Below are 144,179 nucleotides of genomic sequence, written 5' to 3' on the forward strand. Positions count from 1 at the left end.
TCAAAACTGCACAGGTTTACTAAGTTTCCATAGGTGCCAGCTGACCTAGAGGCCAAAATCCACAGCTAGGCACTTTGCAAAAAACAGCTCTGTTTTCTTTGGGAAAATGTGATGCGTCCACGTTGTGTTTTGGGGCAGTCCCTGTCGCGGGTGCTAGGCCTACCCACACAAGTGAGGTACCATTTTTATCGGGAGACTGGAGGGAACGCTGGGTGGAAGGAAAGTTGTGGCTCCTCTCAGATTCCAGAACATTCTGTCACTGAAATGAGAGGAAAATGTGTTTTTTTGGCCACATTTTGAGGTTTGAAAGGATTCTGTGTAACAGAACCTGGTCAGAACCCTATAAGTCACCCCATCTTGGATTCCCCTAGGTGTCTAGTTTTCAAAACTGCACAGGTTTGCTAGGTTTCCCTATGTTCCGGCTGAGCTAGTGGCCAAAATCCACATCTAGACACTTTGCAAAAAACATCTCTGTTTTGTTTGGGAAAATGTGATGACTCCACGTTGTGTTTTGGGGCATTTCCTGTTGTGGGCGCTAGGCCTACCCACACAAGTGAGGTACCATTTTTATCGGGAGACTTGGAGAAACACTGGGTGGAAGGAAATTTGTGGCTCCTCTCTGATTCCAGAACTTTCTATCACCAAAATGATAGGAAAAAGTGTTTTTTTGGCCACATTTTGAAGTTTGCAAAGGATTCTGGGTAACACAACCTGGTCAGAGCCCCACAAGTCAACCCATCTTGGGTTCCCCTAGGTGTCTAGTTTTCAAAACTGCACAGGTTTACTAAGTTTCCATAGGTGCTGGCTGACCTAGAGGCCAAAATCCACAGCTAGGCACTTTGCAAACAACAGTTCTGTTTTCTTTGGGAAAATGTGATATGTCCACATTGTGTTTTGGGGCAGTCCCTGTTGCGGGCACTAGGCCTACCCACACAAGCGAGGTACCATTTTTATCGGGAGACTTAAGGGAACGCTGGGTGGAAGGAAAGTTGTGGCTCCTCTCAGATTCCAGAACATTCTGTCACTGAAATGTGAGGAAAAGGTGTTTTTTTGGCCACATTTTGAGGTTTGCAAAGGATTCTGTGTAATAGAACCTGGTCAGAACCCTATAAGTCACCCCATCTTGGATTCCCCTAGGTGTCTAGTTTTCAAAACTGCACAGGTTTGCTAGGTTTCCCTATGTTCCGGCTGAGCTGGAGGCCAAAATCCACATCTAGGCACTTTGCAAAAAACAGCTCTGTTTTCTTCGGGAAAATGTGATGTGTCCACTTTGTATTTTGGGGCATTTCCTGTCATGGGTGCTAGGCCTACCCCCACAAGTGAGGTACCATTTTTATCAGGTGACTTGGGGGAACGCTAGGTGGAAGGAAATTAGTAGCTCCTCTCTGATTCCAGAACTTTCTGTCACCGAAATGAGAGGAAAAAGTATTTTTTTGGCCAAATTTTGAGGTTTGCAAAGGATTCTGGGTAACAGGACCTGGTCAGAGCCCCACAAGTCACCCCATTTTGGATTCCCCTAGGTGTCTAGTTTTCACAACTGCACAGGTTTACTAGGTTTCCCTGGGTGCCGGCAGAGCTAGAGGCCAAAATCCACATCTAGGCACTTTGCAAAAAACAGCTCTGTTTTCTTTGGGGAAATGTGATTTTTCCAGATTGTGTTTTGGGGCATATCCTGTCGCGGGCGCTAGGCCTACCCACGCAACAGAGGTACCATTTTTATCGAGAGACTTGATGGAACCCTTGTTGGAAGAAAATTTGTGGCTCCTCTCTGATTCCAGAACTTTCTGTCACCTAAATGAGAGGAAAAAGTGTTTATTTGGCCACATTTTTAGGTTTGCAAAGGATTCTGGGTAACAGAACCTGGTCAGAGACCCAAAAGTCACCCCATCTTGGATTCCCCATGGTGTCTAGTTTTCAAAATTGCACAGGTTTTCTAGGTTTCCCTAAGTGCTGGCTGAGCTAGAGGCAAAAAAGGCACTTTGCGAAAAACAGCTCTGTTTTCTTCGTAAAAATGTGATGTGTCCAAGTTCAGTTTTGGGGCATTTCCTGTTGCGGGTGCTAGGCCTACCCCCACAAGTGAGGTACAATGCTTATCGGGAGACTTGGGGGAGCACTGGGTGGAAGGAAATTTGTGGCTTCTCTCAGATTCCAGAACTTTCTGTCACCGAAATGAGAGGAAAATGTGTTTTTTTGGCCAAATGTTGAGGTTTGCAAAGGATTCTGGGTAACAGAACTGGGCAGAGCTCTACAAGTCACCCCATTTTGGATTCCCCTAGGTGTCTAGTTTTCAACACTGCAGAGGTTTGCTAGGTTTCTCTAGGTGCCGGCTGAGCTAGAGGCCAAAATCCACATCTATGCACTTTGCAAAAAACAGCTCTGTTTTGTTTGGAAATATGTGATGTGTCCACGTTGTATTTTGAGGCATATCCTGCTATGGGCGCTAGGCCTACCTCCACAAGTGAGGTACCAATTTTATCAGGTGACTCGCTGGAGCGCTGGGTGGAAGGAAATTTGTGGCTCCTCTCTGATTCCAGAACTTTCTGTCACCGAAATGAGAGGAAAAAGTATTTTTTTGTCCAAATTTTGAGGTTTGCAAAGGATTCTGGGTAACAGAACCTGGCCAGAGCCCCACAAGTCACCCCATCTTGGATTCCCCTATGTGTCTTGTTTTAAAAAATGCACAGGTTTGCTATGTTTCCCTTGGTGCCGGCTGAGCTAGAGGCCAACATCCACATCTAGGCACTTTGCAAAAAACAGCTGTTTTCTTTGGGGAAATGTGATTTTTCCACATTGTGTTTTGGGGCATTTCCTGTCGCAGGCGCTAGGCCTACCCATGCAAGTGAGGTACCATTTTTATCGAGAGACTTGAGGGAACCCTTGCTGGAAGATAATTTGTGGTTCCTCTCTGATTCCAGAACTTTCTGCCACCGAAATGAGAGGAAAAAGTGTTTATTTGGCCACATTTTAAGGTTTGCAAAGGATTCTGGGTAACAGAACCTGGTCAGAGCCCCACAAGTCACCCCATCTTGGATTCCCCATGGTGTCTAGTTTTCAGAATTGCACAGGTTTGCTAGGTTTCCCTAGATGCTGGCTGAGCTAGAGGCCAAAATCCACATCTAGGCACTTTGCAAAAAACAGCTCTGTTTTCTTCGGGAAAATGTGATGTGTCCACGTTGTATTTTGGGGCATTTCCTGTCACGGGTGCTAGGCCTACCCCCACAAGTGAGGTACCATTTTTATCAGGTGACTTGGGGGAACGCTAGGTGGAAGGAAATTAGTAGCTCCTCTCTGATTCCAGAACTTTCTGTCACCGAAATGAGAGGAAAAAGTATTTTTTTGGCCAAATTTTGAGGTTTGCAAAGGATTCTGGGTAACAGGACCTGGTCAGAGCCCCACAAGTCACCCCATCTTGGATTCCCCTAGGTGTCTAGTTTTCACAACTGCACAGGTTTACTAGGTTGCCCTGGGTGCCGGCAGAGCTAGAGGCCAAAATCCACATCTAGGCACTTTGCAAAAAACAGCTCTGTTTTCTTTGGGGAAATGTGATTTTTCCAGATTGTGTTTTGGGGCATTTCCTGTCGCGGGCGCTAGGCCTACCCACGCAACAGAGGTACCATTTTTATCGAGAGACTTGATGGAACCCTTGTTGGAAGAAAATTTGTGGCTCCTCTCTGATTCCAGAACTTTCTGTCACCTAAATGAGAGGAAAAAGTGTTTATTTGGCCACATTTTTAGGTTTGCAAAGGATTCTGGGTAACAGAACCTGGTCAGAGACCCAAAAGTCACCCCATCTTGGATTCCCCATGGTGTCTAGTTTTCAAAATTGCACAGGTTTTCTAGGTTTCCCTAAGTGCTGGCTGAGCTAGAGGCAAAAAAGGCACTTTGCGAAAAACAGCTCTGTTTTCTTCGTGAAAATGTGATGTGTCCAAGTTCAGTTTTGGGGCATTTCCTGTTGCGGGTGCTAGGCCTACCCCCACAAGTGAGGTACAATGCTTATCGGGAGACTTGGGGGAACACTGGGTGGAAGGAAATTTGTGGCTTCTCTCAGATTCCAGAACTTTCTGTCACCGAAATGAGAGGAAAATTTGTTTTTTTGGCCAAATGTTGAGGTTTGCAAAGGATTCTGGGTAACAGAACTGGGCAGAGCTCTACAAGTCACCCCATTTTGGATTCCCCTAGGTGTCTAGTTTTCAACACTGCAGAGGTTTGCTAGGTTTCTCTAGGTGCCGGCTGAGCTAGAGGCCAAAATCCACATCTATGCACTTTGCAAAAAACAGCTCTGTTTTGTTTGGAAATATGTGATGTGTCCACGTTGTATTTTGAGGCATATCCTGCTGTGGGCGCTAGGCCTACCTCCACAAGTGAGGTACCAATTTTATCAGGTGACTCGCTGGAGCGCTGGGTGGAAGGAAATTTGTGGCTCCTCTCTGATTCCAGAACTTTCTGTCACTGAAATGAGAGGAAAAAGTATTTTTTTTGTCCAAATTTTGAGGTTTGCAAAGGATTCTGGGTAACAGAACCTGGCCAGAGCCCCACAAGTCACCCCATCTTGGATTCCCCTATGTGTCTTGTTTTAAAAAATGCACAGGTTTGCTATGTTTCCCTTGGTGCCGGCTGAACTAGAGGCTAAAAAGGCACTTTGCAAAAAACAGTTCTGTTTCTTTGGGAAAATGTGATGTGTCCATGTTGTGTTTCGGGGCATTTCCTGTTGCTGGTGCTAGGCCTACCCCAACAAGTGAGGTACAATTTTTATCTGGAGAGTTGGAGGAACGCTGGGTGGAAGAAATTTTGTGGCTCCTCTTTGATTCCAGAACTTGCTGTCACTGAAATGAGAGGAAAAAGTTTTTTTTTGGCCACATTTTGAGGTTTGCAAAGGATTCTGGGTAACAGAACCTGGTCAGAGCCCCACAAGTCACCCCATCTTGGATTCCCCATGGTGTCTAGTGTTCAAAATTGCACAGGTTTGCTAGGTTTCCCTAGGTGCTGGCTGAGCTAGAGGCAAAAAAGGCACTTTGCAAAAAACAGCCCTGTTTTCTTTGTGAAAATGTGATGTGTCCATGTTGTGTTTCGGAGCATTTCCTGTCGCTGGTGCTAGGCCTTCCCCAACAAGTGAGGTACAATTTTTATCTGGAGACTTGGAGGAACGCTGGGTGGAAGAAAATTGTGGCTCCTCTCTGATTCCAGAACTTGCTGTCACCGAAATGAGAGGAAAAAGATTTTTTTGGGCCAAATTTTGAGGTTTGTAAAGGATTCTGGGTAACAGTACCTGGCCAGAGCCCCACAAGTCACCCCATCTTGGATTCCCGTAGGTGTCTAGTTTTCAAAACTGCACAGGTTTACTATGTTTCCCTAGGTGCCGGCTGAGCTAGAGGCCAACATCCACATCTAGGCACTTTGCAAAAAACAGCTCTGTTTTCTTTGGGGAAATGTGATTTTTCCACATTGTGTTTTGGGGCATTTCCTGTCGCAGGTGCTAGGCCTACCCATGCAAGTGAGGTACCATTTTTATCGAGAGACTTGAGGGAACCCTTGTTGGAAGATAATTTGTGACTCCTCTCTGATTCCAGAACTTTCTGCCACCGAAATGAGAGGAAAAAGTGTTTATTTGGCCACATTTTGAGGTTTGCAAAGGATTCTGGGTAACAGAACCTGGTCAGAGCCCCACAAGTCACCCCATCTTGGATTCCCCATGGTGTCTAGTTTTCAGAATTGCACAGGTTTGCTAGGTTTCCCTAGGTGCTGGCTGAGCTACAGGCAAAAAAGGCACTTTGCAAAAAACAGCTCTGTTTTCTTTGTGAAAATGTGATGTGTCCATGTTCTGTTTCGGGGCATTTCCTGTCGCGGGTGCTAGGCCTACCCCCATAAGTGAGGAACATTTTTTATCAGGAGACTTGGGGGAACCCTGGGTGGAAGGAAATTTGTGGCTTCTCTCAGATTCCAGAACTTTCTGTCACTGAAATGAGAGGAAAATGTGTTTTTTGGCCAAATGTTGAGGTTTGCAAAGGATTCTGGGTAACAGAACTGGTCAGAGCCCTACAAGTCACCCCAACTTAGATTCCACTATGTGTCATGTTTTCAAAAATGCACAGGTTTGCTATGTTTTCCTAGGTGCCGGCTGAACTAGAGGCCAAAATCTACAGCTAGGCACTTTACAAAGAAGATGTCAGATTTCATTGTAAAAATGTGATGTGTCCATTTTGTGTTTCCTGTAACGAGCATTAGGCCTACCCACGCAAGTGAGGTACCATTTTTATTGGGAGACTTGGGGAAACACAGAATAGCAAAAGAAGTGTTATTGCCCCTTGTCTTTCTCTACATTTTTTTCTTCCAAATGTAAGACCTACAAGTCACCCCATTTTGGATTCCCCTAGGTGTCTAGTTTTCAACACTGCGCAGGTTTGCTAGGTTTCCCTAGGTGCCGGCTGAGCCAGAGGCCAAAATCCACATCTAGGCACTTTGCAAAAAACAGCTCTGTTTTGTTTGGGAAAATGTGATGTGTCCACATTGTATTTTGGGGCATTTTCTGTTGCAGGCGCTAGGCCTACCTCCACAAGTGAGGAACCATTTTTATCAGGTGACTTGGTGAAACGCTGGGTGTAAGGAAATTTGTGGCTCCTCTCTGATTCCAGAACTTTCTGTCACCGAAATTAGAGGAAAAAGATTTTTTTGGGCCAACTTTTGAGGTTTGCAAAGGATTCTGGGTAACAGAACCTGGTCAGAGCCCCACAAGTCACCCCATCTTGGATTCCTCCAGGTGTATAGCTTTAAAAAATGCACAGGTTTACTAGGTTTCCCTATGTGCCGGCTGAGCTAGAGGCCAAAATGCACAGCTAAAAAACAGCTCTGTTTTCTTTGGGGAAATGTGATTTTTCCACGTTGTGTTTTGGGACATTTACTGTCATGGGCGCTAGGCCTACCCTTACAAGTGAGGTGCCATTTTTATCGAGAGACCTGAAGGAACACTGGTTGGAAGGAAATTTGTGGCTCCTCTCCGATTCCAGAATCTTCTGTCACCGAAATGAGAGGAAAAAGATTTGTTTTGGCCAACTTTTGAGGTTTGCAAAGGATTCTGTGTAACAGAACCTGGTCAGAGCCCCACAAGTCACCCCATCGTGGATTCCCCTATGTGTCTTGTTTTAAAAAATGCACAGGTTTGCTATGTTTTATTTGGTGTCGGCTGAACTAGAGGCCAAAAAGGCACTTTGCAAAAAACAGCTCTGGTTTCTTTGGGAAAATGTGATGTGTCCGTGTTGTGTTTCGGGGGGAATTCCTGTCGCGGGTGCTAGGCCTACCCCCACATGTGAGGTACAATTTTTATCCTGAGACTTCGGGGAACGCTGGTTGGAAGGAAATGTGTGGCTCCTCTCTGATTCCAGAATCTTCTGTCACCGAAATGAGAGGAAACAGATTTGTTTTGGCCAACTTTTGAGGTTTGCAAAGGATTCTGTGTAACAGAACCTGGTCAAAGCCCCACAAGTCACCCCATCGTGGATTCCCCTATGTGTCTTGTTTCAAAAAATGCACAGGTTTGCTTTGTTTTATTTGGTGTCGGCTGAACTAGAGGCCAAAAAGGCACTTTGCAAAAAACACCTCTGTTTTCTTTGGGAAAATGTGATGTGTCCGTGTTGTGTTTCGGGGGGAATTCCTGTCGCGGGTGCTAGGCCTACCCCCGCAAGTGAGGTACAATTTTTATCCTGAGACTTCGGGGAACGCTGGGTGGAAGGTAATTTGTGGCTCCTCTCAGATTCCAGAACTTTCTGTCACCGAAATGAGTGGAAAAGGTGTTTTTTGGCCAAATTTTGAGGTTTGCAAAGGATTCTGGGTAACAGAACTGGTAAGAGCCCTGTAAGTCATCCCATCTTGGATTCCCCTAGGTGTCTAGCTTTCAAAACTGCACAGGTTTACTAGTTTTCCCTATGTGCCGGCTGAGCTAGAGGCCAAAATGCACAGCTAGGCACTTTGCAAAAAACAGCTCTGTTTTCTTTGGGGAAATGTGATTTTTCCATGTTGTGTTTTGGGACATTTACTGTCATGGGCGCTAGGCCTACCCATACAAGTGAGGTACCATTTTTATCAAGAGACCTGAAGGAACGCTGGTTGGAAGGAAATTTGTGGCTCCTCTCTGATTCCAGAACCTTCTGTCACCGAAATGAGAGGAAAAAGTGTTTTATTGGCCACATTTTGAGGTTTGCAAAGGATTCTGGGTAACAGAACCTGGTCAGCGCCCCACAAGTCACCCCATCTTGGATTCCCCATGTTGTCTAATTTTCAAAATTGCACAGGTTTGCTAGGTGTCCCTTGGTGCTGGCTGAGCTAGAGGCCAAAAAGGCACTTAGCAAAAAACAGCTCTGTTTTCTTTGTGAAAATGTGATGTGTCCACGTTGTGTTTCGGGTCATTTCCTGTCGCGGGTGCTAGGCCTACCCCCACAAGTGAGGTACAATTTTTATCTGGAGACTTGGGGGAACGCTGGGTGGAAGGAAATTTGTGGCTCCTCTCAGATTCCAGAACTTTCTGTCACCGAAATGAGAGGAAAAGGTATTTTTTTGCCAAATGTTGAGGTTTGCAAAGGATTCTGGGTAACAGAACTGGTCAGAGCCCTACAAGTCACCCCAACTTGGATTCCACTATGTGTCATGTTTTAAAAAATGCACAGGTTTGCTATGTTTTCCTAGGTGCCGGCTGAACTAGAGGCCAAAATCTACAGCTAGGCACTTTACAAAGAAGATGTCAGATTTCATTGTAAAAATGTGATGTGTCCATTTTGTGTTTCCTGTCACGAGCATTAGGCCTACCCACGCAAGTGAGGTACCATTTTTATTGGGAGACTTGGGGAAACACAGAATAGCAAAAGAAGTGTTATTGCCCCTTGTCTTTCTCTACATTTTTTTCTTCCAAATGTAAGACAGTGTGTAAAAAAAGATGTCTATTTGAGAAATGTCCTGTAATTCACATGCTAGTATGGGCAACCCAGAATTCAGAGATGTGCAAATAACCACTGCTTCTCAACACCTTATCTTGTGGTCATTTTGGAAATACAAAGGTTTTCTTGATACCTATTTTTTACTTTTTATATTTCAGCAAATTAATTGCTGTATACCCGGTATAGAATTAAAACCCATTGCAAGGTGCAGCTCATTTATTGGCTCTGGGTACCTAGGGCCCTTGATGAACCTACAAGCCCTATATATCCCCCCAACCAGAAGATTTCTGTAGATGTAACGGTATATTGCTTTAAAACATCTGACATCGCAGGAAAAAGTTACAGAGTAAGACGTGGTGAAAAATGGCTGTGTTTTTTACCTCAATTTCAATATTATTTTATTTCAGCTGTTATTTTCTGTCGGAAACACTTGTAGGATCTACACAAGTGACCCCTTGCTGAATTCAGAATGTTGTCTACATTTTGGAAATGTTTAGCTTTCTGGGATCCAGCATTGGTTTCTTACCCATTTCTGTCACTAACTGGAAGGAGGTCCCAGTAAAATGTCAAAATTGTGTTGAAACATGGGGTTTTCTAATTCAAGTCTGCCTGTTCCTGAAAGCTGGGAAGATGGTGATTTTAACACCGCAAAACCTTTGGCGATGCCATTTTCAGGGAAAAAATCACAAGCCTTCTTCTGCAGCCCTTTTTTCCCTTTTTTTATTTTTAACAAAATTGTTGCTGTATTTTGCCTAATTTCTTGGTCTCCTTCAGGGACACCCACAAAGTCTGGGTACCTATGGAATCCCTAGGATGTTGGAAAAAAAAGGACGCATATTTGACATGGGTAGCTTATGTGGAGAAAAAGGTATGAGGGCCTAAGCATGAACTGCCCCAAATCGCCCAAAAAAAGGCTTGGCACAGTAGGGGAAAAGGCCGTGCAACGAAGGGGTTAAAAAACATGGGCAGCAAAAAATCCACATAATAAAGTGATCAATTGGATAAACAAAAATTCCAAAAACTAGCAACTTGTTCAGAGACCTCTGTGGTTATGGCAAACATGAATGGTCAGCAGTCAATTAGAGAAAGTGAGTGGCAGTAATTGAATGTGGTAATTTTCAAGGCTGCATTTCCAGTATATTTTCTACTCTAGTGGCAGGAAAATCAACTCAAAATGCATTTCAAGTTGAAATTTTAACCAGATTAATTTGATGTATTTTCATCGTGAAATTAACTTTTTCTTAAGAAAAAATAGGAAGTGCTATTGAAAGGAGGCACTGGGAGGATACTGTACATACAGCAGTAATGTCTTCTTCCTGTTCAGAAGACTCCTCCCTCTGCTTTATCAAGTCTTTGTCCACTTTTGATATGGATCTTAGAGGGGAAGCATCTCTCTCTCTAGTGTCTCTTTTTGTCTGCAATCCCATTTGTATCACACCATTGCAATCCTAAAGTTTGGGGAGAAATTAAGTACGTTCAATGAAGCACTGTGGGAAAAAAGTGTTGTTTGAGGGAGGGCATGCACCAGTATCTTTTGCTTCTTTTTTTATTTTGCATCTTCATTGGTACGTGGCTTTGAGATTAGGTAGGAGTAAGGGGTTTCTATGTGGGATTACCTTTTTTACGGAGAAATGTTTGCACTTTTTAATGGTGGGGCCTAGGGTTAAAGGAAATATACATTTTCTTATTTTGTTTGTATTTTTTTCATTGTTATACTAACTTGTTTGTTTTACTGTGATGTTGTTTTACTGTCTGTTGCCTAGTGTGTCTTGCACTAGACCTTGGGTTTATTTATGATGTATGTTATGCTTCACATTCTCATTCCTGTGGTGCTATATACTTTTGAAAATCATTTAGGGATTGTGGATATCTGTGGATGAAATGCAAACCCCAGGTTATTTTATTTTTTGTCTTCATGTGCCTTTTGCTGATAATATCTATGCAATCCTTTCTCTGCAATGCTGCAAGATATTTTTCTCATGGAGAAGTGTGCATGAGGCAGGACAAGGTAACTGGTTTCTTTGTTCTCCATGCCCTTTCTTTGCTGGCCATGCAGCTGTGACCATTTTGCGTAGCTAGTGTTTTGTTTTCTATATGCTGCAATGTAAGTGGGTCCTCCCTGTTTTGCATTCTTCAAGTTAGGAGTTTAGGGTTTGAAGGACTGCTTTGCTTTGGCAAGTTTCTTTCACAACAGATGTGATGGGATCATCGACTTGATGAATGTTGTGGTTGTCTAGCTCACCTTTCCCTAATTTCCTCTACCCATCCTTAAAAAAAAACTTACCCTTTTCTCCCAGGCTGCGTGATCAGTTGACTTGTGTCTTAATCTCTACCACCACCAGATCTCACTCTTTGTGGGTGGGATTATAACAATGCCAACTGTTATAAGAGATGGTACTACCAAAATTAACATTTGCACACACCCTACCCTCCTATTCAGGTATAAAATGTACATCATAGTGCAGGGAATTAATTACAGCAATGTATGTCCAAAGATATGTAGTGACACTTATTTCACAGTCTACATCCTATGTATTTGGATTCTACTGAAGTAACCTTCTACTGAGTTCTCCTGAGAGTTGTGTGATTTATAAATAATGCTTACTCTAGTAAGAAACTCAACACTAGGGCCCTTTTTACAACCCTGGCAGTCGGTAGTAAAGCAGCGGTAAGACCGCCAACAGGCCGGCGGTAAAAGAAATGGAATCACGACCATGGTGGAAACCGCCAACATAGACAGCCTCTTTAACACTCTGACCGCCACGGCGGTACAAACAAACAGCATGGCGGTCACCGCCAACAGACAGGCGGAAGACAATGTACCACCCACACCAATTTGAGAGGCCAATCCACCACCTTTTCCGGGGCGGATTCAACGCGAACAAAAACACGGCGGGAACTGGTTTTGGAAGGGAAAACTCTCACCTCTACACTCCCCACGGAGAACCATGACGCCATGGAGCCGGAACTCCAAATTCTACCTGCCTTTGTCTTCCTGCTCCTCTACCAGGAGCACGACCAACGACGGCAACGAACACGGTGAGTACTGCACCTACGACACAGGGGAGGGGGGAGGGAAAAGAGAGTGACACACACATGCAGCACGCAACACCCCCACCCCCACCCTCACCCACTACAACACTCACACCACTATATGCTGAAACATTACATTTAGACCCCCCAACCCTCCCAGAAGAACGCGATGACAAAAGGAAATGATTTGAACGATTGTAATCTGGAAAAATCCATTACTCAAAAATATATATACACTATTAACAAATATGTACACCAAGAATTCAAGTCCATGTACTGCACCTACATAGTCCGTGGACCACTGGGCCCAAAATGCATGGGAGAGGCCCACACTCAATACCCGATCCAAACGGAGAGAACACTGCAGGGGCATCAGATTGAAATAAAACAGGCACCTCAGGGGGAGGGGGGGGCACCTCAGCCGGATGAGTGCACAACGGCAGCTCCACGAGGGGGCTCCATGCCCATTGATGTATCCTGGGGAGTGCAAAGCCAAAGTCTCTCAAGTCTCTCCAGTGGGTGGGTTGCCCACTGCTTTATCCTGGGGAGTGCAAAGCCACAGTCTCTCAAGTCTGTAAAGTGGGTGGTTTGCCCACTGCTTTATCCTGGAGAGTGCAAAGCCACAGTCTCTCAAGTCTCTACAGTGGGTGGTTTGCCCACTGCTTTATCCTGGGGAGTGCAAAGCCACAGCCTCTCAAGTCTCTCAAGTGGGTGGTTTACCCACTGTTTAATCCTGGGGAGTGCAAAGCCACAGTCTCTCAAGTGGATAATAGTCTCCACTGGGTCTGGAGGGGGCTTTGTGCCCAGAGTGCTTCATCCTGCCAAGGACTGAGGTAGTGGATGTGAGACTCCACTGGTTCTGGAGGGGGCTTTGTGCCCAGAGTGCTTCATCCTGCCAAGGACTGAGGTAGTGGATCTGACACTCCACTGACGGTGGGCCAACATGGAAGCTGTCCAGGCCCCTGGAACTGAGCACCAGTCTCGTACGACTGACCACTGGGGATGGCAGCCATGTCTGCGGTGGTGCTACTGGCACAGGATGCGGCGTGGCCGCTGGCGGTGCTGGCGGCAGCCTCAGTAGCGGCGGTGCTTGCGGCACTCATTGGATGGCGGTGCTGGTGGGGGGCTTACTGAGCGTGCTGCTGGCGGTGCATGTGGTGGTCTTGTACGCCGTGCAGGTAGGCGGCTACTTCCCTTTCTTTCTCTGGCCCTTCCCCAACTTGGATGGTGGCGCAGCTGTCTTGCCACTCCCAACTTTTGTCCTGGCAGAGCCCTTGGTGCCATGTGTTTTGGTCTTCTCCCTCCGGGCTGTGGCCAACTTCTTTTGTTTTTGAGGTGGGGGAATGTCCTTGGCCTGGCTCCTTGGGACACTGGCTGCCCTGCTGCTTGGTGCACTCCAGAAGCCGGTTACTGCCGGCACCACTGTTCCCGGTGATGGGGTGGCTGAGGTGCTGAGTTGGGACCTGGAAAGGTGGGCCCTAGGGGACGGAAGGGGTGGGGGAGGTGTAGGGAAGAGGTCAAGGTTTGACAGGAAAAGTTTTTTAGACACAATGGGACGGGTAGATGGAGGGGGTTTGGGAGTGGAGGAAGAGGTAGTGGTTGTAGTAGGTGTTCGTTTGCTTACTTTGGGTGAAGGTGCATGGGCTGGAGGCTGTTGTGAGGTGGATGGCTGTTGGGTGGGTGTGTGACTGTGTTTGTGTAGTTTGGGAGGTGGGCTCACAGACACACTGGGAGAGGACACAGGGGATGTGTGAATGGTAGTGGGGGTGGTGAGTGCACGTGAGCGGTGTGTGGTGATGGGCGTGCTGGTGATGGAAGTAGTGGCTGAAGATGTAGTGCATGCAGGTGTGAGTGGAGACGTGACAGGGAGGGGGGAAGGAGACATGGAGGAGGGGGACACAGTGGAGGCAGTGGCTGTTGGTATGTCTACATGGGTATGATGCTTGTGTGAGTGCCTGTGGGATGTGTGGTGCTTATGTTTGCCACAGCTACCCTTGTGAGTTGAGGTGTGTGCATGCTGGTCTGATAGTGTGCTTGGGATAGGCTGGGGTACTGGGGATTGGGTCTGGGTGGAGGAAGTTGGAGGGGGAGGCTGGACACAGGGACAATGGCTGCCATCAGTACTGAGGCCAGAGTCTGAAAAGCTCGCTGTTGGGCTGCCTGACCACAATGAATGCCCTCCAGGTATGCATTTGTCTGTTGCAACTGCCTCTCTCCACCCTGGATGGCATTCAGAATGGTAGACTGCCAAACAGTGAGGGATCTGAGGAGGTCAATGGCCTCTTCACTGAGGGCCGCAGGGCTGACAGGGGCAGGGGCTGAGGTGCCTGGGGCGAAGGAGATGCCCACCCTCCTGGGTCAGCTGCCAGGGGCACACGCTGAGGGGCTGCTGGGAGGGCGGTGCTGGTATGGGGAGTGGCGGCTGTACCTGTAGATGCGGTGGGCACAGAGGGGCCTGCCACCGCAAGGGAGCTCCCATCAAAGGAGGAGTCGTGTCGCTGGTTTGAGCTCCTGTCCCCGCTGTGGAGCTCCCCTCGCCCTCCGTCCCACTGGTGAATTCGGAGTCCGTAGTCTTGCCCTCCAGGGCCATGTGGGATGCAGCTCCCTCCTGCTCTGGTGGCACTGCTCCTCCGTCTGATGATGCTAATGCACACAAGAACAGGGAGACCACACAAAGGGGGGGAAACAAAGTAGAAAGACATGTTCAGTGCATGCAATACCGCTACCGTTGGCGGACACTACAGACACAGCAGCCCTCTGCACTACGCCATGCACTAAGAGTTCACTAATTAAACACAGGGCCATGGGGTACAAGGCCTATGCCGGATTGCTGCGCACATGGAAGTCACAGGAGCCTGACTAGGGGTAGATGGCTCTTAACACTGGTGGGGTGGGGTGCCACATAGCCTGCCTCACGAAGGGACCTTGCCTACAAAACTCACCCTGGCCTAGGGGAACCCACTGCCCACCTCCCATGCGCGCTCAATCAGATGAATGTGACTGTACTCACCCCCTTGTGGCTGCTGTGATACCCTAAAGTGCCCATCCAACTCCGGATATGCCACCGTCAGGATCCGGAACATCAGGGGGGTCATGGTGCGACAGGAACCCCTCCCACATTGGGAGGCCATCCCCAGCTGGGCCTCCTCTGTCTTCTTGCTCCAGCGGCAAATGTCCTCCCATCTTTTCCGGCAGTGGGTGCTCCGTCTGTGGTGGACCCCCAGGGTCCGGAGGTCCTTGGCGATGGCACACCAAATATCCTTCTTTTGGTGGGCGCTGACCTACAGGAATAGTACAGGGGAAAAGGAAAATCTTTAACCGTCTGGACCATCACATTCATTGGCCCACATTCCTTTCAAACAACAGTAGCCATTGCATCAGGGATGTCCCAGCCTATGTTCTCCAACGTGTTGTCCAGAGTTTTGTCTGCCCTGCTGAAACACATGCAGACATCATTTTCCCTCAGGTGGAGGATTTGCCTACAGTGAAAGGTGACTTTTATGCCCTGGGACATATCCCCAACATCATAGGTGCCATTGATGGGACACGTGTAGCCTTGGTCCCCCGCAGGAATGAACAGGTGTACAGAAACGGGAAGAGTTACCATTCAATGAATGTGCAGATGGTGTGTTTGGCCGACCAGTACATCTCCAATGTGAACGCCAAGTTTCCTGGCTCAGTGCATTACGTTTACATTCTAAGGAATAGCAGCATCCCTTATGTGATGGGGCAACTCCAGAGGCACAGTGTGCGGCTATTAGGTGAGGACATGGACCCTATACAGTGTGAATAGTTGTCTGGGTCTGGGGTTGTCCCTAAGGGTTAGTGTGTGTCTAACAGTTGGCCCACGACATTTGCAGATGACTCTGGCTACCCCAACCTGTCATGGCTACTGACCCCAGTGAGGAATCCCAGGACAAGGGCAGAGGAACGCTACAATGAAGCACATGGGCAAACTAGGAGGGTTATAGAGAGGACCTTCGGCCTCCATATGACAGGTGGTTCTCTATACTACTCACCAAAGAAGGTGTGCCAGATCATCGTGGCCTGCTGTGTGCTGCACAACTTGGCTTTGCGACAACAGGTGCCTTTTCTGCAGGAGGATGGTGCAGATGGAGGTCTTGTGGCAGTTGTGGAGCCTGTGGACAGTGAAGAAGAGGAGGCAGAAGAAGAGGACATAGACAACAGAAACACCGTGATCCATCAATACTTCCACTGAGACACAGGTAAGAAGACCTCACTGCCTCCTACATCTGATGAAATTGTTCGACCTCTCATCCCTCTGTCACTTTCACCCAGTGTATGGACCCTGATTTGTCACTTTCCCTTTCGTTTTCACAGATGTGGGTCCCACTGTGTGACCTCTGCTATGTTACCTCATGGACTAGAGCTGTGTGACATAGGTATGTTGACAATACAATGGACATTGCTATTTTCCTTAGTTATAGCTAATACACATTTGTGAAAGCACAGACTGACTCCAGATTGTTTTGTGATTCAAGGGTGTTTATTTAAGTGCAAAATAGTGGAGGGGGTTGTAAAATGGTCAGGGGTGATGGTGGAGGAATGTCCATGTGAATGTCCATGTCCTGTTCTTCTCGGTGCTTCTGTGTTCTTCTTCTCTGTTCTTCTCTGTTCTTCTCTGTTCTTCTCTGTTCTTCCGGTCTTCTGTTCTTCTGTCTTCTGTTCTTCTGTCTTCTGTCTTCGGCTCTTCTACCTCCTCCGTCTTCTTCCCCCGAGCCTGCCCTCCTGCTCCTTCCTCATCCCCCTCCCTCACTCGCCTCCCCCTCTCTCACCCCTAGCTAACCCGTTCGCTATCTACCTCCCTCACTCCTCCTATCTTCCTATCTCTCTAGCTCCCTATCTCACTATCTAACTCCCCCACTCTCCACCTCCTCCTACCTACCTATCTGTCTATCTATCTATTTCCCTATCTATCGACTTCTCTATCTATTTTCTCTATCTATTTCTCTATCTCTCCCCCCCTCCCGCCACCCCCTCTACTACCTATCTCCCTATCCTCTCACTCTACCTCTCTCCCTCACCCACCTCTACAACCCCCCCTCCCCTATCTTCACAACCCTACTCCTATCTCTCTCCCTAATCTCCAAACCTCCTAACACTCACCCTCCTCCACCCTAAACCCCCTCCCCCAGCTCCTCTCACTCTACCTGTCCCCCCCCCTCCCTCGCGCTTTCCCGCCGCGACTTCCTGCACGCCCCCGCCCCCCAGCTCCCATTCGCCCCCAGCTGACCCCTCCCCCCCCCCTCCTACCTCTTATGGCGGCCGCTGCGCGACAGTGGTAGCGACCCTTGACCCAAGGGTAGGTCGCTCCCCCTGCCGCTGCAGCTCCTCCAAGTTCCCGAGTTCCTGTGTTCCTGAGACCCACCTAACTGTAAGTACCCCCCTCCTCCCAGCCCCTCGCCCTGCCCCGCGCCACTCACCTTCTCTCCTGCTCCTGCTTCTTTTCCTCCTCTCTGTCTCTTCCTCCTCGCTCCCCCTCTGCAATCTTCTTCTGTGTTCTTCTGTTCTTCTCTTCTGTTCTTCTGTTCTTCCCTTCTGTTCTTCTGTGTTCTTCCGGTCTTCTGTGTTCTTCTTCTCTGTTCTTCTCGGTGCTTCTGTGTTCTTCTTCTCTGTTCTTCTCTGTTCTTCTCTGTTCTTCTCTGTTCTTCCGGTCTTCTGTTCTTCTGTCTTCTGTTCTTCTGTCTTCTGTCTTCGGCTCTTCTACCTCCTCCGTCTTCTTCCCCCGAGCCTGCCCTCCTGCTCCTTCCTCATCCCCCTCCCTCACTCGCCTCCCCCTCTCTCACCCCTAGCTAACCCGTTCGCTATCTACCTCCCTCACTCCTCCTATCTTCCTATCTCTCTAGCTCCCTATCTCACTATCTAACTCCCCCACTCTCCACCTCCTCCTACCTACCTATCTGTCTATCTATCTATTTCCCTATCTATCGACTTCTCTATCTATTTTCTCTATCTATTTCTCTATCTCTCCCCCCCTCCCGCCACCCCCTCTACTACCTATCTCCCTATCCTCTCACTCTACCTCTCTCCCTCACCCACCTCTACAACCCCCCCTCCCCTATCTTCACAACCCTACTCCTATCTCTCTCCCTAATCTCCAAACCTCCTAACACTCACCCTCCTCCACCCTAAACCCCCTCCCCCAGCTCCTCTCACTCTACCTGTCCCCCCCCCTCCCTCGCGCTTTCCCGCCGCGACCTCCTGCACGCCCCCGCCCCCCAGCTCCCATTCGCCCCCAGCTGACCCCTCCCCCCCCCTCCTACCTCTTATGGCGGCCGCTGCGCGACAGTGGTAGCGACCCTTGACCCAAGGGTAGGTCGCTCCCCCTGCCGCTGCAGCTCCTCCAAGTTCCCGAGTTCCTGTGTTCCTGAGACCCACCTAACTGTAAGTACCCCCCTCCTCCCAGCCCCTCGCCCTGCCCCGCGCCACTCACCTTCTCTCCTGCTCCTGCTTCTTTTCCTCCTCTCTGTCTCTTCCTCCTCGCTCCCCCTCTGCAATCTTCTTCTGTGTTCTTCTGTTCTTCTCTTCTGTTCTTCTGTTCTTCCCTTCTGTTCTTCTGTGTTCTTCCAGTCTTCTGTGTTCTTCTTCTCTGTTCTTCTCGGTGCTTCTGTGTTCTTCTTCTCTGTTCTTCTCTGTTCTTCTCTGTTCTTCTCTGTTCTTCCGGTCTTCTGTTCTTCTGTCTTCTGTTCTTCTGTCTTCTGTCTTCGGCTCTTCTACCTCCTCCGTCTTCTTCCCCCGAGCCTGCCCTCCTGCTCCTTCCTCATCCCCCTCCCTCACTCGCCTCCCCCTCTCTCACCCCTAGCTAACCCGTTCGCTATCTACCTCCCTCACTCCTCCTATCTTTCTATCTCTCTAGCTCCCTATCTCACTATCTAACTCCCCCACTCTCCACCTCCTCCTACCTACCTATCTGTCTATCTATCTATTTCCCTATCTATCGACTTCTCTATCTATTTTCTCTATCTATTTCTCTATCTCTCCCCCCCTCCCGCCACCCCCTCTACTACCTATCTCCCTATCCTCTCACTCTACCTCTCTCCCTCACCCACCTCTACAACCCCCCCTCCCCTATCTTCACAACCCTACTCCTATCTCTCTCCCTAATCTCCAAACCTCCTAACACTCACCCTCCTCCACCCTAAACCCCCTCCCCCAGCTCCTCTCACTCTACCTGTCCCCCCCTCCCTCGCGCTTTCCCGCCGCGACCTCCTGCACGCCCCCGCCCCCCAGCTCCCATTCGCCCCCAGCTGACCCCTCCCCCCCCCTCCTACCTCTTATGGCGGCCGCTGCGCGACAGTGGTAGCGACCCTTGACCCAAGGGTAGGTCGCTCCCCCTGCCGCTGCAGCTCCTCCAAGTTCCCGAGTTCCTGTGTTCCTGAGACCCACCTAACTGTAAGTACCCCCCTCCTCCCAGCCCCTCGCCCTGCCCCGCGCCACTCACCTTCTCTCCTGCTCCTGCTTCTTTTCCTCCTCTCTGTCTCTTCCTCCTCGCTCCCCCTCTGCAATCTTCTTCTGTGTTCTTCTGTTCTTCTCTTCTGTTCTTCTGTTCTTCCCTTCTGTTCTTCTGTGTTCTTCCGGTCTTCTGTGTTCTTCTTCTCTGTTCTTCTCGGTGCTTCTGTGTTCTTCTTCTCTGTTCTTCTCTGTTCTTCTCTGTTCTTCCGGTCTTCTGTTCTTCTGTCTTCTGTTCTTCTGTCTTCTGTCTTCAGCTCTTCTACCTCCTCCGTCTTCTTCCCCCGAGCCTGCCCTCCTGCTCCTTCCTCATCCCCCTCCCTCACTCGCCTCCCCCTCTCTCACCCCTAGCTAACCCGTTCGCTATCTACCTCCCTCACTCCTCCTATCTTCCTATCTCTCTAGCTCCCTATCTCACTATCTAACTCCCCCACTCTCCACCTCCTCCTACCTACCTATCTGTCTATCTATCTATTTCCCTATCTATCTATTTTTTCTATCTATTTCTCTATCTCTCCCCCCCTCCCGCCACCCCCTCTACTACCTATCTCCCTATCCTCTCACTCTACCTCTCTCCCTCACCCACCTCTACAACCCCCCCTCCCCTATCTTCACAACCCTACTCCTATCTCTCTCCCTAACCTCCAAACCTCCTAACACTCACCCTCCTCCACCCTAAACCCCCTCCCCCAGCTCCTCTCACTCTACCTGTCCCCCCCCCTCCCTCGCGCTTTCCCGCCGCGACCTCCTGCACGCCCCCGCCCCCCAGCTCCCATTCGCCCCCAGCTGACCCCTCCCCCCCCTCCTACCTCTTATGGCGGCCGCTGCGCGACAGTGGTAGCGACCCTTGACCCAAGGGTAGGTCGCTCCCCCTGCCGCTGCAGCTCCTCCAAGTTCCCGAGTTCCTGTGTTCCTGAGACCCACCTAACTGTAAGTACCCCCCTCCTCCCAGCCCCTCGCCCTGCCCCGCGCCACTCACCTTCTCTCCTGCTCCTGCTTCTTTTCCTCCTCTCTGTCTCTTCCTCCTCGCTCCCCCTCTGCAATCTTCTTCTGTGTTCTTCTGTTCTTCTCTTCTGTTCTTCTGTTCTTCCCTTCTGTTCTTCTGTGTTCTTCCGGTCTTCTGTGTTCTTCTTCTCTGTTCTTCTCGGTGCTTCTGTGTTCTTCTTCTCTGTTCTTCTCTGTTCTTCTCTGTTCTTCTCTGTTCTTCCGGTCTTCTGTTCTTCTGTCTTCTGTTCTTCTGTCTTCTGTCTTCGGCTCTTCTACCTCCTCCGTCTTCTTCCCCCGAGCCTGCCCTCCTGCTCCTTCCTCATCCCCCTCCCTCACTCGCCTCCCCCTCTCTCACCCCTAGCTAACCCGTTCGCTATCTACCTCCCTCACTCCTCCTATCTTCCTATCTCTCTAGCTCCCTATCTCACTATCTAACTCCCCCACTCTCCACCTCCTCCTACCTACCTATCTGTCTATCTATCTATTTCCCTATCTATCGACTTCTCTATCTATTTTCTCTATCTATTTCTCTATCTCTCCCCCCCTCCCGCCACCCCCTCTACTACCTATCTCCCTATCCTCTCACTCTACCTCTCTCCCTCACCCACCTCTACAACCCCCCCTCCCCTATCTTCACAACCCTACTCCTATCTCTCTCCCTAATCTCCAAACCTCCTAACACTCATCCTCCTCCACCCTAAACCCCCTCCCCCAGCTCCTCTCACTCTACCTGTCCCCCCCCTCCCTCGCGCTTTCCCGCCGCGACCTCCTGCACGCCCCCGCCCCCCAGCTCCCATTCGCCCCCAGCTGACCCCTCCCCCCCCCTCCTACCTCTTATGGCGGCCGCTGCGCGACAGTGGTAGCGACCCTTGACCCAAGGGTAGGTCGCTCCCCCTGCCGCTGCAGCTCCTCCAAGTTCCCGAGTTCCTGTGTTCCTGAGACCCACCTAACTGTAAGTACCCCCCTCCTCCCAGCCCCTCGCCCTGCCCCGCGCCACTCACCTTCTCTCCTGCTCCTGCTTCTTTTCCTCCTCTCTGTCTCTTCCTCCTCGCTCCCCCTCTGCAATCTTCTTCTGTGTTCTTCTGTTCTTCTCTTCTGTTCTTCTGTTCTTCCCTTCTGTTCTTCTGTGTTCTTCCGGTCTTCTGTGTTCTTCTTCTCTGTTCTTCTCGGTGCTTCTCTGTTCTTCTCTGTTCTTCCGGTCTTCTGTTCTTCTGTCTTCTGTTCTTCTGTCTTCTGTCTTCGGCTCTTCTACCTCCTCCGTCTTCTTCCCCCGAGCCTGCCCTCCTGCTCCTTCCTCATCCCCCTCCCTCACTCGCCTCCCCCTCTCTCACCCCTAGCTAACCCGTTCGCTATCTACCTCCCTCACTCCTCCTATCTTCCTATCTCTCTAGCTCCCTATCTCACTATCTAACTCCCCCACTCTCCACCTCCTCCTACCTACCTATCTGTCTATCTATCTATTTCCCTATCTATCGACTTCTCTATCTATTTTCTCTATCTATTTCTCTATCTCTCCCCCCCTCCCGCCACCCCCTCTACTACCTATCTCCCTATCCTCTCACTCTACCTCTCTCCCTCACCCACCTCTACAACCCCCCCTCCCCTATCTTCACAACCCTACTCCTATCTCTCTCCCTAATCTCCAAACCTCCTAACACTCACCCTCCTCCACCCTAAACCCCCTCCCCCAGCTCCTCTCACTCTACCTGTCCCCCCCCCTCCCTCGCGCTTTCCCGCCGCGACCTCCTGCACGCCCCCGCCCCCCAGCTCCCATTCGCCCCCAGCTGACCCCTCCCCCCCTCCTACCTCTTATGGCGGCCGCTGCGCGACTGCGCCCGCGCCTGGCCCGCGCCCAGCGCCACGACCCCTGGTCCCCAGCTCCCCCAAGCCCCGCTGATCCGCTACGACCCCACCACCCTCCACGCCCTCAACCCAGGGCGCTCCAAAACCTGCTTCCTAGCTCACCCCAAACGCACCCATGGACCCTTCGCCTGCAACTCCTGCAAACGCATCTTCCACCACGCAACTACCACGACCACAAGCCCACGCGCCATCAACCACCTCAAGTGCATCCTGGTCAACGCTCGTTCCGTCCACAAGCACGCCGTTGAACTTTGGGACCTCCTGGACTCCACAGCCCCGGACGTCGCCTTCATCACGGAGACATGGATGAACGCCTCCTCTGCTCCAGACATCGCTACCCGCCATCCCCGAAGGCTACAAGATCTCCAGAAAAGACCGCACCAACCAAGTAGGAGGAGGTGTCGCCATCATCTTCAAAGACTCCATCAGCGTCACCACCTCCACCGAAGACCCCCCCCTCGCCGCTGAACACCTGCATTTTCAGATTCGCACCGACCCAAGGACCACCCTCAGAGGATCCCTCGTCTACCGTCCTCCCGGACCTCGCGCCTCTTTCAGCGACGCCATCACCGACTTCATCTCCCCGCACGCCCTCGCCTCACCGGACTACATCCTCCTAGGCGACCTCAACTTCCATCTGGAACAAAACAACGACCCCAACACCACCACCCTGCTCGACAACCTCGCCAACCTCGGCCTCAAACAACTGGTGAACACCGCCACCCACATCGCCGGACACACGCTCGACCCTATCTTCTCCGCCAGCAAACACGTCTTCTTCAGCCACACCTCTGCCCTACACTGGACCGACCACAGCTGCGTCCACTTCACATTCCGACGCGAGACCTCCCACCTCCGCACTCAACCCATCCCTCGTCGACAGTGGAACAAGATCCCTGAAGAGCAACTCTTCTCCGCTCTCGCCGCCAACCAACCCACCCTCACCACCGACCCCAACGACGCAGCTCTCAACCTCACAAACTGGATCTCCAACTGCGCTGACAACCTTGCTCCCCTCAAACGCACGCATCGACAGACCAACACCAAAAAACCTCTCTGGTTCTCTGACACCCTCAAAGAATCAAAGAAAACTTGTCGTGCCCTTGAGAAGGCCTGGCGCAAGGACCACACCGCTGACAACATGACCGCCCTCAAGAACGCTACACGCGAACACCACCACCTGATCCGCACTGCCAAAAGGAACTTTTTCACCGACAGACTAGACAAAAACAGCCACAACAGCAGAGAACTCTTCAGCATCGTCAAAGAGTTCTCCAACCCCAGCGCCAGCGCCAGTGCCAACGCCGTTACGCCCTCACAGGATTTGTGCGAATCCCTCGCCTCTTTCTTCCATCGCAAGATCAGCGACCTCCACGACAGCTGCGGACACCAGACCCAACCATACACCACTGAACCCGCTTCCCCGGACATCACCCTCAACAACTGGACCCACATCAACACGGAAGAAACCAAATCCATCATGAACTCTATCCACTCCGGCGCCCCTTCGGACCCCTGCCCGCACTTCATCTTTAACAAAGCCGACGACATCATCGCCCCGCACCTCCAGACCGTCATCAACTCTTCTTTTTCTTCTGCTACCTTCCCCGAATGCTGGAAGCACGCTGAAGTCAACGCCCTACTAAAGAAACCTACGGCTGACCCAAGCGACCTGAAAAACTTCCGCCCCATCTCTCTTCTACCTTTCCCAGCCAAGGTAATAGAAAAGACCGTCAACAAACAGCTGACCACCTTCCTGGAAGACAACAACCTGCTCGACCCTTCACAAACCGGATTCCGAACCAACCACAGCACGGAAACCGCCCTCATCTCAGTCACAGACGACATCAGAACCCTGATGGACAACGGTGAAACAGTCGCCCTCATTCTCCTCGACCTCTCGGCTGCCTTTGACACCGTCTGTCACCGCACCCTAATCACCCGCCTACGCTCCACCGGGATCCAAGGCCAGGCCCTGGACTGGATCGCCTCCTTCCTCGCTAACCGCTCCCAAAGAGTTTACCTCCCTCCGTTTCGCTCAGAACCCACAAAGATCATCTGCGGCGTACCTCAAGGCTCATCGCTCAGCCCGACACTCTTCAATGTCTACATGAGCCCCCTCGCCGACATCGTATGCAAGCACGACATCATCATCACCTCCTACGCCGACGACACCCAACTTGTACTCTCCCTCACCAAGGACCCCGCCAGCGCCAAGACCAACCTACAAGAGGGTATGAAGGACGTCGCAGATTGGATGAGGCTCAGCCGCCTAAAGCTGAACTCTGAAAAAACGGAAGTCCTCATCCTCGGCAACACCCCGTCCGCCTGGGACGACTCCTGGTGGCCCACGGCCCTCGGCACCGCACCGACCCCCGCAGACCACGCCCGCAACCTCGGCTTCATCTTGGACCCTCTTCTCACCATGACCAAGCAAGTCAACGCCGTGTCCTCCGCCTGCTTCCTCACTCTCCGCATGCTCCGCAAGATCTTCCGCTGGATCCCCGCCGACACCAGAAAAACCGTGACCCACGCCCTTGTCACGAGTCGCCTGGACTACGGCAACACCCTCTACGCCGGGACCACCGCCAAACTCCAAAACCGCCTGCAACGCATCCAAAACGCCTCGGCCCGCCTCATCCTCGACGTACCCCGCAACAGCCACATCTCCGCACACCTGAGACACCTGCATTGGCTCCCAGTCAGCAAAAGGATCACCTTCCGTCTTCTCACCCACGCACACAAAGCCCTCCACAACAAGGGACCGGAATACCTCAACAGACGCCTCAGCTTCTACGTCCCCACCCGCCCCCTCCGCTCCGCTGGCCTCGCACTTGCTGCCGTCCCTCGCACCCGCCGCTCCACGGCGGGTGGGAGATCTTTCTCCTTCCTGGCGGCCAAGACCTGGAACTCCCTCCCCACCAGCCTCAGGACCACCCAGGACCACTCCGCTTTCCGGAGACTCCTAAAGACTTGGCTGTTCGAGCAGCGATAACCCCCCCTTTCCCCCCTAGCGCCTTGAGACCCGCACGGGTGAGTAGCGCGCTTTATAAATGTTAATGATTTTGATTTGATTTGATTTGGCAGAGTCAGTCTATTTGTCTCACAGATGCATTGTCCAAAGGGGTATAGGAAGTGGAGTTAGGGCAGTTTAAGGATGGACAGGGTGACAAAGTGGGACAGAAGGATGACAATCAGGGTGGTCTCATTTCTTGGGGGGTTCTTGGCATTGTTCTCGGTCTTTATCCTGGATCTCAGGGACCGTTTGCGGGTGGTTCTCTATCTGCAGGGGGTGGGGTGCTGGTGTCGTGGTCCTGTGTCGGTGCCTCCTGTCCACTAGCGCTGGCAGAGGTGGTGGGCAGTTCATCGTCCAGGCTAGTGTCATGGGCCCCTTGTTGTGCCACAGTGTCCCTCCTGGTGTTCAAGAGTTCCTTCAGCACCCCTACAATGGTGCCCAGGGTGGATTTGATGGACTTGAGTTCCTCCCTGAACCCCAAATACTGTTCCTCCTGCAGCCGCTGGGTTTCCTGAAACTTGGCCAGTACCGTTGCCATCGTCTCCTGGGAAGGATGGTAGGCTCCCATGATGTTGGAGAGGTCCTCATGGAGAGTGGGTTCCCGGGGCCTGTCCTCCCCCTGTTGCACAGCAGCCCTCCCAGTTCCCCTGTGTTCCTGGCCTCTGTCCCCTGAACCGTGTGCCCACTACCACCAGGTCCATGCTGTTGTTGGGGTGGTGGGTTAGCCTGGGTTCCCTGTAGTGGTGGACACACTGCTGCTTGACGTGTCCTGGGGACAGAGGTATGGGTCCGCTGGGTGGGTGCTGTGCTGGTGATTCCTGAGGGGGGAGGCTCGTTGGTGGCCTGTGACTGTGTGAGGGGAACCGACTGTCCCGAGGTCCCAGATGGGCCGGGCTGGTCATCTAGATCCAGTTGGACAGAGCTTCTGTCATCACTATGGGCCTCTTCAGTGGGTCTAGTGGCCATGTCTGGAACCTCCTGTCCGGTGACATTGGGTAGGGGTCATGCAGGGGTGTAAATGCATAGTTTTAGTATCTGTGTGTGCCATGGTGTGCAATGGGTGGGTGGCCCTGTACCCCAGTGCTTCCATTCCTGTGTAGGACCTTGTGTGATACTTGCTTAGGGGTGTCTGTGGGTATGTGTAGTGGACATGCATTGTTGATGAGTGTCCATGCTTTGTTGTTGCATGCATGGCTTGGTGTTGGGATGTGTGATTTGTGATAGTGGGACATATGTGAGGAGTTGGAGTGATGGGGTGAGTGCGAGGGTGGGGTATGTGATAGCATGCAGATAGGGTGGGGGATGAAGTAGTTAAAGATTTGATTTACCAGAGTCCATTCCTCCAGCTACTCCTGCGAGGCCCTCAGGATGCAGTATAGCCAAGACCTGCTCCTCCCATGTTGTTAGTTCTGGGGGAGGAGGTGGGGGTCCGCCGCCAATCCTCTGAACCGCAATGTGATGTCTTGGGACCACGGAACGCACCTTCCCCCGTAGGTCATTCCACCTCTTCCTGATGTCATCCCGTGTTCTTGGGTGCTGTCCCACAGCGTTGACCCTGTCCACAATTCTGCGCCATAGCTCCATCTTCCTAACTATGGAGGTGTGCTGTACCTTTGATCCGAATAGCTGTGGCTCTACCCGGATGATTTCCTCCACCATGACCCTGAGCTCTTACTCAGAAAACCTGGGGTGTCTTTGCGGTGCCATGGGGTGGTGTGGGTGATGTGTGAGGTGGTGTGTGTTGTGATGTGGGGGGTGATGTTTAGGGGTGTGTGGTGTTTTGTGCGTGGTTGTGTATGTTTAATAGTCTTGTGTGCCTCCGTATGCTGGTGTTGTCTTTGCTTTGCTGTCTCTCTGGCCTTCTTTGGATTTGTGGGCAGTAAGAGTTTGTGGGTAATGTGGGTGTGTGATTTATATTGTATTGGGTGTGTATGAGTGGTGTGTATATGTGTATCAGGTGTGTGTATTTTGAATTTGTCCAATCTGGTTGTGTTTTGTAAGAGTGTGTGTATTTTGAGCGCAGCGATGTGTACCGCCAATGGATTACCGCGGTTGAAAGACCGCCAGTGTGGGTGTATTCCTGTTGGCATGACGTTGGAGGTTTTGTTATCACCAGTTTATCACTGACCTTTGGTGTGGCGGATTTGTGTGGGTGTCTAGATTTTGGCGGTTTCTGAGCAGTGGGTCGTAATAGCTGTAGCGGAATTCCGCAGCTGCAGAGGTGTGTTGGCAGTCTTCTGCACGGCGGTAAGCAGCTTTTACCGCCAATGTTGTAATGAGGGCCTATGTTGCTAATTGCTGTTTTAGCATGGTAGTCTCAGTCCTGGATTTTACTCATTTTCTTTTCTTTTAGTCTAGTTGGTGGCTTTAATGCAGTAGTTCCCCTCACCAGGGTCCTTCATGGTGTCCAGTTGCAATCCCTGTGATGCTGTCACTGTTAGCACTATCGGTTCACTGCCAGTAAAAGGCCCTTTGAAAAGCCCTGCATGAAGGTATGGACCGATTATAGGAGAGGTACCAGACATAGCTTTCTTTACTCCGGTACAAAAAGAGGCTCTTGTGAAGGAGGAATTGTTTTTGATGACTGGCCCCATTAGCAGTAACAGAGGGTAGGTAGGTACTATTAGTAGGTATTATTACTGATAATGGGAGGGTGGGTGCTCCTCAGTATCATCAAAAAAAGATGGGTTGTTGTGTATGTTCAGGTCACTCATATTCTGTTTTAAAACATTGTTTGCAGAGGTGCCTGTACTGGGTGAGATAAGGTACGTAGAGTAGTTCAAACACATTGAAAGACTGATTGGGTAGGCAAATATTAAATACTTAAGAGAGAGATGATGAACATAGAGGGACAATTGTTTGCAGTGAGACAGTTGCAGAACAGCCTCTGTTGCCACTGTGTTGGCAGTGCCTCCACTTTAACTATGTGTGAGGCTACTCTAATTAATACAAAGATATATATTCATGAGAACTATTTGATATAATTAAATAAAAAGAAATGCATAAAGGTCCCACCCTCTCCTCCAACAACAGGCCCAACCTCTCCTTCAAAGCCAACATATCCCCAAAACACCTTGTCCCAAACTGTGCTTGCCACCCTCTCCTCCGACAAGGGGCCCCTCCCCTCACTCAAATCCAACATACTCCAAAAGCACCCTAATCCTTACTGCCCTTACCACCTTTCAAAATAAGTCCCATCCCTCCTAAAAAAATAGGCCTCAATAGCCTCCACCCGGTGCAACAGTTTCTGCTGGCCACACTTCAGTTCATCCAGGTCCTGCAAAATCCTATTGTGGTTCGGGGGCGGCTTGGGTGGCTAGTGACCAAAGCTGTCTCTTTTTCCTCTTCTTCTTCCTCCTCCTCCTTGAGCACCAGCAGCTGGCAGTATTCCAGTGCAATTGCCTCCAATTTCCTGAGGTGCAGTCGAACGGCTGTGTCCCACTGGGAGTAGGCCTCTGGGGCTTGTCCTCCGACTCCTCCAGCAGGATTAGCAAGATTATCCAAATAAAAAAAAAAAGAATGTGAATTTTAGTACTCAACCCATTGTAAAATAGCCACAACATTGCTGTTCCCTGAGGTAATTGGGATTCTTTGTATGTGAATCTTTGTCAGAGCAGAGGACACATTTTTCCAATATTTACTTACTGACTGGTCTCCTGATTTAAAGTCTTAGGGATATAAAAAATTTCTAACCAACCAACTTTGACTCTGCCAAATGTAAGCCTGATCTGTCAAGTGGTGCCACCCCAGTCCTAAACCCTTGGAGGTAGATTTTCAGCTGCTGCTCAATCAGAAATACCGTATCTCTGCCACTGAGTAGACGGAACAGTTCATGTCTGCAGTTATGTGGATAAAACTGGTGCGTCATTTTCGGAACACGCACTGTAATGTTTCCTTCAGTGTAAGGCTCCTGCTTCCCAGTAAACAACATTCTCGACAATAACACCAAACTTGCATTGCAGCCACTGCGTTCATCGGAATCAGTGATTTGCATTGATGCCGATGTGGCCTGCTCCTGGGCCCGAACTCTATCGCATCTTGTCTCTGACAAATCACCACTGAGACTTGGGGGACTTCGGCGCACCACCTTGACTACATGGGGAAATTCAACGCATCCCCTCTACAGCATGGTTCAGAACCACCACAACGGTTCCACACCAGGATTTTAAAATACTTTGGTTCAATGGGTCCAACTAGGTACCTGTAGCCGACCCTCACTCCACCACGGTTGGCCTGAATATATGACTTTGTCCTGGTTCAGGGTGACCAAATATTCCCGGTTGATACTTTTTGCTTCTAAGCTCTTTTCTACAGTTTATTCTTTATAAATTCATAACTCAAGTTCCACTTGTGAAAGATTTTTTTTTGGTCTTGTTTATTAATTAGATTAAGTTTTATTTTTTAAATGGGTAGGGTATTATTTCGTGTTTTCACTTGTCTACTTTTTGAAGTGTTGCACAAACACTTTACAAATTGCCTCTTAAGCTAAACCTGCCTGTTCTGTGCCAAGATACCAATGTGTGGGCACAGGTTAATTCATGGTGTGTTTGTGACTTACCCTGACTATGATTGTGTTTCTGTTTGCTCAAGGTGCATACCTCTGGCAACCAGAAACCTAATTTCTAACAGATGGGGTTGCAAATTATGGAATTGGTGGAACAGGATGAATGGGTTAAATTGAAATAAAAATGTAGGCGATTGGACAGACCACTGCAAACTTTCTTCCAACAACTGAATGGTGGGAGGATACAAAAAAACAAAGGAGGTTGCATAATTTATTTAAAAAAAGGAGAGAGTGCTAAATGGGCTTGGAAGCAAGGAAGGAATTCCTTAACAAATGCAGTAGTTGTCATTGAGAAAGAAAAGTGACTTACCACATGTCCCAGTAGCTACTCCTCCTCTCTCCACTGGGGGGGTGGTCTCTGCCACCCATCCACTCCAGGAGTCTGGAATACTTCCAGTCCTAGACAAAACAATAACACACATATTTAGATACCTGCTGTATGCAGCTATCAAATTATTTTCCACCATTTACAAAAGCAATATATCACTAATGTTGGGTCATCTCTAGCTTATCTATTGATCATAAGTATCAATTTGAAAGTTTTAATGGACCAAGCATGTAGTCATTAAATCAATAATATTTTTTTCATTATGTTGGTTGAGACATGGGTCCAAAAAGATCTGAAATGCAAAGCATGATGAGGTGGAAAGGAATGGAAAGGACATATGGTGGTATGTATCCTGCCAGACTGTGCTGTCATTGCTAATGACATCATGGAATCTTGTATGACATAAAATCTTGTGCGGGTCCACCTGTACTATGGACTCTTTGCTCAATAAAGCCCTCTGTCAACTACACAGTGTGTGAATAGTATTCCTAGGCCCATGTTCCTCTACACGTAACAAACAATCATCTGTTACCTCAAGGCATTTAAAAGAGGAATGAGGGAAGTTACTCAAAAGGCAGCAGAATAAATTGGAAAAAAGGAGGAAGTTTGCAGAGGAAACTGGGAAACATAAAAAAAAGTTCAAGGAGGCAGGTTTGTATGGTTAAAGTGGACACTCAAATAGAAAGGGAGGACTTAAAAGAAATAGAGAAGACCCTAACACATACTAGTTGAGAGGCAAAAAAATATTCAACATGACCTACCAGAAGCACCCGCACAAATGACAGAGGTGGAGGCTACCTATGTCCTGTGGGGCAGGTTGGGGGATGGGAGTGGACTGTCCTGAAATGAGGGGGACAAAGTAGTAGGTACTCTTAAAAAAACAGGCATGTTAGAGCCAGACAAATATAGTATCTGACTAAGCAATCCTTTATTTCACTTCTGCTCTGTCGGCCTACAGCAATGGCTGTGCACAGCAGGCAGTTGGTAGGAACTCCTGGCCTATGACCAGGCCCTGTAGCCAACCTACCCAGAGGCAGCCAACCAGCTGCATATGGCCTGTGGTCATGTGCAGCTTAAGGGTGGCCACAGGGCCTGGCTTGCAGCCATGCCCCGCAACCAACTCCCTTCAGGCAGCCACCCAGAAGCAAACAACCCCACATTACACACAGCCTTTGGTTGTGAATGGTGTGGGGCTAGCTAAAGGTCCTGGCTTGCACCTAGGCACTGCTCCCAATTCCACGCAGGCAGCCAATGACGCGCTGTGTACAGCCTTTGGATGTGTGCAGCTGGTAATCATACACAGTGCTTGGCCTGCTGCTAGGCCCTATGGCCAAACCTCCAACAGGCTGACAACCCCACAGTCTGCACGGCCTTTGTCATGCCATGCCCTGGGGCCAAAACATATATATTACAGGGAAAGGGTGTGCTGCCCCCTCCTTGAGACTTAGTTTATCCATGGTCCTCATCCCCCATGGCCAATTTCAGTAAGAAGTGGGACCACATGGTCTCAAGCCTTAAAAAGCCCTGGAGGCCCCTTCTCTCATTTGCGCTCCATCTCTATTTCCGGGAAAGTAACCTCCTGCTAATGAAGGCTACAGGCTGGTCCAGGCTCTCTTCATTTAGCTGTGCTAGAACTGCCTCCACACCATGCTCTGAAGCTTCGGCCTGCACAACACATTCCTTGGAGAAGTCGGGTGCCTTCAGCCCCGATGCTGTGAACTTGGCTGCCTTCAGGGCATCAAAAGCAGCCTGACAAGCTTCCATTCAGACCACCTTTTTGGGCTGCTTCTTGGAAGTTAGCTCTGTCAAGGGGTAACACTGGTGCTATAACCCTTGACAAATCTCCTGTCATAACTGGTGAGACCTAAGAAGGTTCTCATTTCTGTCTGGGTCTTGGGGGCTCCCAAGCCAGAGTGGTGTCAATCTTGGAATGTAGGGGTACAACCCAGCCACTTCCCATGTGGTGTCCCACGTACACCACAGACGCCTGCCCTATCTTGCACTTTCTGGCCTTAATAGTGAGGTTCTCCTTCTACAGGGTCTTCAGCACCTCCCAGAGGCGATGCAAGTGATCCTCCCAGCTGGAGCTCAACACTGCAATGCCATCCAGGTAGGCGGCGCTAAAATCCTCTAGTCCAGCCATGACCTGGTTGACCAACCTCTGAAAGGTGGCAGGTGCGTTTTTGAAACCAAAGGGCATAACCCAGAATGGGTGGTACCCCTCTGGTGTTAAAAATGCTGATCTCTCTCTGGCCTCATTAATCATCATGCCAGGACCCAGATATTAAGTCAAACATACTGGGGAACTTTAGCAGCTCCTAGCCGATCTAAGAGCTCATCTATTCTGGGGATGGGGTGCACGTCAGTCTTAGTGAAGGTGCTGAGCCCACAATAGTCCACACAGAACCGCAGTTGAGGGGTTGCACCTGGGGCAACAGCCTTTGGGACCAAAGCCACTGGGTTGGTTCAAGGACTGCTGGAGAGAGCTATCATCCCAAACGCTAGCATCTTGGAGACCTCTTCCTTGATGTTGGCTTTGAACTTGTCAGTCATCCTGTAGATTTCATGTTTCACAGGTGGACTGTCTCCAGTGTCCACATTGTGGGTACACAAATGGGTGACTCCTGGGATCAAAGATAACAGGGAGGCAAACCATCCCAGCAGCTGGTGACATTTACACTTCTGTTCCAGGGTTAGTGTCAGGGAGAGGTTCACACCGTCCACAGACCCATCTTGCCTTTTGGCAGGCTGGAGGTTAAGAAGAGGTTCACTCTCCTTCTTCATACCATCATCTGTTGCCAGAAGTATAGTCAGTTCCGATCTCTGAAAATGTGGTTTGAGGTGAATTGTGAAATGTAGATTTGCATAGCACCGCTTATCACCCTTGTGGGTCACAAGGTGCTGTCCATGGGCTTGGGGAGATTAAGTGATTTTCTCAGAATCACAGGATGTTGCACTGGTGCGGAGAGTCAATCCCAAATCTCCAGCTCCCGAGGCGGTCGTTCTGACAGCTGCACTACATCATCTCACATCTAGAACCCTCAAACGGTTCCTTGGAGTCTACAAGTTCACCAGGTAGGTGACATTGTTCTTGTGCTCCACTACCTTAAAAGGCTTAGTCTACTTGTCCAATAGAGTGTGAGGCTCCACTGGGGCCATGACCCACACTTTCTGGCCAGGCTGAAACTCACCAGAGTGGCATTCTGGTCTTACTATAGCTTCATATCCTCCTGACTTGCTTCCAGGGTCTCCTGAGTGAGTTTCCTGAAGCTCGCAGTCTGGTTTCTAAAGGCAAGCACTTAGCTAAATACTGCCTAGGGGGGCATACTGAGAACTTTCTCCCAGTCTTTTTTCATCAGGCTAAGAGGTCCTCATACAGTGTGCTCATAGAGCAGCTCAAAGAGGTTTAAGCCAAGTCCCTTCTAGGGCATGGCAAGGGGACATTCCACTTACGCCTTATTTAGTCTGACAGACCCCCAATCATGCCCATCAGGGTATGGTTGAACCTTTCAACCAACCCATTACCTTGAGGGTGGTAAGGAGTGGTGAACTTGCAGGTCACCCCACACTTCTCCAACAAAGACTTCACATATGTGAACGTGAAGTTGGTAGCCCGGTCGTACATCACCTCCTTGTGGAACCCCATGCTGGAAAAGATCCACATCAATGCCCGGTCCACCATAATGCCATCACTGTTCTCAGAGGGATACCATTTGTGTACCTGGTGGCATGGGCAACAAAGTCCAAGATATACTTGTTTCACATGGCTGTCTTGAGTTCCAGAGGCCCTACAATGTTGATCCCTACCTGCTAGAAAGGGGTGCTCACTACTGGGAATGGGTGGAGAAGAGCCCTGCATCTGCCCTGACTCTAGCAAGTTGTCTGGCAAGTCTAGCAAGACCTACAATGCGCTTCAGAGTGCCTTTGCATGTTGGGCCAATAAAAGTAGGTGAAAATACTCTCAAATGTTTTGTCCTGCCCCAAATGTTATGCCAAAGCCAGAGCCAGGCCCAGCAGATAGGTTTTGAAGCACACAGGTACCACCAAACTAGGGCTGCCCCAGGCTCAGCAACATTAGGCTCACTGTACAGGAGACCATTCTCAGAGTAGATCAATACGATCCCGATTCTCTGCCAGCTGGTTGGACTGCAGCCCGCTGCCTCAGACCCTCAAGAGAAGGGCATGTCCTCTGTACCTCACAGAACTCCTCCCTGGTGTGACCCCCTTCCTGCTGCCAATGGGTCAGCTAAGGCACATCTTCCAGTTTGGCCACTTGCTCCCCTGCAGGTGCCAAGGCATCCCCCTCAGGTTCAGCCTCCTCTTGGACCGTGGAAACTTCTGGGGTGGGATTCCTATGCCCCCTGCTCCTTCTCTTCATGGAAGGCACCTGGTCCACTCTTTCAGGTTCCATATCCTCCTGATCACCCTTACTGGCTACCATAGATCAAGTGGTCATGCATGCCCACTCATGCAGACCCACTATCTCAAAGTGTGACCTGCGTTCCATCTCACGCCAAGGTCCAGGTCGTTACCTAGCAGACAATCAACAGTCATGGTTGGACTCACAGCTACCCTTAAGGAACCTGAGACCCCCCCCCACATTCAAAGTGAACCTGTGCCACCTTGTACTGGCACTTAGAGTTGTCAACTGCAACTGTTTGGTGAAGCACATGAAGGACCACCTGCTTTTCAGACACCAGGTGACACCTGACAGTAGTCACACTGGCTCCTGTGTCTCTCAGAGCCTCTACCCTTTGTCCATTGATGGTCACCCACTGCCTGTACTTCTTATTGCTCTCAGGCATGAGGATCCCTGGGACCATCTCACAATCCTCTAGCGTGACAAGGTCATCTCAGCTGGCTTCCACCCTTCTCCTGGAACCAACTCCTCCCCAAGGGTTACACTGGCTAACCCCCATGACTGTTCATCAGTGGGTGCTGGTGTCCACTTAGGACACTTGGAGTCCCCACTCATGTGACCCTCCAGATCAACTGCATAACCTTTGTGGGGACCCTTATCTTCAAGATTCTCTGGAAAGATCCAAGGCTTCTTCTCTCCTGGGGGGATGGGAATGCTTACTCCAGGAACGAGGTTTGCGCCCTTTAGAGAACTCCCCCTGTTTATTCTTGCTCCCCCACTTCTTCTGCTGGGGACCATACCCACCCTTCGCAGAGTCTTCCCCATACCTCTTCTGGACCCTGGTGCTCTCCCAGCAGTCCGCTTCCTGGGCAAGCTTCCTGGGGTGCTGATGCAGCTCTGGAAAACAAAGACTGTACAAGTGCTCCAATGCAATCAAATTGTACAGGCCCTCACAATCTGTTCTCTTGCTGCCCTTCACCAAACCATCCAGTGCTCTGCAAAAAGAATCAACACATTCTAACCAGGTTTGGGCATCCGACTTCTTCTAGGACCAAAACTTTTCCTTGTACTGTTCTGGGTTTGAGGCTGTACCGAGTGAATAGAGCACCCTTCATGGCAGGGTTGGTGGGCCCCTTGGGATCCCCCAAGGCTGGCAAGGCTCCACCTCTCTACCTCAAAGTGCTTTCACAGACCTGCCACCCAGTGTACCTCTGGGACCTTTTTCATGTGGAGAGCTAACTCCTAACCCTTAAACCATAAGTGTAATTCATCTTCCCTTTTGTAATCCTTCACTAAACTGTTAGAAATGTGCACCCTCATCTCAGACTGCACCGGAAATATACTGCCACCATTCGAGTTGGGTTCATCCTGCTTGGCCTTGAGGTCCAGCTCCCTCATACTCAACTCATGAACCAAAAGCGATTTCTTTTCCTCCAGAGTAAGGATCCTTTCCTTCTTTTCTTGCTTTTGCTCCATTTCACACTTTTTGCTATCTGCTTCCAACCTTAGCTTCTCAAGCCCCAGCTCATGCTGTCTGGCCTGTCACCTTTCCTCCAGCTCCTCTGGGGCCAATCCTCTGCTTGGCATACTGCTGTCATTCCTGGAGGGTGTTCTTCTTATAGGCAGATCCTGAGCTACAAAGTACCCTAGGTTCTGGACCGCCACATCCTCATTCTCAGCCTCCCCAGGTTCTCTTGCTGCCCACCAGGCCATAAGCATTGTTTGCAGCTCCTCTTTTCTAGAGGAACTCTTCACATGGCAATTAAGATACTTGCATATCTGTTTCAGTTGAGGCACCATGAAGGATTTCAACTTCTCAGTCTCAAACACAACCTCCGCAAATTCACTTGCTAGTTCACCAGATACATAATTTGTGCATAACTTCAAAGTTTGTCAAAGATAGAAAAAAATCAAAAAGTAGTGTATGGTTGCTTAATGGTATGCACTGTGTAGTAGTGTATACCAATCACTGTATGTCAGGTACAAGCACAAGTCCTCTCCTAATCGCTGACCACCAATGTTAGAAATGGGGTATCTGTCGTTGACAGTGGCATGCACCCTGATCAAATAGGGACCTTTCCTTCTAGTCATGGTAAGTAGGAAATCCCCTGCTCACCCCTTGGGTAGCTTGACACGAGCAGTAAGGCTTATCTCAGAGGCATTGGGTTAAGCAGTTGTACAAAATACACAGTAACACAGTGAAAACACTGCAAATGGACACCACACAAATTTAGAAAATAAACACTCTTCATCTAAACTGACTAAGATCAGAATGACAAAAATCCAACATACAAAACTCAAAAAAATGACTCTTTAAAGGTTTAAGCAATTCTGTCCATAGAACTCTATGGGTGCGGGGATGTTACACACAGTATCTTTGGGCGCATCAAAATCCAAGGCAGAAACAGCCACAAAGGAAAAAAGCATCAAACAGCACAGGGATGCCTTGGTTCCTGAGTCTAGGAGAAGGTGATGCGTCAATTCTGCTGCACGAGGGAGAAGTGTTGTGTCTAATCCTGACTATAAGGGGAAGCAAGGCATTATATTTCGAGGTGGTTCCTTTCAAGGGTGCTGCGTTGGAAACTTGGATGCAAAGGTGCAGTGCATTGATTTCCTCAGTCGTGGTACAATGATGTGTTGATTCTTTCAGCCGCACAGCAGGGCCTGCATCAGAGTCAGTGTGGGGCTCTCAGGCACTAGGGACATAAGGCGCTGGACTCGGGCGGAGGCGGTTCTTTGTGTTGCACACAGGGGTTGCATCAATTTCTTCAGCTGCACATCAGGGATGCGTGGAAATTTCTCCTGCATAGCGGTTTTGCATCAGAAACAGAGGCACAATAGGAGCAATGCATCGATTTTGTAGATTTCTTCAGCAGGGACAACCACCAAGGACCCAGGACTGGAATGGGCACCACTTAGCAGGTCAGAACTCCCAGCAGTGGAGCTAAAGGGTGCTGCAGGTGACATCTTTTCTGGCTCTGAAACTTTTAACAGGAGGCAAGCACACACAAGCCCTTGGAGAACCTTCACAAGCAGGATACATAGCAAAATCCAGTACTTGTCCTCTCCAAAACAGAAGCCAACTCAACAAAGCAACACACAGCAAAGGGGCAGTATTTCCCCTTACAGCTCTTCAGCTGTTCTCCTTGGCAGAGTCTCCTCTTGATCCAGAAGTGCTATAAAAGTCTGTGGGTTTAGGTCCAATATGTATACCCCTTTTTGCCTTTGAAGTAGGTGTACTTCAAAGGATAGTCTCTGTTGTTCACAAGATCCTGCCTTGTCCTGGCCTGGCTCCAGATGCAATCCTGGGGTGTGGAGACAGCATTGTGAGAGCACAGGCACAGCCCTAGCCACGTCAGTAACAACTCCTCCCACCACTCCAACGACCCATCAGCCAGTTGATGGGCCATCAGGACATACAGGGCAAACCTCAGCTCCCTTTGTGTGTGTTTCATCTGGCCCTTTTGTACTGTAAACCCCAAACTTTTTTCCTCCTTCCCCCTATTCTTTCTGACCATTTTGTGTTGGCTTTGGGACTCTGGGCACTTTACCATTTATAACCAGTGCTAAATTGCATATGCTCTCTGTCTAAATTGTATTGGTGATTGTTTTATCCCTGATTAGCATATTTGATTTAATAGTAAGTCCCTAGTAAAGTGCACTAGAGGTGCCCAACCCCTGTAAATCAAATGCTACTAGTGGGCCTGAAGCATTGGTTGTGCCACACATATGAGTAGGCTCCGACTTGCCACTGCAGTGTCTGTGTGCAGTTTTGCACTGCCAATTAGACCTGGCAAGTGTACCCACTTGCCAGGCCCAAACCCTCCCTTTTGCTACATGTAAGCCACCCCGAAGGTAGGCCCTAGGTAGCCCCATGGGCAGGTTGCCATGTATTTAAGAGCTAGGACATGTACTGATGTGTTTTACATGTCCTGACAGTGAAATACTGCCAAATGTGGTTTTCTTTTCACTGTTGCAAAGCCTATCTCTCTCATAGGTTAACATAAGGACTGCCTTTAAATATCTTTTAAGTGTAGTTTCCCATTGGGGGCAGATAGAGATGTGGAGTTTGGGGTCTTTGAACTCACAATTTAAAAATACATCTTTTGGTAAAATAGATTTTTAGATTGTTAGTTTAAAAATGTCACTTTTCGAAAGTGGGCATTTTATTGCTTAACCATTCTGTGCCTCTGCCTGCCTGTGAAATCCACGTCTGGGTCATAATGACAGTTGGGCTGTTTGTGAATTTCTTCGAGACAGTGACACAAAGGGAGCTGGGGTGTAACCTGCATATTCTGATGAGCCTCCTGGGTTAGAGTGGGGAGGGAGGAACTGAGACCCACACCTGAAAGGGCTGTGCCTGTCCTCACACATTGCAGTCTCTAACCCTCTGGTGTATGTCTGGGGCCAGGCCTGGGCAAGGTAGGATTTTGTGAACAACAGACTATCCTTTGAAGTTAGCCTACTTCACAGGCAGAAAGGAGTATAAGTAGTGGACCCAAAACCCCAGACTTTTAGATTACTTCTGGATCACAAGGAACCTCTGCCAAGGAGAAGAGCTGAAGAGCTGGAGGAGAAGTACTGCCCATTTGCCTGTGAGTGTGCTTTGTGGGTTGGCTGAAATTGCTGCCTCTGAGAACACAAAGATTGGACTTTTCTGTTCTTTCCTGCTTATGAAGTGTCTGTAAGGGCTAGGACTGAGCTTGTCCCCTGTTCTGAAGTCTGCTGAGGTTACTGAGACCACTGAGGTTACTTCGGGCCGAAGTAGTGGCGGTCTTCCGCCAACTGTATCAAGACTGCTGGCAGCCCTCTGCCCTTTTTCGGATGGAGAGCCACCAGCAACCATACTGGTGCTCGGCGGTGAAGTGGAGGCTGCTCCACCGCCACGTCATCAGAACACCGCCCACTGAATCACATCCCAGTATTCGGCGTCGAGGTGTTCTGGTGACGGGGTGCTGGCGGCGGAGCAGCCCCCATGGATCCCGTTCCCCCCCGGAGGATCACCAGAACAGGTAAGGTGATCGTCCGTTAGGAGAGGGGGTGGGGGTTTGTGTGGTGTGTGCGTGCATCGGGTGTGCATGTGTAGAGGGGTTGTGTGAGTGCGTGTATGCATGTGGGGGTGTATTGGAAATGTGACGTATATGTCTGTGTGTATGTGTGCATGTATGTGTGCGTGCATGTGTGCGTGTATGCGTAAGAGTGGTGTGAGCGTGCGTGTAGGGGGTGTGTGTGGGTGTTTCTGTGGGGGTCAGGGGTGGGGAGGGTGTCCTACCACCTTTGAGGGTGATGGGGGGTCGAGGGTGTTGGAAGAGGACTCAGTGGAGGGGGAGGGGGAGACCCCAATCAGTGCCAGGGAACGTATTCCCTGGCACTGATAGTGCCTACCGCCAAGGATTTTGTGGCGGTACAAAACCCCACAAAATCCATGGTGGTATGCGGTTTCCTGATACCGCCTGCGGTTTAGTGACAGCCGCCGGGCTGGAGACCGAAAACTCCAGCCCTGCAGTCGTTACCACCCTAGTGGTCGATGTGTAAAAGTGGCAGTTTTGTATGGCGGTAACTGCCATGGTCGTAATTCTATTTTTTTCCCGCCAGCCTGTTGGCGGTATTACCACCACTTTTACACCGACAGCCAGGGTTGTAATGAGGGCCCATATGTCTTTTATTGACCATTATTCCACCCCTTTATTGCACTTCAATGACTCGGAGTCATCATATCTATGCCCCTCTATTATGAAAAGTTTTTGGTTGGCTGGACTACCTGGCTTTCCTAATGTTGTCAACCAACAAACTGCTCAAAATTATAGCTTGATATAAGGTACTGCTAACCGAACGGTGGTGAGGTATTGCTGATGTATTTAATTAAAAAAATAATAATCAGGGGAGGCATATCTGGCATCTAAAATGTCTAATGTTTCTTCTAGCCACACAGACCACCAGTGCTGGGGCTAGCACCAGTGTGGCAGACGTAGCAGAGCAGGTGGTTCAAGGGAGAGTCCCAGTGGTAGTAAGGATGGTTGGTGGTAAGTCAAATTGCTTGCTTATTGACCAATTAATTATACTCCCTGTATTTGTGAAGCGAGGCAGATATCCCATCCATTATCATTTACCACCTCCCTGCCCTTGGCATTTTACCAGAAGTGACCTAACCGCAACATGGTTCAATTCGGCACTACAGTGTTGGCTGTGCAATGTGTTTTTTGTTCAGTTATTGCAGAATTTATGAAGTTTTCAATGCATTGCAAACCAAATGAAGGTGTGTTTCCCAGTGCCCATTCAGCCACCTCCTAGTTCACTGTGTTATTCTTTCTTAAGTTCTGTCCCAGGCTACCAAAAATATTTAAAAATTAATTTTTGGCACGGGTCACATTTTTTTGGCCAAGTGATTAGGTAAATGTATTTCATGCCTTCCATACTGGATTTACGCCTGTTCACGTTTTTCCTCTTTTGTCATTAGTCAACTACTGAGACTGAATAAGCCATAGCTTAGCACATGATGATCAGTGACACCCCATCACTATTCTGTAGCAAAACCTCTACCTAACCTAATCCCTCTAACCTACCCTGCAGTAGGGTAGGTCATTATTGAAAATAATTTGTGGTGGAGGGTGAGGCCATAGAGTATAGTGGGACTAAGTGCTTGATTTAGAGCTTGGTGGATGGGAAACTCTGTGACAAACGTGACAAATAAAATATATATCCCATTCCTTTCCCTGTACTGCAGTGCTTCATTTTTCCCACGGTCTACTTACGGCAGACAGGATATCCGCATTTTACACTTGACATGTGTGACGCAGTATTATTATTAATCATCTGCTTCCTTTGAGTCAGGGAAGAATTGAAAGGCAGTCAGAGAAGGGCCAGCCCATTGGAATTAAAGCACATTAATAAATTGTCCATTACAGCTGCCCCAGCTGAAGACTGTGGAGAGTAGCAAAGTATCTGACGCAATAGCATGCCTCCAATAATTTAGCACAACAAGAATGCTTGTGCTGCATAGTGCATTATGCCTTTCTCATTATTGAGAGGTAATTTGTTTTTCTTTTTACACACAAATTGGCTGTTTCTTTTTTTTCCAGGAAATCATATAAAAGAAAAAGATCACTTAGGGCCGCATTTACAAGCAACTGGTGCATTGGCTCCAATGCACCAGTTTTCTTGCGTCATTCTGCGCCCTCCTAACGACAAAATGGTTGTTCTGTATTTATAATGCAGCAAATTTTTTGACACATTTTTTTTGCAATTTGCTAAACTAGCGACAAACATTTTTATGCTAGTGCTGCAAAGCTCCAGGAGACCCATTGAAAATGGACTAGCGTCAGTTTAACTCCTGCCCTAGGCAGGTGTTTTAAAAATATTTCTATAATGATGCAGTGAAATCTTGTAGATTTCACTGTCTCATTTTTTTGGGCCTCGCTGTGGAGGAACGCCTCTCATTGCCTACATTAGACCTAGAGCAGCTATAATGTGGCGCAAGGGTTTACATACTTTTGTAAATTCAGTGTGCTGTGGGGATTTGTATTGCACAGCTGTAGCATAAAAAATTATGCTACAGCGGCACAAAGGGCTTGCATATGAACCCCATACTTTTAATCTTGTGGTATTCTGCCTTAATTCCTTGCAGACAGTCAATGTTTTTATGTGAGGCATGTGTGGGGAAAACGTGGCCCTATAACTAATTGCATCAAATATTCCAATGGCCCTAGGGGACCAGCAATGTACTGCTACTGTGCCATTATACAAACAAGTGTTTGCACTGAGCATATTATTTATAATTTGTCTTTTTTCTGATACAGCTAGACTTGCTGATCCATCACCACCATCTTGGCAGGAGATAGTAGTCCAGCTGTGGTGACAGTCAATGGAGGATAGCCAGGCCTATTCGTCGATGGGTAAGTGGGGCTGGTGTGGTCTATTGCTCAGGTACTAGAAGATCCTTCAGTGAGTTGGTGTAGCTTTCACCACATCTGACCCACCATGAATGAATACGAGAGGGGAGTTGGGGAAAGGTGTGAAAAAGACAAACTCTACACAACAACTAAAATATTCATCTGGACAATGAGCTGTACATCATCATAATCAAATCTGTTGTGGGAGAAAATGAAGGAATGGCAATTCAAATTAATACATTTCAAGAAGCCTTTCAGCACTGGATTTCTTATATAAATGTTCTGTCATTAAGGTTAAAAAAATATACATTTTAGAGGAGGAGTGGCCGAACCCACACAGTTTTAAAAATTATGATTGTTAAAAGTAAAATGATGCTGTATTTAAATACCAGCTTGGGTGGTACATCTATATTCTTCTAGGAATGTCCGTCTTGGCTGCCTAGCTGAATCGGGCCAGTAAGCAGTAGTGTTCTAGAGCTTTAACCTTAAAAGGCGAAGGACAGGTGGGAAGCTTCATTAGGAGTGGACCAAGAGGGAGAGCAAGGATGTAGGCTGCTGCAATGAATCACACATGAGTCATGTTCTTGTTGTTGGTGTTGGCTGCTGTGAGACAACAGCATTGCCCTCTCTGTAGGTTAGAGGATGCACTCTCACTTGCTCCAAAATACACATTTTGTATAGTAAAACATCCCCTTCTGAAAAAGGAATAAAAGTGGCCAGTATTTTTTGTACCATGGATCAAGGTTTGTGGCACAGATGCACTGTTTGGAGTACACAATGGGCCCTATTACTATTTTGGTGGACAGAAAAGCCCGTCCGCCGAAATCCCGACAAGGAGGTTGCATCCCATTGTGGCTGCCTCCCCACCAGGCCCATTACGAGTTTCCCGCTGGGTCAGCGGAATAAAAACCTCAGTTTCTGCCTCCTGGCCCAGCAGGAAATGACCTACAGCAGTGTCTCTGGCTCGTAATAGAGCTGGTGGCAGTGCTGTAGTGGACTGCAAAGCACACAGCAAACATTGCAACGGTGCTGGCTAAGGGGGCCCCTGCACTGACCATGCCAAGGGGGCCCCCTGCACCCGTTCTCCACCAGTCCTTTAATGGCGTTGCTACCACCATTAGATCAAAGCTGTAATCCCCAGGGCAGTGCTGCCCTGGCAGATTAGGACCGGTACGACTGGCAGATCGCCAGGAAAAATAATCCAGGTGGTGCTAGCGGTCTGACCAAGGCCCAACCGCCACCGGTCATAATATGGCACTCGGACTGCCAGGCTTGTAATGAGGCCCAACGTCTCCTTGCAGCCTTGGACTAACAGACAAGCAAAGGATTACGCTCTCAAGCAACTCATGCACTTCTCTGTTGCCACTCATACCAGTAAACCATTGTGACACCTTTTTAAACTGGTCCTGTAGCAAATTCAACAAGAGGATTGATTGGCTCATCACATTGTCCTCCCTGTGTCATGAGGCCTGTGCATGGACTAACTATAGTTATGCTTCATTTTTAGCACTCTAGAAATTACAATGTTTTTACCTTGTATTGTTGTATATTGCACATTTTCTATTTTTTGCATTGTTTTAAAAAAACACACAGTAATTTCACTTGCTGTGAATGTAGGAAAGTACCATCTTGCCTGGCATGTTACCCCCATTTTTCACTGTATATATGTTGTTTTAGTTGTATGTGTCACTGGGACCCTGCCAACCAGGGCCCCAGTGCTCATAAGTGTGCCTGAATGTGTTACCTGTGTTATGACTAACTGTCTCACTGAGGCTCTGCTAATCAGAACCTCAGTGGTTATGCTCTCTCATTTCTTTCAAATTGTCACTAACAGGCTAGTGACCAATTTTACCAATTTACATTGGCATACTGGAACACCCTTATAATTCCCTAGTATATGGTACCCAGGGTATTGGGGTTCCAGGAGATCCCTATGGGCTGCAGCATTTCTTTTGCCACCCATAGGGAGCTCTGACAATTCTTACACAGGCCTGCCACTGCAGCCTGAGTGAAATAACGTCCACGTTATTTCACAGCAATTTTACACTGCACTTAAGTAACTTATAAGTCACCTATATGTCTAACCTTTACCTGGTAAAGGTTGGGTGCTAAGTTACTTAGAGTGTGGGCACCCTGGCACTAGCCAAGGTGCCCCCACATTGTTCAGGGGCAATTCCCCGGACTGTGTGAGTGCGGGGACACCATTACACGCGTGCACTACATATAGGTCACTAACTATATGTAGCTTCACAATGGTAACTCCGAATATGGCCATGTAGCATGTCTATGATCATGGAATTGCCCCCTCTATGCCATCCTGGCATAGTTGGCACAATCCTATGATCCCACAGGTCTGTAGCTCAGACCTGGGTACTGCCAAACTGCCTTTCCCGGGGTTTCACTGCAGCTGCTGCCAACCCCTCAGACAGGGTTCTGCCCTCCTGGGGTCCAGCCAGGCCTGGCCCAGGAAGGCAGAACAAAGGACTTCCTCAGAGAGAGGGTGTTACACCCTCTCCCTTTGGAAAATGGTGTTAGGGCTGGGGAGGAGTAGCCTCCCCCAGCCTCTGGAAATGCTTTCATGGGCACAGATGGTGCCCATTTCTGCATAAGCCAGTCTACACCGGTTCAGGGACCCCTCAGCCCTGCTCTGGTGCGAAACTGGACAAAGGAAAGGGGAGTGACCACTCCCCTGACCTGCACCTCCCCTGGGAGGTGTCCAGAGCTCCTCCAGTGTGCTCCAGACCTCTGCCATCTTGGAAACAGAGGTGCTGCTGGCACACTAGACTGCTCTGAGTGGCCAGTGCCAGCAGGTGACATCAGAGACTCCTTCTGATAGGCTCCTTCAGGTGATGCTAGCCTATCCTCTCTCCTAAGTAGCCAAACCCTCTTTTCTGGCTATTTAGGGTCTCTGTCTTTGGGGATTCCTTAGATAACGAATGCAAGAGCTCATCCGAGTTCCTCTGCATCTCTCTCTTCACCTTCTGCCAAGGAATCGACTGCTGACTGCGCTGGAACCCTGCAAAACTGCAACAAAGTAGCAAAGACGAATATTGCAACTCTGTAACGCTGATCCTGCCGCCTTCTCGACTGCTTTCCTGGTGGTGCATGCTGTGGGGGTAGTCTGCCTCCTCTCTGCACTAGAAGCTCCGAAGAAATCTCCCGTGGGTCGACGGAATCGTCCCCCTGCAACCGCAGGCACCAAAGAACTGCATCACCGGTACCCTGGGTCTCCTCTCAGCACGACGAGCGAGGTCCCTTGAATCCAGCAACTCTGTCCAAGAGACTCCCACAGTCCAGTGACTCTTCAGTCCAAGTTTGGTGGAGGTAAGTCCTTGCCCCCCCACGCCAGACTGCATTGCTGGGAACCGCGACTTTTGCAGCCACTCCGGCCTCCGTGCACTTCCGGCGGAAATCCTTTGTGCACAGTCCAGCCTGGGTCCACGGCACTCTAACCTGCATTGCACGACCTTCTAAGTTGTCCTCCGGCGACGTGGGACTCCTTTGTGCGACTTCGCCTGAGCACCATTTCACTCCACTTTGTAGTTCGTGTTCTGGCACTTCTGAGGGTGCTGTCTGCTTTTGAGAAGGCTCCTTGTCTTGCTCGATGCCCCCTCTGTCTCCAGACGCAATTGGCGACATCCTGTTCCCTCCTGGGCCACAGCAGCATCCAAAAACCCTAACCGCACAATTTGCAGCTAGCAAGGCTTGTTGGCAGTCTTTCTTCAGGAAAACACTTCTGCACAACTCTCCACGGCGTGAGAGATCCGTTCTCCAAAGGGGAAGTTCCTAGCCCTTGTCGTTCCTACAGAATCTTCAGCTTCTACTGTCCTGTAGCAGCTTCTTTGCACCCACAGCTGGCATTTCCTGGGCATCTGCCCATCTCCGACTTGCTTGTGCCTTTTGGACTTGGTCCCCTTGTTCCACAGGTACCCTCATTTGGAAATCCATCATTGTTGCATTGCTGATTTGTGTCTTTCCTGCAGAATTCCCCTATCACGACTTCTATGTGATTTGGGGAACTTTAGTGCACTTTGCACTCACTTTTCAGGGTCTTGGGGTGGGCTATTTTTCTACCCCTAACTGTTTTCTTACAGTCCCAGCGACCCTCTACAAGGTCACATAGGTTTGGGGTCCATTCGTGGTTCGCATTCCACTTTTGGAGTATATGGTTTGTGTTGCCCCTATCCCTATGTGTCCCCATTGCAACTTATTGTAACTATACAGGGAGTGCAGAATTATTAGGCAAGTTGTATTTTTGAGGATTAATTTTATTATTGAACAACAACCATGTTCTCAATGAACCCAAAAAACTCATTAATATCAAAGCTGAATATTTTTGGAAGTAGTTTTTAGTTTGTTTTTAGTTTTAGCTATGTTAGGGGGATATCTGTGTGTGCAGGTGACTATTACTGTGCATAATTATTAGGCAACTTAACAAAAAACAAATATATACCCATTTCAATTATTTATTATTACCAGTGAAACCAATATAACATCTCAACATTCACAAATATACATTTCTGACATTCAAAAACAAAACAAAACAAAAACAAATCAGTGACCAATATAGCCACCTTACTTTGCAAGGACACTCAAAAGCCTGCCATCCATGGATTCTGTTAGTGTTTTGATCTGTTCACCATCAACATTGCGTGCAGCAGCAACCACAGCCTCCCAGACACTGTTCAGAGAGGTGTACTGTTTTCCCTCCTTGTAAATCTCACATTTGATGATGGACCACAGGTTCTCAATGGGGTTCAGATCAGGTGAACAAGGAGGCCATGTCATTAGATTTCCTTCTTTTATACCCTTGCTTGCCAGCCACGCTGTGGTGTACTTGGACGCGTGTGATGGAGCATTGTCCTGCATGAAAATCATGTTTTTCTTGAAGGATGCAGACTTCTTCCTGTACCACTGCTTGAAGAAGGTGTCTTCCAGGAACTGGCAGTAGGACTGGGAGTTGAGCTTGACTCCATCCTCAACCCGAAAAGGCCCCACAAGCTCATCTTTGATGATACCAGCCCAAACCAGTACTCCACCTCCACCTTGCTGGCGTCTGAGTCGGACTGGAGCTCTCTGCCCTTTACCAATCCAGCCACGGGCCCATCCATCTGGCCCATCAAGACTCACTCTCATTTCATCAGTCCATAAAACCTTAGAAAAATCAGTCTTGAGATATTTCTTGGCCCAGTCTTGACGTTTCAGCTTGTGTGTCTTGTTCAGTGGTGGTCGTCTTTCAGCCTTTCTTACCTTGGCCATGTCTCTGAGTATTGCACACCTTGTGCTTTTGGGCACTCCAGTGATGTTGCAGCTCTGAAATATGGCCAAACTGGTGGCAAATGGCATCGTGGCAGCTGCACGCTTGACTTTTCTCAGTTCATGGGCAGTTATTTTGCGCCTTGGTTTTTCCACACGCTTCTTGCGACCCTGTTGACTATTTTGAATGAAACGCTTGATTGTTCGATGATCACGCTTCAGAAGCTTTGCAATTTTAAGAGTGCTGCATCCCTCTGCAAGATATCTCACTATTTTTGACTTTTCTGAGCCTGTCAAGTCCTTCTTTTGACCCATTTTGCCAAAGGAAAGGAAGTTGCCTAATAATTATGCACACCTGATATAGGGTGTTGATGTCATTAGACCACACCCCTTCTCATTACAGAGATGCACATCACCTAATATGCTTAATTGGTAGTAGGCTTTCGAGCCTATACAGCTTGGAGTAAGACAACATGCATAAAGAGGATGATGTGGTCAAAATACTAATTTGCCTAATAATTCTGCACTCCCTGTACATTGTTTGCACTGTTTTCTAACACTATTACTGCATATTTTGGTATTGTGTACATATATATTGTGTATATTTGCTATCCTCATACTGAGGGTACTCACTGAGATACTTTTGGCATATTGTCATAAAAATAAAGTACCTTTATTTTTAGTATATCTGTGTATTGTGTTTTCTTATGATATTGTGCATATGACACTAGTGGTACTGTAGGAGCTTCACTCGTCTCCTAGTTCAGCCTAAGCTGCTCTGCTAAGCTACCATTATCTATCAGCCTAAGCTGCTGGACACCCTATACACTAATAAGGGATAAATGGGCCTGGTGCAAGGTATAAGTACCCCTAGGTACTCACTACAAGCCAGTCCAGCCTCCTACATTGGTTGTGCAGTGGTGGGATAAGTGCTCTGTAACTACTTACCACTTTTGTCATTGTACTTTTCATAAGAGAAAAATATACAAAACAAGTTCAGTGTATGTACACCTAACCAAAAGGTTTTGCATTTCTTTTCTCACTTCTTTTCTAAAGTGCTGAAAAGTACCTCTAACTTTCTAAAAAGTTCTTAAAAAGTTGAAAAAGGTTTTTTTCTGTCTTTCTAAAAGTTCTGAAAAAAAAATTCTTCACTTTTTCTGTCACTTAAACACTGTCTAAAATGTCTGGCACAGGCCAAACTGTTGATCTGTCCAAACTTGCTTATGATAACCTTAGCTGGAAAGAAGCAAGGAGTCTCTGCATAGATAGAGGTTTAAGTGTAAGGAAGAATCCTTCTAGAGAACTGTTAGTGAATATGCTTATTGAACAGGATAAGGCCACAGCTGGCACTCCTGTTGAAAAGTTAGCTGATGGTTCCCACTCTGACTCTGGGGCACCCCTAGCTAAAGAAGTAGGAGGGAAACTTCCAAGCCTGCCCCTTAGCAGACAACCTAGCATAGTTGGAACTGATGTTGAGTCACATCATACAGATAGTGTGGTCTCACATCCCAGTAAGAGTATTCCTTCTCATCATAGTAGAAGTGCTGTTTCTGTGAGTCAAGCTGTTAGGGTGCCTTCTGTTAGAGACAGGTCTCCTTCTGTCCTTTCTCATCATACTTCTGTTTCTACACATGTCCCTCCCACCCACCCTGATGACAGATTGTTAGAAAGGGAGCTCAATAAACTGAGAGTGGAACAAACCAGACTGAAGCTCAAGAAGCAACAGCTGGATTTGGATAGACAGTCCTTTGAACTAGAAAAAGAAAGACAGAAGTTGGGTTTAGAAACCCATGGCGGCAGCAGCAGTATTCCCAATAGTCATCCTGCAAAAGAGCATGATTCTAGGAATCTGCACAAGATAGTTCCCCCTTATAAGGAGGGGGATGACATTAACAAGTGGTTTGCTGCACTTGAGAGGGCCTGTGTTGTACAGGATGTCCCTCAAAGGCAGTGGGCTGCTATCCTATGGCTATCATTTAGTGGAAAGGGTAGGGATAGGCTCCTTACTGTAAAAGAAAGTGATGCCAATAATTTTGCAGTTCTTAAGAATGCACTCCTGGATGGTTATGGCTTAACCACTAAACAGTACAGGATGAAGTTCAGAGAGACCAAAAAGGAGTCTTCACAAGACTGGGTTGATTTTGTTGACCATTCAGTGAAGGCCTTGGAGGGGTGGTTACATGGCAGTAAAGTTACTGATTATGAAAGCCTGTATAACTTGATCCTGAGAGAGCATATACTTAATAACTGTGTGTCTGATGTGTTGCACCAGTACCTGGTGGACTCTGATCTGACCTCTCCCCAAGAATTGGGAAAGAAGGCAGACAAATGGGTCAAAACAAGGGTGGACAGAAAAGTTCATACAGGGGGTGACAAAGATGGCAACAAGAAGAAGAATGGTAAGTCTTCTGACAAGGGTGGGGACAAATCTAAAAATGAGTCTTCATCAGGCCCACAAAAACACTCTGGTGGGGGTGGTGGGCCCAAATCCTCTTCTAATCAAAACAAGGAAAATAAACCATGGTGCTATTTATGTAAAATAAAAGGCCATTGGACAACAGATCCCAGTTGTCCAAAGAAAATCACCAAGCCTCCTACCACTACAACCCCTACTGCTACACCTAGTGGCCCTACTAATAGCAGTGGTGGTGGGAGCAAACCTACTAATAGCCAATCCAAGGGAGTAGCTGGGCTCACTTTTGGTAACTTAGTTGGGGTTGGTCTTGTTAGGGAGACCACAGAGGCTGTGTTAGTCTCTGAGGGGGCTATTGATTTAGCCACCTTAGTTGCTTGTCCCCTTAACATGGATAAGTACAAGCAACTACCCCTAATAAATGGTGTTGAGGTTCAGGCCTACAGGGACACTGGTGCCAGTGTTACAATGGTAATAGAGAAACTGGTCCACCCTGAACAACACCTACTTGGTCACCAGTACCAAGTAACCGATGCCCACAACAACACACTTAGCCACCCCATGGCTGTTGTAAATCTCAACTGGGGGGGGTTACTGGTCCAAAGAAAGTTGTGGTAGCCTCAGATTTACCTGTAGACTGTCTACTAGGAAATGATTTGGGGACATCAACTTGGTCAGATGTGGAGTTGGAGGCCCATGCAGCAATGCTGGGCATCCCAGGGCATATTTTTGCTTTAACCAGGGCTCAGGCCAAAAAGCAAAAAGGACAGGGTGACTTGGATCCTGGAACAATGGACCAAGTGCTCCCTAAAGCTAGGGTTAGTAGAAGTAAAGCACTACCTACTATCCCTCCCTCTACAGTGGATTCTACTTCTGAGGAATAAGAATTTCCACCCTGTGCAGAACCTACACCAGAGGAGCTGGAAGCAGACACTGCTGAGCTTTTGGGTGAAGGGGGGCCTGCCAGGGAGGAGCTGAGTGTGGCACAGCAAACCTGTCCCACACAAGAGGGTCTAAGACAGCAAGCTGTCAAACAAGCTAATGGGGATGTCAGTGACTCTCACAGAGTTTACTGGGAGGACAACCTCTTGTGCACTGAAGCAAGGGATCCTAAACCTGGAACTGCCAGGAGGTTAGTGATTCCTCAGGAATACAGAAAGTTCCTCCTAACTCTAGCCCACGACATTCCCCTAGCTGGACATTTGGGACAAATTAAAACTTGGGACAGACTTGTTCCCTTGTTTCATTGGCCTAGAATGTCAGAGGACACAAAAGAATTTTGCAAGTCCTGTGAAACCTGTCAAGCCAGTGGCAAGACAGGTGGCACCCCAAAGGCACCCCTTATTCCACTACCTGTGGTTGGGGTTCCCTTTGAAAGGGTAGGGGTTGACATAGTTGGCCCCCTTGACCCTCCTACTGCTTCAGGCAATAGGTTTATCTTGGTGGTAGTGGACCATGCCACCAGATATCCTGAAGCAATTCCTCTAAGGACCACTACAGCACCTGCAGTGGCAAAGGCCCTCCTGGGAATATTTTCCAGGGTGGGATTCCCAAAAGAGGTGGTATCAGACAGGGGAAGCAATTTCATGTCTGCTTACTTAAAGGCCATGTGGAAGGAGTGTGGTGTGACATACAAGTTCACTACACCCTATCATCCACAAACAAATGGACTGGTGGAGAGATTTAATAAAATTCTCAAAGGCATGATTATAGGACTCCCTGAAAAACTCCGCAGGAGATGGGATATCCTTTTACCATGCCTCCTTTTTGCTTACAGGGAGGTACCCCAGAAAGGAGTGGGCTTCAGCCCCTTTGAACTCCTCTTTGGACACCCTGTGAGAGGTCCTCTAACACTTGTTAAGGAGGGTTGGGAACAACCTTTAAAAGCTCCAAAGCAAGACATAATGGACTATGTACTTGGCCTCAGATCAAGGATGGCTGAGTACATGAAAAAGGCCAGTAAAAACCTTCAGGCCAGCCAAGAGCTCCAAAAGCAATGGCATGACCAGAAGGCTGTTTTGGTTCAGTACCAACCAGGGCAGAAAGTGTGGGTCTTGGAGCCTGTGGCCCCAAGAGCACTCCAAGATAAATGGAATGGACCCCACACAATTGTTGAGAAAAAGGGTGAAGTCACCTACTTAGTTGACTTAGGCACTGCCAGGAGTCCCCTTAGGGTGCTCCATGTCAATCGCCTGAAACCCTACTATGACAGGGCTGATCTCACCCTGCTCATGGCAACTGATGAGGGACAGGAAGAAGAGAGTGACCCTCTCCCTGATCTCTTCTCTTCCACAGAACAAGATGCTCTAGTGGAAGTTGTAGTTTTGGCTGATTGTCTTACTGCTGATCAGAAAGACCATTGCATAAATCTCCTGGGTCAGTTTTCTGAACTCTTCTCTACTGTGCCAGGTACCACTTCTTGGTGTGAGCACACTATAGATACTGGAGACAGCTTGCCTGTCAAAAGTAAAATCTATAGGCAGCCTGACCATGTCAGAGACTGCATAAAGCAAGAGGTGCAGAAAATGTTAGAACTGGGAGTGGTTGAGCACTCTGAAAGTCCATGGGCTTCTCCTGTGGTACTTGTACCAAAACCTCATTCCCTAGGATGGAAAGAAGGAAATGCGGTTTTGTGTTGACTACAGAGGTCTCAACCAAGTAACCAAAACTGATGCTCACCCTATACCCAGGGCAGATGAGCTCATAGATACACTGGCATCTGCCAAGTATCTAAGCACTTTTGACTTGACTGCAGGGTATTGGCAGATCAAATTATCAGAAGATGCAAAAGCAAAAACTACATTTTCAACCATTGGAGGCCATTACCAATTCACAGTAATGCCTTTTGGATTGAAAAATGCACCTGCCACTTTTCAGAGGTTGGTGAACACAGTCCTGCAAGGGCTGGAAGCTTTTAGTGCAGCATATCTGGACGATATAGCTGTCTTTAGCTCCAGCTGGGATGATCACCTGGTCCACCTATGGAAAGTTTTGGAGGCCCTGCAAAAGGCAGGCCTCACTATCAAGGCTTCAAAGTGCCAGATAGGGCAGGGGAAGGTGGTTTATCTGGGACACCTTGTTGGTGGGGAACAGATTGCACCACTTCAGGGGAAAATCCAAACTATTATAGATTGGGTTCCCCCTACTACTCAGACTCAGGTGAGAGCCTTCCTAGGCCTCACTGGGTATTACAGGAGGTTCATTAAGAACTATGCCTCCATTGCAGCCCCTCTTAATGACCTCACATCCAAGAAAATGCCTAAAAAGGTATTATGGACAGCAAACTGTCAGAAAGCTTTTGAGGAGCTGAAGCAGGCCATGTGCTCTGCACCTGTCCTGAAAAGCCCTTGTTACTCTAACAAATTCTATGTCCAAACTGATGCATATGAATTAGGAGTAGGGGCAGTCCTATCACAACTTAATTTTGAGGGCCAGGATCAACCTGTTGCTTTTATTAGTAGGAGGGTGAACCCTAGAGAAAAGCGTTGGTCTGCCATAGAGAGGGAGGCCTTTGCTGTGGTCTGGGCACTGAAGAAGTTGAGGCCATACCTGTTTGGCACTCACTTCATTGTTCAGACAGACCACAAACCTCTACTTTGGCTAAAACAAATGAAAGGTGAAAATCCTAAATTGTTGAGGTGGTCTATATCCCTACAGGGAATGGACTATACAGTGGAACATAGACCTGGGAGTAGCCACTCCAATGGAGATGGACTCTCCAGATATTTCCACTTAGACAATGAAGACTCATCAGGTCATGGCTAGTCTTATTGTCCTTCGTTTGGGGGGGGGGGTTGTGTAGGAAAGTACCATCTTGCCTGACATGTTACCCCCATTTTTCACTGTATATATGTTGTTTTAGTTGTATGTGTCACTGGGACCCTGCCAACCAGGGCCCCAGTGCTCATAAGTGTGCCTGAATGTGTTACCTGTGTTATGACTAACTGTCTCACTGAGGCTCTGCTAATCAGAACCTCAGTGGTTATGCTCTCTCATTTCTTTCAAATTGTCACTAACAGGCTAGTGACCAATTTTACCAATTTACATTGGCATACTGGAACACCCTTATAATTCCCTAGTATATGGTACTGACGTACCCAGGGTATTGGGGTTCCAGGAGATCCCTATGGGCTGCAGCATTTCTTTTGCAACCCATAGGGAGATCTGACAATTCTTACACAGGCCTGCCACTGCAGCCTGAGTGAAATAACGTCCACGTTATTTCACAGCCATTTTACACTGCACTTAAGTAACTTATAAGTCACCTATATGTCTAACCTTTACCTGGTAAAGGTTGGGTGCTAAGTTACTTAGTGTGTGGGCACCCTGGCACTAGCCAAGGTGCCCCCACATTGTTCAGGGCCAATTCCCCGGAATTTGTGAGTGCGGGGACACCATTACACGCGTGCACTACGTATAGGTCACTACCTATATGTAGCTTCACAATGGTAACTCCGAATATGGCCATGTAGCATGTCTATGATCATGGAATTGCCCCCTCTATGCCATCCTGGCATTGTTGGCACAATCCCATGATCCCACAGGTCTGTAGCTCAGACCTGGGTACTGCCAAACTGCCTTTCCCGGGGTTTCACTGCAGCTGCTGCTGCTGCCAACCCCTCAGACAGGGTTCTGCCCTCCTGGGGTCCAGCCAGGCCTGGCCCAGGAAGGCAGAACAAAGGACTTCCTCAGAGAGAGGGTGTTACACCCTCTCCCTATGGAAAAAGGTGTCAGGGCTGGGGAGGAGTAGCCTCCCCCAGCCTCTGGAAATGCTTTCATGGGCACAGATGGTGCCCATTTCTGCATAAGCCAGTCTACACCGGTTCAGGGACCCCCCAGCCCTGCTCTGGCGCGAAACTGGACAAAGGAAAGGGGAGTGACCACTCCCCTGACCTGCACCTCCCCTGGGAGGTTCCCAGAGCTCCTCCAGTGTGCTCCAGACCTCTGCCATCTTGGAAACAGAGGTGCTGCTGGCACACTGGACTGCTCTGAGTGGCCAGTGCCAGCAGGTGATGTCAGAGACTCCTTCTGATAGGCTCCTCCAGGTGTTGCTAGCCTATCCTCTCTCCTAAGTAGCCAAACCTCCTTTTCTGGCTATTTAGGGTCTCTGCTTTGGGGAATTCTTTAGATAACGAATGCAAGAGCTCATCAGAGTTCCTCTGCATCTCTCTCTTCACCTTCTGCCAAGGAATCGACTGCTGACTGCTCTGGTAGCCTGCAAAACTGCAACAAAGTAGCAAAGACGACTACTGCGTCCTTGTAACGCTGATCCTGCCACCTTCTCGACTGTTTTCCTGGTGGTGCATGCTGTGGGGGTAGTCTGCCTCCTCTCTGCACTAGAAGCTCTGAAGAAATCTCCTGTGGGTCGACGGAATCTTCCCCCTGCAACCGCAGGCACCAAAGAACTGCATCACCGGTCCTCTGGGTCTTCTCTCAGCACAACGAGCGAGGTCCCTTGAACTCAGCAACTCTGTCCAAGTGACTCCCACAGTCCAGTGACTCTTCAGTCCAAGTTTGGTGGAGGTAAGTCCTTGCATCCCCATGCTAGACTGCATTGCTGGGAACCGCGTGTTTTGCAGCTACTCCGGCTCCTGTGCACTCTTCCAGGATTTCCTTTGTGCACAGCCAAGCCTGGGTCCCCGGCACTCTAACGTGCAGTGCACCACCTCCTGAGTTGTCCTCCGGCGTCGTGGGACCCTCTTTCGTGACTTCGGGTGAGCTCCGGTTCACTCCACTTTGTAGTGCCTGTTCCAGCACTTCTGCGGGTGCTGCTTGCTTCTGAGTGGGCTCTTTGTCTTTCTGGACGCCCCCTCTGTCTCCTCACGCAATTGGCGACATCCTGGTCCCTCCTGGGCCACAGCAGCATCCAAAAACCCAAACCTCAACCTTTGCAGCTAACAAGGCTTGTTTGCGGTCTTTCTGCACGGAAACACCTCTGCACGACTCTTCACGATGTGGACATCCATCCTCCAAAGGGGAAGTTTCTAGCCCTTGTCTTTCTTGCAGAATCTAAAGCTTCTACCATCCGGTGGCACCTTCTTTGCACCCACAGCTGGCATTTCCTGGGAATCTGCCCACTCGCGACTTGATAGTGACTCTTGGACTTGGTCCCCTTGTTCCACAGGTACTCTCGTCAGGAAATCCATTGTTCTTGCATTGCTGGTGTTGGTCTTCCTTGCAGAATTCCCCTATCACGACTTCTGTTCTCTTTGGGGAACTTTGGTGCATTTTGCACCCACTTTTCAGGGTCTTGGGGTGGGCTATTTTTCTAACCCTCACTGTTTTCTTACAGTCCCAGCGACCCTCTACAAGGTCACATAGGTTTGGGGTCCATTTGTGGTTCGCATTCCACTTCTAGAGTATATGGTTTGTGTTGCCCCTATCCCTATGTGCCCCCATTGCATTCTATTGTGACTATACATTGTTTGCACTGTTTTCTATTGCTATTACTGCACATTTTGGTATTGTGTACATATATCTTGTGTATATTTGCTATCCTCATACTGAGGGTACTCACTGGGATACTTTGCCATATTGTCATAAAAATAAAGTACCTTTATTTTTAGTATATCTGTGTATTGTGTTTTCTTATGATATTGTGCATATGACACTAGTGGTACTGTAGGAGCTTCACTCGTCTCCTAGTTCAGCCTAAGCTGCTCTGCTAAGCTACCTTTTCTATCAGCCTAAGCTGCTAGACACCCCTCTACACTAATAAGGGATACCTGGGCCTGGTGAAAAGTGTAAGTACCCCTTGGTACCCACTTCAAGCCAGTCCAGCCTCCTACACTCAGGCCACTAGATTTGCATTATGGCGGCACTAGTTATCTAACTGCTATTCTGATTTTAATAATTATTGCCAGCATTATAATCACATTTAATTTACTTCATAATAGTCTAGGTTAAATGCAATAACTATATTGTGTACATTCATTGTTTCTTTTTTACTGTTGCGATGGATATGTATGACTGAGATAATGTTTGAAAAGGACTGACCTGCTTTCCACTGTTCCCTGAGAGAGGGGGCTAGAGTATAGTGATATTTGGGTTGCCACAATTACTAGTGACTGTAAGTTTAGGAGGGCAAGTAGGGCACTGTGAGCTAATCAGGTATTTTTGGTGTGACAGTACTGATTTGGCAGAAGTGGCACAGCCCCGGCATTCTGATGTTCTGTTGTCCAAAGGCACAGTTCTGAAAAAGTAGACTCCCTGAAACACTTGCTGTCTTCCTGAGTGAAAACCGCAAAAGGAAGTAGCATCTATATTCAGCATTTGACTAGGCCGCATTTGTTTGCATCCATGGTCATGCTTTTTCCAATTCCATCCCCTCCTCTTTGAATGACCTAGTCATTGATTGTTTTGTACTGCAAACAGATGCTGCAACATGTCAAAGGTTGAGTTCCATCGTGTTGGTACCTCTTGTATGAGGGCTTTAACTAGTACTCTATTAGCTTGCTGAAGGATCCTCAACTGCTTCCGGGCTCTAAAAGAATGGCTGAAATCAGTGCAGATTCTTCTACAGATTGCCAGTATGTTGCTGACTATGTCTTATTTTTTAGAAAGTCCTGCACAAGCTGGTTGATGCAATGTGCCAAACATAGGACTCTGTAATATCCACTGTCTGACATGGCCTTGACTATATTACTTTAATGGTCTGTGGCAACAAATACAATTGTAAGACCTCTGGGTCACACTCATGCAAACACCTTCTTGTGAAAGTCTTCCAACATGTTTTAAGCTGTGTGGGATTTCTCCATTGCGAACATAGCTACTGTTGCATGCCACCAAACGCCTTTAAAAGTTTCTTCACCACTGAGACTTGTGGGTAGCTTTTTCCTAACATTACGAAAGAGGTCTACTGTCCAGTGATACACATGTAATCAGTTGCTTGAACATTCCGTTTTGGGCAGATGGCCACCACAAATTCTAAAAATCCCACTCCTTCCATGAAAGAAAAAGGGAGGGGGTCCAGCTTTAAAATTTAAACCAGCTTCCTATCGTACAAATGTGCCATTGGGTAGTTCCATCCAGAGGGCACCTCCTGCCTAAACTTGCCCATAATGGTAGCCTAGGGTTTTTTTTTCTTCTGGAATCACTGACACATGCACTTCTGGGAACTAGGAGGTGATAGACTCAATGTGCATTTTGGGGCAGTCACTGTATGTTGCAGTGTCTCCATCTGACTCTCGTGCCATTTTGAGGTTGCTGAGGCGGGTGATACTGGTACACTGCTGGGAACAGGGCTGCTTTGCATAAAGCTGTCACCCGGTTCTTGCTCATAACGTTCATCTTACACCATGACCAGAGCTGATTCCCCTCTCTCATTACCACTACCACCTGCAGCAATTCTTTTAAGGTGCTCCATCCACTGGATTGCATGATGTTGTTTCAAATCGGTTGTTTGGCCTCCAGTACCATAATGTGAACCAGGCTACCTCGATGAACACTCATGTGGCAAATGAAGCATATAGCAATCTTATCCTTCTGCTTGCTAATCATAAGGAAGTCCCAAACTCAGGAGAACTTTTTTAGTGGGTCTCTGGTGCTATTGCCAATGCCTGAAGAACTGGAAGTAGATGAGTGTATCAACGATTGGCACTCTGGACTGTGTACTTTGACTGAGGTAGTGTTGGATGCTGGTCTCAGCGGGGGCCTTACAAATATGGAGGCTAGCGGTGATGGTGGCATCAGTGTTGCATCCTTTGGAGCACGTTGAATGGGAGAAGTAATGTCAGTGCCCTCTGAGCCGGCTTCATTGTAATGACTTTCTCGTCCTCCTCCTCCCCTTTCATATTTCTAAGGCTTTCAGGAACTTTCCATTTCCCTTATCTCTTGTGGCGGGTCTCTAACCAGCCAGAAGAGGAAATGTTTGCTAAAATCCTTGCCAAGAAACTGGAACCTTGCATCCCTAAACTGATTCAAAATGCCCAGATGGGAGACTTGCAAGAAAAATAGTTACACACATTTTGCCACATAGTAGAAAAAGCTCAATGGTCTACGTTCCAAGGGCAATTGCACAGTCTTGGCACACAATTCATAAAAATAGCTATGGCCCACTATTTGCTCCCTTTGACCTGCACCAAGGCACATGACAGGAATGCCTACTTCCCCCCTTACTCTTCCTCCATTTCATTGATCCTTTACTGCAAATGATTAATTGCTCCCCAGAAATTAAAGGGAACATCATACAAAACCACTACATGGGCAGATGATATGATATTCTCATATTTTCTGATGCTACTGGGAAAACCATCCCAGCAATCACTAACGTAATCCTCCACTTTTCCTAGGTATCTGGTATACCGTAAACAAGGACAAAATGGAGGTGCTCCCCTTCAACCCACACTGCTTGCCTATACACTTGGGAGATTCAGGACTGTAGTGGCAAACCAAGTTCATACAATATCTAGGTATATGGTTTAGCAATGAGTTAACTGAATCAGAAAGACACAATGAAACCCAAACCATAACTAAAGTCAAAGACCTTCTCACCTCTTGGTCCCTTAAAAACATATCTTGGTGGGGCAGACTTCAGTCGCTTAAAATTATGATTACCCCATCAGTAAATTTTGTCACATCCATGCTTCCCCAGAAGCAATCACCCACTTTCTTTAACTCCATTAATAAGCTGATGTCAACCTTCTCTGGAATGGCAAAAGAGCGAGAATCACCTATCAGACTCTGAGTAATCTTTGCAACTGTGGGGGGGTAGATTAACCTACCAAACAGGAACCTATATAAGTCTGCCTCCTTAGCAGCACAAGAAGCACATTGCCTTCTGCCAGATACAATGGACCACCCCGCTGGTTAGAAATAGAATGCACATAATGCAAGCCCTTCCATACCACTTCCATTCCTACAATGACTAATATTTACTGACACTACAATTGTCCTTAGGCTACTTGACAATCAAGTGTAAAAAATAAAAAAAAATCTATCTATAACTCATTGCTATCCTCCACATGGCACAAACCGAAAATAAAAGCTGAAACGGTCACCAACCTTGGCTTATCTTGGGCATCCAAAGGCATAAGACTAATTCGCGACCAAATGATAATAACAAGAACCTGCGCTCCTTTGTAAAACGCCAATCTATATTCAATCTACCCAATGTAGATTTCTATGCCTTCCTAAACCTTAAAGCAAAGTTATCAAAACTGCACACATTAGTGCGCCGCTATATTGCTTCGCTATTGTTGTCATGACACTCAACAGGGCATATGTCATTGAAAATATACAAGATATTAACGAGCCTGTCGCTGACCTCACAGTCACCACTACAATCAAAATGGACCAAACCTCTAGAGCCCCACTACATTGACTACATCTCAGAAAAAAAGCTGGTTAAAAATCTGTAACATCACTACACGATAAAATGTCCCCACCCCTTACACAGTCAAACTTTTTTACTATGAACTTGCTCAAGTGAACCCCTGCCAAACTGCACACATTAAAACTATGCAAAAATGACAAATACTGGAACTTTACCTCGCCCACCAGAACACTCAAACACATGTTCTTTAGCTGCACCCTTCTTGACCAATATTTGTCAACAATTAAGAACTAACTAATAGAGATATTTGTCACACCAATTTCCTTAAACTTTTCAGTGATTATTCTATGTCCCTGGGCTTCACCAAATAACCTAGGACTCAATACCCACAACATGGCATTACTCAACTTACTTCTCACCATTGCAACCAAAATTATTCTTGCAAATTGGAAATTGTTCAAAATCCAATCCCATCACACTTAGTGGACCTGGATCTCATATCTCAGAGGATCTTCCAGCTCCCAAGAAGAGACCTCTACTAACTCCAAAATCACACAGAGCGTCTGGCAAACTCCAGATAGATTTACGAAACACAACTCCACCCTACCGCTCTCCTATCTACAATAAGTGACTGACAACTATGACATTCTAATATTTGCCTAGTTTCATCACGAAGCACACTAGGATCCCAACCTTCCCCATTCTAATGATGGATATATAAGGTGATACACCTATAGATTGTATAACTTGCCCTCTGTTAGATACAGTTCGATCCCTTTGTCATTTATTTATTGAGAATCACTCATCCCAACGAGACTAGGTTTTAAATGTCTACAATAAAATATCATCTCTTAGGGTTACTTTTGCATGGTGAAATCATCTCAAGACTCTGCGACTAGTAATATGTGTACTCTCCTCCATATATCCTGGCTTATATTGTATCCTCTGACATGTTTTATAACTGGATTTCACCGGGATGTACTTGAAGTACAAGTTACTTACCTTCGGTAAAAAAATCTCCGGATCCAGTCTGATGCCTGGGGGAAATCTGTAACTAGAAGTCTATTTGTTTTTCCTATAAAAATTAATAGAGTTATGGAAATAAAAAAATTAAAAAATGCATGGCCTGGAGAAATGGAAATTCTTGAGTTATAACGTAATGCAGTGCTTGGGATTGCCTGTACTAATATGATTTTATGACTACTCAAAAAAATCTTTTTAGCAACCTTATAATTACAACAGATCAGGGAAAAACAATAGGGCTCCAACCCCATGCTTTGCAGTTTGTACTCAGGTCTTGTTGCCAGTTCATAGCTCACTGTGCTATAGTATAAACATTTCCATTCATGAACTGCAAGTATTAAAGGGATATCTCTGTCAAAAGCATCAACCTACTTATTTACATAAAATAAAAATGTGTCATTTGGGTGTCACACTAAGGCCCTCATTACAACCCTAGTGGTAAAGTCCGCTGTCTGCCGTGCTGACGGCCGCCAACATACCATGTCCGTGGCGGAAATTCACTATGGGTATTATGACCCACACTTAGAAATCCTCCACAATACAGACACCCACACAAGTCCGCCACACCAAAGGTCAGTGATAAACTGGCGGTACCAAAACCCACACCGTCACGCCAACAGGAATACGCCCACACTACCACGACCCACAAATCAACATGTGTAGGAAAGTACCATCTTGCCTGGCATGTTACCCCCATTTTTCACTGTATATATGTTGTTTAAGTTGTATGTGTCACTGGGACCCTGGTAACCCAGGGCCCCAGTGCTCATAAGTGTGCCTGAATGTGTTACCTGTGTAGTGACTAACTGTCTCACTGAGGCTCTGCTAATCAGAACCTCAGTGGTTATGCTCTCTCATTTCTTTCCAAATTGTCACTAACAGGCTAGTGACCATTTTTACCAATTTACATTGGCTTACTGGAACACCCTTATAATTCCCTAGTATATGGTACTGAGGTACCCAGGGTATTGGGGTTCCAGGAGATCCCTATGGGCTGCAGCATTTCTTTTGCCACCCATAGGGAGCTCTGACAATTCTTACACAGGCCTGCCACTGCAGCCTGAGTGAAATAACGTCCACGTTATTTCACAGCCATTTTACACTGCACTTAAGTAACTTATAAGTCACCTATATGTCTAACCTTTACCTGGTAAAGGTTAGGTGCAAAGTTACTTAGTGTGAGGGCACCCTGGCACTAGCCAAGGTGCCCCCACATTGTTCAGAGCCAATTCCCTGAACTTTGTGAGTGCGGGGACACCATTACACGCGTGCACTACATATAGGTCACTACCTATATGTGGCTTCACAAGGGTAACTCCGAATATGGCCATGTAACATGTCTATGATCATGGAATTGCCCCCTCTATGCCATCCTGGCATAGTTGGCACAATCCCATGATCCCAGTGGTCTGTAGCACAGACCCTGGTACTGCCAAACTGCCCTTCCTGGGGTTTCACTGCAGCTGCTGCTGCTGCCAACCCCTCAGACAGGCATCTGCCCTCCTGGGGTCCAGCCAGGCCTGGCCCAGGATGGCAGAACAAAGGACTTCCTCTGAGAGAGGGTGTTACACCCTCTCCCTTTGGAAAATGGTGTGAAGGCAGGGGAGGAGTAGCCTCCCCCAGCCTCTGGAAATGCTTTGTTGGGCACAGAGGTGCCCAATTCTGCATAAGCCAGTCTACACCGGTTCAGGGGACCCCTTAGCCCTGCTCGGGCGTGAAACTGGACAAAGGAAAGGGGAGTGACCACTCCCCTGACCTGCACCTCCCCTGGGAGGTGTCCAGAGCTCCTCCAGTGTGCTCCAGACCTCTGCCATCTTGGAAACAGAGGTGCTGCTGACACACTGGACTGCTCTGAGTGGCCAGTGCCACCAGGTGACGTCAGAGACTCCTGCTGATAGGCTCCTTCAGGTGTTAGTAGCCTATCCTCTCTCCTAAGTAGCCAAACCCTCTTTTCTGGCTATTTAGGGTCTCTGTCTCTGGGGAAACTTTAGATAACGAATGCAAGAGCTCATCCGAGTTCCTCTGCATCTCTCTCTTCACCTTCTGCCAAGGAATCGACTGCTGACCGCGCTGGAAGCCTGAAAACCTGCAACATAGTAGCAAAGACGACTACTGCAACTCTGTAACGCTGATCCTGCCGCCTTCTCGACTGTTTTCCTGCTTGTGCATGCTGTGGGGGTAGTCTGCCTCCTCTCTGCACCAGAAGCTCCGAAGAAATCTCCCGTGGGTCGACGGAATCTTCCCCCTGCAACCGCAGGCACCAAAAAGCTGCATTACCGGTCCCTTGGGTCTCCTCTCAGCACGACGAGCGAGGTCCCTCGAATCCAGCGACTCTGTCCAAGTGACCCCCACAGTCCAGTGACTCTTCAGTCCAAGTTTGGTGGAGGTAAGTCCTTGCCTCACCTCGCTGGGCTGCATTGCTGGGAACCACGACTTTTGCAGCTACTCCGGCCCCTGTGCACTTCTGGCGGAAATCCTTTGTGCACAGCCAAGCCTGGGTCCACGGCACTCTAACCTGCATTGCACGACTTTCTAAGTTGGTCTCTGGCGACGTGGGATACCTTTGTGCGACTTCGGGTGAGCACTGTTTCACGCATCCTCGTAGTGCCTGTTTCTGGCACTTGTCCGGGTGCTACCTGCTGCTGAGAGGGCTCCTTGTCTTGCTCGACGTCCCCTCTCTCTCCTGGTCCAATTTGCGACCTCCTGGTTCCTCCAGGGCCACAGCAGCGTCCAAAAACGCTAACCGCACGATTTGCAGCTAGCAAGGCTTGTTGGCATTCTTTCGGCGGGAAAATACTTCTGCACGACTCTCCACGGCAAGAGGGATCCGTCCACCAAAGGGGAAGTCTCTAGCCCTTTTTGTTCCTGCAGAAACCTCAGCTTCTTCTGTCCAGTAGAAGCTTCTTTGCACTCGCAGCTGGCATTTCCTGGGCATTTGCCCATCTCCGACTTGCTTGTGACTTTTGGACTTGGTCCCCTTGTTCCACAGGTACCCTAGATTGGAAATCCACAGTTGTTGCATTGTTGGTTTGTGTCTTTCCTGCCTTATTCCTCTAACACGACTTCTTTGTCCTTAGGGGAACTTTAGTGCACTTTGCACTCACTTTTCAGGGTCTTGGGGAGGGTTATTTTTCTAACTCTCACTATTTTCTAATAGTCCCAGCGACCCTCTACAAGGTCACATAGGTTTGGGGTCCATTCGTGGTTCGCATTCCACTTTTGGAGTATATGGTTTGTGTTGCCCCTATCCCTATGTTTCCCCATTGCATCCTATTGTAACTATACATTGTTTGCACTGTTTTCTAAGACTATACTGCATATTTTTGCTATTGTGTATATATATCTTGTGTATATTTCCTATCCTCTCACTGAGGGTACACTCTAAGATACTTTGGCATATTGTCATAAAAATAAAGTACCTTTATTTTTAGTATAACTGTGTATTGTGTTTTCTTATGATATTGTGCATATGACACTAAGTGGTACTGTAGTAGCTTCACACGTCTCCTAGTTCAGCCTAAGCTGCTCTGCTAAGCTACCATTATCTATCAGCCTAAGCTGCTAGACACCCTATACACTAATAAGGGATAACTGGGCCTGGTGCAAGGTGCAAGTACCCCTAGGTACTCACTACAAGCCAGTCCAGCCTCCTACATTGGTTGTGCAGCGGTGGGATAAGTGCTTTGAGACTACTTACCACTCTTGTCATTGTACTTTTCATAAGAGAAAAATAGACAAAACAAGGTCAGTGTATATACACATAGCCAAAAAGTTTTGCATTTCCTCTTTTCACTCTTTTCTAAGTGCTGAAAAGTACTCCTAACTTTCTAAAAAGTTCTAAAAAGATTTAAAAGTTTTTTTTCTCTGTCTTTCTAAAAGCTCTGACAAACTTTTTATCTTTTACTATCACTTTAACTCTCTCTAAAAATGTCTGGCACAGGCCAAAATGTTGATCTGTCCAAACTTGCATATGACCACCTTAGCTGGAAAGGAGCAAGGAGTCTCTGTGTAGAGAGAGGTTTGAATGTAGGGAAGAATCCTTCCTTGGAACTGTTACTTAACATGCTTAGAGAACAGGATAAGGCTAGAAGTGCCCCATCTGTAGAAAAAGTAGCTAATGGTTCCCAATCTGATCCAGGGACTCCCCCAGGAAAAGATTCTGGAAAGAAACTTCCTAGCCTGCCCATTACTAGACAGTCTAGCATAGTTGGTAATGATGATGAGCCACACCATACAAATAGTGTTGTCTCACATCATAGCAAAAGCATTTATTCTCACCATACTGGTAGTGATGTTTCTGTTAGCCAAGCTGTTAGGGTGGCCTCTGTAAGGGACAGGTCTCCTTCTGTCCATTCTCACCATACTTCTGTTTCAAGGCATGTCCCTCCCACCCACCCTGATGACAGATTGTTAGAAAGGGAGCTCAATAGATTGAGAGTGGAACAAACCAGACTGAAGCTCAAGAAGCAACAGCTGGATTTGGATAGACAGACTTTAGAAGTAGAGAAGGAGAGACAGAAACTGGGTTTAGAAACCCATGGTGGCAGCAGCAGTATTCCCCATAGTCATCCTGCAAAACAGCATGATTCCAGGAATCTGCACAAGATAGTTCCCCCTTATAAGGAGGGGGATGACATTAACAAGTGGTTTGCTGCACTTGAGAGGGCCTGTGTTGTACAGGATGTCCCTCAAAGGCAGTGGGCTGCTATCCTATGGCTATCATTTAGTGGAAAAGGTAGGGATAGGCTCCTTACTGTGAAAGAAAATGATGCTAATAATTTCCAAGTTCTTAAGAATGCACTCCTGGATGGTTATGGCTTAACCACTGAACAGTACAGGATAAAGTTCAGAGAGACCAAAAAGGAGTCTTCACAAGACTGGGTTGATTTCATTGACCAGTCAGTGAAGGCCTTGGAGGGGTGGTTACATGGCAGTAAAGTTACTGATTATGACAGCCTGTATAACTTGATCCTGAGAGAGCATATTCTTAATAATTGTGTGTCTGATTTGTTGCACCAGTACTTGGTGGACTCTGATCTGACCTCTCCCCAAGAATTGGGAAAGAAGGCAGACAAATGGGTCAGAACAAGGGTGAACAGAAAAGTTCATACAGGGGGTGACAAAGATGGCAACAAAAAGAAGGATGGTAAGTCTTCTGACAAGGGTGGGGACAAATCTAAAAATGAGTCTTCATCAGGCCCACAAAAACACTCTGGTGGGGGTGGTGGGCCCAAATCCTCTTTGAATCAGAACAAGGAAAAGAAACCATGGTGCTATTTATGTAAAATAAAAGGCCATTGGACAACAGATCCCAGTTGTCCAAAGAAAGGCACCAAGCCTCCTACCACTACAACCCCTACTGCTACACCTAGTGTCCCTACTAATAGCAATGGTGGTGGGAGCAAACCTACTAATAGTCAATCCAAGGGAGTAGCTGGGCTCACTAATGGTAACTTAGTTGGGGTTGGCCTTGTTAGGGAGGCCACAGAGGCTGTGTTAGTCTCTGAGGGGGCTATTGATTTAGCCACCTTAGTTGCTTGTCCCCTTAATATGGATAAGTACAAGCAGCTACCCCTAATAAATGGTGTTGAGGTTCAGGCCTACAGGGACACTGGAGCCAGTGTGACTATGGTCATAGAGAAACTGGTCCACCCTGAACAACACCTACTTGGTCACCAGTACCAAGTAACCGATGCTCACAACAACACACTTAGCCACCCCATGGCTGTTGTAAATCTCAACTGGGGGGGGGGGTTACTGGTCCAAAGAAAGTTGTGGTAGCTTCAGATTTACCTGTAGACTGTCTATTAGGGAATGATTTGGAGACATCAGCTTGGTCAGATGTGGAGTTGGAGGCCCATGCAGCAATGCTGGGCATCCCAGGGCATATTTTTGCTTTGACAAGGGCTCAGGCCAAAAAGCAAAAAGGACAGGGAAGCTTGGATCCTGGAACAATGGACCAAGTGCTCCCTAAAGCTAGGGCTAGTAGAAGCAAACCACTTCCTACTACCCCTCCCTCTACAGTGGATTCAACTTCTGAGGAAGAAGAATTCCCTCCCTGTGCAGAACCTACACCAGAGGAGCTGGAAGCAGACACTGCTGAGCTTTTGGGTGAAGGGGGGCCTGCCAGAGAGGAGCTGGGTGTGGCACAGCAAACCTGTCCCACATTAGAGGGTCTCAGACAGCAAGCTGTCAAACAGGCTAATGGGGATGTCAGTGACTCTCACAGAGTTTACTGGGAGGACAACCTCTTGTACACTGAGCATAGGGATCCTAAACCTGGAGCTGCCAGGAGATTAGTGATTCCTCAGGAGTACAGAAAGTTCCTCCTAACCCTGGCACATGACATTCCCCTAGCTGGGCATCTAGGACAAATGAAAACTTGGGACAGGCTTGTTCCCCTGTTTCATTGGCCTAGAATGTCTGAGGACACAAAGGAATTTTGTAAGTCCTGTGAAACCTGTCAAGCCAGTGGCAAGACAGGTGGCACCCCAAAGGCACCCCTTATTCCACTGCCTGTGGTTGGGGTTCCCTTTGAAAGGGTAGGGGTTGACATAGTTGGCCCCCTTGACCCTCCTACTGCTTCAGGCAATAGATTCATCTTAGTGGTAGTGGACCATGCCACAAGATATCCTGAAGCAATTCCTTTAAGGACCACTACAGCACCTGCAGTGGCAAAGGCCCTCCTGGGAATATTTTCCAGGGTGGGCTTCCCAAAGGAAGTAGTATCAGACAGGGGAAGCAATTTCATGTCTGCATACTTAAAGGCCATGTGGAAGGAGTGTGGTGTAACGTACAAGTTCACAACACCCTATCATCCACAAACAAATGGACTGGTAGAGAGATTTAATAAAACTCTCAAAGGCATGATTATGGGTCTCCCTGAAAAACTCCGCAGGAGATGGGATATCCTTCTACCATGCCTCCTTTTTGCCTACAGGGAGGTACCCCAGAAAGGAGTGGGCTTCAGCCCCTTTGAACTTCTTTTTGGACACCCTGTTAGGGGTCCACTCACACTTGTAAAGGAGGGTTGGGAACAACCTTTAAAAGCTCCTAAGCAGGATATTGTGGATTATGTACTTGGCCTCAGATCAAGGATGGCTGAGTACATGAAAAAGGCCAGTAAAAACCTTCAGGCCAGTCAAGAGCTCCAGAAGCAATGGCATGATCAGAAGGCTGTTTTGGTTCAGTACCAACCAGGGCAGAAAGTGTGGGTCTTGGAGCCTGTGGCCCCAAGAGCACTCCAAGATAAATGGAGTGGACCCCACACAATTGTTGAAAAGAAGGGAGAAGTCACCTATTTAGTTGACTTAGGCACTGCCAGGAGTCCCCTTAGGGTGCTCCATGTCAACCGCCTGAAACCCTACTATGACAGGGCTGATCTCACCCTGCTCATGGCAACTGATGAGGGACAGAAAGAAGACAGTGATCCTCTACCTGATCTCTTCTCTTCCACAGAACAAGATGCTCTGGTGGAAGGTGTAGTTTTGGCTGATTGTCTTACTGCTGAGCAGAAAGACAATTGCATAAACCTCCTAGATCAATTCTCTGAACTCTTCTCTACTGTGCCAGGTACCACTTCTTGGTGTGAGCACACTATAGATACTGGAGACAGTTTACCTGTCAAAAGTAAGATCTATAGGCAGCCTGACCATGTCAGGGACTGCATAAAGCAAGAGGTCCAGAAAATGTTAGAACTAGGAGTAGTTGAGCACTCTGACAGTCCATGGGCTTCTCCTGTGGTACTGGTACCAAAACCCCATTCCAAAGATGGAAAGAAGGAAATGTGGTTTTGTGTAGACTATAGAGGTCTCAACTTAGTAACCAAAACTGATGCTCACCCTATACCCAGGGCAGATGAGCTCATAGATACACTGGCATCTGCCAAGTATCTAAGCACTTTTGAATTGACTGCAGGGTATTGGCCGATCAAATTGTCAGAAGATGCTAAACCTAAGACTGCATTTTCTACCATTGGAGGACATTACCAGTTTACTGTAATGCCTTTTGGTTTGAAAAATGCACCTGCCACTTTTCAGATGTTGGTGAACACAGTCCTGCAAGGGCTGGAAGCTTTCAGTGCAGCATATTTGGACGATATAGCTGTCTTTAGCTCCAGCTGGGATGATCACCTGGTCCACCTATGGAAAGTTTTGGAGGCCCTGCAAAAGGCAGGCCTCACTATCAAGGCTTCAAAGTGCCAGATAGGGCAGGGTAAGGTGGTTTATCTGGGACACCTTGTTGGTGGGGAACAGATTGCACCACTACAGGGGAAAATCCAAACAATTATTGATTGGGTTCCCCCTACCACTCAGACTCAGGTGAGAGCCTTCTTAGGCCTCACTGGGTATTACAGGAGGTTCATTAAGAACTATGGCTCCATTGCAGCCCCTCTTAATGACCTCACATCCAAGAAAATGCCTAAAAAGGTATTATGGACAGCAAACTGTCAGAAAGCTTTTGAGGAGCTGAAGCAGGCCATGTGCTCTGCACCTGTCCTGAAAAGCCCTTGTTACTCTAAAACATTCTATGTCCAAACTGATGCATCTGAATTAGGAGTAGGGGCAGTCCTATCACAACTTAATTCTGAGGGCCAGGATCAACCTGTTGCTTTTATTAGTAGGAGGTTGACCCCTAGAGAAAAGCGTTGGTCTGCCATTGAGAGGGAGGCCTTTGCTGTGGTCTGGGCACTGAAGAAGTTGAGGCCATACCTGTTTGGCACTCACTTCATTGTTCAGACAGACCACAAACCTCTACTTTGGCTAAAACAAATGAAAGGTGAAAATCCTAAATTGTTGAGGTGGTCCATATCCCTACAGGGAATGGACTATACAGTGGAACATAGACCTGGGAGTAGCCACTCCAATGCAGATGGACTCTCCAGATATTTCCACTTAGACAATGAAGACTCATCAGGTCATGGCTAGTCTTATTGTCCTTCGTTTGGTGGGGGGGGGTTGTGTAGGAAAGTACCATCTTGCCTGGAATGTTACCCCCATTTTTCAGTGTATATATGTTGTTTTAGTTGTATGTGTCACTGGGACCCTGGTAACCCAGGGCCCCAGTGCTCATAAGTGTGCCTGAATGTGTTACCTGTGTAGTGACTAACTGTCTCACTGAGGCTCTGCTAATCAGAACCTCAGTGGTTATGCTCTCTCATTTCTTTCCAAATTGTCACTAACAGGCTAGTGACCATTTTTACCAATTTACATTGGCTTACTGGAACACCCTTATAATTCCCTAGTATATGGTACTGAGGTACCCAGGGTATTGGGGTTCCAGGAGATCCCTATGGGCTGCAGCATTTCTTTTGCCACCCATAGGTAGCTCTGACAATTCTTACACAGGCCTGCCACTGCAGCCTGAGTGAAATAACGTCCACGTTATTTCACAGCCATTTTACACTGCACTTAAGTAACTTATAAGTCACCTATATGTCTAACCTTTACCTGGTAAAGGTTAGGTGCAAAGTTACTTAGTGTGAGGGCACCCTGGCACTAGCCAAGGTGCCCCCACATTGTTCAGAGCCAATTCCCTGAACTTTGTGAGTGCGGGGACACCATTACACGCGTGCACTACATATAGGTCACTACCTATATGTGGCTTCACAATGGTAACTCCGAATATGGCCATGTAACATGTCTATGATCATGGAATTGCCCCCTCTATGCCATCCTGGCATATTTGGCACAATCCCATGATCCCAGTGGTCTGTAGCACAGACCCTGGTACTGCCAAACTGCCCTTCCTGGGGTTTCACTGCAGCTGCTGCTGCTGCCAACCCCTCAGACAGGCATCTGCCCTCCTGGGGTCCAGCCAGGCCTGGCCCAGGATGGCAGAACAAAGGACTTCCTCTGAGAGAGGGTGTTACACCCTCTCCCTTTGGAAAATGGTGTGAAGGCAGGGGAGGAGTAGCCTTCCCCAGCCTCTGGAAATGCTTTGTTGGGCACAGAGGTGCCCAATTCTGCATAAGCCAGTCTACACCGGTTCAGGGGACCCCTTAGCCCTGCTCAGGCGCGAAACTGGACAAAGGAAAGGGGAGTGACCACTCCCCTGACCTGCACCTCCCCTGGGAGGTGTCCAGAGCTCCTCCAGTGTGCTCCAGACCTCTGCCATCTTGGAAACAGAGGTGCTGCTGGCACACTGGACTGCTCTGAGTGGCCAGTGCCACCAGGTGACGTCAGAGACTCCTGCTGATAGGCTCCTTCAGGTGTTAGTAGCCTATCCTCTCTCCTAAGTAGCCAAACCCTCTTTTCTGGCTATTTAGGGTCTCTGTCTCTGGGGAAACTTTAGATAACGAATGCAAGAGCTCATCCGAGTTCCTCTGCATCTCTCTCTTCACCTTCTGCCAAGGAATCGTCTGCTGACTGCGCTGGAAGCCTGCAAACCTGCAACATAGTAGCAAAGACGACTACTGCAACTCTGTAACGCTGATCCTGCCACCTTCTCGACTGTTTTCCTGCTTGTGCATGCTGTGGGGGTAGTCTGCCTCCTCTCTGCACCAGAAGCTCCGAAGAAATCTCCCGTGGGTCGACGGAATCTTCCCCCTGCAACCGCAGGCACCAAAAAGCTGCATTACAGGTCCCTTGGGTCTCCTCTCAGCACGACGAGCAAGGTCCCTCGAATCCAGCGACTCTGTCCAAGTGACCCCCACAGTCCAGTGACTCTTCAGTCCAAGTTTGGTGGAGGTAAGTCCTTGCCTCACCTCGCTGGGCTGCATTGCTGGGAACCGCGACTTTTGCAGCTACTCCGGCCCCTGTGCACTTCCCGCGGAAATCCTTTGTGCACAGCCAAGCCTGGGTCCACGGCACTCTAACCTGCATTGCACGACTTTCTAAGTTGGTCTCCGGCGACGTGGGACTCCTTTGTGCGACTTCGGGTGAGCACCATTTCATGCATCCTCGTAGTGCCTATTTCTGGCACTTCTGTGGGTGCTACCTGCTGCTGAGAGGGCTCCTTGTCTTGCTCGACATCCCCTCTCTCTCCTGGTCCAATTTGCGACCTCCTGGTCCCTCCAGGGCTACAGCAGCGTCCAAAAACATTAACCGCACGATTTGCAGCTAGCAAGGCTTGTTGGCGTTCTTTTGGCGGGAAAACACTTCTGTACGACTCTCCACGGCGAGAGGGTTCCGTCCACCAAAGGGGAAGTCTCTAGCCCTTTTTGTTCCTGCAGAAACCTCAGCTTCTTCTGTCCATTAGAAGCTTCTTTGCACTCGCAGCTGGCATTTCCTGGGCATTTGCCCATCTCCGACTTGTTTGTGACTTTTGGACTTGGTCCCCTTGTTCCACAGGTACCCTAGATTGGAAATCCACAGTTGTTGTATTGTTGGTTTGTGTCTTTCCTGCCTTATTCCTCTAACACGACTTCTTTGTCCTTAGGGGAACTTTAGTGCACTTTGCACTCACTTTTCAGGGTCTTGGGGAGGGTTATTTTTCTAACTCTCACTATTTTCTAATAGTCCCAGCGACCCTCTACAAGGTCACATAGGTTTGGGGTCCATACGTGGTTCGCATTCCACTTTTGGAGTATATGGTTTGTGTTGCCCCTATCCCTATGTTTCCCCATTGCATCCTATTGTAACTATACATTGTTTGCACTGTTTTCTAAGACTATACTGCATATTTTTGCTATTGTGTATATATATCTTGTGTATATTTCCTATCCTCTCACTGAGGGTACACTCTAAGATACTTTGGCATATTGTCATAAAAATAAAGTACCTTTATTTTTAGTATAACTGTGTATTGTGTTTTCTTATGATATTGTGCATATGACACTAAGTGGTACTGTAGTAGCTTCACACGTCTCCTAGTTCAGCCTAAGCTGCTCTGCTAAGCTACCATTATCTATCAGCCTAAGCTGCTAGACACCCTATACACTAATAAGGGATAACTGGGCCTGGTGCAAGGTGCAAGTACCCCTTGGTACTCACTACAAGCCAGTCCAGCCTCCTACAACATGGCAGTCATTCAACAGCGGTAAACCATTGGCGGTACACACTGCTGCGCTCAAAATACACACACATTTACAAAACACAACCACATTGGACAATTCAAAATACACACACCTGACACACATACACACACCACACACTCACACCACTATAAAATACACACCCGCATTACCCACAACCAGTTACAACAACATTTTTGGAAGAAGCAGAGAGAGAGAAAAGCAAAGACAACACCAGCATCCAGAGGCAAGCAACACCATCACTCATACACCATCCACGCACAAAACACCACACACCCTAAAACACCACCCCACACATCACACATCACCTCACATATCACTCACACCATATCATGGAACGTCAAAGACACCCCAGGTTTTCTGAGGAGGAGCTCAGGGTCATGGTGGAGGAAATCATCCGGGTAGAGCCACAACTATTCGGATCACAGGTGCAGCAGACATCCATTGCAAGGAAGATGGAGCTATGGCGGAGAATTGCCAACAGGGTCAACGCAGCGGGACAGCATCCAAGAACACGGGATGACATCAGGAAGAGGTGGAATGACCTACGGGGGAAGGTGCGTTCCGTGGTATCCAGACACCAGGTAGCTGTACAGAGGACTGGCGGTGGACCCCTACCTCCTCCCCCACAACTAACAACATGGGAGGAGCAAGTCTTGGCGATCATGCATCCTGAGGGCTTCGCAGGAGTAGCAGGAGGACTGGACTCTGGTAAGTCATATCTTTACTATTATATCCCCCTCACCCTACTTGCATGCCATAACAAACCCCAACCCCTACCCTCAAACCCATCACTCTGACACCTCACATATACCTCACTATCACAACCCACACATCCCAATACCAAGCCCTGCATGTGACAACAATGCATGGACACCCATCACAGACCTGTATGGACACCCATCACTAAGGCATGTCCAAGAGAGAGACTCACCCAGGGCACACAATCACCAAACACACAAGGGCCAAGGCAATATTGCAAGCTCAGTAGTAGAGGGAAACACACCCATTGCACAAGATGGCACACACAAATTCAATAACAATGCATTTACATCCCAACAGGACCCCTACACATCGTCACCGGACAGGAGGTGCCAGCCATATCCAGTCCCCCCACAGAAGAGGCCCACAGTGATGACAGCAGCTCTGCACGCCTGGATCAAGATGACCAGCCCGGCCCATCAGGGACTTCTGGACAGTCGGTTCCCCTGCCACAGTCCCAAACCATCACTGCACCTTCCCCCTCAGGAAACACCACCACAGCACCCACCCAGCGGGCCCATGCCACAGTCCCCAGGACATGTCAATCAACAGTGTGTCCACCACTACAGGGACCCCAGGCAACCCCACTAACACAGGACAATCAGGGACCCAGGGGTCAGTGGACACACGGTTCAGGGGACAGAGGCACAGGATAACAGGGAAGCTGGGAGGACTGCTGTGCGACAGGGGAAGGACAGGCCCAGGGAACCCACTCTCCACGAGGCACTCTCCAACATCATGGGAGCGTGCCACCATTCCCAGGAGACCATGGGCATGGTACTGGCCAAGTTTCAGGAGTCCCAGCGGCAGCAGGAGGAACAGTTCCTGGGGATCAGGGAGGACTTGAATTCCATTAATACCACCCTGGTGACCATTGCAGGGGTGCTGGCAGACATGGCAAACACCATGAGGGAGGCAGTGGCATACCACCGGGCACCTGAAACCAGCCCGAACAATGAACAGCTGTCCACGTCCGCCAGCGCTAGTGGACGGGAAGTCCACCACAGGAACAACAGGCCACCAGCACCATACCCCCTGCAGAAGGAGAACCACCCGCAAACGGTCCCTGCGATCCCGGCACAAGACAGAGAACATTGCCAATACCCCAGCCAGGAAAAAAGACTCTCCTGATTGTCACCCTTCTGTCCCACTATGTCACCCTGTCCACCTTGAACTGCCATTGCTCCACTTCCTATGCCCCCTTGGACAATGCACCTGTGATACCAAGAGACTGGACTCGACCATGGACATTCCTCCACCATCACCCCAGCCCCTTCCACATACCCCTATACACATTAGCCCATAAATAATAAACACCCTTGAATCACAAAACAATCTGGAGTCAGTCTGTACTTTCACAGATGTAGAATTACAACTTCTTTGACAAATATCAATGTTAATGTTCATTTGCACATACCAATGTATGACAGTTGTTGGGCAGCAGTAAACATAGTAGAAGGCATAATGACATACCCAGATCTGTGAAATGGAAAACCAAAGTGAACTGTCAGTGTCCATATACAGAGGTTAAGAGGCTGTCTTATACAATGTCCTACAGTAGTCAGACATGAGATGAGCAGTGCCAGTCTCTTACCTGTGTCTCACTGGAAGTACTGCATGATGATGGTATTTCAGTTGTCAATATCTTCTTCCTCTGCCTCCTCTTCCTCACTGGCCACAGGCTCCACAGCTGCCACAATACCATCATCAGTCCCATCCTCATTCAGAAAAAGGCACCTGGCATCGCAAAGCCAGGTTGTGCAACATGCAGCATGCCACGATTATCTGGCACACCTTCTTTGGTGAGTAGTAAAGGGAGCCACCTGCTAGATGGAGGCACCGGAATCTGGCCTTCAGGAGGCCGAAAGTACCCTCAATAATACGCCTAGTTCACCCATGTGCCTCATTGTAGCTTTCCTCTGCCCTTGTCCTGGCATTCCTCACTGGGGTCAGTAGCCATGAGAGGCTGGGGTAACCAGAGTCACCTGAAAATGTCGATGGATATCTGTTAGACACACTCTAACCCTTAGGGACTACCCCATACCGAGACACCTATTCATACTGTTTGGGGACCTTGGGCTCACCTATTAGCCACACCCGGTGCCTCTGGAGTTGCCCCATCACATAAGGGATACTGCTATTCCTCAAAATGTAAGCATCATGCACAGAGCCAGGATACTTGGCATTCACATGAGAGATGTACTGGTCTGCCAAACACACCATCTGCACATTCATTGAATGGTAGCTTTTTTGATTTCTGTACACCTGTTCATTCCTGCGGGGGGGACAAATGCCCCATGTGTACCATCAATGGCACCAATTATGTTGGGATATGTCCCAGGGCATAGAAGTCAGCTTTCACTATGGCCAAATCCTCCACCTGGGGGAAAACGATGTAGCTGTGCATGTGATTCAGCAGGGCAGATAACACCCTGGTCAACACATTAGAGAATATTGGCAGAGACATCCCATATGCCATGGCCAATGTTGTTTGTAAGGAACCACTTGCCAGGAAATGGAGCACTGACAGGACCTGCACTAGAGGGGGGATACCTGTGGGATGGTGCATAGCTGACATCAGGTCAGGCTCCAATTGGGCACACAGTTCTTGGATTGTGGCACGATCAAGTCTGTAGGTGATAATGATGTGTCTGTCTTCCATTGTCGATAGGTCCACCAGGGGTCTGTACACAGGAGGATGAAGCCATCTCATCATCTGCCGCAGCGGATGTGCCCTATGGAGGAGAATGGTGAGCAGAGGGTCATGTACCACATAGGTTGCACAAGTGTTTTTGCAGGTACATGAGAAAATCTGTGTGTGGCATTGTCTGTCCGTATTTCTGCCCAAAAGTGCTGTGATGCAGTTAGGTGCCATGCCATGTGCCACCCTGAAATGCCGGCTGTCTGACCAGTAAGGAGGGACAAGGGGAAATGAGTTAACTGCGCTGGTGTTGTGCAGCGTTGCAGTAGGCGATCGAAGACCACCGAGCAATTCAGCATTGGTTATCATGGGCCCTCTGGGTTCCAGGACGCAATGACGATGCATGCCGGCGGTGACAGTACGCACCGCCGTGCACGTGACTGACATTTTCTATCTGTTCACTCACTTGATACCTGACTGTCAACAGGAGAGGACCTACACTGCAAATGCTGCTGTGACCTGTGTCTGGAAGCGACAATGGCTCCTTCACTTTGGAGGAGTTGGAGAGTCTAGTGGATGGGGTCCTCCCCCAGTACACACTACTCTACGGTCTTCCAGACAAACAGGTGAGTACACTGTGAGCATGATGCGTGGGACATGAATGTATGGAGTGGTGTGAATGTAAGAGACATGTGGTGTTGGGGGCTGAGGCCTGCATGAGAGGATGATGAGTGTATGTCTGTCACGGCATTGGTGGGAAGTGGTGGGCAATGAGTATGATGAACCAGATAGGGGAGCAATTTCCTTTCATCCTATACCTTTCCTATAGGTCAGCGCGCACCAGAAGAAGGATATTTGGCTTGCCATCGCCAAGGAAGTGCGGACCCTGGGGGTCTATCATAGACGGAGCACCCACTGCCACAAGAGATGGGAGGATCTGCGCCGCTGGAGCAAGAAGCCAGCCGAGGCCCAGCTGGGGATGGCCTCCCAACGTGGAAGGGGTGCCCGTCACACCATGACCCCCCTGATGTTTTTGATCCTGGCGGTAGCATATCTGGAGTTGGATGGGCGCTTGAGGGCATCACAGCAGCCACTAGGGGGTGAGCACAGTCTCATTCAGCTGACTGCGCGCTTTACGAGGTGTCTGGGTGGGGGATGTGGGCTGTGGGTTCCCCTAGGCCAGGGCGAACTTGGTAGTGTAGGTCCCTTGTTAGGCAGGGTCTGTGGCACTCCAACCCCAATATTGGTAGAGGCCATCTACAACTAGTCAGCCTCCTGTGGGTTCCAGGTGTGCAGCAAATGGGGTTCGGCATAGTCCCCCATGGGCAGGTGTTTTTCCTACTAACTGCTAGTGCATGGCCTAGTGCATAGGGCTGCTCCTTGTGTGTTGTGTCTGCCAACAGCAGTGGTGTTGCTGGCATTGGCCATATGTCTCCTCTGTCTTTCCCCCCCATCTTGTTTGATCACCCTGTCCTTGTGTGCATTAACATCATTTGGCGGAGGAGCAGAGGCACCGGAGACGGAGGGAGCTGCATCCCACATGGCCCAGGAGGGTGAATCTACGGAGTCTAAAGGCATCAGTGGGACGGGGGACGAGGGAAACTCCACGACGGGGACAGGAGGGGAAACCAGCGACAGCGACTCCTCCTCTGATGGGAGCTCCCTTACAGTGGTGGGCATCTCTGTGCCCACTGCAACAACAGGTACAGCCGCCACCCCTCCTACCAGCACTGCCCTCCCTGTAGCCCCTCAGCGTGTTTCCTGTGCTCGCTCACCCAGGAGGGTGGGCATCTCCTTCACCCCAGGCACCTCAGGCCCTGCCCCAGTCAGCCCTGCTCCCCTCAGTGAGGAGGCTATTGACCTCCTGAGATCCCTCACTGTTGGGCAATCAACCATTCTGAATGCCATCCAGGGTGTCGAGAGGCATTTGCCGCAAACAAATGCATACCTAGAGGACATTCATTCTGGCGTGGCGGCCCGACAGAGAGCATTTCCGGCTCTGGCCTCAGCACTGATGGCAGCCATTGTCCCTGTGTCAAGCCTCCCCACTCCAACTTCCTCTACCCAGAACCAATCCCCTCTACCTCAGCCTATCCCAAGCACACCATCAGACCAGCATGCACACACATCAACACACAAAAGTGGCTCAGGCAAACATAAGCATCCCACAGGCACTCACACAAGCACCATACCCATGCAGACACACCAACATCCACTTCCTCCACTGTGTCCCCCTCCTCCACTTCCTCCACCTCCCTCCTTGTCTCGTCTCCACTCACCACTGCATGCACTACATCCTCAGCCACTGCCTCCATCACCAGCATGCCCATCACAACATACCACTCACGAGCAATCACCACCCCCCACAACCATGCACACGTCCCCTTTGTCCTTTCCCAGTGTGTCTGTGAGCCCTCCTCCCAAAGTACACAAACGCAAGCACACACCCACCCAACAGCCATCCACCTCACAACAGCCTCCAGCCCATAGACCTTCACCCAAACTCAGCAGACGTAAACCTCCTATAACCACTACCTCTTCCTCCACGCCCACACCACCTCCATCTTCCCATCCCAGTGTGTCAAAGAAACTTTTTCTGGCTAACATTGACCTCTTCCCTACACCTTCCCCCCCAGAACCCAGACCAGCACCTCAAGCACCAAATCGGCATCCACTGTGGTCCCTGCAAGTCTGGGAGGATCGAAGGGGGCACCCATCGGGGCTGGCAGTGGGCCACCTACTGAAGCTAAGGACCACCCGATTCCGCCACCTGCCAAGGTAAAGAAGGGGCCAGCATGCAGAAGGGAAAAGACGCACCACCCACCCAGCAAGGCCTCATCCAGAACCAAAGAGGACAGTGCCAAGGTCCCAGCAGCAACTACCAAGGTAGGGAAGGGACACAAAAGTAAAGGAAAGTCACCTCAGGGCACAGAGCCTCCTGGTGAGGGACTGGTGACCCCCATTTCTCATGACAGGGCAGCAACCTGTACCACGGTGAGCACTGCCGTAACAACTGCCACCTGCACCGCCATCTGCACCGCCACCTGCACAGCAGCTGCCACAACTACAGTCACCAACATCACCCCCAGTGGGCAGCCGTCCGAGGCTGCTGGAGACCGCCTGGTGTCTTCCTCCACTACTACAGACACCTGTACCACGGCCAGCACCGGCAGCATCTTCGCCGCAGACACTGCCGCAGCCACCGCCACCTGCCCCACCATGTGCCCAGCCATCGCCACTACAGTGGACATCAGCCGTCCGAGGCTGCAGGAGACATCCTGGACCCTGCACACACTACATGAGGCACCACCACCAACACTGGCACTACCAGCAGTTTGCAGGCTAAGTCGCTGCAAGGTTGAGTGTAGCTCTGCCTCCATGAGTATCATGCTACCTGTTCCCTGAAAATCTTGTGGCTCAGACACCCAGGTGAGGGAATGGGAACTGCCACACCCCAGGAGCAGCATCGCTGGGCACCATGCCCCCTCCAGAACCAGTGGAGAGATGCATCCACTAACACAGTCCTTGGCAGGATGAAGCACTCTGGCCACAAAGCCCCCTCCAGAACCAGTGGAGAAAAGCATCCACTAACACAGTCCGTGGCAGGATGAAGCACTCTGGGCACAAAGCCGCCTCCAGAACCAGTGGAGAAAAGCATCCACTAACACAGTCGTTTGGCAGGATGAAGCACTCTGGACACAAAGCCCCCTACTGTAATGCCGCGCTCAGACGCGGCGTCTCTCTCTGTCTTCGCAGATGGTACGCGCTACTGATACTCGGAGCGCCGTTCCCCGCGTTTTTTGACTACACATTCTGGGAAGCATATATTTAGCTCCCGGTCGCGCTACACTTACCTGTAGCCCCTTTTTCTTCTTTTTGTTGTTGGTGGGTTTGTCTGGTCTTTTTACCTGTCTCTGTCCATGTTGTGTCCATCTTGTCTTCTTCGTGTTTTTGTCCTAGCATGCTCTGTTTTTCTTTTATACTACTTTCTTTTTCCTATACTGGTCTATGGGCTCTTCCCAATTCAAGATGGTGTTCTTTCCTTTTCCTGTGATGTCACTTCCCTTTTCTCAGTATATAAGTCAGTCAGTCTTGTTCCACCTTGCGTTGCAAACACTTCCTTCTGGTTGTGCTGTTGGATCCTGTTCTTTGTTCCTGCTTTTTGCCTTGGGAAATTTTTGCCTGTTCTTTGTTCCTTCTTTTTGCGTTGGGAGATTTTTGCCTATTTTTGTTTCCTGTTGTTTAGTCCTGTTTTTCTTCAGGAGTTCCTGTTTGAGGTTTTTTCACAGTGTTGGGGTTTTTTCCCTCTGGGACTCCTTCTGGAGGGTACGGTCTGCTTTGGCGTAGCCTGTCAACTGGCACTGTGGTTACTAGAAGGGGTTGCCTCTATCTAGGAGTATCCAGAACCTGTAGAAGACTTGGGGGGTCATTACGACCCTGGCGGAAGGCGGAGAACCGTCAGTAAGACCGCCAACAGGCTGGTGGTCTCCCTTCATGGAATTATGACCATGGCGGTTACCGCCATGGTCATCCGCCGGTTCTCCGTTCCGCCCGCCAGGGCGGAGATGACCGCCGGGCTGGAGACCTGGGTCTCCAGCCCGGCGGCCGTCACTATACCGCCAGCGGTATTTTGACCCGGCTTACTGCTGCGGATTTCCTGCGGTTTGAACCGCCATGAAATCCATGGCTGTAAGCACTATCAGTGGCAGGGAATTCCTTCCCTGGCACTGATAGGGGTCTCCCCCACCCCCACCCCAACTCCCTCCCCTACACCCCCCACCACCACTGCCACCCCCCAAAGGTGGCAGGGCCCCCCTCCCCACCCCGACCACCAACAGCACATCACTCATACACACACGACACGCACGCAGGCACCACCTACACACTCGCACGCACACACGCCAACATACATACCGACATACACACTCACAGGCAGACACGCACACCCACATTCAAACATTCACGCACACATCCATACTGACATACCCACAGACATACACGCACTCATTCCCATACACACAACACCCCCACAAGCATACACGCACTCACACACCCCCTCTACATACACAGACGCACACCACCATGCACCCACACAACACACAACCCCCCCTCCCCTAACGGACGATCGACTTACCTGGTCCGTCGATCCTCTGGGAGGGGACGGGAGCCAAGGGGGCAGCTCCGCCGACACCACACCGCCAACAGAACAAGGCAGCGCCGAATCACTGGACGTGATTCGCTGGGTGGTGTTCTGTTGGCGTGGCGGTGGAAGTGGAGCAACCTCCACTTCCCCTCCGCCCGCCAGTATGGCTGTTGGCAGATCTCCGTCAGAAAAATGACGGAGGGCAGCCAACAGTCATAATACGCCGAGCGGCAAACCGCCACTACTAGCGGTCTTCCGCACGGCGGTCCCTCAGCGGTCTTGTCAAAAGACCGCCGAGGTTGTAATGACCCCCTTGGTGTATTCGCCAACCCGGTATCCAGAGGTGCGAGGTTCAGCGCAGTACGTAACACCTCCAGAACCAGTGGATAAAAGCATCCACTAACACAGTCCTTGGCAGGATGAAGCAGAACCAGTGGAGAAAAGCATCCATTAACACAGTCCTTGGCAGGATGAAGCACTCTGGGCACAAAGCCCCCTCCAGAACCAGTGGTACATGTCACCAACTTGAGAGACTGTGGCTTTGCACTCCCCAGGAGCAAGCAGTGGGCAGTGGACCCACTTGGGAGACTGTGGCTTTGCACTCCCCAGGACCATGCAGTGGGCAGTGGACCCACTTGAGAGACTTGAGAGACTGTAGCTTTGCACTCCCCAGGACCAGGCAGAGGGCATGGATCCCCCTCGAGGAGCAGTGGCGTCGTCCCATCATTCGGCTGAGGTGCCCCCACTTCCCCCTGAGGTGCTTGTTTTTTTTTTCAACCTGATGCTGCAGTATTCTCTCTGTTTTGAGGCAGGTTTCATGTGTGGGCTTTGCCCATGCTTTTTGGGACCACTGGTCCACAGACATTTCATGAGACAGTGTACAGACTTGTGTACTTGCTGTTGGGCTATCTGATTGTTTGAATATTACACTAGTTAAACTAATGTTGTTTGGTCCTTACGTTCTTCCAGGGGGTGATGGGGTGTATCTGTGATGTGATTGCATATGTGTGTGTGTGTTGTTGTGGGTGGGGGTGTTGCATGCGTGTGTCACTCTCTTTTCCCTCCTCCCCTCCCCTGTATGCTAGGTGCAGTACTCACCATGGTCGTCGCCGCCGCCGTTCGTACTCCTGGTAGATGAGAAGATACACCAACATTGGTAACACCTGTAGTTCGAGCTCCATGGCGTCCTGGTTCCTCGTTGGGTGTCGGGAGGTGAGTGGTTTCCCTTCCAAAGACAGTTTCCTCTGTGCTTTTGATGACGTTGGTACCACCCAGGAAAAGCTGGCGGATTGGTGCTTTGTAATAGTCTGGGTGGTACATTGTCTTCCGCCTGTCTGTTGGCGGTTACCGCCGCAGTGTTTGTTTCTACCGCCGTGGCGGTCAGAGTGTTAAAGTGGCTGTCTGTGTTGGCAGTTTCTGTCATGGTCGTAATTCCATTTTTTCGACCGCCGGCCTGTTAGCGGTATTACCGCCGCTTTATCACCGACCGCCAGGGTTGTAATGAGGGCCTAAGTGCTTTGCAGGACTAACCTAAACCCTCTATGTCTCTGTAGCCGGTTATCTGGCTGCGCGGCCCCCATGTCAGAAAAGCGCTGTTCGCGCAGCCGCGCGAACAGCGTCTCTGGTTGCCTTGACGACCGGGGGCCCGGCGTCGGGAACGCAAACCCGGATTTCCAGACTCTGGGACACATGAAAAGAGAAGACGGACCAAACGAAGAGGAGGAGGACGCCGATCCAGGATGCTGTGAGACGGAGCGAGAGACAGAGGTGAAAAAACAGAAGCGGTTCCAGACGACAGCAGAGGATCCTGACCACGTCAGAGACACGGGAGGCTGGAGAACCCAGGAACCGACTGAAGAAACGACAAAGCCCCGCCACGTCCCAGGAGGGGCGTGGCTCTCCAAGGTACGGTCCCTTCTGAGGGACAAACAATTATTTCACATAGGGAGGTCCGAAAGGGGGGAGGCCAGAGGGAAGGAGAGGGGAATTGAGGAGAAGGAAGAGGGGAACGGGCGAAAAGATCAGGCTCATGAGAACAGTTAAATTAAGAGAATAGCACTGTTGGTGAGCAAAACAACACCAGAACTGACACCTTAATAATATCTGATCCTGCACCAAGGGTGACCACCTCACATTCTACCGCTCATTATTTCCCACATATGCACCCGGGATCTCTCTCTATCTCTCTCTCTCTCTTTACCTTTTTTTCTTTCTCTCTCTCTCCCCTTTTTGTCCCTAACGTTCTCTACGACTCCTGCAGAGAATAAACACCCCGACTTACCTTCCCTTTCCTTCTTTTTCGGTACGCCGGGAGACACAGCCAAGGATCTTCGCCAGTCAAGCAGGAAACTGTAAAAGGGACAAAGGGAGAAACTGGCCTGAGACAACACCAAGATACTGACCACCACAATAATAATATTATAAATAAACACCTTGTCACTTACCTGAGTCTCTGAGTCCTTCTGTCACCGACCCACGTAACAGTCTCTTTTTGAGTCAAAACCGTGACTAGACAAAACACAGATCTCTCCAGCAAGTGCATCAACCACTAGAGGTATTGTACCATTATTAGTATTTCCTGACACGTACTGGGCGCACAAAGTTATCTGTAGAAGGTGCCTTAACCTCATAAAATATGTTAGAATGAGCCTTTGTAAACAAATACTCCAGAACAGATTTACCGCCACCTTTTGCTTGTAGCCAAAGATTTTGTGGCAAAGATTTAAAAAAATATATATAACAATTGAAAGTCATACTGTTTTTCGTGACTCCGCCCCTCGTGACTTCACCCCCTTTTTGTTGCTATACCTTTACCCACAAATTATGGGTTCAGGAATAAAGATTTTCCGGTTCTCGCACTGCCTAAGGCCAAAAGGACTACCAAATCCAGTGAATCTAACTAGTGTCATATTTAGTTGCCTTTAGCATATGGAGATCTAGCCATCTTATTTGAAGAGGACAGTGGCAGCTGGCAGCTTTAGGAGGGAGGGTGCGGGCGGGAAGCACACACACACACACACACACACACACTGTCATTCTTTCACACACAGACACGCACGCATGCACACACACACGCATATCCACACACACATCCATTAACAACACTCATGCAGTTCAAACATGCACGCACGCACCAAACATTCATTTTAAAACATCACACACACACTCATTCTTTCACACACGCACGCACGCACATCCATTAACACTCATAACATTCAAACATGCATGCATGCACCAAACATTCAATTTAAAATATCACACACACTCATTCTTTCACACACACACACACGCACATCCATTAACAACACTCATTGCACTCAAACATGCACGCGCACGCCAAACATTCAATTTAAAACATCACACACACACTTACCTTCAGCCTCCAGGTCCCAGGAGGGTTGGGACTGCTGCCTTCCCTCATTGGCTGCAGCAGTCCCAGCCTCATCACAGTGTGGGATGGGGTTAGTGAGACTCCTGACCCCACCCCACTCTGTGACGAGGTGTCCCTGATTGGCACTCGCCCTGGGGGCTTCAGGGCTTAAACCTGAAGCGCCCCGGGCGAGTGTCGATGGGTGACGCTTCCTCGTCACCCAGGGGAGGGCCTCGAGGCACCTTTGCTGAGCCGAGGAGGTCACGCCCATAGGAGCTGTGACCTCCTCAGCCCAGCAAAGTTCAGCTCAGGCAGCCAGGAGTCTGCGCAAATCGCGCATGGATCACTCCTGGCTGTCTGAGCTGAAAATGAAGAGTGTCTGTCAGGGTGGCCTTTGTTCAGCCTGACAGACACTCTTCATGAGGGGCAAAAGGTGGGGGGGGTGTGGGGGGGTGGCCTCTTCACCCTAAAGGACAAGCCGCCACTAGAAGAGAACAATTTTGTTTTCTAAATTGTAGTGGCCTTCTTGAACAATAAAGAGGCAAATGAATCCAAGTGTAACATTTCATTGTATATTTTCAACAGAAGCAGTGCAATATCCTCGTATACATACATATGAAACCACTAAGTCGCAGGCACTGCCATTCTGCTCTTCTCAATGAAGATGTATGTATATCCGTGCTCCCTAATGTGCTGTGTTCCAGGATCCTGCAACACAGAGGGAATATTAACAAGCTGGGTTAGTTGTTAGAACGGAAATGGGATTTCGTGAAGAACGGTAGGCTTCACGCATATTTAATTTTAATGCGGATATGCCTCTCAACGGCGCCCGATGTCCTTATATAAATGCATTTTTATTTATTTTATTCAACGCTTCATGGATAAATTATTGTGTACTGCAATTAATCATGGGGCCAAATAAGTGCTGTGGATCTGCAGCAAATTGCTCCTATTTCTGAATGCAAGAAACTGATTTAAGAAAATGTGTGTGGTATGCGACCCTGGGAGTTTAAGACTCAAACACAGAGGCATCAAACATGTCAGTGGTGGTATGGACAGTGATATAAAATGTACAAACTGTAGTAGCTCTATTTCGGCAAAGGTATTTGAGTAATACTTGAATGCAATGATATTTCCAAATCGTATTTTGAGCTGAACGGTTTGAAAGCTGCACATACATCTTTTTAACCTATATGTCTTACGAAAGTCGTTTTTCCTTATGTTATTATTAGTATGAATACTATTGAATAGATGATGAATGCTCATCATCATCACTCTTTATTAGCATATTAAAGTACCATTTAAATAGCAATATACTTACGAGTCACACATGGTATATCTATGAAAACCCAATAGAAACAGTCCCAAATAAATAAGACTCATTGATTTGTAGCTGTATTAAGGGCTTTCTGTGCCCTTCTTGTGATGGGACAGGCTCCCATAATGTATCTGGACACAGGCTTGTATATGGTTCAGAATTCTGATCTGGCGTAAAGTGCTAGTACTTAGCGGCGGCTCCTCCAATAAGATGGGGGAGCGTCGCCCCACTGCTTGCAGCCAAAGGGAAAATAAAATGATAATATCGGAGAGTTTTTATCATTTTATTTTTAGCTAGGCTAGGGCAGGGCGTGGCAGGAGCGAGCTGGAGGAGGAGTGGTGAGTACATCATAAATGTGTATGTCTGTTTGGCTGGCCATGTTCGGCTGGCCAAACAGACATGCACACTTTGCATTTCTCCTCCCGGCTGTATTGCACATCCAGGAGGAGAAAGTGCACAGGGTCCCAAGCAGGTCGCTCACTCCAATCACAACACTGCTGTCATTCTTGTAACAGCAGCGTTGTGATTAGCTGAGGGGAGTCTGGGAGCCTGTGTGCTTTCAGACAAGGACGGAGGGGACATACCCGTCTCCATTCGGAGCAGGTAAGTGTTTTTTTTTCTTGTTTATCTTTTTTTAATCATCCCCTCAGCCCTGCAACCCCCATTCAGTGGCAGCCGCCACTGATTGTACTTCTGTGCAAGATGAGATCGTAAATTGTTTATACAGTAGGATAAGCTATTTAGTACATGATTAGTTTTGGTGCAAAATAGCATAAACGGCATTATTAACCCCTTGCCACCTACTTTGCAATTAAAGAGTTCAGAGTTGATGCAGCTGTTAGAGAATTTGGCAGTATGTTTTAATGGACGAGGTGCCTACGTGGAATTTTAGGTAGAAAGTGCATGGGTATTGGGGCTAATGCAGTGCTTAATTTGTGCTTATTGTTTCCGGTGTTGAGCACCGGCACTTATTTTTCAGGGCCGGGGCTTATTCTTCTGCCTCAGGCATTTGGTTCGAGCAAAAGACACATATGGGAAAGATGGAGGAAGGGAAAAACGAAAAAGCGTCACAAAGTGAGAAAGCTGCAAGAGTGAGCTGAAGCGGCAGCGAGTGGCTTTGTATGGATTGAAGAGGCCCGAGATGGCTTCAGGATTACACCGCCTCAGTATTCCGTGTTCACACATTTAGTTGCAGCAGCCGCGTGTTTAAGAGGAGAGCTTTGGGCACCCGCACGTTTTTATTTACAAATTAAGCACTGGGCAAATATCATTCAGATTTTGCTCCATGACCAAGGTGTGCTTTGTGCGCAGAAAGTTGCTAGTTAAGATGGATGAACACACTATTCCAATACAAGCACTCAGTTTATTGTGCAAAAATGCTTCTTTGACAATGGCAGCAGTGGTACTAGTAATGTGGACTGTCTCTAGCCAAAGATGCTCAAGGCCAAGGTATTGGAGGTAGTTTCTCACGCAGTTTGCCCAGAGATTATAATGGATTTTCCCTACAGGGGACACCTCAAGCATAACTCTCGAGTGGGACTCCCTGTGGCAATTGTGGTTTAAGTGTAACCAGTACAGGACCAGGGCTAGAGCTATGGGCTTGGAAATAGAGACCAAGCACAATTCCAGATAGCGCTGTGTGCCTGCAGGGAGGAGGGCAGGAGCCCTTTAAACTTTACTCGCGCTCCCGCCGTCGCGGGAAGCGCTGTGTGCCTGCAGGGAGGAGGAGCCTTACGGGCAGGAGCCCTTTAAACTTTATTCGCGCTCCCGCCGTCGCGGGAAGCGATGTGTGCCTGCAGGGAGGAGGGCAGGAGCCCTTTAAACTTTACTCGCGCTCCCGCCGTCGCGGGAAGCGCTGTGTGCCTGCAGGGAGGAGGAGCCTTACGGGCAGGAGCCCTTTAAACTTTATTCGCGCTCCCGCAGCGCGGGAAGCGCTGTGTGCCTGCAGGGAGGAGGGCAGGAGCCCTTTAAACTTTACTCGCGCTCCCGCCGTCGCGGGAAGCGCTGTGTGCCTGCAGGGAGGAGGAGCCTTACGGGCAGGAGCCCTTTAAACTTTATTCGCGCTCCCGCAGCGCGGGAAGCGCTGTGTGCCTGCAGGGAGGAGGGCAGGAGCCCTTTAAACTTTACTCGCGCTCCCGCCGTCGCGGGAAGCGCTGTGTGCCTGCAGGGAGGAGGAGCCTTACGGGCAGGAGCCCTTTAAACTTTATTCGCGCTCCCGCAGCGCGGAAAGCGCTGTGTGCCTGCAGGGAGGAGGGCAGGAGCCCTTTAAACTTTACTCGCGCTCCCGCCGTCGCGGGAAGCGCTGTGTGCCTGCAGGGAGGAGGAGCCTTACGGGCACGAGCCCTTTAAACTTTATTCGCGCTCCCGCAGCGCGGGAAGCGCTGTGTGCCTTCAGGGAGGAGGGCAGGAGCCCTTTAAACTTTACTCGCGCTCCCGCCGTCGCGGGAAGCGCTGTGTGCCTGCAGGGAGGAGGAGCCTTACGGGCAGGAGCCCTTTAAACTTTATTCGCGCTCCCGCAGCGCGGGACGCGCGCGGGCGGCACCTGGGCGAAGCCCGGGCCAAGGGCGGGCCCGTCCTGCGCCCGTCAGCGATCCGAGGAGGCCGGGCTGGGCCACACCATTTTTATCCCAACTCCCGAGGTGGGTGACCAGCGGATGAATATACCTTACCTACCCGCCACCTTCCTAACACAGGTGAGCAGCACTCCAAGCCCTTCTGGCGTTTATTTAAAAGCCCTAATAGAGCAAAATTAGGGTGGGAAAAGGAGAAGAACAAGACCCACGGGAACAGACTGTCAAAATCTGGGGCTGGACCTAAGAGTCTCATCAAAACAAGATGGGCAGACGGAAGGGGGGGATGCCTTTGGAAAAAGCCGGTAACAACAAGACTCTAGATGGCTTCCTCCAAAAAGCGGTAGGGGCATTAGAAAAAGAAATTGAATTGGTGGAGCGCCGATTGTCTGCTCCCCCACCAACGATTGCTTCATCGAAAACCCCACCACAACATTTTTACCCACCAGTTTTCCAGCCTACACCGGCAACCCCACCACCAATTACCCAAATTACCCGAATGCCCCTCGCAGAGCCCCTGGACAAAGACATACATTCTTCAGAAACTTCACAGCCTATGCCAGATAGGCCTGCACCCTCCCCAAAACACAGTTCAAAGGGCAAAAGGAAACGTGGGGAGGTGAACCTAAAGAATAAACGGGCCCATGTTTTGAACTCCCCCAATCATGCCGTGCCTACTCGGAACAAGGACTGTACATCTGCCCAAGCTACAAATAACGGCAGCGTAGACATAGCTTTCATAATAGATTTTATAAAAGATGAACTCTCCAAAAAATTAAACCCTATAACAACCCGCCTATCAGATATTGAGGAGAAACTCAACGTTCTCATCAAACTTAATCAGCCAACCACCTCTACCTTATCGGATTTACAATATTCGCAACAACATCTTCCCCCATGCCCCCCGGCCAATAGTGCCAGCAGCCCTCTTCTACCATCAAGCACGGTTCACAACCCTCAATCACTTTGCCCTGATTCTTCGCATCAACTAGTGAAGACTTTTTCTGATAAACTGGCCAACTCCCCTAAAACTCGGCACTCAAAGAGTGACCCTCTCTTCCCAAGGCGGACTGATGAAATTGCTCCATCTATAAACATGGACACAAAACTGTGCAAGGACTATACCAATCCTCCAGCAGACCGGATGCATAGGGATCTAGGATCCAATATGAGAACCCTACATCTACCACCGGAAGCTTATCCTTATGTGCTTGTTATCACAAATGTTCCTAGACTTAAGCCCAATATCCCCGAACCATTCACAGAACTGAAAAATAAGACCATTCACTGGCTACACAAATATGCTAGATTTCCTTTCCATATGATACCTTCAATATTAATGGTGAGGCGGGTGGGTTGGGTTGGGTGGGTCCACTCAAAAACCCCGGTACAGGGGACTGTATTGTTATTAACTTCAATGCGCCTTTCCTTGTCCAACAGCTTTCCTTGAATGTGTGTCACTCCAACCCTCTAGGGGGAGCAACCTCTCTCTGTAGGCTTCAGGCTTTTTACCCTTATACAGCTGTACCAACTATTAAGGGGGCAACAATGTCACTCAGAGATCCCACTAGGGCACAGATGCAATTCGACTCTCAGCCAAGATGTAGCCCTTTTTCGCTCTCGCTCTCTGAAAATGATTGACTAAAAAACAGCACTGAGTACAGCTTATTTGAGCCTCAAGGTTCAAACACCTGGGATAAAAAGCACCCTACAGTCGGAAATAATGAAACCCACGAAATAGGACAAGGCAACCCTGAGGTCCAACAAACCCCTACTGTAGACGGCAGAGACCCTACGCCAATTTTCGTACCTGCTCAGCCAGATCTTTCTAAATGTTTTGAAAACTGTACTGGGGGTGCAAATAAGAAGTGCAAGGTGATTAAGACCAATTTAGCCATAGATTTAGCAGATCTCAGCAAACCTGGATATCCACCAACATTTCAGACACTCGAACTGCTCACGCCACCCCCCGATCTAGACGGGGCAAGAAATACATTGGGCAATACAGCAGTGGGAAACCCAAATCTGACTGGCATAGATACGATTGAAAAGGGTATAAAACTTCCCCAAGGCACCCCATTGGCAAGAGAGAACCCTGTGGCCAAAGCTCCCCATGGCAAAATAGATGGCCTAGATACCATCCTTAGTTGGAATATTGCAGGGTTGGAGAATAAATTGAACAACCCTGAATGGGTAAATTCATAGACGAACACAAAATATGTCTTTTCCAAGAAACATGGGCTTTGGAGCCCAAATACAGAATTGGTTATAAAATTTATTGGGTCCCAGCAACTAAGGTGAATTCAGGGAGACCCTCAGGTGGCCTACTTATATGGCTCAGCTGCTCCTTTAAATGTCGGATTGAAACAATCGACCTGGGCTGCCCTGATTTAATGGGCTTATCAATACCATCCCTTAGCGAGAAACCAGCCTGGGTAGCAAATACGAGTCCGACACACTGAATATTTTGGACAGCTTTCTTTCTTGTAAATCACCTTCCCACTTTATCCTTATTGCTGGAGATTTCAATACCACTTTTGAACCCTACTTGCTGGCCCAGGAATTATATAAAGATGAAGATGCTTACTGGGGTATACCTCAATTGGTATCAAGCAAAAGACCAAAAATAAATAGATTAACACACCAGGTTGTGGACATTACATTGGCACATGGCCTGCGGGCTTGCAATGGTCGCTCCCGCTCGGACCCTAATCTTCACCACACATTTAGACGCGGGGCACAGAAGAGCCAGATAGACTATATTTTGCTTGATGTTCGCCTGTGGGGCTATATGGCCGACATGAATATTGTAGAACATGAGGAAAGTGACCATGAACCATTGATTTTATTTCTTAGGAACCTATTACCCCTACCTGAAGTTTCCTGTTTCAAGACCAACGAACAACAGCTCGCACTGACCAATAACAGACGAAATGTTAGATGGGAATCCCTGAACACCGATACAGCCACATTGGCATCCGCGTATAGGCAGCTGGCTGACCACATGGATTGTATATCCCAGCCTCTAGAAGATAGTGGGGGGCTTATAGCAGCCCACACACGTTTCTTTAATTCTCTAAAAAACCTTTTTACCAAAGAGTCTGTAAAAGAAGTCAAAGAGAAGTGCAATGCAAGGTGGTTCAACGCCACATGTAGGGAAGCACAGCACAAACTGCTGAGAGCTTTAAGAGGAGGCCAGTCAGATCACATAAGGGAAGCCAGGAAAGATTATAAACAGGAACAAGGCAGAGCCCGCAGGACATGGGATGAATCTAGATGGGTTTCCCCCCTGGAGTCTGCTAAAACAAATGACACCTCGAAATTTTGGAAACTGGTGGCTGATGCCAGCAAAGAACCTAATCGCTCGCCCGGTACCTCAATACTCCCTGCAGAGTGGACAGATCATTTTTCCCGATTATATTCTGGGATCACTGGTGTTACTCCCAGGGATTTGACCCATATCATGATTACTGAGACCCCCAAAATTGAATTTACGTTGGCAGAAACTAAAGCTGCGATTGCTTCATTGAAATGGGGGAAGGCCCCCGGCCTTGATAAGATACCTGGTGATTTATACAAGACAAACCCAGATATATGGGCCCCATATCTGAACCTTATTTCCAATGCGGTAAATGCAGGAGCACCTGTCCCGAGCTCCTGGATGGGAGCAGAGATAGTTCTCATCTTTAAGAAAGGTAACCCCTCTAACCCTGTTAACTACCGCCCAATCTCCTTAATCGATAACTTCCAAAAACTTTTTGCAAAGCAAATTCTGTCCCGTCTAGAAGAATGGATTCTGGAAACCAATGCTATTTCTGATTTGCAAGCAGGGTTTAGGCCAGCAGTAAGTACCATAGATCAGGTGCTAAGATTCCTTACAATAAAATGGAAGACTGTGGAAGTAGGAGGTGGCAATCTTTTTGTAGTTTTTATTGATCTTAGAGCTGCGTTTGACTTGGTCCCAAGAAATCAGCTATGGCTGACACTAGCCAATATGGGTGTCCCGCACGGCCTTTTGAAACTCATCACCCGACTACACGAGAATACTTATGCTCAAATCAGGAGCGGCAAGAACGGTGATCTAACAGAACCAGTCGCTATTGAGAGGGGAGTCAGACAGGGGTGCGTTTTGGCCCCAACTCTGTTTCTTCTATATATAAATAATTGTATTAAGTATTTAACAAATTGCACTAATGATTCCCCAAAGCTGGCCGGGACTAAAGTCCCATGCTTACTTTATGCAGATGACACTATCCTCCTTTCCAAATCATCCATGGGAATCCAGAATCTGGTTAATCAGTTCGGTGTATTCTGCAGAGATTACGGGTTAGACATAAATCTCAAGAAAACTAAACTCATGATATATAGTCCCCCGAACAAGAAGCTCAGAGCAAATATAAAGATAAATTCAATTCCTCTGGAGAGGGTAATTGAATACGATTATTTGGGCATCAGACTATCCGATAAGGGCAGCTGGGATGCAGCTATAAGGGAAGGGGCACTAACAATCAGCCAAAGATGTGGAGTGATAGGACGCAAAGCTAGCACTGCAATAAGTCCCCCTCTGACCCTCATCTCTGAAATATACAAAGTCCAAATCCGCGCCGCGGCCCTATATGGAGCGGATCTTTGGGGATCCCACAGACAAATGGATACTCTTCAAGTCAAAGAAAATAATTTCCTTAGACACATAGCTAGACTAGGGAAGGGTACGCCGATGCTCCCCCTAAGACTGGACCTGGGTCTAAATAGTATTAAAAACACAGCATACTTAAGACCACTTCTGTACTGGGTCAGACTATGGAAAACGGATGAACTCGAACCTTTCAGGTTAGCAGTTAAAGAATTATTGCCACCTTGCTATGGATGGGAAAAAGTACGATGGCTAAGGGAGATGAAAGCAGCCTGGGTTAAACTGAATCTGTCCCAATATTGGGAGAATCCCGAGATGATTCCTGATAACGCTAAACGCTTGATCAAAGACCGCTATTGGGAAAAGATCCATGAGGCATCTCTCGGCTCAAATGGGTTAGGTCGGCTGACAGCAGAATTCCTGCTGGTTAAGCACGAACCTCTGCCTGAAAGCTTCCTGGATCTCCCCATACCAGCTCGTGCTCGTTCTCTATTACTTCAGTTCAGATATGGAACATTGGCAGTCAACAGCTTTACGGCCTGCTGGTCGACCAATAGTTCCTTATCTGACAAATGCACAAACTGCCATCTATCCAAGGAAACTCCTGAGCATGTCCTATTTTTCTGTCCTTTGTACAAATGCCCCCGAGGGAAGTGGATTACCCCTCTGTGTAAAACACTGTCAATACAAAATCGTAACAGTGCATATAGAATATGTAAATATGATACTTCCATGCTGATAGTGAGTTCTGTTTCTAAATATTTGGCAGCAGCATGGAAAATCCGCAGTAGGATTACTATAGATCTTAATCCACCGGTTGAAGTACAGTCTAGAAGTCAGCGAACTAGCACCCTGTTTACAAATGGTAAAATGCAATCTACTTGATCAACTCATTCAATAGAATTGATTAACTTAGGGCATCACTTTCCACTGGTTGTTTTTTCTTTTTTTTAAACTTTTTGCTAACAGGAGTTATTGTATGTAGTTTTTACCTTTTATTTTTATTCTATAAACCCGTTTTAAATGCTTTTTATGCTTTTAACAACTGATCAGTATCATTTTAGCATTTAGCGTCTTGCATAGGGTAGGATCCAGAGACTATTTTGTGAGTCTTGTCTTAACTATTTTTGAAACCTTTTATGTAATTTTATGAACTTTTTTCCTGTATTAATTGTCAATGTCCTTTTTATATATATTACTTTTTACTTTTCAAATGGCCCAAATTTGGACCGAATAAACTATTGATTGAATTCCAGATACAGGGTAAGAAGCCGTGTGCCAGGGCTTAGATGTAACAGTGATGGAAGAAAGCATTTTCTTCTGCATTTTCTGCTACACCCCCATAGTTCTGCACCTTAAATTGCTGTTACCACTGCTTTTTGGTTGTATACTTGGAAAACATCGCTCAATGTGTGGCAGTCGATCTTATCCTTGAACCTCCGAATTGTGTTGGCGGACCACAGTCCCCATCAACATGGGCATGCCAGGTCAATATGTTGTTAAAGGATATCCCCAGATAATCATAGACCTTAACTATTTCAAGTACCTTGCCAGCAATTCTTGGTTGTTTTATCAATGGTGGAGATAATCCCAGTGGCATTACTTGTGTCTTTTGTGTGATAATAATGAGTTCTTTTTGGCTGAAGAAACTTTAAAAGCTACCTTCCTGTGCAGCTCGTTTTGTGTGCTAGATAGTATTACTGCGTAACGGAAGAATGACTATTTTTTGTTGCCTAGCTTCGGCACCTCTGTGTCCCTTTTGAGTAAACATTCTTCGGAGTCACTGAAGAAGAGGGAGAACAATAGTTAAGCGAGGTCACATCCCTGATGCATTCCGGAAGAGATGTCAAAATAGGGAGTGCATTCTCCTCCACTTCCTTAGAGGACACAAGCATGCATGTCTTTATGCAATATTTTGATAACTTGCAAGAGATGTTTCTCGACTCCTTGTTCTCTCAGCGTTTCCCGTAATTTTCTCCTACCAACCAAGTTGAAGGCCGATTTAAGAAAATTAAAGGACAAATAGTGTGGGTGCTTGAACATCTTTGTGTATTTGACGCATACCATAAATAGTTGTATTGCTTGGTAGATGGTTCTAATGCCTTGTGAAACCCTGCCTGAGCCTCTATGGGGGCAGTCTTCTTGTCCACCCAGACCTTCAGTCTGTTCAGAAGGACATGCCCAAAGATTTTCCTGGTACTGTCCAAAAGCAATATTAGCCTGTAGTTATACGGTGGCAACTTGTTTACTATTTTGCTGAAAGGGACTATGATGGCTGATCGCCAGGAATGTGGGACAATATATGATCTCAGGGCTACATTAGGGGGGCATATTTATCATGGTTTTGCTTTGCCCTTATGCCATGCAAGGGGGCACAAGGCTGATGCAAATGATAAGTCAGATTTATCAAGCCACACAAGGCTACCTTGCATGGCCCTTAGTGGCTTGATTAGTCTGGAGTAATGCAAGGCAGTGCAAATCACTGCCTTGCATTACACTGCCCCACGGAGGTGTTCCATGGGTGGAGCTTGGGGGTTCCCGCAATTCTACCCATGGATTTTGAAGCGGTCTCAGATTAACCAACACTGGCAAACCTGGGATTGCATCAAAATGCTATGCTTTCACAGTGGGGGTGCAACAAGGAGAAATATCTTTATTTCACATTGTGTTTTCCTCTGTATAAGTGTGGTGCATTCTGCAGCACACTTAGAAAGAGGAAAATGCCTCTGAGGATTGTTGCTGTGCCGGACGTTGTCCCTTCCTGCACTGAAATAATCTTGCCTACAGCGCAGGCACCCTTGCACCATGGTCCAAGGGTGCCTGCATTGGCGCAAGGCAAACCAGAGCAATGAATGGACAGGAATGTGCTGCATCATCATAAATATGGCACATTCCTGCCCTTTGTCTTTCATGTAGCACAGCACAGCTAGGTAGCTTGCTGTGATACATGAAACTATTGAAAATCTGTCCCCAAGTATCTTAGTGAGGGCCACAGATCAAGCCTTATAGCCTAGGTGAAACATGTCAACTGGTGGGCAGTCTGGGCCAGGTGCTTTATAGATCTTCTGATCCAGGATTGCTCTTTTCACTTCTCGGCACAGAATGTATAACTGCTCCATTGGCAGAGGGACATTACAATCGACAAGAGCTGGTGTATGGTCACCACTGGACTATATGCTCTCATAATGATCTACCCAGGTTTTTGCCAGAATGTGGTTGTCCTGGGATCCTAGATCTTCTCTAAACATCCATGCAATTTTCCTCCAAAAGGTTTTGGCATCCTTTTCTTCTGCTGCCTTGATGAGGTATTGCCACACCTCTCACTTGTAGTTCAGTTTCTTACTCCTGAGTAGTGCCTTATATTCTCTCCTCATGGCCCTAAAGGATTGCTCTTCTCCTTGAGAGTCATACCTGTCATTGTTCGCGCATTTCAGTTTATTCTTGGCTACTTTATACTCGCTATTGTACTAACTTTTGTCAGGTTTCCTGCTTTTGCTCTATGGTACCCATGGTGCAGATCAGTGGTGCATAAGTTCCTTTAAGAGGTTGTTACAGTTTGTTAGTATTACTTCATGCTTGTCGCAATCCATGGTGCAGGTCAAAAAAAGTTCAGGCATGCCTTCAATGAAGTCTCGTTGTTTGAAGAGTACTATTTGATCCACTTTACTGCTCCTCTGCCGTTTTTTGGGATGATGATGGCAGCAAAGCATTTATCCTTTTTCCACTCAGTCAGGATTGCAGTGGTTCGTGGTCGCGACACCAAATCCCAGCATTTGTTTGGAAAGTCGAACAAGCTGGATCTTCTACTATTCCGGAATGTAGGCCTTGCAGGGCCGTCTGATATAATTTTGCCAATTAGGAGGGTTAGTTGTGATATAGTAAGAAAATCACTGAATAATCTCCCTTTATTGTACCTGCTGAGGGGAAGAAAACTACCTTGTTCCTCCATGCCTTTCACAGTTTCAATAGATTTTCCGGTGGATTTGATGTTGAAGTCACCACTGACTAGAAGGCAATGCTTGCCTTTGCTGGGGTCCTTTTCTTTTATGCCGAGAACAATTGATATTAAGGCTGTAAGTTGGTCCTGAAACGTTTTGCATTTGAATATATTTAAGTACACCTTTAGGACGTCCAGTGTATTGCTACATTTCCTCTGCTGATTGGCCAATCTGACATGCAACATATACAGTGGGGATACACCTGGGGAAATTTTAGTTGCGGTGCAGTCTAGTTTTGCTGAAATCCAGGTGGTTAGGCCCCCTATTGCTCTCTTCTGCTAAATGTGTTGCCCTTTATGGCAATCCCATATAGTCATGGGGTATTTGTAAGGTACTAGGTACATTTGCTGCCCATATCTCCTGGAAGCAACATACCTCCCTTTTGCTCACAAATTCTATTTAATCAATATCCTCAAGTTTTGATTGCAAAACAGTACATTCCTTGACAGGATAGTAATCTCATTCTCCCACCTTGGGCATTATCACTGTCATGTCACCTATTTTTAGCCTCTATTAATTTTTGACATTTTATTAGCCACTTAAAAGACCTACGGTTTCTTTCTGAGTGTTCCCTCTTCCATAAATACGAATACCACAGTTATAATTAATTTGAGAATGCGAGTAAACCCCGAAATTCTGACAGGGACCTAGAGCAGCCCTTTGGAAAAAGGAAATTCCAACAGCAATTGGAGGTACCCAACCAGTTTCAATAGCAATTCCCTATGTTTGTTTGATTTCCTACCTTGAAAATTCCAAGTGGGATGTACAGGATTCAGGTAGACTCCAGCTTTCACAGTAGGACCCAGAGTAAAAGGGAATTATCACAGGAAACAGATTTTACCAACAAATTAGCTCGATAATTCTCCATTTCTGTTTGTCTTCCCGTCCAGAAATATCCAAGTGAAAAACACCGGAAGTTGAAGCATTTCTGGATCTCTTGTAATTCCTGATTCAGAGCCTGATTGAGATCTTGGCAGATGGAATACTCTGTCACAATAGTGACGGATGTCCAGTCTGCCATATTACAACCACAAAATTAGGGCACAATGGGATCATAATGCAGCAGACAGGATATCTGTCACATTTGTGATGGAGCATTCCCCTCTGCCAAGTTCTAAATCAAGCCCTCAACATGTAACTCCTGACATCGGCTGAATCAGTAATTACTCAGCACTCTAAAAGAGGGCCCTTGAACTAGGGCAGTAACTTCTGCAGTTTGCCAGCATTGTGAGCCTTTATGAACTTACTAAAAGCGCAGTGAAAAGATATGAAGCGAATGCAGACTGTGTGTCTGTGTAAGTAGGATGAAGTTGGGTTGTAGGTGCTAAAAGCTTTCTTGCACACTAGTCTCTGATCATAAGTGGATGTATGCATGACATGTTACTATAACGCACATGTAGTCAAAAGGCAGCAGAGAGCCGTATAGAGCTTATAAACAGTTGAACATTATCCTCAGCCTTCATTTTATGCCTTGGCCCATCACACAAACACTCACAGTGAGAGGTGCTTTTGCAAAGTGATTCTAAACAATACACTTTGTGGTGTCCATTACTCTGAGGAAATAGAAGAAATCAAACAATTGCTGGGACCAGGTAATATGGCTGTAAGCAACGTCTTCAGATAATATAGTTTAGTTTCAAAGGGTTTATTTGTTACTGAAGGAGGAGAAGGCCAAACCATAGGTTACTCTGGCTGAGTATGCAAATTGGAGAGGGAGTGGGTGGCAGACAGACATGCTAGGTGTTGGAAAGGAGCGCACAGTGGCACCATGGGAATCCAGTGGTGGCTTGTGAGTTGGGCTTTGACAGCATCCATTTTAGGGCACATCAGAAACCATAGAAGACGTGTGCAAGGGTGCTACCAATAATCTAGGAAAAAAGCAGGTGGCATATGGAGGTAGAGGAGTCCACCCAGATAGATTTGTGGATTGCTGCATTCCTGTGAGCTGGGTGGGGCACACACACATTAGAAGAAGAAGAGTCAGGCTCTTCAGTACATTTCAAAGGGTATTCCTTGATTCTGGGAGTAGTGGTAACTGGAAAGGGGCCTGGACACATCTCAGGAAAGGGATGGGGCTGATAGGAGAATCATAGCGAATAGGGCTAGGGGCCCTGTGGTAACCTTTTGATGCACATATCCCTGTGGCTGACATCCAGGTGTTAACCTCTAGCCACTCCCTTGTCCTATGTTATAGGGCTGTCAGATTTAAATCTATAAAATCTTTGACATGTTTCTAGTGTGGCATGGATGGGTATATGGTATTCCTATGCTTTAAAACTCCTATACAATAACAGACATTTGAGGTGACTGAGCAGATTCTGAATGTCTGAGAAGTATAGTTCTCCATATAAAGGAGCAGCTCTCCAACTAAAACTTTGGATCTAATCAGGTTTCCCTTCTTTCTCCCTTCTTTTTACCTTTTTTAGCATATATATAGATATGTGTGTGTGTGTGTATGTGTGTGCGTGCATTTGCATGTGTGTGTGCGGGCTTGAATGTGTAGGAGGCTGGCCTGGCTTGTAGTGGGTACCAAGGGGTACTTACACTCTGTACTAGGTCCAGTTATCCCTTATTAGTGTAGAAGAGGTGTTTCTATCAGCTTAGGCTGATAGAAGGTAGCTATAGCAGAGCAGCTTAGGCTGAACTAGGAGACATGCAAAGCTCCTACTATACCACTGGTGTCATATGCACAATATCATAAGAAAACACAATACACAGATATACTAAAAATAAAGGTACTTTATTTTTATGACAATATGCCAAAAGTATCTCAGTGAGTACCCTCAGTATGAGGATGCCAAATATACACAAGATATATGTACACAATACCAAAAATATGCAGTAATAGCAAAAGGAAGTAATGCAAGCAGTGTAAAGTTACAATAGATTGCAATAGGAGCACATAGGTATAGGGGCAACACAAACCATATACTCCAAAAGTGGAATGCGAACCACGAATGGACCCCAAACCTATGTGAGCTTGTAGAGGGTCGCTGGGACTGTAAGAAAACAGTGAGGGTTAGAAAAATAGCCCACCCCAAGACCCTATAAGGTAGGTGTCAAGTGCACCTACAACCCCCAGAGAGCACAGAAGTCGTGATAGGGGGATTCTGCAAGGAAAACCAACACCAGCAATGCAACAACAGTGGATTTCCAGACCTGAGTACCTTTAAGATAAGGGGGACCAAGTCCAAGAGTCGCGACAGTGTCGAGAGTGGGCAGGAGCTCAGGAAATGCCAGCTGAGGGTGCAAGGAAGCTGCCACCGGATGGAAGAAGCTTGGTGTTTTGCAAGAACGAAGAGGACTAGGAACTTCCCCTTTGGAGGATGGATGTCCCACGTCGTGAAGAAGCTTGCAGAGGTGTTCCCATGCAGAAAGACCGCAAACAAGCCTTGCTAGCTGCAAGGGTCGCGGTTAGGGTTTTTGGATGCTGCCGTGGCCCAGGAGGGACCAGGATGTCGCCACTTGGATGAGGAGACAGAGGGGGCGCGCCCAGCAAGTCAGGGAGCCCTCACAGAAGCAGGCAGCACCCGCAGAAGTACCGGATCAGGCACTTAGAAGAGGAGTGAACCGGAGTCCACCCGAAGTCAGAAAAGGGAGTCCCACGATGCCGGAGGGCAACTCAGAATGTTGTGCACTGCAGGTTAGAGTGTCGGGGACCCAGGCTTGGCTGTGCACGAAGGAAATCCTGGAAGAGTGCACAGGAGCCGGAGCAGCTGCCCAGCATTGCAGTCTAGCGTGGGGAGGCAAGGACTTACCTCCACCAAACTTGGACTGAAGAGTCACTGGACTGTGGGAGTCACTTGGACAGAGTTGCTGAGTTCCAGGGACCACTCTCGTCGTGCTGAGAGGGGACCCAGAGGACCGGTGATGCAGTCTTTTGTTGCCTGCGGTTGCAGGGGGAAGATTCCGTCGACCCACAGGAGATTTCTTCAGAGCTCCTGGTGCAAGAAGGAGGCAGGCTACCCCCAGAGCATGCACCACCAGGAAACAGTTGAGAAAGCCGGCAGGATGAAGCAATACAAGGTTTCAGTAGTCGTCTTTGGTACTTTGTTGCGGTTTTGCAGGCGTCCTGAGCAGTCAGCGGTTGATCCTTTGGCAGAAGGTGGAGAGGCAGATGCAGAGGAACTCTGGTGAGCTCTTGCATTCGGTATCTGAACAATTACCCAAAACAGAGACCCTAAATAGCCAGAAAAGGAGGTTTGGTTACCTAGGAAGGAGGATAGGCTAGTAAGAAAGGTAAGAGCTTATCAAAAGGAGTCTCTGACGTCACCTGATGGCACTGGCCACTCAGAGCAGTCCAGTGTGCCAGAAACGCCTCTGTTTCCAAGATGGCAGAGGTCTGGGGCACACTGGAGGAGCTCTGGACAACTCCCCTGGGAGGTGCAGGTCAGGGGAGTGGTCACTCCCCTTTCCTTTGTCCAGTTCCGCGCCAGAGCAGGGCTGGGGGATCCCTAAACCGGTGTAGACTGGCTTATGCAGAGATGGGCAGCATCTGTGCCCATCAAAGCATTTCCAGAGGCTGGGGGAGGCTACTCCTCCCCAGCCATCACACCTTTTTCCAAAGGGATAGGGTGTTACACCCTCTCTCAGAGGAAATTCTTTTTTCTGCCTTCCTGGGCCAGGGCTGCCTGGACCCCAGGAGGGCAGAAACCTGTCTGAGGGGTTGGCAGCAGCAGCAGCTGCAGTGGAGACCCCGGAAAGGCAGTATGGCAGTACCCGGGTTCTGTGCTAGAGACCCGGGGGATCATGGAATTTTCTCCCCAATGCCAGAATGGCATTGGGGTGACAATTCCATGATCTTAGACATGTTACATGGCCATGTTCGGAGTTAACATTGTGACGCTATACATAGGTAGGGACCTATGTATAGTGCACTCGTGAAATGAAATGATGTCCCCACACTCACAAATCCAGGGAATTTGCCCTGAACAATATGGGGGCACCTTGGCTAGTGCCAGGGTGCCCACACACTAAGTAACTTTGCACCCAACCTTCATCAGGTGAAGGTTAGACATATAGGTGACTCATAAGTTACTTAAGTGCAGTGGTAAATGGCTGTGAAATAACATGGACGTTATTTCACTCAGGCTGCACTGGCAGGCATGTGTAAGATTTGTCAGATCTCCCTATGGGGGGCAAAAGAAATGCTGCAGCCCATAGGGATCTCCTGGAACCCCAATACCCTGGGTACCTCAGTACCATATGCTAGGGAATTATAAGGGTGTTCCAGTATGCCAATGTGAATTGGTGAAATTGGTCACTAGCCTGTTAGTGGTTATGCTCTCTCTGCTTTCCAAATTGTCACTGAGGTTCTGGTTAGCAGAGCCTCATAGAGACAGTTAGTCATCACACAGGGAACACATACAGGGCACACTTATGAGCACTGGGGCCCTGCCTGGCAGGGTCCCAGTGACACATACACTAAAACAACATATATACAGTGAAATATGGGGGTAACATGCCAGGCAATATGGTAATTTCCTACAGGGATGGCCTCCCAATGAGGAATGGGTGCCCGTCGGAACCTGTCTCCCCTGATGGCCCGCATACCTGAGGTGGCCTACCCAGAGCTGGATGGGCGCTTAAGGGCATCATTGCAGCCACAAGGGGGTGAGTACAGTGGTCATTACTACAATAATTGGTTGGTAGGTGGCATGGGATCTGGGTGGTGGGTGTGAGTTAGTGGGTGCCCCTTAATGCCAGGCCAGACATTGCAGCGCAATCGAGCTCAAGAGTAATGGTTGAAAGGGAAAAGATGGTAACCTAGCTAGATTGTATTCCATGTCAGACAGGACTTAGTGGGTCCCAGAAGGCATGCAGTTGGCGGTAGTTGGCCCTCATCTTCCTGTGGCAACTAGCCAAATCAATGGCAGTGCAATGCATAGTGCTCAATCCTCATCCCTATGTGTGACGATGCTGTGTATGCTAACAGTGGTGTTGATTCAGTAATTGACACTGTGTTCTCTTTCTCTCCCCACCTTTGTCTTCTGTCATCCTGTCCATGTGTGCATTAGCATCATCTGGCGGAGGAGCAGGGGCACCGGTGACAGAGGGAGCTGCATCCCATAGGACCCAGGAGGCAGAATCCACTGACGTCGAGGGAATCAGTGGGATGGAGGGCGAGGGGAACACCATGGCAGAGACACAGACTCAGATGCCTCCTCCAATGGAAGCTCCCTCGTGGTGGCGGACACCTCTTTGACCACCCCAGCTGCCTCCACCCCCGTACCAGCACAGCCCTCCCAGTACCCCGTCAGCGAGTTGCCCGTGCCCGCTCACCCAGGAGGGTGAGCATCTCCTTCGCCCCAGGCAACTCAGGCCCTGCCCCAGTGAGCCCTGCTGCCCTGATTGAGGAGGCTATTGATCTCCTGAGATCCATCTCTGTAGGGCAGTCAACGATTGTGAATGCCATCCAGGGGCTGGCATCTGAGATGCAGCAATGCAATGCATTCCTGGAGGGCATCCACAGTGAATTGGTGGCCCAACAGAGATCGATTGAGGCTCTGGCCTCCTCTCTGATGGCAGCCATTGTCCCTGTCCCTACCGTACCCCCTCCAATTACCACTTCCCTGTCCCAGTCTCCTCAACCCCAACCCATCCTATGCACACATACAGACGAGCATGCACACAAGACAACACACAAGAGTAGCACATTCAAACATAGGCACCACACTTCAATACACAAGCACTCCCGCAAACACCCGACATTTGCAGACACAACCACATCCACTGCCTCCACCGTTTCCTCCTCCTCCTCCTACACCTCCACCTCCCTCACAGTCACGTCCACTCTCACATCTGCATGTACTGCTTTAGCAACCAACACCAGCATCACCACACCAAGCAGCACACACACCTCACTAGCAGACACCTCCACAACATCCATGCATGCCTCCCCTGTGTCCTCTCCAACCCAATCTGTCCCCTCCTCCTTAAGGACACAAACGCAAGCACTCAGAGACCCAACAGCCATCCACCTCACATCAGCACACTCCCCATGCACCTGCACCCAAGTCCAGCAGACGTACTCCTCCAAAAACCACTCCCTCAAACTCCACTCCCGTCCCTCCTCACTCTTCCTGCCCCACCGTCCCTAAAAAGCTTTTCCTTGCCCAACTTGACCTCTTCCCTCCACCTCTCCCCCGTCCTGCCCTTAAGAGCTGGGTCCCAAAGACCCAGCCCAGGACCTCAGCCAAACATTCCACGTGGACAGTGGAGGCACACACTTGTCATGGAGGCAAGACCGTGATGGTTCCCACTCCACGAGCCAGGAACGATAAGGGTCCCACAGCCATTGCCATGAAGGGGAAAAAGGCCTCGACTCCTGCCATGAAGGGGAAGGAGGCCGCACCTCCTGCCATGAAGGGGAAGAAGCCCTTGACTCCTGCCATGAAGGGGAAGAAGCCCTTGACTCCTGCAATGAAGGGGAAGGAGCCCGCACCTCCTGCCATGAAGGTGAAGCGCTCGACGTCTTTCATGAAGGGGAAGAAGCCCTCGACTCCAGCAGAGGCTGGCAGTGTGACACCACCACCAGTTATTACGGATCCCTCACCTCCAGCTTAGGCAGTGCAGCCCACTCCTCCGCAGACTCTGCACCTTCACCCGCTGAAACAGCGCAGCCCTCACCTCCAGCAGAGGCTGGCAGGATGGCACTACCACCGCCACCAGTGGTCACTGAGCCCTCACCTCCAGGCGAGACAGTGCAGCCCTCACCTCCAGCAGAGGCTGCCCTGGAGGCACCTTCACCTGCTGATACAGTGCAGCCCTCTCCTCCAGCAGAGGCTTGCAGGATGACACCCCCACCACCACCAGTGGTCATGCAGCCCTCACCTTCAGCTGAGGCAGTGCAGCCCACTCCTCCTTCAGAGACTGCACCTTCACCTGCTGAGACAGTGCAACCCTCACCTCCAGCACAGGCTGTCAGGATGACACTACCACCACCAGTGGGCACGGAGCCCTCACCTCCAGATGAGACAGTGCAGCCCTCACCTCCAACAAAGGGCATGTATGCTACCCTCCTGCGACTGCTGTACAACGAGCCCCCTCCAGAGCCATTGGGCATGTTACCCACTCCAGAGACTGTGGCCTTGCACTCCCCAGCACAGATAAATGGACAAGGAGCCTCCCCCAGAACCAGTGACAAAGTCACCCACTCCAGAGACTGTGGCCTTGCACTCCCCAGCACAGATAAATGGGCATGAAGCCCCCTCCAGAACCAGTGGGCAAGTGCCCCTTCTCATCTGAGGTGCCCCCCACCTCCCTTCCCCCTGAGGGGCCTGCCAACTTACAACATGGTGCCCCTGCATAGTTCTGTGCAGTTGATGTCAGGAGACATATTGGGCCTTGGACTGTGGCCTGTGGGTGTGTGGGCCCTTTGTACTTTGTACTGGGCATTGGCCCTTTGTGGACAATTGTACATATCATCTTCATGTGGTGGCTTTTCCCTTGTTAATACATGTTCAGTACTTACGAAATCTGGTCCATGTTTTATTGTGCTGTGTGTCGTGTGCGTTTGGTTTACGTCTGCAGCTGGTTGTGTGTTTGGTGTGTGTCTGGTGTGTGGTGTGTGTTGTGCGTGTGTGTGTCACTCTTGTTTTCCTCCCTCCCTCCCTTGTGTGCTAGGCGGCTGTACTCACTGTCGTCGTCTTCATTGGCGTTGGTGTTCCAGGTGGAGCATGGCATAGAAGAGCATCGGGAAGACTTGCAGTTCTGGTTCCATGGTGGAGGCGGAGTCCTCTGTGTACTTGTTTGTGAGTCTTTTGTTTTCTGTGTTTGGTTTCCGCCAGGCTTTTGATGGCGTTGGCACCGCCCTGGAAATCGTGGCGGTGTGCTGTTTCATAATATGGTGGGTGGTACTTTGTCTGGCTGTTGATGGCTACCGCCATGGTCAGTGGTGTTAACGCCCTGGCGGATGGTGTGGTACATTGGCTGTCTGTGAGAGTTCTCACCGCCATGGTCATCATTTGTCGGTAATTACCGCCAGCCTGTTGACGGTGTTTCTGCCACTTTCTCACTCGCCGCCAATGTCATAATGACCACCTAAATTCACTAAATAAAAATCACAGTTAAATTTGAGTCATAATAATGGCTCAAACATGCGAAACGACTGACATTTCTCATTTATGTTATGCAATGAACACAGGGCATGCTATAACTGGGGGTGGGTGTAACTCAAGTAATTCCATGTAGTGTAGTCATGGAGAATTTCCTAATAATTTCAAAAGACTAAACTTGAATTACATGCGAGGAGTAATGCTAAATTTAGCTCTAATCACTAGAGTGAAAATGCCCCTTCATGTTGAAAATGAATGCAAGAATTAATTTTGCACTAAGAAATAGCACTAAATGCAGCAGGACAGGAATAACGAGCACAAGCAGACATTTGTGCTCATTAAATGTGCCCCTTGGGGTACGATTTTCCACAACTTACTAATGGCATTTTATTGCTATTTTCTTGGTGCAAAATGCACCCTTGCATCCAAAATAACCTTGAGGATGCATTGTGTACTATGAAAGAGCGCTAAATGTAGCAGAACACAAATAGTGAATTATTGATAACTCTGCATCAAAGGGTAATGTGGAATTACTGAAATTACTCTGATTACTCTGGCATGATCAAAATTCTGCCCAAGCCTAGCAATAACACATGATATCCATGAATCAGACAACACACTACAAAACATAAAACAGGCATTTGAAAATGTCACAGGAAAAAGACTGACTTCCAAGAGCAAAACATGGTGGGTGACATGTTTTCATGAGTATAGGCTGTTCCAACATAGCTACCAGATATGCTCACTGTATTAGCATGTCTGGTGACAATGTTTTATTGGTCTTACAAGATGTGGTGCAGATGATGACCTTGTGTGGGTCATAGTTGTTGAAAGTTCTCTGTAAAGCTTTAGGGGAACATACTGAGGAGATTTGTTTGTAAGCCACAGGTCCCATGTCCCAGTACCATAGTGTAAAAGTGTAGTGTATTAATACTCCTTGCTGCAGATATTTGTATAATTGCTGATGAACATCCAGCAGTGGACTGACAGTGCAAGCTTCATATCAGCACAGTCCTTGGGGCAAGACCGCCATATCATTCTGGTCAGAAGGGTTGCCTTGAAAGCCGTTGTAAGGGGAGATTGCCAGTACTTCATAAATTGAGGTGAAATGGCTCGAGGCCATAGGACAATGTAAATCAGTGGAAGTACTTACATAAAACAACAGCAATGAGATGGGATAGAATGGTCAATGATCTTGGAGCTCTCTTGAATCTAGCAAAAAATTAACAACCTCAATTTGACAACACGGAAAAAGCATTGCACTCTTACACAGCAGTATAGGCTCCATCCCACACATCAGCCCTTCAAATGACCTCCTGTCTTGCAACTTTTAAAAATAACTCAAAATCCTTCTTTTCCAAAACTATGCTCACTGCTACACTTTATTCCTTGGACTCAGAATTCGTACGTTTGTTACATTTTGCATTATTCTACTTTTATGTTTGCTCTTTGTTCGAACCTGTTTTCTGGTACCTTGTCAGTGAACTGCTTTTATACTGTTTTGTTTCTATGTTAGTTCCTAATAACTGTTCGGACTTGCTCTCTTATAAAGCGCTCCAATGCCTCTGGGCCTTGGTGATGATTTATAAAACAGCAAAATAAATAAATATTAAATTTGTTTCCAAAAATCTTCCTAATAAAAAGTCAGAAGGTAATGACAGGATTTCTCAGAAACTCTATAGATCTTTCCATGTGTGAGTAAACATTATCGGCAAATACAGTGACAATGTGCAAGATCTAGACTAACACCGGTGTAAAACAAGGATGCATGAATTTTACCAGAGAGGCTTCTGTTAAAGGGAAGGATTGAGGAGGCATTCCACGGTACAGTACCCCCTAGCACCAGATCATTTTGTTGTGCCTGTTATTTTTATATTGGTTGTATTTCTTCTGTAGCATTTTTGCCCTGCTTCTCTACTGATATAAACGCTGCACTAGCTTCAGCTCGTGCCTTTCCCCCCAAATATGCAGGTATTCATTGCCTTCAATATGCAGATGATACCTTGCTATTTGATCAAACTGCTGTGGGGCTCCAACGATCCGTGGATGCTCTTGTATTGTATTTTAAGGTAAATAAATTATCAGTGAATCACTCCAAAACATAAATCATGGTCTGTGGTGCCAGAAAAAAATACTATGAAAAACGTACAGCTAGTACGCAAGTAGCAAGTTTAAAGAATGTGGGCATCTATTTTAACCAATGTGGATCACACTTCATGCAGCTTTCTTGCCTACAAGAAATCTCTGTCTATTTTTATGAGTTTCAATAAATGCCAAAAAAGATGTGCTGCCGGGCATTTGTAAAATAATTGATGCCAAGTTTATGCCAACACTATCCTATGTCTCACTGATATTTAAGGACCATCTTGCCACATGGCTGGACAAAGCACAAACTCAATGCTTTAGACACCTGTTTGATCTTCCAGATGCTACGCCGTAGTCTCAAATACGTCTGTCATTTGGACTATGTCAGATGCTCTGTTTTTGGCATATTTCATTAAACTCAAGATGGCACATGAAGGATCTCTCAAAGAATTGATATGACTTGGCATGTACGATTGAAGGATCCAGTGAAAATCCTATGTGTAGAAGTCAATTGATCTTGTGGGCACACTGAGCATTATTGAACAAAACCTTCCACTAAAGTTAATTGTAAACATTTAGGGGCATATTTATACTCTCTTTGCGCCGAATGTGCGTCAAACTTTTTGACGCACAATCGGCGCAAACACTGCCCCATATTTATACTTTGACGTCCGACCCCGCGGGCGTCAAAGTTCCACCATGTGCGTCATTTTTTAGAAGGGGGAACCAGCCTTGCGTTAATTATATGCAAGGTAGGCGTTACCTTCCAAAAAATGACTTTAAGGCCTGTGCCCCATATTTATACTGTGACGTCATTTTGACGCACAGGAGGGGGCAGGCCTTAAAAAACAGCGCCCAGCCTGATGGGCGCCGTTTTTTAACGCCTGGGTCAGGGCAGGCGTTAAGGGACCTGTGGGCTCAGAAGGAGCCCAGAGGTGCCCTCCGATGCCCCCAGGGACACCCCCTGCCACCCTTGCCCACCCCAGGAGGACACCCAAGGATGGAGGGACCCATCCCAGGGAAGTTAAGGTAAGTTCAGGTAAGTATTTTTTTTCATATTTTTTTTGTGGCATAGGGGGGCCTGATTTGTGCCCCCCTACATGCCACTATGCCCAATGACCATGCCCAGGGGACATAAGTCCCCTGGGCATGGCCATTGGGCAAGGGGCATGACTCCTGTCTTTGCTAAGACAGGAGTCATTTCAATGGGGGTTGGGCATAAAAAAAAATGGCGCAAATCGAGTTGAGGCCAAACTTTTGCCTCAGACCTGACTTGCCCCATTTTTTGACGCCCAAGCTCCATTTTCCCCTACGCCGGCGCTGCCTGGTGTGAGTAATTTTTTTTGACGCACACCAGTCAGCTGCGCCGGCTAACGTCATTCAATAAATAAGGCGCCCGCATGGCGCTTTGGAATGGCGTTAGCCGGCGTTAAAATTTTTGACGCACAATTGCGTTGGCGCAGTTGTGCGTCAAAAAGTATAAATATGGGCCTAAACATTTAAGCAAAAAACGCAAAAATAAAATTGGGAGAAGAAGAAAGTCAAGAACTAGTGTGCAAGGGCCATGCAGAACTTTGTGTGACTTTCTACCAAGACCTGGGAAAAGCCTCTCATCTTTCCAGCCCTATGAAATTGGATTTAAAAAAAGAACTGCGGTTGCAGGGGGAAGATTCCGTCGACCCACGGGAGATTTCTTCAGAGCTCCTGGTGCAAGAAGGAGGCAGGCTACCCCCAGAGCATGCACCACCAGGAAACAGTCGAGAAAGCCGGCAGGATGAAGCGATACAAGGTTGCAGTAGTCGTCTTTGCTACTTTGTTGCGGTTTTGCAGGCGTCCTGAGCAGTCAGCGGTCGATCCTTTGGCAGAAGATGAAGAGGGAGATGCAGAGGAACTCTGGTGAGCTCTTGCATTCAGTATCTGAAGAATTCCCCAAAGCAGAGACCCTAAATAGCCAGAAAAGGAGGTTTGGCTACCTAGGAAGGAGGATAGGCTAGTAAGAAAGGTAAGAGCCTATCAGAAGGAGTCTCTGACGTCACCTGATGGCACTGGCCACTCAGAGCAGTCCAGTGTGCCAGCAACACCTCTGTTTCCAAGATGGCAGAGGTCTGGGGCACACTGGAGAAGCTCTGGGCACCTCCCCTGGGAGGTGGAGGTCAGGGGAGTGGTCACCCCCCTTTCCTTTGTCCAGTTTTGCGCCAGAGCAGGGCTGGGGGATCCCTTAACCGGTGTAGACTGGCTTATGCAGAGATGGGCAGCATCTGTGCCCATCAAAGCATTTCCAGAGGCTGGGGGAGGCTACTCCTCCCCAGCCATCACACCTATTTCCAAAGGGAGAGGGTGTTACACCCTCTCTCAGAGGAAATCCTTTTTTCTGCCTTCCTGGGCCAGGGCTGCCTGGACCCCAGGAGGGCAGAAACCTGTCTGAGGGGTTGGCAGCAGCAGCTGCAGTGGAGACCCCGGAAAGGCAGTTTGGCAGTACCAGGTTCTGTGCTAGAGACCTGGGGGACCATGGAATTGTCTCCCCAATGCCAGAATGGCATTGGGGTGACAATTCCATGATCTTAGACATGTTACAAGGCCATGTTCGGAGTTACCATTGTGACGCTATACATAGGTAGTGACCTATGTATAGTGCACGCATGAAATGGTGTCCCCGCACTCACAAAGTCTGGGGAATTTGCCCTGAATAATGTGAGGGCACCTTGGCTAGTGCCAGGGTGCCCACACACTAAGTAACTTTACACCCAACCTTCACCAGGTGAAGGTTAGACATATAGGTGACTTATAAGTTACTTAAGTGCAATGGTAAATGGCTGTGAAATAACGTGGACGTTATTTCACTCAGGCTGCACTGGCAGGCCTGTGTAAGATTTGTCAGATCTCCCTATGGGTGGCAAAAGAAATTCTGCAGCCCATAGGGATCTCCTGGAACCCCAATACCCTGGGTACCTCAGTACCATAAACTAGGGAATTATAAGGGTGTTCCAGTATGCCAATGTGAATTGGTGAAATTGGTCACTAGCCTGTTAGTGACAATTTGGAAAGCAGAGAGAGCATAACCACTGAGGTTCTGGTTAGCAGAGCCTCAGTGAGACAGTTAGTCATCACACAGGGAACACATACAGGGCACACTTATGAGCACTGGTGCCCTGTCTGGCAGGGTCCCATTGACACATACACTAAAACAACATATATACAGTGAAATATGGGGGTAACATGCCAGGCAAAATGGTAATTTCATACAGGGATGGCCTCCCAATGAGGAATGGGTGCCCGTCGGAACCTGTCCCCCCTTATGGCCCGCATACTGGAGGTGGCCTACCCAGAGCTGGATGGGCGCTTGAGGGCATCATTGCAGCCACGAGGGGGTGAGTACAGTGGTCATTACTACAATAATTGGTTGGTAGGTGGCATGGGATCTGGGTGGTGGGTGTGAGTTAGTGGGTACCCCTTAATGCCAGGCCAGACATTGCAGCGTGATCCAGCTCAAGAGTAATGGTTGAAAGGGAAAAGATGGTAACCTAGCTAGATTGTATTCCATGTCAGACAGGACTTAGTGGGTCCCAGAAGGCACGCAGTTGGCGGTAGTTGGCCCTCATCTTGCTGTGGCAAATAGCCAAATCAATGGCAGTGCAATGCATAGTGCTCAATCCTCATCCCTGTGTGTGACGATGCTGTGTATGCTAACAGTGGTGTTGATTCAGTAATTGACACTGTGTTCTCTTTCTCTCCCCCCCTTTGTCTTCTGTCATCCTGTCCATGTGTGCATTAGCATCATCTGGCGGAGGAGCAGGGGCACCGGTGACAGAGGGAGCTGCATCCCATAGGACCCAGGAGGTAGAATCCACTGATGTCGAGGGAATCAGTGGGATGGAGGGCGAGGGGAACACCATGGCAGAGACAGGAGATGATAACACAGACTCAGATGCCTCCTCCAATGGAAGCTCCCTCGTGGTGGCGGACACCTCTTTGACCACCTCAGCTGCCACCACCCCCGTACCAGCACAGCCCTCCCAGTACCCCGTCAGCAAGTTGCCCATGCCCGCTCACCCAGGAGGGTGAGCATCTCCTTCGCCCCAGGCAACTCAGGCCCTGCCCCAGTGAGCCCTGCTGCCCTGATTGAGGAGGCTATTGATCTCCTGAGATCCATCTCTGTAGGGCAGTCAACTATTGTGAATGCCATCCAGGGGCTGGCATCTGAGATGCAGCAATGCAATGCATTCCTGGAGGGCATCCACAGTGAATTGGTGGCCCAACAGAGATCGATTGAGGCTCTGGCCTACTCTCTGAAGGCAGCCATTGTCCCTGTCCCTACCGTACCCCCTCCAATTACCACTTCCCTGTCCCAGTCTCCTCAACCCCAACCCATCCTATGCACACATACAGACGAGCATGCACACAAGACAACACACAAGAGTAGCACATCCAAACATAGGCACCACACTTCAATACACAAGCACTCCTGCAAACACCCAACATTTGCAGACACAACCACATCCACTGCCTCCACCGTTTCCCCCTCCTCCTCCTCCACCTCCACCTCCCTCACAGTCACGTCCACTCTCACATCTGCATGTACTGCTTTAGCAACCAACACCAGCATCACCACACCAAGCAGCACACACACCTCACTAGCAGACACCTCCACAACATCCATGCATGCGTCCCCTGTGTCCTCTCCAAACCAATCTGTCCCCTCCTCCTTAAGGACACAAACGCAAGCACTCAGAGACCCAACAGCCATCCACCTCACATCAGCACGCCCCCCATGCACCTGCACCCAAGTCCAGCAGACATACTCCTCCAACAACCACATCCTCAAACTCCACTCCCATCCCTCCTCACTCTTCCTGCCCCACCGTCCCTAAAAAGCTTTTCCTTGCCCAACTTGACCTCTTCCCTCCACCTCTCCCCCGTCCTGCCCTTAAGAGCCAGGTCCCAAAGACCCAGCCCAGGACCTCAGCCAAACAGTCCACGTGGACAGTGGAGGCGCCTCCTTGTCATGGAGGCAAGACAGTGATGGTTCCCACTCCACCAGCCAGGAACGATAAGGATCCCACAGCCATTGCCATGAAGGGGAAAAAGGCCTCGACTCCTACCATGAAGGGGAAGGAGGCCGCACCTCTTGCCATGAAGGGGAAGAAGCCCTTGACTCCTGCCATGAAGGGGAAGAAGCCCTGGACTCCTGCAATGAAGGGGAAGGAGCCCGCACCTCCTGCCATGAAGGTGAAGAAGCGCTCGACGTCTTTCATGAAGGGGAAGAAGCCCTCGACTCCAGCAGAGACTGGCAGTGTGACACCACCACCAGTTATTACGGAGCCCTCACCTCCAGCTTAGGCAGTGCAGCCCCTCCTCCTGCAGACTCTGCACCTTCACCCGCTGAGACAGCGCAGCCCTCACCTCCAGCAGAGGCTGGCAGGATGGCACTACCACCGCCACCAGTGGTCACTGAGCCCTCACCTCCAGACGAGACAGTGCAGCCCTCACCTCCAGCAGAGGCTGCCCTGGAGGCACCTTCACCTGCTGACACAGTGCAGCCCTCTCCTCCAGCAGAGGCTTGCAGGATGACACCCCCACCACCACCAGTGGTCATGGAGCCCTCACCTTCAGCTGAGGCAGTGCAGCCCACTCCTCCTTCAGAGACTGCACCTTCACCCGCTGAGACAGTGCAGCACTCACCTCCAGCAGAGGCTGTCAGGATGACACCACCACCACCAGTGGTCACGGAGCCCTCACCTCCAACAGAGGGCATGTAGGCTACCCTCCTGCGACTGCTGTACAATGAGCCCCCTCCAGAGCCATTGGGCATGTTACCCACTGCAGAGACTGTGGCCTTGCACTCCCCAGCACAGATAAATGGACATGGAGCCCCCTCCAGAACCAGTGACAAAGTCACCCACTCCAGAGACTGTAGCCTTGCACTCCCCAGCACAGATAAATGGGCATGGAGCCCCCTCCAGAACCAGTGGGCAAGTGCCCCTTCTCAGATGAGGGGCCCCCCCACCTCCCTTCCCCCTGAGGGGCCTGCCAACTTACAACATGGTGCCCCTGCAGAGTTCTGTGCAATTGATGTCAGGAGACATATTGGGCCTTGGACTGTGCCCTGTGGGTGTGTGGGCCCTTTGTACTTTGTACTGGGCATTGGCACTTTGTGGACAGTTGTACATATCATCTTCATGTGATGGCTTTTCCCTTGCTAATACATGTTCAATACTTACGAAATCTGGTCCATGTTTTATTGTGCTGTGTGTCATGTGCGTTTGGTTTACGTCTGCAGCTGGTTGTGTGTTTGGTGTGTGTCTGGCGTGTGTTGTGCATGTGTGTGTCACTCTTGTTTTCCTCCCTCCCTTCCTTGTGTGCTAGGCGGCTGTACTCACCGTCGTCGTCTTCATCGGCGTTGGTGTTCCAGGTGGAGCATGGCATAGAAGAGCATCGGGAAGACTTGCAGTTTTGGTTCCATGGTGGAGGTGGAGTCCTCTGTGTACTTGTTTGTGAGTCTTTTGTTTTCTGTGTTTGGTTTCCGCCTGGCTTTTGATGGCGTTGGCACCTCCCTGGAAATCGTGGCGGTGTGCTGTTTCATAATATGGTGGGTGGTACTTTTCTGGCTGTTGATGGCTACCGCCATGGTCAGTGGTGTTAACGCCCTGGCGGATGGTGTGGTACATTGGCTGTCTGTGAGAGTTCTCACTGCCATGGTCATCATTTGTCGGTAATTACCGCCAGCCTGTTGGCGGTGTTTCTGCCACTTTCTCACTCGCCGCCAATGTCATAATGACCAACTAAATTCACTAAATAAAAATCACAGTTAAATTTGAGTCATAGTAATGGCTCAAACATGCGAAACAACTGAAATTTGTCATTTATGTTATGCAATCAACATAGGGCATGCTATAACTGGGGGTGGGTGTAACTCAAGTAATTCCATGTAGCATAGTCATGGAGAATTTCCTAATAATTTCAAAAGACTAAACTTGAATTACATGCGAGGAGTAATGCTGTATTTAGCTCTAATCACTAGAGTGAAAATGCCCCCTCATGTTGAAAATGAATGCAAGAATTCATTTTGCACTAAGAAATAGCACTAAATGCAGCAGGACATGAATAACGAGCACAAGCAGATGTTTGTGCTCACTAAATGTGCCCGTTAGGGTACGGTTTTCCCCAACTTACTAATGGCATTTTATTGCTATTTTCTTGGTGCAAAATGCCCCCTTGCATCCAAAATAGCCTTGAGGATGCATTGTGTACTATGAAAGAGCGCTAAATGTAGCAGAACACAAATAGTGAATTATTGATAACTCTGCATCAAAGAGTAATGTGGAATTACTGAAATAATCTGATTACTCTGGAATGATCAAAATTCTGCCCAAGCCTAGCAATAACACATGATATCCATGAATCAGACAACACACTACAAAACATAAAACAGGCATTTGAAAATGTCACAGGAAAAAGACTGACTTCCAAGAGCAAAACATGGTGGGTGACATGTTTTCATGAGTGTAGGCTGTTCCAACATAGCTACCAGATATGCTCACTGTATTAGCATGTCTAGTGACAATGTTTTAATGGTCTTACAAGATGTGGTGCAGATGATGACCTTGTGTGGGTCATAATTGTTGAAAGTTCTCTGTAAAGTTTTAGGGGAACATACTGAGGAGATTTGTTTGTAAGCCACAGGTCCCATGTCCCAGTACCATAGTGTAAAAGTGTAGTGTATTAATACTCCTTGCTGCAGATATTTGTATAATAGCTGATGAACATCCAGCAGTGGACTGATAGTGCAAGCTTCATATCAGCACAGTCCTTGGGGAAAGACCGCCATATCATTCTGGTCAGAAGGGTTGCCTTGAAAGCCGTTGTAAGGGGAGATTGCCAGTACTTCATAAATTGAGGTGAAATGGCTCGAGGCAATAGGACAATGTAAATCAATGGAATCACTTACATAAAGCAACAGCAATGAGATGGGATAAAATAGTCAATGATCTTGGAGCTCTCTTGAATCTAGCAAAAAATTAACAACCTCAATTTGACAACAGGGAAAAAGCATTGCACTCTTACACAGCAGTATAGGCTCCATCCCACACATCAGCCCTTCACATGACCACCTGTCTTTTAAAAATAACTCAAAATCCTTCTTTTCCAAAACTATGCTCACTGCTACACTTTATTCCTTGGACTCAGAATTCGTACGTTTGTTACATTTTGCATTATTCTACTTTTATGTTTGCTCTTTGTTCGAACCTGTTTTCTGGTACCTTGTCAGTGAACTGCTTTTATACTGTTTTGTTTCTATGTTAGTTCCTAATAACTGTTCGGACTTGCTCTCTTATAAAGCGCTCCAATGCCACTGGGCCTTGGTGATGATTTATAAAACAGCAAAATAAATAAATATTACATTTGTTTCCAAAAATCTTCCTAATAAAAAGTCAGAAGGTAATGACAGGATTTCTCAGAAACTCTATAGATCTTTCCATGTGTGAGTAAACATTATCGGCAAATACAGTGACAATGTGCAAGATCTAGACTAACACCGGTGTAAAACAAGGATGCATGAATTTTACTAGAGAGGCTTCTGTAAAAGGGAAGGATTGAGGAGGCATTCCACGGTACAGTACCCCCTAGCACCAGATCATTTTGTTGTGCCTGTTATTTTTATATTGGTTGTATTTCTTGTGTAGCATTTTTGCCCTGCTTCTCTACTGATATAAACGCTGCACTAGCTTCAGCTCGTGCCTTTCCCCGCAAATTTGCAGGCATTAATTGCCTTCAATATGCAGATGATACCTTGCTATTTGATCAAACTACTGTGGGGCTCCAACGATCCTTGAATGCTCTTGCATTGTATTTTAAGGTAAATAAATTATCAGTGAATCACTCCAAAATATAAATCATGGTCTGTGGTGCCAGAAAAAAATACTATGAAAAACTTACAGCTAGTACGCAAGTAGCGAGTTTAAAGAATGTGGGCATCTATTTTAACCAATGTGGATCACACTTCATGCAGCTTTCTTGCCTACAAGAAATCTCTGTCTATTTTTATGAGTTTCAATAAATGCCGAAAAAGATGTGCTGCCGGGCATTTGTAAAATAATTGATGCCAAGTTTATGCCAACACTATCCTATGTCTCACTGATATTTAAGGACCATCTTGCCACATGGCTGGACAAAGCACAAACTCAATGCTCTAGACACATGTTTGATCTTCCAGATGCTACGCCATAGTCTCAAATACGTCTGTCATTTGGACTGTCAGATGCTCTGTTTTTGGCATATTTCATTAAACTCAAGATGGCATAGGAAGGATCTCTCAAAGAATTGATATGGCTTGGAATGTACGATTGAAGGATCTAGTGAAAATCCTATGTGTAGAAGTCAATTGATCTTGTGGGCACACTGAGCATTATTGAACAAAACCTTCCACTAAAGTTAATTGTAAACATTTAACATTTAAGCAAAAAACGCATAAATAAAATTGGGAGAAGAAGAAAGTCAAGAATTAGTGTGCAAGGGCCATGCAGAACTTTGTGTGACTTTTTACCAAGATCTGGGAAAAGCCTCTCATCTTTCCAGCCCTATGAAATTGGATTTAAAAAATGAACTTATGAAGCTAAGATATGGACTAGTACCTTTAAAAGCATACAAATGAGGGTGCTTAAATGGCTCTACTGATCAGAACTGTCAACTGTGCAATTGTAATCAGAAATCCCTCATGCATGTCATCTACCTCTACCTTTATTTAAAAAAAAAACTAAGATGTTACTGGTGAAATCCAATATTCTGACATCTAGGCATAAATCAATGTAACAAAGCAATATCTGCATGTCTGAGTGGAGTTGACATACAGCTTTCAGTTAGATGTGTGACGTTCTTTAGAAAAACTCTTACGTTATTGAACTTGAGCCCTGTGGATACCTAGGGCCATATTTATACTTTTTGACGCAAAAGTGCGCCAATGCAGTTTTGCGTCAAAAAGTTTAACGTCGGCTAACGCCATTTCCCTGCACCACCAGGGTGTTACATTTATACTTTGACGCTCGGTGGCGCAAACCACTGGTTAGAGTCATTTTTTTTTTACTCAAACCAATGCGCCACATTGTAAAGAAAACCGCCTTTAGCCCGGCGAAAATTACTTTAATCCGGTTTATGACATCGCAAACCGGATACGTGCCTTTTTTCGGCGCAATAGCGTAAAAAAGCAGCGCAAACACCACAAAATGTGTAAAGGAGCCCCAAAATGGATCCCAGAAACCATGAGAGATCTCAGGAAGATGGCAACCAACCAGGAACCAGCCACGAGGATCCACACAAGACCCATTAGAGGGAGAACAAGAAAAGGAAGTGTCGGTTCAGTGCAGAGGCGCATGAAGTACTGGTGAAAGAGGTGAAGGAACACCAGTGTCAACTTTTTGTCACCTCCAAATTGCCAATTGGTGTGAGAGAGGCAATTTGGCAACAGTGTGGCAGAAGTACGAAGAACAGTCACCGAGTGCAAGAAATGCTGGCATGACTGCAAGCGCAGGACCAAGGAAAAAATGGCAAGGAACAGGAAGGCAGCACTGCATACTGGAGGTAGGAGTCCAGCACCGCAGGAGGCCTTGGACCACATGGAGGAGATGGTGGCAGCCGTCATCCCTGAGGAGATCATCACAGGGATTAAAGGACAGGACAGCGCAGACATGGGGAACAAAAAATGCCTAATTGTTAACTGCAAGCGGTGGGGGACTTTCCTACTACACAATGCATGTCAGCCATGATAATCAGGTAGTGGAAAGGGCAAAGGGGCACGGCACAGGGGCATTGGCTGTGCAGGGCAAACCTGGGGCACAGCACAACACTACACCAACAACCTTTGCATGGGGGTACTCTGCCATGCCAAGGATGTTGGAAAAGCAAAGCCAGTCCAGGAGGGCAGGGTAGGGTACAACGTAAAACTGGCCTGTTGTCACACAACAGCTGGTATTGTCACTACATGAACTAGGGCTCAATTTCCAGTCTCAGGCCATATCCGCAAGTGGTATTTACCAATGACAACAGTTGCCACTACCACCTCTGCTGTGTGTGCAGCTCAAGTAGCTAATGGCAGTTACGTGCCCATGGATCAAACATACCCAAATTAGAGGGTTCAGGATGACAACGTTATCAATCCCCTGTAATTAATATAAATGTACAAATCCTGTCAAATGCTCATGTCTGTAGGTGCTACAAACATCAGGTATTGTATGTAACATTATGAGGTACACAGCAGTAATGTCATACCCATGCTGCACATGTCAGGGTCTATCCTGTGCCTGTGTCACAATAGCTGTAATGGCACCATGCAACATCTCAAGTGTCATAGTGCTAAGACAACAGCATTGAGGGGAAGGACATATGTTTCCAGCTAGTGAAACACACCCGCACAGTCATAAGAGGAAATGGAACACTACTAGGACCATCATTGCAATCCAATGTAGCACACATTCCCCAAAATCAGCAGTACACACTACCAATGCTGACACCAGTATCGTGCCATGCCAATGCTATACATAGTATATGCTATGTCTCAGCAACATATAGATGGATGTGAAATATCAGAGACTGGGTCAGTTCCAGATTGTTAAGTGTGGTGCAAGTGCCATCAGAACATCCACAGCCAGTGCAAGGCCACACCATGATCATGAAAGTAGATGGAGGGTTGAGTAGGACAATAAGGTGGCAACATACAATTTGGGCAGAACCTACACCTAGAGGATGTGACGCAGACATTTCCCCAAACTGCCCACACTACATGTGACATGCAGGTTGGGCATAGGCCTGGGAGAATGCCTATATTAATGACAGGAACAATGAACAGGAACCAAGATCACAATGTACAACTAATAGGAAGTCAGGCAAGTCACATTACAAATGCCACAACACAGACACACTAATTGTACAATATCTCATTGCAGAGGATGATGGCTCTCCTGGGAATATGCCTGTCTGGACTTCCCTGATGACATGGATGACGAGCTGACAAATATTAGTCAGCAGACTCTCCAAAATGTCCTTGGAACCCTCTAGACCCCACCTTCAGTCACAAGGAGGAGCACAGAAATAGCAGCTATCACAGAGGACCCAACCACCACCCCAATATATTCAGGATTTGACATAGTTCTCCCTTGTTTTGTTTCCCCACCCCTGTGCTCTTGTGTCCTTTGTGTACATTAGCATCATCTGGCGAGGGAGCTGAGACACCGGCGAGTGGGGATGCAGCAGCCCACGGTTTCATGGAAGCGGAGTCGAGCGACGCCAAGAGGACCAGTGGGTTGGACGGCGAGGGGAGTACCACGGGGGAGGCAACTACCCCTGGAGGTAGTGACTCTGATACCTCCTTCGATGGCAGTTCCCTGGTGGTGGCGGACCCTACTGGGCCCACCCATTCTTTATCATCTTCTGCCACCCCCCATACCATCACCCTCCCAGGTGCTCCCCACCCAGTTGCCATGCTCGCCCACCCAGGAGGGTGGGTGTCTCCTTCACCCCAGGCACCCCAGACCCTGCCACAGTCAGCCCTGCTGCCCTCACGGAGGAGGCTTTGACCTCCTGAGGACCATCTCTGTAGGGCAGACAACCATCGTGAATGCCATTCAGGGGCTAGCATCTTAGATGCAGCAATGCATACCTGGATGGCATTCACGGTGCCATGTCTGGGCTACTGTGGTCTTTTCTGGCTCTGGCCTTCTCTTTGACAGCAGCCAGTGTCCATAGTCTTTCCGTTCCCCCTCCCACCAACTCTACCCCTTACAGCACCCCACTCCCTTCACCCATCCCAAACACACGTAGAGACAGCCATGCACACAGATTAACACACAAGAAGTACACTGACAAACACAAGCACCACACTTCCTACCACAGACATTCACACACCCAACATACAAGAGCACACACAACAACATCAACTTCCCCAGTGTGTCGACCTCCCCTGCCAACCTGTCTGTCACCTCACCATGCACACCCACACGCACTGCACCCTCAGTCACTGCTGCTGCTCCATTCCTGAAGTCCCCACAACATCTGACATCCAGACATGCACCCCAGACTCCACACTGGCACTCACCAGGACTACATTGATAGACACTTGCAGCACTCTCACCAGACCTGCAGACACCCAGACAACATCCATGTACACTGGCAGCCTGTCTTGTCCCACTGTGTCCACCCACCTCCTCCCAAAACACTCAAACATTCGCACATCTACATCTGGATCCATGTCCGGCACATCTACATCTGGTAAGAGCACTCTCTCAACCTCCACTCCCAGACCTGTCTCCAAATCCCCTCCAACCGCACCTAGGAAGCTTTTCCTATCCCGTGTTGACCTGTTGGAACCCACTGGCCCCTCCCATCTTGTCCCTAAACGTGCCCATGTCCTTGCCCAGTCCACTCCTAGCTCATCCAAGTCCGCCCCAGTCTGCTCTTCCCAGTCCCGTACCCCTTCCCCAAGGAGGAATAGGCCCCATGTTGCCCCAGGTCCCTCTGCCACCCCCCAGTCCAAGCCCACTCCCCCTCCTTCGAAGGGCAAGCCCAAACCCCCTCCACCTCCCAAACCTCAGCCCAAGCCCCCTCCTTCCAGATGTAACTCCCCACTACCGCCACCCCTGCCCCTGTTCCCTGAAGTGTGTGGCTGCCCCATTGATGCCCCTTCCGAGTGGAGTACCCTTTGCACATGTGGGAGTCAAGTTCAGCCTATTTTGGCCCTTCAGGGTATTTCCAATGGACTGTCCAAAGGCCTTATTTGGGCATTACGTTTTTCCATGTGAATACATTTCAGTGCCCAGTAGTGCTGTTGGCACAATATAGTAACGTTGTTCAGCGTTTCACTGTGGGGGTGTGGTGTGCACATGAGTGTACTTTGGTGCAGGTCTTTGGTATCTTGTGTCTGGTAAGTACTTCTTGTTTTGGTATGTGTGGCTTTGGATGTGGGAGGGGTTGGGAGTGCTTTGCCTGGTGTGTGGGTGTGTAACTGTGCCCTATCTTCCCATGTGTACTAGGCTGCGGTTCTTGCCATCATCGTCTTTGTCGTCGATCATGGTCCTGGAGGAATATAGCAAGGAGGAGCGCTCCATATCTGTGTCAGAGTTTTCTGTGTGCCTCAGGTGAGATTTTCTTTTTATAGTGTTTGTTTCCACCACGCTTTGCCTGGCGGTGGTTCCCGCCCCAGAACTGCTGGCGGTCTGGTGTTTCTGTATTTGGTGGGCGGGTAGGGCCTTTCTCCCGGCCTGTGGGTGGCCTCCTCCGCCCTCATCGGGATTACAAACATGGCGGTGTGTGGATGGACTGCTACTTGTTTCTTATTGGCTTCATTATTTGGCGGTCCGGACCACCAGCCTGTTGGTGTATTTCTTGTGCTATTTTTAATGTTTTTACCTTCCATCAATAATTTTTAAATGCAGATAATAAAACATAATGCTTATTTTTTAAATACTCCATGCAGGTAGTGTCCCTCCCATTTACAAAAATGTAAAAATACAACAAAGACAACAAATCTAAAAATCAGATTTTCATGGGATTGTAACAAAGAATTGTTTACCAAACTTAATAAATTTACACCCCAGCAGAACTCAAATCCTCTTGGCCAATGTCATATTTACAGTCTCAGACCTTGATACCATGGAGTAATAGGATATCATCCTAAAAATCAGATTCATGTCATCAGCTGAAGCCACAGGTCCTGCCTCACAATAGGAATCTCACATCAATAACGCCTATAGCGTAAATTATTGCAGTACCACATTTTGTGGCCACAGGACCATTCCATTACACTGTGGCAGTAACTGGTGGAACATCACAACCAACTTTAAGTGGTGTGCTACAGAAACTCTTTCTACAATGATGAGACACAAGCAGCTTCATGCACTTAACACAAAATTAGGAGTCTGCCAATATGAATAGAGATGAGTATTCTTTGGGTCAACTTACACATGAGGCTAGAGCACTTTAAGAAGCACGTATTGGCTTGGTGGAAACATTCAACAGAAAACAAGTCTTATGCAACCTTTATTCAATCACAGTGCAAGTTGTATTTGTACAAGATATGTATATCCAAAGTGTGTGCATCCTTCACAGGACAAACCCATGTTCTCTTTGTACTTTGGAACAGCAGCATATAACTGCAAATGTCACAACTTTGAAATGTCAAAATGAAGATGACATGGTGAAAGAACCTAAAGCGGAATAACAACAAAAAATGTGTTACATTACCTCACAAATACACATATTACCAATGACAAATTAGGAGGACACATTTACTAAGAACAATCAATGATGAACAATGTAAATGAACACAGTAGTCAATATGTCAATACTTTGATCAACAAACATCTTTGCCCTGGAATTTCCTTAACTTCCCATTCCACAAAAATGTCCAGCACAGACTTATATACTCATTACAATAATTTTCTTTTACATGTAATGTAACATTATGTAAAGATATACTTACACTCATGTGAAAAAGTTGTCAATAACATCTTGATGTATGTTAGTTTTTTCCTCCTCACCACTATCATTTTCATTGGCATTTCAGCATCTTCACCTGGTGGCTTATCATCGTCTCCATCATCTGAAATGTATGGGATGTTCAGTCGTAGGGCAATGTTGTGCCACATGCAGCAGGCCATGATGATTTTGCACACCTTATGGGATGAGTAGAGGAGGGCTTCACCAGTTTTAATCAGACATCTAAGTCTAGCCCTTAGAAGCCCAAAAGCCAGCTCCACTGGCTTCTGTGTTCTTCCATGGTCCTCATTGAAGGGCATTTCTCATGGGATTGTTGGATTCCTCAGCTGTGCTAACAACCCTGGTCGGTTAGGATAAGTTGATCTCCTATTTGAATGAAAAAAATAAAATGAGACAAAAAATATAATCCCATTGTAGATCCTTAATTCAGAAAAGAACCAAATAATTATAGTGAAAAATTGTACTTACCAACAAGCCAGATCCTCTCAGTTCCAAGTTGTGACATTTGCAGGGATATGCTGCTGTTCCGTAGTACAAAGAAATCATATTTTAATCCTGGGAAACATGCACCCAAGCCTGTGATGTACAAATAAGGTAAGTAGACAACTTGCACATTGATTAAATGGAAGTTCATCAAATTGCAGTAGACCACTTCTCTGTTGTGTGGTGGCACTAAGGCAATATGTGTGCCATCAATTGCTCCAACAGCATGTAGTATGCCACCCAAAACATAAAAATCTCCCTTCATATTGGCAAAATCCTCATTTTATGGAAACTGGATGAAGCTGCTGATGTGTTTCATCACTGAAGAAAGAACTTGTACCACACCACTGAAAATGGTTGTGACCTGAAGCAAGATACTACCACAGTGTATTTGAATAATCCTGCAGCCACAAAATGATGGAGTACTGAAATGATTTTCACTATTGGTGTTATTGATATGGGGTTCCTAGTGTGAGGCAGAAGATCTGGCTCCAGCTGATGATATTAATCAAGAATAGTTTGTCCATTCAATTTGAATTTTTTGATATTATACTGTTTTTCCATGGTAGTAAGGTCTGGAAATGGTATAAAGACTTGAGGCTCCTATCTTCTACCTCTCTCTGGGTTCAAATGTCTGCATTTATGAAAAAATAAAAATATTTCTTTAAATGAGCAAACTTTTTTTTTGATAATCTCATGTCTTTTGTAAAATTCCATATGTTTTTGTAACATATCTATGAACAATATTTTTATTGATGTTGGAAATCATAATAACTTTGGTTTACATGTATGATGGCTCTAAGAAATAATGTGTAAATAATACATTTTAAATGTTTAATTTACCCATTACATTTTCATATTTATTTCTCAAAAACTCCATCAATTGAAGTATTACCTAAACAGTGCAACTATTGCATTTAAGCACAGTAACACACTACATCATACTGTTTCAATTTAACTAAAATAAGTGACAATTGTATAAAAAATACATTTTCAAAATCTAAAATGGTGGCCGCCTGACCTCGCCGTCAAGACGTTTGCAAACATACGACCGTTGGTGGATGTTGACTGACTAATGGGTGTAAACTCCACTACAGACACAGCCATTGGCTAACATGTGTAACAGCAATGTACGACAGCCAATGGATATGTCCTTCTCCATTGACGAGCACGTACGTCGTGTACATGTACCTGGCGTTTAGAAAAAAGCTCACCTCCTAACACTGAAGTAAACAACACTGCCTCCACTTTTGCTGCTGTTCGGAATTCATTGAGTCACAATGCTAGTAAGAGCAGGTGACAAGGCACCTAACTTCTCACCTGAGGAGCTGGATTTGCTGGTCCCTGAGGTACTGTCCTGTACAGCCAGCTGTATGGCTTACTAGAGGAACAGGTACATGTTTAAAATGAAAATGTAATCATCACTAACTTGTTTTGTTATTGAAAAACAGGCTAGAATGTTGCTTTTAGTTCCAGATTAATGTGTAGTGAATGGAGTGAAGTGAACTGAATAATGGAGCTGTGAACCAAATTATGTTTCTGAATGCTTTTCAATGTCAGGAACTTTGAATGAAAGTTTACCTTGAAGATTGAGGTAACTTTTAATTTCAAATTACTCACATATGAAAGAATTGCATTTACAAACTGTAGCCCCCTCACTCTCAGTGGGCAGTAAACACTGTGCCATAAGTGTCAGTGAAAAATACAGCCATTCACAATGAGAGAAATGTGAATTTCAGAAAATAATTCATGTTATGAATTTGTCTGCATAAATATACTTTTTCCCATTTTCAAAATAATGAGTGTCTACGTTTGGAAGCCTTGAAGCAGGTGAAATATGAAACTTAAGAAATGTTTTTTAAAAAACCTCATGATCATTTTTATTTGCACAAATTCAATAAAATATATTATATGTGTTTTATCAGCATCTTAAGGCGCTGAGGAAGGAGACATTGGCCATGAAGGTGGGGAAGCAGCTGTCCACTGTTTGTTGAGTGATAAGACCTTAGACACCGATGGACACAGTGGCATGGAAGATGAGAGGACTAGAATGGAGACTACTAGCTCCTCCTCTTCTTCGGTCTGGTCCATTCCTCATCTCAAATCCCAACTCCCACTGCATTCCCAAGCACACTCACATCTTTGCAGCCACCCACTCCTACAGACACAAGCAGTATACCCTCACCCATATATAAACACACAAAGAAACACAAGTATACACCCCTCCAGCATACACACATTACTGATACTAGACCCACAGATACCATAATCACCACCATAACCAATACAACCACAAATTCCACAAACACACCCACAACCGCAACACCCACCACCAGCCACAAGCACCACAACCACCACCCAAGCAACCACGAACACACTCATAATCACCACAACTAGCACACCCACAACCACACCCACATGCACCACAATCACAACATCCACCTCAACAGCACACTCATCCAAAGAGACTCTCAAATACATACACCTACATGCAAAACAACACCCACAAAACCAAATGCACACACTCACTCAAACACTAAATACCTGCTAAACCACACACATCCAAACATACACTGGACACACATACATCTGGAAAACATACAGACTTGCACCAAACCGTACCAACCACATCAACAGCACACTCATTCAAACAAATACACTGACACAAAAGCACATACACAACAACACCAACCAAACACAAACACACACACTTACCCCTAAACCAAACACCTTCCAAGAAACACACACCCAAACATACATCACATGCACCAAACCAACATGCTCCTGCTATACAGACTCATATACGTCATCTATTCCAGCACCCTCTTCTCCTCTAACCCAATCCTCTCCCAGCCCTCCTGCCCCTTCTCCTCCACCCGATTTCACTTCTTACCTGACCCGGAACCCTGTAAAAGCCAAACCCACTCCTACCAAGAAGGATCCTTGAGGGGCCTGCTCTGTGCCCACTAGATGCCCCTTCTTGAGGAGACTGTCCCTTTGTATTATAATTACGTTTTTGAGCAAACACCCAACCACTGATGCTGTGCATCCTGTTTTGGGACACTTATGCTTTGTTCATTGTTAAAGTTTTTGAGAGATGGATCTCACTTAAAAATAAAAAAGTATATATTTTCTCAAAGTTTGTCCTGACATTAGTTTTTTATTTAAAAGTAATTGATTGGTGACAAAGGTATTTATGAAAACGTGAGTAACATGAACGTAATTTCATTGATGACAGTGAACAAAATAGGTTTTATTTATGACATTTGTATAGTACATACATTAGTGATGAACATTTGTATTGGACATTGCAATTTTGATGCAAGCATTCATCATGATAATGGACACTTACACTAAAATTAAACATGCTTAATCTTTTAAAACTTGTAAATACAGGTGACTTTGTATTTGAACAGCGGGTTAATAAACACTATTCATTACAACAAAAAAATGTGTTGTTCTTGTAAACCAACTTGTTGCGCTGTGCAGTGCAATTACTACATTCTAATAGATTGACGTTGTTCAAATAATGTTAAATGCATATGTATCTGATTTGATTTATGATTAAACACTAGTGTATGGACACCTTTTGAATTTAGGATTAATGTGACTTTTGTCTAGGTGTCCATTGGCATGAAGGCACCTTGGAACAAATTGATGAATGTAAATAAAATGTACAGGTGTTTTTCTTTAAATCTCTTAAACTACCACATTCCACACATATTATTAGACCTGAAAGCCTTAAGGTGGTCATCACCCAACTTGTGCCTGCCTCCCTCTACTTTTCTGACACTGTTTTTACTGGTTTTATGATTCTGCACGCTTTACCACTACTAACCAGTGCTAAAGTGCATATCCCCTCGCCATACAAACATGGTAACATTTGTTCATACCCAATTGGCATATTTGATCTACTTGTAAGTCCCTACTAAAGTGCACTAAAGATGCCCAAGGTCTGTAAATTGAATGATACTAGTGAGCCTGCAACACTGGTTGTGCCACCCACATAAGTAGCCCCTTAACCATGTCTCAGGCCTGCCATTGAAAGGCCTCTGCGTGCAGTTTCACTACCACTTCCAATTGGAATTTAAAAGTACTTGCCAAGCCCTAAACTTCCCTTTTTCTACATATGTCACCCCTAAGGTAGGCCCTAGGTGACCCATCGGGCAGGCTGCTATGTAGTTAAAAGGCACAACATGTACATGTGTGGTTTATATGACCTGGTAGTGAAAAACTCCTAAATTGGTTTTCCACTACTGTGAGGCCTGCTCCTTACATAGGATAGCATCAGGGCTACCCTCATAGTGGTAGATTCTGATCAGAAAGGAGTAACCAGGTCATATTTAGTATGACCAGTATGGTAATACAAATTCCTGCTTATTGGTGAAGTTGGATTTTATATTACTATTTTAGAAATGCCACTTTTAGAAAATGAGCATTTCTCTGCACTTAAAATCCATCTGTGCCTTACAGCCTGTCTCCAATCCACTTCTGGGCTGGGCAGGTTGACAGCTCCATTGTGCATTTCACCCAGATAACCACAAACACAGGATAGTCAGCCACACCTGCACTTATCTGCATGCTGAATGGGTCTTCCTGGGTTGGGAGGGTGGAGGCCTGCCCTCACACAACAGACTGTCAAACCCCCTATGGGGACACTGGCAGACAAACGTGTACTAAAAGTTACCTTATGCACTTCAAAACTACTCTTTGAAGTCTCCCCGAGTTCAAAGGCATTTTAGGATATATAAACTGGGTCCCTGACCCCACCAAATCAGCCTTCTGGACTTGAACCTGCACCCTGTCAAGAGGAACTGCCTGGCTACCCAAAGTACTCATCTGTACTGCTTTGTTGTGAAGGACTGTTGTCCTGCTGTTGCCCTGCTGCCCTCTGACTTTTCTGAGAAGTGATCTCTAGGGGCTTAGATTGAGCTTGCCTCCTGTTTTCTGAAATCTCAGGGCCAAAAAGACTTTGGCCTTCATTACAACACTGGCAGTTGGTGTTAAAGTGGTGGTAATACCGCCAACAGGCTGGCTGTAAATACCACCAAATTATGACCATAGCAGTGAGAACTCAGATAGACAGCCATTTTACCACACTGACCGGCAGGACAGAAACAACAGGCACCACGACAGTAGCCGCCTACAGCCAGGTGGAAGTCAATGTTCCGCCCACCATATTACAAGAACACAATCACCACCTTTTCCGGGGCGGTACCAGCGACATCAAAAGCCTGGTGGAAACACTGCACAGAAGGGAAAGGACTCACCATTGGAGACACAGGGAACAACCACGCCGCCATGGAACCCGAACTGCAAGTCTTCCCCATGCTCATCTACGTGCTGCTCCGCCACGAACACCAATGATGGCGAAGACGACGACAGTCAGTACAGCCGCCTAGCACTCAAGGGAGGGGGGAGGAAAAAGAGAGTGACACACACATGCAACACATACACCCCCACCCCCAACACCATACACACGTACAGCTGCAGTACTAAAACATATTTACCCCGTACCTCGGATGAATAATGCAAGGACAACAGGCATTTACTAAAGTGAGTGTAATAAGATCAACACAGTAGAAATAAGAAATATGCAATGTAACCGATATATACAATTGTACAGTTCAAGGGGCACTGCCCAGTCCTCAGTGTGCGTGGGCCACAGGGCAACAGGCCAAAGTCCAAGGCCTCACTGGTCACCTGCATCAACATGGAGAGAACACTGCAGGATCATCAGTTGGTAAATAGGTAAGCACCTCAGGCGGACGGGAGATGTGGGGGCACCTCAGCCCGGAGATGAAACAAGACCACTGGTTCTAGAGGGGACAACATGCCCTGTGCTTGGTCCTGGGGAGTGCAAGGCCACAGTCTCTCAGGTAGGTGACTTGCCCACATGCCCTGGAAGGGAAACATGCCCTGTGCTTGGTCCTGGGGAGTGCAAGGCCACAGTCTCTCAGGTGGGTGACTTGCCCACATGACCTGGAAGGGGCAACATGCCCTGTGCTTGGTCCTGGGTAGTGCAAGGCCACAGTCTCTCAAATGGGTGACTTCCCCACTGGTTCTGGAGGGGGCATCGTTCCCGGTGCTCTTGATCCTGGGGAGGCTGGGGTTGGTGGGTGTCTTACCCACTGGTTGTGGAGAGGACATTGTGCCCTGTGCTCTTGATCCTGGGGAGGCTGGCGTTGGTGGGTGTCTTACCCACTGGTTCTGGAGGGGGCATTGTGCCCTGTGCTGTTGATCCTGGGGAGGCTGGGGTTGGTGGGTGTCTTACCTACTGGTTCTGGACGGGGCATTGTGCCCTTTGCTCTTGATCCTAGGGAGTGCAAGGTCACAGTCTCTCAGGTGGGTGTCCTACCCACTGGATTTGCAGAGGGTAGGCCACACAGCAGCCCATGGAGGCAGGACTACATACCGTCAGATGGCGGTGACGGATGCTCAGTGGTAGTGGTGGTGGTGCTGCTGATGCTGGTGGGGAGAGGCTCTAGCCCATCCACTGCAGCCTCGGAAGGCTGCCCACTGGTGGTGGTGGTGGTGCTGCTGATGCTGGTTGGGGGAGGCTCCAGCCAATACCCTGCAGCCTCAGGTGGCTGCTCAACCGTGTTTGTTGGTGGGGGCTCCATCAGAGTCCTTGCCCCAGGCCCCTTGCCCTTACTGCCTGCTGATGCTGGCTCCTTGCTCTTCCTGGCAGCAGCTGGGGCATGTTCCTTGGTCTTCCTGACAGAAGCAGGGGCAGGCTCCTTGGTCTTCCCGACAGAAGCTGGGGCAGGCTCCTTGGTCTTCCTGGTAGCAGCTGTGGCCGGCTCTTTGCTCTTCCTGGCAGTGGCTGGGGCAGGCTATTTGTTCTTCATTGCACTAGATGGGGAAGGCTCCTTGCTCTTCCTGGCAGCTGCTGTGGCAGGCTCCTTACCCATTAGGCTGCCTGGTGCAAGCTCTTTCACCCTCTTTCACCCAATGTGCTCTGAATCCTTTCCCACCAAAGGTAGGTGTGGTGACTACTAGGCCCGTGGACTCGGTGGCTGAGGTGCTTGCCTGGGTTTTTGCCACGCTGACCAGACTTGCAGGACGGGGGGAGGGGTAAAGAAAAGGTCAATGGTGGATAGGAAAAGCTTTATAGGAACATTGGGGCGGGAAGAGAGAGAAGGTTTGGGAGTGGAGGAAGAAGGAGTGGTTGTAGGACATGTCTGCTGATTTTGGGTGCAGGTGCATGGACTAGATGCTGTTGAGAGGTGGATGGCTGTTGGGTGTCTGAGTGCTTACATTTGTGTACTTTAGGAGGGGGGACAGACAGTGGGAGAGGACACAGCGGACGTGTGCATGGCTGATGTGGAGGTGTCTGCTAGTGATGTGTGTGTTCTGCTAGGTGTGGTGGTGATGCTGGTAGTGGATGATGGTGTAGTGCATGCAGGTGTTAGTGTTAACGGAACTAGGAGGGAGGTGGAGGAGGAGGAGGGGGAGACAGTGGAAATTGTGGATATTGGTATGTCTGCATCTGGATGGTGTTTGTGTGAGTGCCTGTGGGATGAAGTGTGGTGCTTGTGTTTGCCTGTGACACTCTTGGGTGTTGTCTTGTGTGCATCCTCATCTGCCTGTGTGATTGGGATAGGTTGGGGTTGAGGGGAATGGGTTTGGGAAGAGGAAGTTGGAGGGGGAAGGGTGGAAACAGGGACAATGGGTGCCATCAGAGAGGAGGCCAGAGCCTGGATCGATCTCTGTTGGGCCACCAAGCCAGTGGGAATGCCCTCCAGGAATGCATTAGTCTGTTGCATCTGGGCTGCCAGCCCTTGGATGGCATTCACAATGGTTGACTGCCCTACAGAGATGGATCTCAGGAGGTCAATAGCCTCCTCACTCAGGGCAGCAGTGCTCAATGGGGCAGGGCCTGAGGTTCCTGGGGCGAAGGAGATTCCCACCCTCCTGGGTGAGCGGGCACGGACAACTCGATGAGAGGCTGCTAGGAGGACAGTGCTGATACGGGGGTGGCAGCTGTACCAGTAGCTGGGGTGGTCACAGAGGTGTCCGACACCACCAGGGAGCTTCCACCGGAGGAGGTATCTGTGTCTGAACTGCCCCCTCCAGTCTCTGTCATGGTGCTCCCCTCGCCCTCCATTCCACTGGTGCCCTGAGCATTGGCGGAATCTGCCTCCTGGGTCCTGTGGGATGCAGCTCCCTCTGTCGTCGGTGCCTCTGCTCCTCCGCCAGATGATGCTAATGCACATAAGGACAGGGTGACAAAACAAAGAGGGGGGAAGAGACAAAGGAGACACTGGGTCAATGGCTTCACCAACACCACCATTGGCGTACACAGCACACTCACACACAGGGTACAGGCCTATGCAATATGCATTCCACTACCAGTGATATTGCTAGCCACCAAGGCACAGGAAGGGGCACACACTGTCAAATACAGCACACCTGGGACCCAAACAGCCCTGACCAGTAGTGGATGCCTACGAGCTAAGTAGCAGGATTATCCTTTCAGGACCCTTGCCACCAGGGCACCTACTCAGCAATGTCAGGCCTCGCCTAGGGGCACCCACTGACACACATCCCCCACCCAGATACCACCCTACCATGCGTAAGTTGTGATGATGGGCAGTGTACTCACCCCCTTGTGGCTGCTGTGATGCCCTCAAGCACCCATCCAGCTCAGGATAGGCCACTGCCAGTATGCGGGCCATCAGGGGGGTGAGGGTTCTACGGGCACCCCTTCCTCCTTGGGAGGCCATCCCCAGCTGGTCTTCCGCCGTCTTCCGTGCCCAGTGTCTCAGATCCTCCCACTGGTTCTGACAGTGGCTGCTCCGCCTGCAGTAGACCCCAAGGGTCCGCACCTCCTTGGCGATGGCACACCATATACCCTTCTTTTGATGGGCGCTGAACTGCAGAGGGAATACACACAGGAAAATAGTATCAGTCAGACAGTCCTGCTTGTTACACTTATGGCCCACCATACCCCTTCACATCACCATTTACACACACATGGCCCAGCACACAGCCTGTACGGTGCCCAGGGGACATTTACCCACCCCCCGGCATGAGGCCTTCACATACCACTCCATGCATTCATGCCACATGCATCGTGCCAACAGTGTACTCACCTGTTGGTCTGGAGGCCCATACAGCTGTCCGTACTGGGGTTGGACCCCATTCACCAGTCTCGCCAACTCTGCTGAGGTGAAGGCAGGGCCCCTAACCCCAGTCACATGGGCCATGGTAGGTTCCAGACACAGGTCACAGCAGCACATGCAGTGTAGGTCCTCTTCTGTGGAAGGTCAGGTAGCAAGTGAGGAATCAGATAGAAAATGGCGGTCACGTCCACGGCAGTGCATACCGTCACCGCCGAGGTACATCACCATTGCCCACTGTACCCCATAGGGTCCAATGTTCACCAATGAGGAGTTGCACGGCAGTTTTCAACCACCTCCTGCAACAGCGCACAATGTCAGCAGAATTACCTTACTTCCACCTGTCCCTCTGCACAGGACAGGTGGATGCCATTTCAAGGGGTGGGCAGGCCCAGGATAATTACTGCATCACTGTCTAAATTTAGACATACAGGACTATTCTCACTTACCCATTACAATTTGACAGCATGCATTGACCGTTGTAGCCCCATTGTTCAGTTTGTGACCGGCTCCTCATTCTTTTGTCCCTTAGATTGCTACTGCTGTAGATGAATGGGAGATGGAGACATACCCCCGTGTACAGACCCCTGGTGGACTTGACAACAATGGAGGACATGCACATAATACTCCCCTATAGACTTGACAGGGCCACAATCACAGAGCTGTGTGCTCAATTGTCACCCCACTGGGATCCCCACTTTTGTGCAAGTTCTATCAGTGCTCCATTTCCTGGCAAATGGTTCTTTTGAAGTGACAGTGGGCTTGGCAACAGGAATGCCACAGCCAATGTTCTCAGTAGTGTTGACCAGAGTGTTGCCTGCCCTGATTAAACACATGTGCAGCTACATTGAATTTCCCCAGGTGGAGGATTTGGCCACAGTGAAGGCTAACTTCTATGCAATGGGAAATATCCCCAACATAATTGGAGCGATTGATGGAACACATATTGCATTTGTCCCCCCATCAAAATGAACAGGTGTACAGAAATTGTAAGAGTTTCCATGAATGTACAGATGGTGTGCTTGGTGGACCAGTAAATCTCCCATGTCAATGCTAAGTATCCTGGGTCGGTGCATGATGCCTTTATCTTGAGGAATAGCAGCATCCCAAATGTGATGGCCCAACTACAGAGGCACAGGGTGTGGCTAATAGGTGAGCCCCGGTTCCCACCCAGTATATGTTGGTGTATGGTGTGGTCCATATGGAATAGTGTGTGGCTAAATGTTGTCCCTCAATATTTGCAGGTGACTCTGGTTACCCCAGCCTATCATGGCTTCTGACCTCTGTGACGAATGCCAGGACAAGAGCAGAAGAGTGTTATGTCAAAGTCATCAGTGGACACTAAGGACCAGCTAGAGAAGTTCAGATTGCGCCCGGTTAAGGTGAGAGCAGCTGCAGAAAGTCATTGGAGTTGGTGCCAGGCCACAGTGGGGAACCACTTGGAAAAGCACTGCACAGGGGAACTTAAAGGTAAGTCCGGCGGTCCCTTGGGGTGTCGGGGCCGCAAGGGGTGGGGGACCCTTAAGGCACAGCTGAATCTTCAGTGCAGGGCACAGGGGGCTGGGTGCAGAGCAAATCAGTGAGCCAGGAGCTGTGAGCAGAGATGCCTTGGAAGAAGGATGTAGGTTTCTTTGAGAGTCGCTTGCAGGTCAGCAAAGACACTTTGGTGGAAGGTACAGGTTGTTCCTGAAGTCCCTCAACTGGGGCTTCCTCTTAGTCCTTTTTTCAGTCCAGAATGGACTGTCCTTCTGAGTGTCTGACATGGGAGGACCAGTACCAGGGGCTATTGCACGGTCGGGCCAGTGGAGGGTGCAGTGCCACCAAACACTGTCAGGGTTTGTCCTCATGGTCCGATTGGCAACGTTTGATCTGGCTGCAGCATCTGGTTCCATGTTCAGTAGCCTTTACTGGGTCTTTGGTTCCTTGATGATGCAGAGTGATGCATTCACTGTGGAGGGTAACCTTTGGCAGTTTGTGAGAGTGGTTTTCCTCTGGGGGTTTGTAAACCCAGTCCAAAGTCCAAGAAACCCCTCAGTGGCGATTGTTGAGTCATGGGTGCAAGAGGCATGGTTTGGCACCTTTTTCGTGGTTCAGCAGGACTTCAGTTCCCAAGCCTTGGGTATTCTTGGTTGCTGGTCTTCTTTTGTCCTTACAATCTGATTTCATGGTCTAGGAATTCCCACTAAGTACTGTATTTAGTGGGCATTTTAAGGGGGTACCTAGTAGTGACCAAAGGGTCATCGACCTTAGGGTGGCACCTACTAAGTGACCACTTCGTGGGAGCAGAGGTCACTTCTGTACACGTGATTGGCTATTTTTCTTTCATGCAAGACGAAAATGAAATGGAGAGGTCACCTCGCATGTAACACCTTAGGAGTCGTGAAGGCCATGATTAACTGCTCCTCCTGTCCTTTGTCTGATTTCTCACCATTGCTGCTGCCAAAAGTGGGGGTTTACAACAGGGATGGCCATCTCGTGCTAGCAGCAGGCCTGAGGGTTGAATTTCAAGGGTGGTAACCCCTTTAAAGCTCGCTAGCAGAGCAGTGAACATTCCTGAGGAAGGGGGTGTTATCACCTCCACCCAGGAAGGGGTTTGTTCAAAGACCTATGATCTCTTAACCCTGGGGCTTTGAATCTTGTCTGGTGGTGGGTGGCTGGTTTCTGACTGGCCAGCAATCATGCCAGGGTAGTTAGCTTTTGCAAGGGGCACCTGCCCTGGGTACATTTTGTAGTAAATCCAATACTGGTACTAGTTTGGGTTTATCATTCTGGAATGTTTGATACCAAACAACCCAGGGTTCAGGGTAGCCATTGTGTAGCTGTGAAACTCCCACTGACCAGTGTCCACAACAAGCATTAAAATGGCTGCCCTGTTCACTAACTATGTCCCATGCCTGGCAAGGTCACAGTAGAGGCATATTTCTCATGCATCTATGCCAAAACATACCATATAGTGCACCATATAGGCCTGCCAGAGGGAGGACTTACCTGTAGTGCATGCAGTATTGGTGGACAGGGCACACGGTCTGTGTGCTATGTCTAGTTTGTCTTTTAGGATTTAATTAGAACACTGAGCCTGCAATGGCAGTGCTGGGTGCTTCTGGATGCATAGCACTAGAAGGTAGCACAATCTGTACTGCTGCCCTCGGGAGCCTACCCTTAGTACTCCATGCCCTGGGTACCTACGTAACATTTACTAGGGACTTATAGTGGCAGCTTTAGTTTTTGCCAATTGTGCCAATGCATCACACCAGTTTTAGGGAAAGAGATCTGGCCAAGGGAAATTTGTTAGCAGGGGCCCTGGAGACTAACAACTTTGAGACAACATCAGATATTGGGCATAAAGTAGGGGTCTAACCATGACTAAAGAGGCATTTTCTCACACTGGTGGAATTTACATTTCGTCTACTTGGACCTGCAAGACTTTATGGTCTCAATACACTACAGATTCTCTACCTCTTTGGTATCTATTCTAAAATGAGGAATCTGAGATTACAAGTATCCATAAACTCATGAGAGATAACGTCTGCAGTGTCTCACAACATTATGATGACTTAGGCCTTCACCATGACTACCCTGGCAATTCTGATGAGCTCCAAAAGGCAGACGAAGACCATGAGGGAATTGGCCTGTAAAAAAACAATTCCTTCAGGTTTGACGGTGATATACCATAATGAGGACTATTTTCACCTCAACCCCCCATTACCATTGAATCAAAAATTACAAAGATTTGCAATGCAGTCATACCCCCAAGTATTAACTTAACCCCTCCAACTTGCTCTTCATCTAACACCCTTCACCAGAAGTAATTCAAGTGAGACACGACAATTAATGTAACAATTATATAGACCCAGATATGCATAAGCCTAACATTATCTGGGGGAAAACATTTAAGAACAATACCTCTAATTTCTCCAGTTTACAATTTACAAGGGCCATGGTTTGAATTATCTATCATATGTGAAAGGCTGTATTGTATTCATTACTATTCTGTTTGTGTTTTTTCACTGATCACATTGCTGATGTAGTCTGGATTTTGTCTCTTGTTTCAGTGCCATTTGTGTAAAGGCAATTACTCCACTTTGTCTAACCTTCAGGCTTATGAAAGGCAGTATATATATATATATATATATATATATATATATATATATATATATATATATATATATTACCTAGTGGTGATTGCCACTAGGTAGGTATTGTTTGGACCTAGTTTCCAGAGGAAGAGTGTTTTTTGTTTTGCCTATAACTTTGGCGCTGCATGATGAATCTTCACAAAATGTTCAAAGCCTATACTCTGCGAAGTTCAGCTTCTGTATTGAGAGTGCTGGGGTGATCTGTCAAGCAGGAGCAGAGAAAAAGGGGGGGGGGCAAAATGCCTTTTCCCTATTCATTTTTCCATAGGACCTTTAGACACGCCTACAGCCTGAACCACTTAATGGAATTTCAAGAAAGTTAGCACAAAGCTAGACTCTGTTCTGCAGATCACGCATTTTGTGGCATGGTGCAAATCCGTTCAGTAGTTGTGGAGTAATTCAAGGAAAAAAAGATATAGATTTATAGGGACACTGATCCTGCGTGGATCCACCTGTCCCTGTGTTGGTATCTGATTGGCTGCCAATACCTCACCAAGGAAGTGCTGCCCACCATGCTGGGACTCAGCTTCAGCCAAGTCCCAGAAAAAAAGACAAAAAAAAGAAAGGTGGTCAGGGTAGAGTCACCCTGACCTCTTAGCCCTGCTGCTAGGGTCCCCGAGGGATGCTGCCTGGGCTAAAAAGCATTACAAAAAAAATGGACAAATCCGTAGCTGGAAGAGCAGATTTTTCTAAGTTTTTTTTTTTTTTTTTTAAACGCGGTCTCCCTCGTTTTTTTGTATTTGCCTTCTGGTGTGCCGGGTCCCAGGGGCATTTGGGGTTAAACTGGGTTGGGGGTGCACAGGGCCCCTCTCCTTGGACTTTAATGTGCGTCAGAGACCCCCAGCTCCCAGGGGCGGTTGTGCAAATGTGAGCAGGGGGCAATACTTTTTGAAATGGGGTTGGCCTCCCCCACATCCCCAGGACCACAACCCCCTGGGGCAAATGTTTAAAAAAAACAAAAGAGGGTCCCTTTGGGAGCCCCAATCCCCTGGGATCACCACCTACCCGGGGCTATAGTTATTTTTTAAAGCAGGGACGCGTGCCACTCGTGCCGTAAGGAACCTGTAACTCACATCCTTGCCATGCACTGCTAATTACACACAAAGTAGAGCTCGAGTTCTAGTTACCTTAGGGCACGAGTTATAGTCAGTTTAGATAAGCCTAACTACAACTGGCAAATGTCTAAGGTTTTGCATGTTTAAAATGTGAGCCTAACTATAACATCCCTGTAATCTTTGTTGTTTTCATTGATTTTCTATGTTTTTAAAAAAATGTATTTCTAACTATAACGTCCCTGTAACCTTTGTTCTATGTGTAGGAAAACAGATGAAAGGATTTCTCCCGTATGCATGTTTAGCCTTTAAACTGCTCCATGAATGTAGGAGTAATGCTGGCTCCCGATGTAGTTGGGGAGCTGGAAGGGACCGCTGGGGATGAAGGTCCCCCTAGGTCCCTAAAAGAGCAGGGAATACAGGCAAATCTCCACTAAAAATAATTTCTTACTACAAATAATTAAGAGGAAGTACCCTTGTTTGGTGGAGATTCAACTCTTTGTAGTCTTGTCGCCTTTTCTACACAAAGATTCATGTTGATGCAAACTTGTGCATGAAAACACTTGATGAACAATTACAGTGCAAAATTACAGACACACAAGCTAACTGTAGTCATTATCTTGGGTCCTTTACGCAGCTGTAGTGTAGAATATGATCTATACATTTACCCAACGAGGTATCATTGACTAGTTAGCCAGTAGAAAGTACTCCAGTTGGGTAAACATTTTGTGTAAAATTGTGGCCTCATCTTGGATAAATAAGCAGGACAGGATGCATTCTGTCACGGATGCCCATTCAACAGTAAGCAATTTCAAAGAATTAAAAGCAGGTGCCCCAGTTGAAGCTATACTTCCATAAAGTACAAATCATCATAACCTCTTGCTCTTGGACAAGACAAATCAAGTGGGGTTTTTTCTCTGTATTTCCACCTTGAAACATTATCTGAAATCCTTGATTGAGGTGAGTGCAACATTGCGCTTTCCGAGCGCGATATCATCTGTAGCTGTTGTGACAATTGTTTTTTTTCCTGCCATCTCCTGTTGAGAAGAGATCACGTCAGTATCCCTTTTACCTAGTATGGGTATGTAAATGCTCAAACGGACTTAGAAGCTCTGTCCATTAGGCCAAAGGCCATGCATGATGCAGAGGTGCATGCCTATGGGGAGGTTGGCCACAGGTCCTTCGGCCATGCACTTCAAGGAGCTGGATGAATGTGGGAGTGGGTGCACATGGGGGGTTCGGAGCAAGGAATATATATATGTATATATACATACACACACACACACACACAGATATACATAGATAGAAAGATAGATATAGTCTTTACAATACAAATCACACTACCATCAGCATTAAATCTGTTCATTCAGTTCATCTGTATTACAGAAGTCTCGCTACGCGTTTGACAGTCTATCAGTTCTTGTGGTACAACCGCCTTCCCTGCATGTATACCAGTTTTTATTACTTTTGATCTATTTTGACTAACTCAATTGAGATTTTCTTTTTGAAAATATAAAAAAAGAAAACAGTTTGGTGCAGGGCTTCTTCGTGTTGACAGAGCCCTGCACAAAGCAGCAAAAAGCATTGTCAGAAAAACACAGCGACAGCAGCCCCTGGCAGTGTTTTAGAAAAAAAAGTCATTTCTAAATCTGATGGGCAGCATCCTCATCAGAGCAAAAGAGTCATTTACTCAAGGGCCCAGGTGAAGAAACAGACTGGCCACCAGGAATTAAATTTGTCTCTAATTTAATTGAAGGCTTGCCCTAGTTTCAATAGGATGAATTCCTCTTTGTTTGTTCGTAACAAATTGAGTTGACCCTTTATATCGGTAATTTGTGTTTAGATGATCCAAGGGACATTATCTTATCTCTGCGTGCTTGCTTTTTGAGTTCCTCTACCAATTTATTTTCTTTTTATGCACTGGTTCTCACACTGTTGGTGGCCATGGAGATTGCTAAACCTGTATAGCTGCATTGAAGGTGTCCCACTTTGTTTCTGGTGAAGTACCCTATATTTTATTAGGCTTAAATAATTCTTCAATCACTATAAATAGACCTGATGTATTTACCAGCCCTTTAAAAAGGGTAGCATATGTTCTCCAATTGGTTGTACTGTGAGTATCCTTGCCAGTCCTCTATATGAATTCAATGTGGGCATGATCTCAAATAGATATAGCTGACAATTCTACTTTTTTTAAATGCTGCATAAGCCGATGTGTTCTAAAGAGATGCTTAGTGTGCGAGTATTATCTATGTACATAAAACAAATAGTTTTTGTCTTTAGTGTGATAAGTGTTATGCATTTTATAATCCCAACTCCTTAAATCTCTTCTTTAATCCTGCCAAAGCTGCTTCTCAGCTTCTCCAAATATTCCCTGATCTATCTTGTTGTATATTCCAAAACCACCCTCTCAAAATTATTTTTCCTTTTATTCTGTCTTTTAATTTATCAGTTCTGCATTTAGAATTTAATACAAATATTGTTGTAAATTATTGTGGCTTTTCATAACTGAAATTGACACCTTACATAGTGCCACTCTTTACCTCTAACAAATTTAGATCTCTCTAAAAACTGAAAAAACTACGAAACTATCATAGCAGACAGGTTCACAGCAATGGCTAGTTGCAATTATTCCATAATCCTACAACAAGAAACTTGGCTGGAGGACCCGATCGAATTAGGAGGCTACTCACTACACCACATTAGTGCCAAAAAATCAAAGAAATCAGGTAGGCCAAGCGGTGGTTTAGCCACATACATTTCAACTGCACTTCTTGTTTCAACAGAGCAGTTGGCTTTCTCAAAGACCGACTTGCAGGCCATTAAAATCACCTTTAGTAATAATCAGCACGCCCCGCTAGTCATTTTTAATGTCTATGCCCATCTGCGGAAAAATCAGAAAGTACTACTCTTTGATGAACTACTGAATAAGGTGGAAGAGATGAGATGCGCCAATCCAGCATGGGACATATTAGTGACAGGCAACTTTAATGCTAACTTAATGCACACTCCAGAACCGGATGAGCAACTGGCAGCTGAAAATGCCATATGGTCAGTGCCGCTGCAAATATTGCCAGTGCAGAAAAGACTGGACACAAGGGGTAAACAACTGGTAGAGGCCCTAGAGAACATGAGTATGAGGGTACTAAATGGCAGGATCAACGATGACGTCCCACCAAGCTTCACTCATCATAGCGCAAAGTCCACAACAATAATAGACTATACAGCCGTGTCACTTCCTTTGCTATCTCATGTTAGCAAATTTAAAATTAAACCTACCCTCCACAGTGACCACTCATATCAGCACATAGAACTCGTTTGGAATGCTCTGCGCCTTCTTCCAGCTATAAAGGAACTAGGAACAATAACATCTATCAACCTAAACCGCCTAATCTGGTCGGAGTCTTCATTACCAAGGCTGTGTAAAAACATAAAATCTTTGCTTCAATTGGCAATATGCCAGGACCTATCAACAGTGGAAGCGTGGGCCAGCTTTCTTCGGTCAGTACCCTCTCTTGGCCTCGCCAGGCGTCAATTGCCACATAATAATCAGGCAAGGTCTTCAAACCTACCAGTAAAAATTTTAGAACTAAGGAAGGAATTGAGGCGCAACCTTAGACTAATAAAAGATAGATCTCCCACAGTAACCCAATGCGCCCAAATAAAAACCCTATGGAAAAATTACAAGAATCAGGTATGGCAAAAGCGAACAAAAAAGGAGGACGACTTCTGGCTCAAATTACTTCATAATTCAAGGAAGTCCAATTCAAGGGCCTTTTGGACAACAGTGAATTGAATCGGCCGGCAGGTAAGAATAATAAACTTCACATCAGTCCCAGAAGGAAAATGGGTGGAATACCTTGCCAACATTTTCTTTAAAACACCCTCATCTGAAGTAAATCAGCTTCTGAAGGAGTCAATAAAACTCACAGACGTCAGTCAGAGCGGGACAGGGTTTAGCACCAAGAACGTCGCCCTAGCCATCAGGAAGGGTCGCAGGGATGGGGCCCCTGGTCCTAATGGTCTTCCACAAGCTGTCTTTAAGGCTGATCCTGAATATTGGTCAACAACACTGTCAATCCTGTATACTGGAGTGTAACACAATCATTCCAGAAAGTTGGAGAGGATCCATCATTAACCCAATATACAAGGGGGGTTGTAGAGCAAACTCAGCCAGTTACAGATTGATAGCGTTAATTGACAGCTTGGCCAAATATTTTGCCACCTTAGTCCTGGCCAACCTGCTCAATTGGTCAAACTCAAATAACCTGGTTCCTTTGAATCAAACTGGTTTTAGGAAGGGAAATGGTACATTGATTAACATTCTTATACTAGGAGACATTGCCAACCGAGCAAAATGCTCAAAGAAAAAACTATATTTATGTTTCGTGGACTTCACAAGTGCTTTTGACCGAGTGGATAGAGCACTTATCTGGAGCAAATTGCGAAGGTGGGGCCTGCAAGAGCGAACTCTGAGATGCATAGAAATGCTATATGACAAAACTTGGGTGCAGATGGCAGGTAGCAGATGGCTCAAAATTTTCTAGGAGGAGACTGACAAATATAGGACTAAAACAGAGCTGTGTTTTGGCCCCGCACCTCTTCAACCTTTTCACAGCAGATCTCTCCTCGAAGCTGGACGCAACCAACTCACACTCTCCAAGGATTGGAAGTCTGTCCCTATTACACCTTTCATACTCTGACGATATTGTTCTGGTAAGCCACACGAAAATAGGGCTGCAGCGGGTGGTCACTACTTTAGGTGAATACGCAAAGACAAACAAATTAGAAGTTAACACCTCAAAGACCAAAACCATGTCCATGGGATGTCCTCTGAATCTAGCTAACAATATAAAGTTGAATGGCATTACCCTTGAAACAACTCGCTGCTATAAATACCTTGGCATCATTATAGACAATAAGGCCAATCTCGCGCCGCAGAAGCGCTACATTGCAC

The sequence above is a fragment of the Pleurodeles waltl genome, chromosome 3_1 (genome assembly GCF_031143425.1).
Source record: "Pleurodeles waltl isolate 20211129_DDA chromosome 3_1, aPleWal1.hap1.20221129, whole genome shotgun sequence".
Taxonomy (NCBI): domain Eukaryota; kingdom Metazoa; phylum Chordata; class Amphibia; order Caudata; family Salamandridae; genus Pleurodeles; species Pleurodeles waltl.